Source organism: Marmota monax, unplaced genomic scaffold (genome assembly GCF_021218885.2).
Source record: "Marmota monax isolate L192 unplaced genomic scaffold, Marmota_monax_Labrador192_F-V1.1 WCK01_AAM20220418_F8-fsc00062, whole genome shotgun sequence".
NCBI lineage: Eukaryota > Metazoa > Chordata > Mammalia > Rodentia > Sciuridae > Marmota > Marmota monax.
The window spans coordinates 11435526-11579704 of NW_026695221.1; the positions used below are offsets into that span (position 1 = coordinate 11435526).

At 37.4% G+C, this 144179-nt stretch overlaps 8 protein-coding genes and 2 pseudogenes across 8 annotated transcripts; 6 read left to right on the forward strand and 4 right to left on the reverse strand.

Annotated features, from left to right (window-relative positions):
* The first annotated feature begins 2836 nt into the window (after positions 1–2836).
* On the forward strand, positions 2837–3772 carry LOC124085193 (olfactory receptor 143-like). Its single transcript, XM_046432741.1, has one exon. The coding sequence runs from the start codon at positions 2846–2848 to the stop codon at positions 3770–3772; it is 927 nt and encodes a 308-aa protein (XP_046288697.1). The 5' UTR covers positions 2837–2845.
* Positions 3773–11176: 7404 nt separating this feature from the next.
* On the forward strand, positions 11177–12148 carry LOC124085210 (olfactory receptor 143-like). Its single transcript, XM_046432759.1, has one exon. The coding sequence runs from the start codon at positions 11201–11203 to the stop codon at positions 12146–12148; it is 948 nt and encodes a 315-aa protein (XP_046288715.1). The 5' UTR covers positions 11177–11200.
* Positions 12149–27672: 15524 nt separating this feature from the next.
* Positions 27673–28611, forward strand: LOC124085198 (olfactory receptor 8B3-like). The gene has a single exon (XM_046432745.1). The coding sequence runs from the start codon at positions 27679–27681 to the stop codon at positions 28609–28611; it is 933 nt and encodes a 310-aa protein (XP_046288701.1). The 5' UTR covers positions 27673–27678.
* A 16788-nt stretch (positions 28612–45399) lies between these two features.
* On the forward strand, positions 45400–46564 carry LOC124085163 (olfactory receptor 8B3). The gene has a single exon (XM_046432693.2). The coding sequence runs from the start codon at positions 45409–45411 to the stop codon at positions 46351–46353; it is 945 nt and encodes a 314-aa protein (XP_046288649.1). The 5' UTR covers positions 45400–45408; the 3' UTR covers positions 46354–46564.
* Positions 46565–54911: 8347 nt separating this feature from the next.
* On the forward strand, positions 54912–109632 carry LOC124085164 (olfactory receptor 143-like; annotated as a pseudogene).
* On the reverse strand, positions 72368–73310 carry LOC124085232 (olfactory receptor 8B3-like; annotated as a pseudogene).
* Positions 82666–83622, reverse strand: LOC124085233 (olfactory receptor 8B3-like). The gene has a single exon (XM_046432788.2). It carries the CDS (start codon positions 83611–83613, stop codon positions 82666–82668), a length of 948 nt encoding a protein of 315 aa, XP_046288744.1. The 5' UTR covers positions 83614–83622.
* LOC124085234 (olfactory receptor 143-like) lies at positions 90725–91672 on the reverse strand. Its single transcript, XM_046432789.1, has one exon. The coding sequence runs from the start codon at positions 91661–91663 to the stop codon at positions 90725–90727; it is 939 nt and encodes a 312-aa protein (XP_046288745.1). The 5' UTR covers positions 91664–91672.
* Positions 100621–101562, reverse strand: LOC124085235 (olfactory receptor 143-like). Its single transcript, XM_046432790.1, has one exon. It carries the CDS (start codon positions 101551–101553, stop codon positions 100621–100623), a length of 933 nt encoding a protein of 310 aa, XP_046288746.1. The 5' UTR covers positions 101554–101562.
* A 30104-nt stretch (positions 109633–139736) lies between the features above and the next one.
* On the forward strand, positions 139737–140669 carry LOC124085201 (olfactory receptor 143-like). The gene has a single exon (XM_046432748.1). It carries the CDS (start codon positions 139737–139739, stop codon positions 140667–140669), a length of 933 nt encoding a protein of 310 aa, XP_046288704.1.
* Positions 140670–144179: the final 3510 nt, after the last annotated feature.

The following is a 144179-nucleotide window of genomic DNA, read 5'->3' on the forward strand; positions in this document are numbered from 1 at the left end:
TTTCCCAAGAAATGGTATATATCAGAGTTGGGGGTTAGAGGTAGAAGAGATTTTGGTTAAAGGCTACATAGTTACAGTTAGGAGAAATAAATTCAAGTAATATATTGTACAGCATGGTAACTATAGTTAAGCAACTACAGTTAATTCTACTCTTGAAAAATGCAATAAGAATGGATGTTAATTTTTCTTAGCACAAAATGACAGCATTTGAGGTAATGAATCTGTTAATTAGCCAGGTTAAAGGAGTTCATAATGTATATACACTTCAAAACATTATGTTGTACATAATAAATACATGCAATTTTAGATATCAATTATAAATAAATAAATTTGGAAAAAGTAATTGACAAACAGTGCATATATGTTACTATTTGAATAAATTTGGTAGGATAATGCACAATGATTTTATTAAAAATGAGTAAAATGTATTGATTGTAATTGATCACATTTGTTGTCTCCAGGGGGGAAAGAGATGATAAGAGACAAGGGTAGAAAGGAAAATTTCACCTTCATATCTTTTTTAAAATTTTTGACTTTTTAACCATGTGAATGCATTATGGAAAAATGATTTTGAAATCTTCAATACTAAGATATGTCTGGAAAGGTGTTATGGGCCAGGCTATATGGGCAATGACCAAACAGACTCCATTTTACCCTGAGACTCCATATCATGTAAGAAATATTTCTCCCGTGGGAAAGCCCCACCTCTGTACCCATTCACAGTTACCTAGCATAACATACTTGGCAACACAAAATAGCAATACTTATACAATGTAAAACTGTTCTCTTTGCTTTCCATTTTTCTTGGGCAATGTACCCAAGATTAATTGTGAGAGATTAATTGTCTAGACATTAGTAACCATTCTCTAACTAGTACTCAACTAAGGTCATTTTGACCCAATTCTCTTCTGCTTGCTTGCTGCTATGCCAACCTGGAAAGTCCTGTGGGAAATACCAATGTACCCATTGCATTGTCTCATTAATTGCCCAATTCAGCTTCTGTACTTGCTTGCTTTCATTGGCTAAGCCCCCAAATGTCCCTTTTGTGGTTTTTTGAGGTCAACTGAAGGTGGGCGCACCACTGTATTTCGTTCTTTAGAGAGCAGAGTGTTTACTACTGGCCAGCAATAAAGGCTTAATTGGAATGGCAATGTGGGTCTGAGAGTTATTTGAGGGTCTTGGTATTGGTATAACAAGGCAGGTAGGGGACAGGTGCCTGCTATCTAAGATACAGTCAATATGAGTGAGGTTCACGACTGAGGAGGGCAGAACATGTCAGAGGCTATTTTTCAGGTGGTGTTTTAGTCATCTTTTTCACTGCTATGACTAAAGGAGCTGACCAGAACAACTGTAGAGGAGGAAAAGTTTATTTGAGGGCTCAAGGCTTCAGAAGTCTTAGTTCATAGAAGTCAGGCTCCATTCCTCAGGGCTGAAGGTGAGGCTGAATATCATGGTGGGAGAGAATGGCAGAGGGAAGCAGCTCACATCACAGTGATCAGAAGGTAGAGAGACTCCACTTGCCAGATATAAATATATACACAGAAGCCACACCTCAATTCTCACCTCCTCCAGCCACACCCTACCAATTTAGTTAATCCCATCAGGGATTAACTCTCTGGTTATAGCTTAGGCCATAACCCAATCATTTCTCCTCCAAACCTTGCATTGTTTCACATGGGACCTTTCGGGGGACACCATACATCCAAACTATAACAGGAAATATTCTAATACTTTATATGGAAGAAATCATTCAAACCTCATAGCAGCTTCTATTCTCATTTTACAGATTAGGATACCAAGGATAAAGAAGTTATATAACTAGCCTAACATCTCAAAATTTGGAAGTGGAGAAACCCTGTGGATTTAAATTCAGACAGTTTGACTTGAGAGTTCGCTCTTTTTAAAATCAGCAGAGCATTTTTCCTGTGGAGTTCTGTATTGAACACAAGGAGAATGGCCATGGGGGCTACCCTCTATTCTACCCACGGCATCAAGAATTCCTGGTGGGAAATTACAAATTGAGTACACCTTTTGAGTTTCAAAGATCTAATGTTAGGCCTATTATGTAGGGTCTACACACAGGCTCAGTAAATCTACCCTCAAGGGTTTCATCCAACTTGGGAGGAAATCATTAAGGAGAGCATAATTCTCTGTACTTCTAATTAACTTTCTAGAACTATGGGTCATGAGATAGATTTCCATGTGAGTGAGGTTATGTTTTGGAGGCTCATGTGAAGTTATTGTTTTGCTTCTTGTGAGTGAAAAGAACCTTATGGAAACATTTTCAAATATAAATCCTGGTATATTCTTAGAGTTTCTCAGCTAGCATGTGAGAGACTGATCTAAGCTGATTGCTATTACTGCTCTCATTATGAGACACTTTGTTCCCTCAGGATAGTGAAGAGGAAGGCCCTTGAGGTCCAGCATCAGTGAAACCTCCAGGGGAACTAGGTAAGCACTGAACCATCTTTGTATTGAAACAGTCCCTTCAAACCAAAGCTACATAATTCATGGATCTGGAAAAGTCCACACATTAGTTGTTCTTTTTAGTCTTACTGAATTGAAGTGAACAGTGGGAGGAAATGCTGGCCAGAGACACTGGGAGGTCAGTTAACATTTTTCCTTGACAGAAAAAATAGATGGGGAATGGAGTAAATGGGGATTTCTAAAGGATCATAAGAGGAAGTTTTGGTCTTTTGAGGCCTTACTGTGTGTCTTCAGACAACTCTAAGCTTGGAAACCAGCAGCTCCTCCTCTCCTTCTGGTATTAAACAGTAAGGGTTCATTGTTAACATCTCTTTCTATTCTTTTTTTCCTATAGGTCCCACACCTGAAGTCAGAAGCTATGGAAAATGACTCCTCTGTAACAGAGTTCATCCTTATGGGACTAACTGACCAACCTGAGCTGCAGCTGCCCCTGTTTTTCCTCTTCTTGGTGAACTATGCCATCACTGTGGTGGGAAACTTAAGCTTAATGAATTTAATTTTCCTGAATTCACACCTTCACACCCCCATGTACTTTTTCCTCTTCAATCTGTCCTTCATTGACTTTTGTTATTCATTTGTCTTCACCCCCAAAATACTGATGAGCTTTGTTTCAGAGAGGAACATCATCTCCTTTGCAGGATGCATGACTCAGTTATTTTTCTACTGCTTTTTTGTGAACTCAGAGTGCTATGTGCTGACAGCCATGGCCTATGATCGCTATGTGGCCATCTGTCAGCCTCTGCTGTACAGGGTGGTCATGTCCCCCAGGGTTTGTTCTCTGCTGATGTTGGGTTCTTACTTGATGGGGTTTGCTGGTGCCATGGTGCACACAGGGTGCATGATCAGGCTCAGCTTTTGTGACTGCAACCTCATTAACCATTATATGTGTGACATTGTCCCACTGCTCCAGCTCTCCTGCAGCAGCACATATGCCAATGAACTTGCAAAATCTGTTGTCGTGGGGACAGTTATCATTGTATCTAGCCTCATTATCTTCATCTCCTATGCTTTGATTCTTTACAATATCATTCATATGTCTTCAGCTAAGGGTTGGTCCAAAGCCATGAGCACCTGTGGTTCTCACATAGTAGCTGTTGGCCTGTTCTATGGATCTGGGCTGCTCACTTATGTCAAGCCATCATCTTCTGGGTCTGTGGACCAGGGGAAATATTTCTCACTTATTTACACTTTTGTGGTGCCAGCGCTGAACCCTCTCATTTACAGCCTCAGGAACAAGGATGTCAAAGTTGCTCTGAAGAGAACCTTGAAGAGAGTCACAAACTGAGCAGAACCAGTGGGGATGCCTTAGTTTCTATTCCCTTTGTTGAATTTTGTTGCTTCTTGCTCCTTCTACTTACGTCCCTTCTCTTCTTTCTTCTATTCATCTTTCTTTAAAGACTGGGTAGGATTTCTGGTGTAACACGTTTCCCTCTCTCACCATACGACATACCCATGTGGGCTCAGTGGCTTTGTGAGTCCCTTCTAAGGAGGCTTCAACCTGATCTTTATTTTCCGTATAAAATGAGCCACCGGGTTGATATTTTTCCTATCTAAAGATGACCTCCTGTTTTCATTCTTGTATATCTTCTCTATCCAGGGAAGCCCAAGGAGTTGTGTTTTTTTCTGACAAGTTCATTTATTTCTCACTCTTCGGAGACAACTGTACAAAATTTTTCCAGTTTTTGGTGTTTTATTACCTATAACTGCATGAAAACAGAGGTCAAGGCAAAAATTGTGGACAAAGTCAATGTACATTTTTTTTTTTCAGGTTTCTTCAACATGACTTTAGTGATGTGCCTCTTCTGGGAATTTATTCTTATATCTGTGATGATAGTGTGTGCTTTATTAGACTATATTTCTATTCCTATGTATATGTGAGGATGGATGAGACCCACCACTATGCCCACCTTTGTCAAAACTCACCCATAGTGACACAGCATTGGTTGATTGCTAAGACTGTAATAAATAGAATTGAAATTGTCACCTATTTGTCCATGTATTTGTGGATTGTGTCTTTGGCTTTGCTTCAAATTTGCACAATGATATTCCTGACTTAGACCTTGTTGTCATGTGTAAGGTCCATGTCCTTTGTCTTCCCAGCTGCATACTGAGTATTCCTTTTTACAAAGGAAAGTGTACTTTTACCTTTAAAAACACAAAACAAAAATGTATGGGATAAATATTACCCAACTGCAATTTATTTTTTCAATTTGATTTATTCTAGTCTGTTAGAAGTCTGTGGCCCATATTATCTGCTGCATTCTTTTCAAATAACTTTTAAATGTATATATTGTTTTCCTGTTCCCTGTATCAGGAAATGATTCTGTGATTTGCTTATGGCTGTACACCTAATGATCCAGATTCTCTTGTGCATTTAACCATTTTTGGTGGGGGGGCTTTTGGGCATCCTAGGAAGAAAAAGGAAGGAAGGAAGGAAGGAAGGAAGGAAGGAAGGGAAGGAAGGAAGATTAAGGAACAGAAAGAACTTCTGGAAAGTTGTTTCAGCTTGAGCCTGAAAATTGGGTTTTTATGACATAATGCCCTGAGTAAGATTCCCATAGCAGGGATGATCTATGAGGCTTTGGTGGCTAAGGGAAACATGCCATGCACCTGCAATATTCTGATTTATAGTGGTGTAAACTGGACAACCTACAAGGAAGCCTTTAATCTCAACCTTTTTCTAAGAGTGAATATTTTTCCGAAGATATGAGGTTGAGTTCATGCCAAGGATCTCTGGTGAGACATGTCATTGTTTCCATAGCAGCATAATCCTATCAGACATTATGCTATTGTTTAGAGTAAATGAAAAAGTTATGTATAGTAAAAAGAATAGAAAATTGTGCTCTTATTAATTTTCTTGTTGTGTGTGTTACAGAGAAATTATTTATTTTCCATAGTGGATGAATCCTTGTCAGGAGACAACAGTTCATTATCCTTGAGATTATTATATTTGTTATTTTTCTATGGTTCTACAATATTGGTTCATAAGAATAACTTTAGAAGATAATGATGCCAACTAAATACTTTAATTCAATCTTTACTGCAATATTTTTGTCACTATTATAATGTTTTGAAATGCTATTCCTCTAGAAGTGGCTCAATGACCAGTGTATAGTTTCATTCTTTCATCTATATTTAGCACAGTGCCTGGTTTTAAAAAAAGAGCTTACCACTGTTTTGAATTTCACTCTAAAAAATATGTATTTTAATAAAGACATAGAATGCTTTCACTAGGACACAGAATGAGCTGTATTACATCCACATTTATAAAACACTGCATAATTAACAAAAAGGTGAAAAGTGAGTCTCAGACATAGCACATTATCTGTGGTCTGAGAATGATATTGGAGTCAGTGGTGCAGCCTGGTGGAGAACCAATCAGAGGTAGCCTGGCTCTGTACTGTGATGTCAATGGCTCAAATTTTCAGGTTAAATCTACAGTATTGACCTGGCAAATGTAGTTGATTTATTTTTTCAATAAAAACCAAATTTAGCCAGCTGTGGTGGCACATGCCTTTAATCCCAGCAGCTTGGGAGGCTGAGGCAAGAGGATTGCAAGTTCAAAACCAGCCTCAGCAAAAGCGAGACCCTAAGCAACTGAGACCATCTCTAAATTAAAAAAAAAAAAAAAAAAAAAAAAAAAAACTACAAAATAGGGCTGAGGATGTGTCACAGTGGTTGAGTGCCCATGAATTCAATCCCTGGTACCCTCCCATACCAAAACAAAAACAAAAATAAAAACAAAAACAACCCCCCCAAATTTAGCAATATCTATAACTAAATTACTTAAATTCAAGGTAAGTTTTATGAATTAATATAATATGTAAATTTAACATAGACTAATTTTAGAACATGTATGTTTATTTGATAATTATTAAATATTTAGATGTTTTGTATGTGTAGCCGATTAAACATATTTATATTGCCATGTACTATTTTCTTCTCCTACTGTTTTTTCATATTGGCAATTTCAAATGCAAAATCTTCATTCTACTGATATTGAACGCCGTATTAACACAGGTTAAAGACATGTGAATATTGGCTTATTAATGAAAGGCTTTTAGGTACTTCTACACAGTCCTCAATCTTTGTCCCTCATGAATAAAGTCCAGAACAGAGCTATTTAACTATATAGCATGGCTGACAGAATGGCAAGTGGGGCATAGGAAAGCATCGTGTGTGCCCAGAATCGTCAGCTTGGACCTGTTACATTTGGTGTTTCTCTTTGAGTGTCCTGAGAGGTCAAGAGTAAGGAGATTTGATATGACAGTGTACCATGTGTTTGGCAGGAGTAAGAGAATGAGATGAAGTGAATTCCCTGCTCCATTATAATAGCTGAAAGAGGTGCCCCGCCACCTGGATGTCAGGTATAGCAGTCACAGGAGAAGGAACGGAGCCACTGTGGTCAAAAGAACTCTGGGCTGTTGGTGGAGATTATGTTTCATGTGCCCAAGGAGTATAGGTCTTTGACACCCACCTGTAATCCTAGGCACTTGGGAGGTAGAGGCAGGAGGATTGTAAATTCAAGGCCAGCTTCAGCCATTTTCCAAAACCCTGTTTCAAAATACAAGAGTTGAATGTGCTGGGGATATAGTTGAATGGTAGAACATTCCTAGATTCAATCACCAGTACCCCAGTAATAAGAAGTAGGTAAGTAATTAAATAAATAGTAAACAATAAAATAAAATTAATGTTAATTACCTTCAGTAAAAATAAATAAAAACTATATAATTTTCTGTAAACTAACCTAGAGTTAAAAATGAGCTTATATAATCTTTCTTATAGAACGACTCAAATAATTCCATGTATGGCTTTGCATTTTCTGTAAAACCTGCTTGAATTTTAGTATTCTAATCAGAGAGGTGCTTCATTGCCTTTTAAAAATGTCCCTCAAAGCCTTGCCGTGGATCTTGTGCCATGCCTGATGTTAAAAGTCTAGCAATGCTTAAATTCTATAGGAACTTAAAACAACTTTAAAAATGCATTAATAAATGAAACCCAATGGACAATGATTGATGAGTTCTTAGCAAAATTTACAAAGAATGGACTTAAATAATAAAGATTTCATGTTTTATAAAGACGAGTTCCTATGTTTTCTGCTGATTTTTCTTTTCTTTCTTTCTTTTTTATTGCTTAAAACAAAATTAAGTCCTAGAAGAAATCAGGTTTATTCAAGCTTTTATTTGTTAAAAAGACTATTTTGGTTTTCAATTCTGGTTACATGAACTACCAGTTTTACAATGAAGTGTTATGTATTATTGATACAAAACCTATAAAACTTACAAAATCTGATAGTCTGGATATAATGCTGTAAATCATGATTGTTATCTTAATAACTAAATTTTGCTTGTTAAGTCACAAAGTTATGAAAGTATTAATCAACCTTATATATGGTTTGTAGCCATTTTAAGTAGTGTGAACAAGGATAAAGGCAAATCTGCTTTATTCAACCTCCATTTCAAGACAAATTTAAGGTTTAGAGATGTTGATATAGGATATGTATAAGATATTGTCAGTTTTATAAGGTTTTTGTTTTTATTTTTATTTTGATGAAAACTGCTTATTAATATAATAATATATAGTATATCACATATAATAGTAATGTAATAATTTATCTTGTTTACAAAGTACATTTAATTATGTATGGATGTTCATAACTGGAAGGATGACATTAATTCTTGTGTACTATGTTCCAAATTTTTACACTCTAAAGATGTTAGGACATATGGGTTAAACAGTCTACCCACATGGGGATTAACCATGATTTACATAAGCAGGACACCAGCTGTTAGACCCTCTTTAGGCAGATCTGACAGGACTGCTTTTTACAAAGCTGGGCTTGTTGGTTGGATAAAGAAGATAGAACTAAAGAGACTGTGCTTAGTAGTTCACATGTATTATGCAGACTGGATGGCTTTGCTTTTATTAATGTTTTTTAGTTTTCCGGCCTAAGAGATGATTTTTCAAAAAACTTCCATTGCTTAATATTGTCTAAAAAGGGGTCTTGAGGTATTAATCCATAAACTGACAGTTTCCTTCTTACATGGGACCACTCAGGTCAAAGAACAGGACAAAGGTCCCACATCATGAGACAAGAGATGCTTGTCAAATAATCAGCGACGTACTTAATGAAATCATTCAGAGATCATGGCATTATTTGTCGAACTCCAACAAAAGTAAACATTTTCTCTAGTTTATAAATCTCTGCATTTTTTCATGTATTTTAACTTTTTGCTGTTTCTTCTTTGCAATATCCACATAACCATTTTTCTTTTAAATAACCTGTGTTGGAAATACATAGCATGTTATTTGTTGTTACTGTTTTATTTTTTGAATGGACCATTTCTGTACAGGCAACACACATTATATGATTGTGATAGACTGTTTTCACGCTGTACATAATATAATCCTGTCTGATTAGCACATGCCAAAACTTGAGGACAAGTATATGTTCATGATAGCCATTTTACCATAATCTTTGAAGAAAATTATTTTTAAAAAATCTTTTATTTTCTCCTTGATGGTACAATTGATAGCAATTCTGTTGGATCTCTTTTCACTGCACTGGAGAGCCCATATGAGATTAAAACCAAGCAGAAGCAAGCAATACAAATGTTGGGAGAGAGACACAGCCCCACAATAAGACTGAACCCTGCCTGGTTAATATGAAACCATTTATGTCCTTGTACTATCAGCTCCCCATGTCTTCTGGCACAGGTTGCCTTGAGGAGATTTGACTTGGATTTGCTGTATTTATGGTTAGGTTTGATGAAGAATGGACAGCCATGTAGAACTGTGATTGGCAAAAAAGATTAGATCTAATATACTTGAATAAAAGGAGAATCCCGGAAAGGTTGTGTGTTCTATTTCTTAGTCTCTATGTGGCATTCCCTCCTCCTGAAGATGGAGGTGGAAATTTGTGGAATGAGGGTCTTATGGTCTTCCCTCAAACCAGGAAGATCAGAGAATTACTTAATGTCCAGCTCCTACAAAGAAAGGTGAGAAAAGATTGGAATTACATTTCTAGACTTCATGGCTTAATTTGGGGAGAGGGTTTCTAATTTCTCCACCTGCCTTGAGGAAAATAACTGTTGTTTTCTGTGACCTGCCTTGGGGGATTAATGAAAGTAGGAAAAGAAGTGAGACATGGTCAGAAATAAACTTCATTCTGAACACTTCAAATGTCCTTCAGTTCAAATTACTCTACATGCAAAAGTGCCATTGGAGTATTGTTTTCAGAACTTCTAGACTACCCCAGGGACATTTCACAGTATCTATAGAAAGATTTGATGATCACACTAGTATTTTATTTGCATATGTACACAGGGAAGGGCTAGCACTGTGATCTGATAAATGCCAAGGATGTGGTGCATTCAACAGCCCTACAGCTAAGCCTACCTCCTTCAAATATCAGTAGTGCCAGGTTTAAGAAACCCTAGTGTATGTGAACATGTGTGTGGAACAGAGGAATATGTAAGTGGTACTATCAGGTCTTTTTATATGCCAGGCAAGAAGCTAATGGTTTGCCAGAATCATGTTATTCCAACAACCCTATAAGATAGCATTTTATGGACCTCATTATATGTATTTGAATAAACAAGAGTCAGAAAAGTTCTATCATTTGTTGAAAGTCTCTTTGTTAGGACATTCAAAGTCTGTATTTAACTTCAGACTGATTTAAGAACTTACCCTATTCTTTGAGACTTTTCTGCTACAACATTCTTCATTAGTGTGAACTCCAAAGTATGTAGAGTTTTAAGTCTATGGTCTAAAATTTATTAATGCAATCCTTTAGCCTGAAGGAATATGCTGGAACTGGCAAGTGACTATACCCTGGACAGTCCTCCTGTAGATCTCTGCATTGGATGTTGAGGGGAATGGCCATGGAGACCACATCCTACTTTGCCCTGGGGATCAGGAATTCCTAGTGGGAAATTACGAATTGAGTATTCCCTTTGAATCTCAAAAGACCCAATGCTCATTAATTTCTAACCTCAAGGTGCTCATCCAACTTGGGAAGAAATTGTAAAGGAGAGCATAATTCTCTGTGCTTCTAAATAACTTTCTAGGGGACATGAGATAGATTCCCATGTGAGTGAGGTTATGTTTTGGAGGCGCTCATGTGAAGTTTTTGTTTTCCATTGGCAAATGAAGAGAAACTTCTGGAGATATTTTCAAATAGAAATCTCAGTATATTTTTGAGAGTTGCTCTGCTAGCATGTGGGAGACAGATCTAAGCTGATTGCTATTATCTCTCTCATCATGAGAAATTTGTTCTCTTAGGACAGTGGGTAGGAAGGCCCTTGATGTTCAGCATTAGTGAGGCCTCCAAGGAAACTAGGTGAGCACTGAACCATCTTTTTGTAAAAGTTTCCCTTCAAGCACAAAGCTATATAAAGCATGGGTTTGAAGAATACCAATTATTTATTGCTATTCAGCCAGAGTGAAGACCGAGTGAAGGGAAAGAAAGAAATGCTCTTCAGAGGCACTAGGAGGTCATTTAGCATTATTCCTGGACATAGACAAAAAAGTAAATGGGGATTTTTCAAGGATCAGCATAGAAAAATCTTGTGTTTTGGAGGCTTTGCTGTGTGTTTTCAGAAAAACTTGAGCTTGGAAACCAGCAATTCTAGATCTCCTTCTGGGGTTAAATAGTAAGGGTTCATTTTTAGCATCAACTTCTATTCTTCTACAGGTCTCATCCTTGAAGCCAATGGCTATGGAAAATGACTCCTCCGTTACAGAGTTCATCCTTATGGGATTAACAGACCAACCTGAGCTGCAGCTGCCCCTGTTCTTCCTGTTCTTGGTGAACTATGCCATCACTGTGGTGGGAAACTTAAGCTTAATTCATCTAATTTGCTTGAATTCATACCTTCACACCCCCATGTACTTTTTCCTCTTCAATCTATCCTTCATTGATTTCTGTTATTCATCTGTCTTTACTCCTAAAATGCTGATGAGCTTTGTTTCAGAGAGGAACATCATCTCCTTTGCAGGATGCATGACTCAGTTATTTTTCTACTGCTTTTTTGTGAACTCAGAGTGCTATGTGCTGACAGCCATGGCCTATGATCGCTATGTGGCCATCTGTCAGCCTCTGCTGTACAGGGTGGTCATGTCCCCCAGGGTCTGTTCTCTGCTGATGTTGGGTTCTTACTTGATGGGGTTTGCTGGTGCCATGGTGCACACAGGGTGCATGATCAGGCTCAGCTTTTGTGATTCTAACCTTATTAACCATTATATGTGTGAGATTTTCCCCCTTCTTCAGCTTTCCTGTAGCAACACCTATGCCAATGAGCTTGTGAGTTCTGTTGTTGTGGCAACTGTTGTTATTGTGTCTAGCCTTGTTATCTTCATCTCCTATGCTTTGATTCTTTACAATATCATTCATATGTCTTCAGCTAAGGGTTGGTCCAAAGCCATGAGCACCTGTGGTTGTCACATAGTAACTGTTGGCTTATTCTATGGATCTGGGCTGCTCACTCATGTTAAACCATCCTCTTCAGGGTCTTTTGGCCAGCGTCTATTTTTCCTGGTGTTTTCAGTGTTTAACACTCTTGTGGTGCCCATGCTGAATCCTCTCATTTATAGCCTCAGGAACAAGGATGTCAAGCTTGCTCTGAAGAGAACCCTGTACAGAATTAAACTGAATGAATAGTGGGGCTGCGTTAGTATCTGTCCCCATTTGTGTGTCTTTTCTCCCCCTCCTGGTCCTCCAGCTCAATTTCGGTCTATTTCTTCTCTTCATCTTTCTTTCTATAGTATGGAAAGGACTTCTACTTCAGTATTTTTCATTTTCTATTGTGTGGGCCTATTCTTGGAATTGAAACTCATTCTGAGTCTCATGGTAGCTCCAATGTGGTCTGTGTTTCCCTTACTAGGTTGAGACACAGGCCTGATATATTTTCCCACCTAAAGGTAATATTGCCTCCTATTTTTCCTCTTGTATATTTTTTCTTTTCTTCTTATTTTTTTTAAAATATCCTTTTCTATTCCACATAGAGAGATCCAGGATTTGTGTGTTTTCTGACAAGTTCATATATATATATTTTTTCTGAAACAATTAAACTCTTTTCTGTTTCAAGAGTTTTATTATCTGTGACTATATGGAAACAGAAGGTCTGACAAAAATCGTGAACAAGATCAATGTTGAAAAAATTTGCCACTTTCTCAGCATTTTTTTTTTTTTGATACTGGTGCACTCAACCACTGAGCCACATCCCCAGCTCTATTTTATATTTTATTTAGAGACAGGGTCTCACTGTCTCACTTTCTGTCATTATCTTGAACAATTCAGGACAGAGGTCTTTAGGAATTGTATTATTTTCAGGGAATAATGATACATTATCCCTGAAATTTTTATGTTTATATGAAGACATCATGGATTTTGAAAAGTTCTAAAACTTTGGTTTATTAGAATAGCCTTAGAAAATAATGATGCAGTTAAGAACTTTAAGGCTTGGATCCTCATTGTTGCTGAGACTGGCTTTGAACTTGAGATCCTACTGCTTCAGCCTCCTGAGCTCTGGGAGGCATGCACTACCATGCTCAGCTTTTCTCAGCATTCTTTTGGTGATGTTTTCTATTTTGAAATTTTATCTGTACAACTACGATGGATCTGTGTGCTTTACTTGACTAAGGATCTATTCTTATGGTTGTGTGAGGCTGGAAGAGCCAAACCTACCCATAATGAGAATGCACAGCTTGACTGTATTTATTCATAAATAGAAATGAAATTCTTTCTCACCTATTTTCCTTGTTTCTGTGGATTGTGTCTTTTTGTTTTAAAATTGCACAATAATTCTCTCCTGGCTTAGATTACAGTATCATGTGTAATGTCAGGATTTTTTTGTTTCTGTCCTTTGCAATGAAATTTCTAGTTTCCTTCTTTAAAAAACACAAATAAAAATACATGGGATGAATTTTGCACTATTGGGTTTTGTTCTTCTCAATGTGTAATTTTGACTTCTTTTTCTCTCAGAAGAATACTTTGATTTGGTGACCGTATCATACTACATTCTTTACAAATCCTATTAAACCATTTCCAGAGGAAGAAATGATTAAGTTATTTGCTTAAGGGCATAAAGCTGAAGATGCAGAGCCCAGTACTTGATCCCAATGTGATTCCTGTAGAGGGGGGGGAATGGGAAGGAAAGAAAGGAGGACTGTGAAGGAACAGAGAGGGCTTCTGGAAGTTGTTTTGGTGTGAGACTGATATTAGGGCTTCAGTGGTGATAATGTATGGGGCAAGATTTCTATAGCAGAGAAATGATCTATAAGACTTCAACAGCTAACTAGAAAAATGTCATGAACCTGTAGATAAGTCTTATTTTAAATAGGGTGAGCTACAAAGAAACTTCCCTCTTGATCTGTTAAAATAGTGAACATTTTCCTGGAGTGGTGAGGCTGAGTTCAGGTCAAGCCTCTCTAATGAGACAGATTACTATTTCCATAGTAGTCCAATCCTGTTAGAAAAAATGCCATAATTTAAACTAAAGAGTTATTCATAACAAAATTATTAGAAAATTGGAATGGGGCATGTAGCTCAGTGGTAGAGTATTTGCCCATCATGTGCAAGACCCTGAGTTCAATTTCAAGAACCACAAAAAGTTAGAAAATTGTGCTTTACAAAATTTTCTTCCTGTGTGTTATGCAGAAGATATGTTGTCTACTTTCTGTCATTATCTTGAACGAGTTCAGGACAGAGGTCTCTTAGGAAATGTATTATTTTCAGGGGATAATGATACATTATCCCTGCAGTTTTTATGTTTATATGAATATCATGAATTTTGAAAAGTTCTAAAACTTTGATTTATTAGAATAGCCTTAGAAAATAATGATGCAGTTAAGAACTTATTCAATCTTATTAAAATTATTGCCCTTAGAGCAGAGAGCTAAGTATTTATATGTTTCCCAATATTTTTATCACTCTTATAATGGTTTGAAATGTTATCCTCATGAACTATCTTAATGAACAGTGACTACTTTAAAATTTTTTTATTTGTTTTAGTTAGTTATGCATGACAGTAGAATGCATTTATGCACTTTGATATAAATCAGACATAAGTGGGGTATAATTTCTCATTTTCCTGATTGTCCATGTTGTAGAATCACATCAGTCATGAAGTCATACATGTCCATAAGGTAATAATGTTTGTTTCATCCTACTGTCCTTCCTATCCCCATATCCCCTCCCCTCCCTTCACTCCCCTCTACCTAAAGTAGCTCTATTCTTCCCTAGTGCCCCCCCCCCACACTTTGTTGTGAATTAGCATCTGCATATCAAAGAAAACATTTGGCCTTTGGATTTTTGGAATTGGCTTATTTTGTTTAGCATGATATTCTCAAACTCCATCCATTTACCAGCAAATGCCATAATTTAATTCTTCTTTAAAGCTGAGTAACATTTCATCGAATAAATGTACCACATTTTCTTTATCCATTCATCTATTGAAGGGCACCGTGGTTGATTCCATAGTTTAGCTATTGTGAATTGAGCTGCTGTAAATATTGATGTGGGCACGTCACTGTAGTATGCTGATTTTAAGTTTTTTCATTTATATTCGTCACAGTGCCTGGTTTTAAAAAAAAAAAACTTTACACTGTTTGGCTTGAATTTTTCTCTATAGCATATATTTTAGTAATTATGCAGAATGCTTTCATTAGGGCATAGAATGATATATATTACACCTATGTTAATAAAACCTACATAATTAACAACAAGGTGAAAATGAGTCACAGACATAGCACATTGTCTGCAGTTCGAGAATGATATTGGGGTCAATGGCACAGCCTAGTGGAGAATGAATGAAAGAGGCAGCCTGGCTCTTGTGCTGTGATATCAATGGTTCATTTGTAGGTCTATAGTATTGACAAATACTAACAAATGTAACTAACAAATATAGCTGATTTAATCTTTTAATTAAAACTACTTGTAATAACATTTATATCTAAAATTGTTTTAATTCTATATTTGAGTTTTAAAAATTAATCTATAAGTAAACTAAATGTAAAATGATTTTACAACATGAAAGCTTGTTTAACGATTATTGAATATTTGGATGTTTTGTAACTGTAGTTCATTAAAAATATAAATATTGACATATACACCCTTCTTATCCTCATGTTGTTGATTTCTCCATATGCACAATTTACATTGGAAAATCTTTTTCTATCTACATCGAATCTCATAGTAACACAGATTAAAGGCATAGCAACATTTTTTATCTACAATCTTAATTTTGTTACGAGTTGATATAAGTAGATTTTGGAACAGGAATGTAAAAGGGCAATATACCAAGCTTTGCCTTTCAGGGAACATACAAAATTAGAAATCTTAGAAACTGAATGTTTTGGGCTGACGTAGTGGTACCTATTTACCCTCAAGTTCTTTTCATCACCCGAAGGGATTGAAAAGGTACCAGGTCATTTACTTGACATGTCATCAGTGTTGGCTTAGTAAAGTTTGTAGCTACTTGTCCACAGTTCCCATTCCTTCTCCTTTATAAATCAAGATGGGACAGAGCTTTCTGAACACTGCAAGGCAGGCAGACAGAATGGCAAATGGAGTAGAGGTGATTGTACTGTGTTCAGGCCAATCAGGTAGGACCTGCTACAGTTTGGGTGTCTGGTTACTCTGGCAGATTGTGGTCCAGAAGGGAATAACTTTTAATGTCCTACCGCATGGCAGGATAACTGTGGTTTACAAGAATTATAATCAATTTTGTATTTTCAAATATCTAGAAAAGAGAATTTTAAATGTTTCCAATTCAAAGAAATTTGGAGTGATGATGTGCCAGTTGCCCTGATCTGTTCATTATATGTTGTGTATGTAATATTAGACTGTCACCCTGTGCCCCATGAATATTCACAGATATTATGTGCCAATTAAAAATAAAACGAGAAAAATGCATTGTTAATAAAAAAAAATTGCTGCTTCTACTGTGACCACTGTTGAAGAAGGCAAGGGAAAGATTTTTTTCTTGACTTTGCTCATGTTCTCTGAGGTCTCATAGAATGACTAAACTTCTACCTTGCTTTGGGAGTAAAGGGAGACCCTTGTCTTCTTTTGTCCTGTTTTCCCCCAAAGGTAGAGCATCGGCTAATGGAGGAGGCTAATACTGGACCGCCTTTTGCTTTGAGCGAGTCCACTCTGCAGTGGAGAAAGGGATCAGGCTAACTGAGCTTTCCTTCCATGACTGTTACTCTTTCCTCAACAACCCCTGTTTCATGTGCATGGATCTTTCAAAAGTCGCCTTTTCTCCAACCTGGAAGGAGAATCCATTGTCTTCGTTCCTCCCCTCCCGCAGGGGGCAGCCTGATTCTGTAGTTGAGATTTATTGCTGCTTCTGCCTTATTTTTTCTTTCTGGCACATTTGTATCATCTTGGCATTTCCTTTCATGGTGGTAGTATAATTTGCCGATTCCGCTGCAGTGTGTGTGAAATTCAGAGATTCAGTGGAAGAAAAAAGGGGAACTCATTTTGGGCTCAGATTTCAGGCCCATATTTCTGTCCAGCTTTGTTCTGAATCCTGTTTGAAAAGTCCTTCTATATAAATATATAAACTATAAACATGTCTGTTGTTTCCCTTTAGATTTTTAATTCTTAGGGATGTACTCCTTTGTGTTAGAAATGAAAATTAAATTCACACTAAAACACATTAAGATGAAATCTTTTTTGTTGAAGCTTCATAACTTTTCCTTAAAATGAAATACTCTTCCTTCCCTTTTTACTTTCCACTTTTTCCTTCCTCTTTCTTTTTATATTAAGCACTAATATTTTCTTAAAAGTAAAATATTGCACATTCCTTCTTTGTTGAATATTGTCATGCTCTTGGTGTCTCAGATATTTTGCTCGATTCTCTGCTACTTCTACTAACAAACACATACACACACGATTGACTATACCTGCTAACGGCACAGACCTCCATCCCTTGCCCCTTCTTCTGACTATAGATAAACACTCTTAAGTTCGTGTGTATTACTTTTTACAGTTTTTGAAATTCTACTCCCTACTTGTAAGCCCATAAATTATAATCAGAATAGTGTTATGTTTAAAAATGTACATACTGTCTTCATACTAAAACTAATCTTTTGCATCTTCTTTGTAAATTCAAAGTCATGTTTTTAATGTTTTTCTTCATGTTTGTTTTGATATAAGCAGCAGGTTTTTATTTATTTTTAATCCTGGATACCAAGGCCTGTGTAGGAGCATCTGCTGAGGTCACCTGGCACTTAAGCTCAGATCCCCTCCCTGTGTTGTCTATCTCAGTCCATTTCACTTTCACTTGTTGGAAAGGCTCTTCTGCATTTTCCAAAGTTCATGTACTTTCATTAAGATCAGTTACTTTGTCTCTATTTAAATAGCCATACACCTGTTAAATAATTGCTATAGAAACTGGCCTAAATTTTGTATTCAAAATGTGATTACACATATAGCAGCTTTAGAATTACTTGGTAGCCTAATTAATTGACATCCAGAATATATAAGGAACTAAAAAAGCAGAACACACACACACAAATAAGCACACACACACAAAAAACTCCATAAATAACCCTATTAGAAAATGGGCTAAAGAACCAAATAGACACTTCTCAAAAGAAGACATACAGATGACCAAGAAGTTTATAAAAAAGTCCAATGTCACTAATCATCAGGAAAATGCAAATCAAAACCAGAATGAGATATTATCTCACCTCAGAGTGATTATCATCAGAAAGACAAACAAACAAAACACAAAAGGTACATAGTGTTGGCAGGAATGTAAATTAGTGCAGACATTATGGAAAGCATAATGGCCTCAAAAAACTAAAAACAGAGCTATAATATGATCTAGCAATTCTGCTACTGGGTATATATCCAAAGAAGATTACATCATGATACCAAAAAGATACTTGCATCCCCATGTTTATTCCTGCACTATAATAGCTAACATATGGCATCAACCCAGATGCCCTTCAATGGATAAATGGATAAAATAATGTGGTGTTTTTTATTTATTTAAAAAAATAATGCCACAATGGGATATTTATTCAGCCATAAAAAAGAATGAAATCCAGTCATTTGCAGTATGTATGTAACTGGAGGTCATTATGTTAAATTAAATAAGCTGGACACTTAAAGACAAACATTACATGTTCTTACTCATTTGTAGACACTAGTAAGTCGGTCTCATAGAAAAATAGAATTAATAATGGTAACTAGAGACTAGGAAGGGGAAGAGTGAGAAGAAGTGGGAAAGTTCAATAAGGGGTCCAAAACACACAGTGGAGGGATTACTTCTAGTTTTTTTTTGTATAGTAGTGTAACTCTTGGTTATGAGTCTATCATATATTTAAAAATTTCTAAAAAAGAAGACTGCAAAATTACCAACACATGAAAATGATTAGTGTTCAAACAGATGAAAATGCTTTTTACCCTCATTTGATTATTACACATTGTATATATTTCTCAAAGTATCACAATGTACTCCATAAAGATGTACAATACTCTCAGTAAAAATAAAAAAAATGTTAGTATATCAGATTCCATCTCAAATATATGGAAATAGAATCTGTCTTCTCTTTTATTTTTTATTTTTTGCAAAAAAAGATTTAATTTTTTCTTATTAAGCACAGATATATATTTACACTTAAAAACATTGGCAGGTGTGGTGGCACATGCCTATAATCACAGCAGCTCAAGATTCTGAGGTAGGAGAACCACAGATCTGAAGCCAGCCTTCACAATTTAGTGGGTCTGTAAGCAACCTAGTGAGACCCTGTCTCAAAATAAAAAGGAAAAGAATTAAAGATGTGGCTTAGTGGTTAGGCACCCTTAGATTCAATTCCTGGTATAAATATATAAATAAATAAAATAAAAATATAAGAGCCAACATTTCTAAGCATTCATAGCAGATTAGATGAGTGTGATATAATCCTGTAAATCAAAAGTCCAGAAATGCATATTTTTCATTTCTATAATTTATGAAAATATAGTGTAATATAAAGATTTTTGAGTTAAATTATCATTGACTTTAACAAGGTTGAACATCCTGTGCTTGAAAAGAGGTTCAAGATGGTAGATTAGAGAAAGTTTGCTTTTCCAGTTGCTCTGTAGAAAGAATTCAAGCAGCAGGAGTACTGCTTCTCAGTGAGGTAGGTGAAAGAAGGAATTTGCTAAAGTTCAATATTGGACAGTCCGAGTGTCTTAGAGACTCAGAAATCTGAGTGCATTTAACAAAGAACAAGAACAAGAAATAAAAAGCGTTTTGGGTTGGAGCCAAGCTAGTTGTGACAGTGGCAACATCACTGGTGCTGGTTCACCACCAAGGGGAGGGATAACACATAGAAACATAATGGACAGATTTGGCATGGAAAGAGCTGCACATCAGAAAAGGAGCCTGAACTTAGGAGATCTAGAGGCTGTGCAGTGACATGGTGCTTGAAAAGTGCTCTGTATTTCTCAACTCTCAAGTGCAGAGCTGAGGCAGGAGCCACCTTGAGGAGGCTATGCTGCGGCTTGCTGCCTCGGGAGCTGGGGACATCATAGCAAACCTTGACATACTGTCCCAGTGTGCACCCAAAATGTGGCCTAGGGTGTACCTAGCAGAATGTGAGTGAAACAGGAACAGAGAAGATTGTACCCAAGGGGATTTAAATCAGAAAAATTAAGGGTAGAAAGTGCAACTTGCTTTCACCTGAGTCTGGTGGCTTATGTGACCAACTACAGAGGGTCAGAAAACTGAATAGGTGGGTATGGATGCACTCAGAGACTAAGCCTGGGAGGGCTATTTTCATGGGCAGCAGAGTGTGTGGAGGATTGGCTCTTCTGCTTCATGAGTAGAATTCTTGGGACCATCCTGAGGTCCAGACACCTAGCAGGAATCAGAATCTGCCTTTAATGGAAGATCTAGTACTTAACAATTTATTGTTTTTGCTCTTGGTATTTGCTAATCCCATAATTTCAGTTTTTGTGGTAGTGTTGTATTTTAGTAGGCATTGGATATTTACTTTAATGCTGTATATTATGTTTTCTGTTGTCATTATTATTTGTCTCCCCCTTTTCTGTTGGGTGCTGTTAATCTACAGGGACACAACAAGTTTACAGGATAGAGACTCTGCAGCTAAATAAATATAGCCAAAGGTGAGCACATCTTGCTTCACACACAAACTATCCACACTAGAACTTCAGTTATATCTCAATACAAAGAATAGAAGAGAGAAAACCCAATACTAACAACTAGGCCCCAGGTAGAAATGGATAGGTGTGCGCCTCCAGGTTCCACTCACAGATATCTACTCTTATGATAAAAACAGACAGAATTAACACAAAGGCTGTGGATACCACACCTCTGATGGAGTCTCAGTCTAAATCACTCAGGGACATTTTGGCAAGTTAAGACAGTCTCTAAAAAGGCCCACATAATAGTGGAAGAGAAAACCTGTTCCAACAGATACATAAAACCCAACAGAAAATACAAGAAATATGAAAAAACAAGGTAATATGACGACTCCTAAAATTCATAATTTATCAGCAACTGACCTCAAAGTTATTGAAATCAATGAAATATCAGATGAGGAATTTGAGTAATGATTATAAAAATGATCAAAGAATTTCAAGAGAGTACAGAAAAACAATTGAATGCATTAAGAAAGTCAGTACAGTATGTGAAGGAGAAATTCAATAAGGAGATGGAGATGTTGGAACAGAACCAAACAGAAACCTCAGAAATTAAAAACACAATAAATTCAATAAAGTGCTCAATTGAAAGTCTCTCTAATAAAATAGACCATGCTGAAAACAGATTCTCAGAGTTGAAAGAAAAAGTGGCTAGCCATGAATATTCTGACAGTATTAAAGAATAGAAAATAGCAATGATCAGAATATATAGAAACTCTGAGACAACATTATTTGAGAATCACAGAATCAAAGAAGTTTGTGAAATGCAGGTAATAGAATGGACAAACTCTTCCAGGGAAATAATAACAGAAAATTTCCAAAACTTCAGTGTAAGATGGACATTCAGATACAAGAGGCATTCAGAACCCCAAATCTTGAGATCATAAAAGAATATTTTCATTACACATTATGAGTAAAATACATAACATACAGAACAAGGATAGAATTTTAAAAGTCTCAAGAGAAAAATGTCAGGTCACGCTTAGAGGCAAGTCAATCAGAATTACTTCTGGTTTTTTAAACTCTAAAAGCCAGGAGGATTTGGTCTCCACAGTGATGTAGTCTAAGTCTTGAAAGAAAATAACCTAACCAAGAATACAATATCCAGTAAAGTTATCTTTCCAAATCATAGAAGAAATATAAAACTTTTTAAGATAAGCAGAAATAAAAAAAAACTAGGATTACAAAACTAGAGAACTTTAGTCAGAGATGTACTTCACACAGAAGAAGTCAAAAACAACCCTAGAGGTATCAAGTGAACAAATATTTTTTGACAAGTAGGTAAGCAAATAAGAAACATGACCAAATTAAACATTAGAAATAAATCAAAATCATAGGAATTAATAAAAAACCAAATGTAAATGGTCTCAACTCTTCAATTAAAAGACATATAGTAGTAGAATGGATCAAAAATCAATATTCAACTATAAGTTGCTTGCAAGAAACTCATCTTTCAGGCAGAGATAGCCACAGGCTGAAAGTGAAGGAATGAAAATTCTTGTACCATGGAAATGGAACCTGAAAATAAGCACAAATAACTACTCTCACATCTGACAAAGCAGATTTCAAATAAAAAATTAATCAGAAGAGAGAAAGAAGGTTACTTTATACGGGTAAAGGGAAAAATCCCAAAAGAAGATATAATGATATAAATATTTGTGGTACAAACTTTAGTGAACCTAATTACATAAAACAGATAGTACTTAGACTCAGATAGACCCCAGTACAACAGTGATTTCAACACTTCTCTAAACAATAGATAGATCATCCAGACAGACACAGTGAAGACTGTACCTGAAAATGCAAATCAAATGGACTTCACAGACATCTATAGAATATTTCACCCAACAAGAGCTGAATATATTTTGATCTCAGCAGCTCATGGAAACTTTGTGAGTTTCTTGAAAATAGACCACATTTTAGGACACAAAACAACTCTTAGAAAATACAAGAACTAATATAATTCCTTGCATCTTATTATATCATAATGGAATAAAATTAGAAATAAACACAAAAACACCATACCAAAACAATATAAATACATGGAGATTGAAAAATATGTCTTTGAAGAAGGAATTTAAAAATTCTAAGAATCAAATGAGAATTGTGGTTTAATATACTTGAACCTCTGGGACATGATAAAGGTAGTTTTAAGAGGAAAGTTTGTAACTATGAGTGCCTACATGAGAAAATCAGAAAGATCCCAAATAAACAAACTAACAATGCATCTCAAAGCCCTGGAGAAGAACAAACAAATTGCATGAAAGAAAAGGTAATAATTAAGATCAGAGCAGAAATCAGTGAAATAGAGAGAAAATAAAACAAAACAATACAATTTACTTAACATGTGCAAGGCCCTGAGTTCAATTCCCAGTACCAAACAAAACAGAATGAAACCCAAAACCAAAAAACAATACAAAAGATTAATGAAATTAAGAGTTGGTTAATAGAAAAGATAACCAAGATTGAAAAGTCCAAAATAAAGAAAATTAATAATAAAAAAGGAGAAGCCACCACAGACATCACAGAAATCCAGAGGATCATTAGTGACTTTTTAAATGCTTATGCTGCAATAAATTGGAAAACCTAAAATAAACAAATACCTTTCTAAACTCAATAGAACATAAACAGACAAAAAACCAGCCATGAGATAAAAGCAGTAATAAAAAGTCTTTCAAAGAAGACAAGCCAAGACCAAAAGTCTTCTCAGCTGAATTCTATCAGACCCAAAGGACTTAAAATCAGCATACTATAGTAACACAGTCACTTCAATGGTTATTATACAGCTCACTTCACAATAGCTAAGTTTGGATTCAACCTAGGCACCCTGCTGATTTTAAGTCCTTTGGGTTTAGACTGAGGAGTGGGATAGCTGGGTCAAATGGTGGTTCCATTCCAAGTTTTCTGAGGAATCTCCATACTGCTTTCCAGAACGGTTGCACCACTTTGCAGTCCCACCAACAATGTATGAGTATATCTTTCCCTCCACATCCTTGCCAACATAATTAGATGCCAACATTGAAACTAATTAATTAAGAATACAAGTAAAACCATATAATTGTTACTTGCATTCTTGAAAATTAGATGCAAAATTCTTACTAAAATATTAGCAAATTGTAGTCAACAACATTCTAACAATATTGCACATAATGACCAGTTGATGTTATCCCAGGAATGTAAAAATGGCTTAACATATGCAAATCAATAAATGTAATTCATCCACATAAACAGAATTAAAGACAAAAATCACTTAGTCATCTCAATAGATGCAAAATATCTTAAGACAAAATTGAGTACCCATTCATGATAAAAACTCTGAAGAAACTGGAGACAGAAGGAACCTATATCAACATCACAAAGGCTATACATGAGAAACCCCAAACCAACAAATGGGGAAAAACCGAAAGCATTTCTTTTAAAATATGAAACAGGACAAAAATACTCACTCTCATTCAATATAGCACTAAAAATTCTAACTAGAACAATTAGGAAATAAAAGGTATTAAAAAAGGAAGAAGTCAAATTATCATTGTTTGTAGATGATATGATCCTATACTTAGAAGATCCAAAAAACTTCACTGTAGAATAAATAAACTCAGCAAAATAGCAGATTATAAAATCAACATACAAAAAGCAATAGCTTTCCTACATATCAATAATGTATCTACTGAGGAAGAAATCAGAAGAACAATTCAATTCACAATAGTCTCAAAAAATTACCAAGGAATAAATCTAATCAAGGAGTTAAAAGATGTACACAATTAAAACTATAGAACATTGAAGAAAGATGACAGAAGATAGAAAGACCTCCCATGTTCTTGGATAGGCAGAATAGATTATGGTAAAATGTTCATAGTACCAAAAGCAGTGAACAGATTCAATGCAATCCCCACCAAAGTACCAAGGGGATTCTTTACAGAACTAGAAAACAAAGTGCTAAAAATTTATTTGGAAGAATAAAGGACTCAGAATAACCAAAGCAGTTCTAAGCCAAAAAAAAAAAAAAAAAAAAAAAAAAAAACAATGCTGGAAGCATCACAATACTGGACTTCAAATAACACTATATACTGCTATAGTAACAAAAACTGCTTGGTACTGGCATTAAAAATAGACGCATAGACCAATGGTACAGAATAAAAAGATAGACACACCCACACAGATACAGTCATCTGATTCTTGATGAAGTTGCCAAAAACATACTTCGGAGAAAAGACAGCCTTTTAAACAAATGGTGCTCAGAAAACTGGTTATTGATATGCGGAAGAATGAAACTAGACTCTTATCCTGCAGAAAAATTGGCTCAAAATGGATCAACAATCTAGAAAATAGACCAGAAATTTTGCAACTCCTAGAAGAAAATGTAGGGTCAACACTCCAATATCTGGGCACAGGTAACAACTTTCTCATTAGCACCTCTGAAGCTCAGGAAATAATGTCAAAAGTTAATAAATGGAATGGCATCACATTTAAAATCTACTGAAGAGGAAACGAACAATTAGGAATGTGAACAGAGAACCTATGGATTAGGATAAAATCTTTGCTATCTACTCTTCTGACAGAGTATTAACATCTAGATGCATTAAGAGTTAAATACTTAATACCAAAATAAGTATAACATAATTATCATGTAGATAAATGAACTACCAGACATTTCACAAAAGAAAAAATATATATGGCCAACAAATGAAAAAGTTTGTCCAACATCTTTAGCAGTTAGGAAATGCAAATCAAGGTTATATTAAGATTTCATCTCACTCCAGCCAGAGCATCCATCAAGAATACAAAGAATAATAAATGCTGGAGAGGATGTGGAGAAAAAGGAACACATTTACACTGTTGGTGGGATTGTAAATTAGTACAACTACCTTGGAAATTGGTCTGGATGGTCTTCAAAAGGCTAGGCATGGAATCACCATATGACCCAGCTATACCACTCTTTGGTGTTTATCATAAAGAATTATAATCAGCACACAAATGTATATTATAATACATGCATGCCCATATTTACAGCATCACATTTCACAACAGCCAAACTCTGCAACCAAACCTAGGTGTCCATCAATGAAACAATGGATAAAGAAAATGTGGTGTATGTACACAATGGAGTTTTATTCAGTCATAAAGAGTGGAATTATGTTATTTTCAGAAAAATGGATAGAACTTAAGAACATTAAGTTAATATGCTAAACTCAGAAAGTCAAGAGTTGAGCGTTTTCTCTCATATGTGGAAAAGAGCATAATGTACTTGGGATATCCCGTTGTTCAAAACTGAATGTATAAATTTTATCACATTTCCAGTCTTTCTTAACTTTTCAAAGCAGCAGCCTTAACCCAAGAATTTTTTTCTTTCATTTGTTGTTTTCCAAAGTCATTCATTTTTGCAATTGCTTAAGCAGCTCATTCTACCTTCATCTCTCTAACACTAGTCATTCCTACCAATGCCACCAAATTAATCCTTATTTCCATTATTTTTATTTTAAAATTAAATAAAAACTTGAGTGACTCTAAATGTCCTACTAAAAGGAACAGGTTCTGATTTAGGCACCTGAGAGCTTCCTAGACCACCTGATCCAAATCTGCCTCTGATATGAGACTATGCTACATTCCTGTAGGAGAGATGTTGGGGGCTTGCAGAGAGCCTGTGCAAGTTCTCAGGGTGACATTCAGAGAGGGAGGAGATGGCAATCTTTCCTTGAGCTCATCAGCTTGGACCTGGAGTGCTCCTAGATGACCCTTTACAAGTCCAACAGTGGTCCTTACATGTCACATTGATGTTTTTCTTGTCCTGCATTCTTGTCTACAACTAAAAGCACTGGAACTACATAAACCTCTGCCAGTGGAGCCAAAAGTCTGTGCGGTTTCCAGTACAGGTTCCAGGAGTAACGGAAAAGGCATCCTCAATCACCCAACTTTTATTATTTCTTAAGTACCTACTGTACATGCTAGGTGTTATTCTAGGTTCTGAAGACCTAGAATGATAAACAGAACTGAAGAAAAACAGAAAAACAGCCACGTCACTATAAAGCTTAGATTCAAATATATGTAGGTGCATGAATTGAAGGAAGACACAACAAAGAAATGAATGATATATAGTATTTCATCTAGTTATAGATAAAAGGAAGAATCCACTTTGGATATGGGACAGGTTTTCTTGCTTTCTGTTTGGGGATGTGCCACATTTGGGAGGAAATCAATATGTATGCACAATAATATGCTTCATTTTATGATCATGAACTGGAGGACTACAAATGCAGGGTAGATATGATCTTTTAATTGCAAAAAATGATCTCTGAGGAAAATACTGGGGGAAACACAGGTCTTCTGATTTTTAATCAGGTCCCTAGGATTTCCAAACTTCTTTTAAAAACCCTTGGGTCCTATTAGCAAGTGGCTCTTTTGGCAACAGTAGAAGCTATTTACCACCTTGTAGGGGGAAGAGGACATTGGACAAAGCTACCACCAGAAATTATGATCCATATCTTATGACTTTTCTGAGCCTGGAAGACTGAGGACTGTGTTCTGAATTCCTTTGTCCAAAATTCATCCCAAACAAAAGCAATATCAGAAAAAAATCTCTTTACTGGGCTGTGTACCTCTAAAATCCATCAGTGCTACCTATCACTCTATGAGAATAGAGCAGAAGTGTTATCAAGAGCCTCTACTGGAGTCCTGATGCAGGAGGGTGAGTGCTGAATTGTACCTATCCTGCTGTTCTTCCAAACCTCATCTGTGGGAGCCAGAGAGTCCTTGAAAAGCCTCCCTGTAGTGGGAGGTCCACTGTAAAAGCAGAGTGGAGCTGAGCCTTACTCCCTAAGAAACTACCTTCTGTGTGTGTTTTAAAGTATTCATTGTTATACATTTTTTGAAGATTATAAAATGGAGAAAACAGAGGCAGAGAGAAGGGTGAGCTTGAGTTCATCTCCCCATCTGGGTCTCAACCTCATTGTACTGGGGCTGGGTGGAGAGAGCTGGCTTCTCATTCTAATGTTACTATTTCTCCTTCTCTCACAGACCAGATCCAGGAGGGAATGGCCTCAGGCAATGGCTCCTCAGTGACCCAGTTTATCCTGCTGGGTTTAACACAGCAGCCAGAGCTCCAGCTGCCTCTCATCTTCCTCTTCTTAGGAACCTTCGTGGTCTCTGTGGTGGGGAACCTGGGCTTGATTATTCTGATTGTTCTGAATCCTCACCTGCACACTCCCATGTACTACTTCCTCTTCAACCTTTCCTTCACAGATCTCTGCTACTCCTCTGTCATTACTCCCCGAATGCTGATGAGTTTTATAAATCAGAACATCATCTCTTATGCAGAATGCATGGCTCAACTCTTTTTCTTCTGCTTCTTTGTTATTGATGAGTGTTATATTTTGACATCAATGGCCTATGATCGATATGTGGCCATCTGTAAGCCTCTGCTTTACAAGGTCACCATGTCCCATCAGGTCTGCTTCATGCTGATGGTGGGTGTGTATGCCATGGGGCTTGTGGGTGCCACAGCCCAAACTGGATGCATGCTGAGACTCAGCTTCTGTGGTGGCAACATCATCAATCACTACATGTGTGACATACCTCCTCTCCTGAAGCTCTCCTGCACAAGCACCTCCATCAATGAGCTGGTGGTTTTCATTGTGGTGGGTGTCAATGTAATAGTGCCTAGTCTTACCATCTTTATTTCTTACACCTTGATTTTGTCCAATATTTCTGGCATCCATTCCACAGAGGGCAGGTCCAAAGCATTCAGCACCTGCAGCTCTCATATTATTGCTGTTTCTCTTTTCTTTGGAGCATCAGCATTCATGTACCTTACACCATCTCCTACTGGGTCTCTAGATCAAGATAAAGTATCCACAGTTTTTTATACCATTGTGGGACCAATGATAAATCCTTTAATCTACAGTTTGAGGAACAAAGATGTCCATATTGCACTGAGAAAGACTTTGAAGAAAAGGGTGCACTTCTAAATAGAAGCTGTATTTGTTAAATATGTCAAATCTTATGTTGGGCAAATGATATTTAAAACTATGGAGCAAGCTGGAGGTGTAGCACAGACATACAGTGCTTTCCAAGCAGGCATGAGGCCCAGGAATTGATCCCCAGCACTGAAAAACAGCCTCAGTTGCAGTTACAACCATCCAAGGAACTAAGGAAAGTATAGTAAGAAATCAAAATAAATGCAAGTGATTTAATATTACACAAAACTAAATTAATTGTAGAAATCATTTCAGAAGTGAAGACAATATATTCCGGAAGCTTAGTCTATCATCCTTTCAGAGAGTAGAGAGACCAGTTAATTCTGTCATTTTCCAGAAATTATTTATATGTACATATATATGTATATGTATGTAAATATATTTGTTGCAGAGCTGAGAATTGAACCCCCACTTTTTGTGCAAGTTGAATTCCAGTGAGCCTTACCCCCAGACCTAGAAATTATAAAATTTTAAGTACAAAAAGTTGGACTATAATAAGCCAGAAATGGAAAAATTGTCAAGCTTTTTAAATTTAAGTCTTTTTGCTTTGTTGTCCAACAAACCTAGTCTGTTGTCCATGCTAGGCGTGAGGCTCTTCTGGTGAGCCATGCTCCCAGTACTTTTGTGAGATTTTTTGATAGGGTCTCATCTAGAATTCCTGCATAGATATGACATGGAGAATATGATTTTCAAAGTCTTAGAGTCAGTAACTCTAAGATAGATAAAACTCTATCAAGTGTTCTAGGAGACTACGTTTTGGGAAATACCTTTGTTTCTATAAAGGGGAGAAAAACAGATCTCTGGTCAGTTCCCTTTAGCCTCAAGGGAATGTGGTATAGTGAGGCCAAAGATTTTCTTGTGATCCTACTTCCTAAGGACAGGAAATGAAGGAGCCACTCAGAGAAGCCAGAAAAAAGGACCCTCCACTGGATTCACCCCTAAGACTTCAGGGCAGAAATGTGGGTAGGAGGACACACTATTATCTTCTTTCACAAGCAGTTTGCTGCTGCAAATGTTCACCAACTCCCAGTAGAGGAATTTTTGTTCTTTATTCAAGTAGATTTTAATGAATTCTCAATTCATTAACAGGTCTTTCCCTTTAACATTTTCACTCTCATTTTGTCTCAGAGTTTTATATGGTACAGATGATGTAGTTTATTTAATTGGCAGGTATAAACTGAGAATATATGCTGTTTTAGACACAAAAGCATCCAGGATCTGTTTTAAATATAAAAAAAGACTGGTGAGGAAGAAAGAAAGTACCTGTGCTCTCAGAGTGCTCATTTTCTAGGGTGAGTGCACTTGAGATGCAGGTGGGCTGGAGGGAAAGGTAGCTGATAAGCAAAAATATTTACACACATGTGAATATATCAGAAAATGCTACACAAAGTCTCAAATTAAGATGATGGTACAGAAAGTCACTGTGTTTTACTTTGGAATGGGTGGTTATGAGGGGATTTTTCTGAGGAGGTGGCATATGAGCAGAGACAGCACTGACAGAGGAAGACAGTCACCTGTAGACCATTTTCCTCACAGGAAAGAGGTAGGTCACAGTCCCTGAGGCCATAAAAATCTTGATGATTATGAGGGACAGAAAACAGACCAGCATGTCTGTGGTGTAGTTGAGGTGTGTGTGGTACATAGTTAATTAGGAAATAGGTCGATGTATTAGGGGTTTGTGAGGGAAAAAAGTGGATGCTGTTAAAGCACAATAAAATTTATGTGTTATTAATCACACAAAAGAATTAGCTCTCTTTCTCCTCCTCTGTTTTGAAGCTTTGTCTATGTAGTTTTAACTGATCTGAAAAAATGTTAAGGGTTCCATGAATAATTTGTAGTGAAATTCATGAAGTGCTATACCTAGGATTTTCAAACTACTCATAAAACCCCTTGGGTCTTATTAGCAGGTGGCTCTTTTGGCAACAGTAGAAGCTATTTATCACCTTGTAGGGGGAATGTTATTTAACAACAAATTGCCAGGTTGTTCAGGAGGGAAGATGATTTTTTCCTAGTTTTGCTAACCTGAAAGATGAGTCAGAGGTTCTGGATGTCAAGTGAAACAGGAACAAGAATTCTGTGGAAGAGCCCTGGGTCCTGTTTTTTCCTCCTCTTGGTACAAATGTCACAAAGTGGAAGGATCACTGGAATTGGTACCATGTGATCTGATTTGGCTCCAGATTCTTGCAATTTTTGTGTTTATGTTCTCTCAGTCTTGGTGTCTGCATGGAGAACATTTCAAAGTTTGTGGTGCAGCTGAAATGAAGTGGCACATATTTAAAAAGTGCTGTCTATGGTCAGTGTAATGATATTCAAGGGTCAGATCATATTCAGGGATAAACTAAGATGCAAATGTATTTTCACATAACTTCCTTAAAATCAACATGCATATTACACTCAAAGACATCTCACTGTTGGCGTGCTGGCAGTTCTGAGTGTTTTGTATATACATGTATATTTTCTTTAAATATGAGTTTAATTTTATTTTTTATAGGTACAACTTCAATTAAAGGTATTATATTATGCTAAAGTTATCACACACACATAAGACTATGGAGAAATGAAAATTTCTAATAATTAAGGAAATAACTTTTTTTCCTTCTCTTCTTTCTTGCACACTAGGCTTAAGACTCAGGGCTTTTTCAGGCTAGGCAAGCTCTCTACTTCTGCGTTTTAATCCCAGCTGGAAATATACCTTAATAAAAGAATAATAACAGTTTTATTTATTCATCAATTCATTCATTCATTGTGAAACAATTCTTGAAAAAGCAAAATATTGGCAATTTGCTAAATGTATGTCATCATTTCAGAGACATGTGAAAAAATGCCTTGCATTATTAAGAGTCATATAATCGGAAGCAGGATAACACAGGACTATCTATAAATTTTAAAAAGAAGTATCTTTATTAAATATGAAATGGACATTCTAAGTAGCACGTGACTTCATGCCAATGTATGTTTGACAACCTCTTACTCTCAGAAAATCAAAACATGATATCACGTCCATCAAGTTTTGATCCTGATATTTCAGTGAAATTCCACATTATCTTGACCTTGTTTAGTGAACACTGGTTGTCATTGGCTTACTTGTGTTCCTGCAAAATGAGGTGTTGGTGTTCATTCCTCTAGTACACTATTCTTTGTTGATACTTACATAACTGGGTCTTTAATGTGATTATTTAAATGAACCTTTTGGGTGCACCCTAATCTTATCTGACTGGTGTCCTTATACGAAGAGGAAATTTGGATGCATGGACACCAAGAAAATGCACATACACAGCAGAAAAATCTGGTGAGGACACAGGAAAAGGGCAGACATCTTGAAGCCAAGCAGCGAAACCTCAGAAGATAACAAATCTGCTGATAACCAGGCTGAGAACTTTTAGCCTCCAGAGCTGTGAATAAATAAGTTTCTGCCTTTTAAGTTACCCTGTCTGTGGTATTTTGTTATGGTAGACCTAGCAAACTAATACAAGAGTAAAATATAACTTTCTCCTTTAAAAAGTATACTGAGAAAAACAAAACAGTGAAACAAGGAAAAAGATAAAACAGACCAAAACATTGAAAGTACTAGATTTTATGCAAAGAACGAGAATAATAATTCTTCTTCTTCTTCTTCTTCTTCTTCTTCTTCTCCTCCTCCTCCTCCTCCTCCTCCTCCTCCTCCTCCTCCTCCTCCTTCTTCTTTTAATTGAGCTTCTGGGGAGTCAAAGATAGTCACTTTAGATTCCATTCATGGTCACTAAATACATTACCCTAAGAGGCAAGTTGATGCAAACCAAGTGTGATAATAGTTAATTTGAGCTACAAAGTGTCTTGCCACACAAGGCAACACCGATTCTAGTTGCCTAAAATAAATTCTCCCAAAACGAAATCCAAAGAATCTACATTTTAATATATTAAAACAATAAAACAGACAATAAAATTAGAGCAAACTGGTTGTTACAATTGCATTGATGTACATAAATAGCATAGGATAAGGATTGGTCATTTATCAATTATGCTATTCCTTTCAGGTAAGAATTGCCATAAGCTGGAAATGTTTTATTAGGATTACTTATTATGTTCATGGCATCAGGAAGTCTGTAGAAATATGCTTTGCAAGGTTATGATGACCTCAGTCACCGTGGTCTCATGACTTGTGTTTCCCTGGAGGAAAAGAGTTTTGTGACGCCATCCTTTTGACATTAGTGTCCTTGCTCAATGTATTCGATGGTACTAATCGAATCAAGTAATTAGTATTTCCATCACTTTAAATATTTACCATTTTTCATTGTTAGGTACCTTTAAATTCTCTCTTTTAGTAAGAAAGAGAATTTTTTTTCAGGAGTCAAGTCTTCCTACCTGAGGGGAATTTATCCCCTTGGAAGATCAGGTCAATTAGAAAATCCTCAAACTCCTTAAAATAAAAGAATCCTGACACTTTTACTGAGGTTTTAATCTACACACAGTTTTTTTTAAAGATATGAATTATTTTGAGTTTTTTTATAACTTATATATTAAATGTGAGAAAAACACTAAGAAATGCTGCTCAGTATACTAATATCCCATGTGGAAGTGCATGATAAGCTCCCCAGGTGACCTTGCTGGCCTAGTGTGGCATGGGCAGCAGTGCACCTCAGTTCAGCTCCCTGCTTGGCCTCACTGATGTGCCACTGGCAGGGAAAGTGGAGTACCAATGAGCATCGCCCTGTTCAACTTTGTTGCTCATGGGTGAGGGAGGAAGTTTGGATTTTTCTTGGCCCCAGTGAGGGCAATGGATTTCCACCTACTGCCTCCAGACACGGGGCAAAGCTCAGCCTCCACATGGCCCTGCTGATATCACCCATGAGGGAATCGGAGAACCCCCTGCTACCATGAAGCAGGAAGTAGAACTTTAGCTCTCCACTTAGCCTGATGACATGGGGGAGAGGCAGCATTTTCTTTAGTTTTGGCTGTTGTAAGTAGGTATTATATTAAAAAATATATTTTATATTTGTTTCTGACTGCTGCCAGCATGTGTGGTGAGTAGGGGATTGTGTACAAAACTCAGGCTACGTTAAATTAATGTGTAATTTATCCTGTGGATGTTTCTATCTCCAGGGAGCATCTATGGAGCCTCCTGGTCTCCCAGGAATGTGTGGATGACAGGTTCTTTCCACTCTGTGCTGTGCATTCCTGCAGGGTCTAGAGCATACTTGCTCTAAGCATAACTACAACTGCAAGCTAGTGGAGTCACTGACCATCTCTCCTTGCCTGTCACTAAGAGTAACACACAGCTACAGTACATGAGGTGTGTGTTGCATCTGCTCAGTGTTGGGGTCAGACTTCTATGCAGGATGGTTGCTAATCCTTATCTGCACCCACCTTTGCATGATTTTTGCATCAACCACATTGATGGGGGGAGAGAGAGAGAGAGGTGATTGATTAGAGGGTTATGCAAAAATGCAAAGGTTCCCATTGTTTTTACACATATTTCGTATTGAAATTCCTTTTCTTTTTTTATTTTTATTTTTATTTATTTTATTTTTTAATTGGTTGTTCAAAACATTACAAAGCTCATGACATATCATCTTCCATACATTTGATTCAAGTGGGTTATGAACTCCAATTTTTTACCCCAAATACAAGTTGCAGAATCACATCGGTTACACATCCACATTTTTACATAATACCATATTAGTGACTGTTGTATTCTGCTACCTTTTCTATCCCCTACTATCCCCCCTCCCCTTCCCTCTCATCTTCCCTCTCTACCCCATCTGCTGTTGTTTAATTCTCTCCCTTGTTTTTTTTCCCCTTTCCCCTCACAAACTCTTATATGTAATTTTGTGTAACAATGAGGGTCTCCTTCCATTTCCATAGTTTCACTTCTCTCTCCCTTTCTCTCCCCCCACTCGTCTCTGTTTAATGTTAATCTTTTCCTCATGCTCTTCTTCCCTGTTCTGATCTTAGTTGCTCTCTTTATATCAAAGAAGACATTTGGCATTTGTTTTTGAAGGATTGGCTGGCTTCACTTAGCATAATCTGCTCTAGTGCCATCCATTTCCCTGCAAAATCCATGATTTTGTCATTTTTTAATGCAGAGTAATACTCCATTGTGTATAAATGCCACAGTTTTTTAATCCATTCATCTATTGAAGGGCATCTGGGTTGATTCCAAAGTCTAGCTATTGTGAATTGTGCTGCCATGATCATTGATGTGGCAGTATCCCTATAGTATGCTCTTTTAAGGTCCTCAGGGAATAGACCGAGAAGGGCGATAGCTGGATCAAATGGTGGTTCCATTCCCAGCTTTCCTAGGAATCTCCATACTGCTTTCCATATTGGCCGCACCAGTTTGCAGTTCCACCAGCAATGTACAAATGTACCCTTTTCCCCACATCCTCGCCAGCACTTATTGTTGCTTGACTTCATAATGGCTGCCAATCTTACTGGAGTGAGATGGTATCTTAGGGTGGTTTTGATTTGCATTTCTCTGACTGCTAGAGATGGTGAGCATTTTTTCATGTACTTATTGATAGATTGTATGTCCTCCTCTGAGAAGTGTCTGTTCAGGTCCTTCGCCCATTTGTTGATAGGGTTGTTTGTTATCTTATTGTCTAATTTTTTGAGTTCTTTGTATATTCTGGATATTAGGGCTCTATCTGAAGTGTGAGGAGTAAAGATTTGTTCCCAGGGTGTAGGTTCCCTATTTACCTCTCTTATTGTTTCTCTTGCTGAGAAAAAACTTTTTAGTTTGAGTAAGTCCCATTTGTTGATTCTAGTTATTAACTTTTGTGCTATGGGCGTCCTATTAAGGAATTTGGAGCCCGACCCCACAATGTGTAGATCGGAGCCAACTTTTTCTTCTATCAGGTGCAGAGTCTCTGATTTGATATCTAGGTCCTTGATCCATTTTGAATTTACTTTTGTGCATGGCGAGAGAAAGGGGTTCAGCTTCATTTTGTTGCATATGGATTTCCAGTTTTCCCAGCATCATTTGTTGAAGATGCTATCCTTTCTCCATTGCATGCTTTTAGCGCCTTTATCAAATATAAGAAAGTTGTAATTTTGTGGATTGGTCTCTGTGTCCTCTATTCTGTACCATTGATCCACCTGCCTGTTTTGGTACCAGTACCATGCTGTTTTTGTTACTATTGCTCTGTAGTACAGTTTGAAATCTGGTATCGCTATACCTCCTGATTCACACTTCCTGCTTAGAATTGCTTTTGCTATTCTGGATCTTTTGTTTTTCCATATGAATTTCATGATAGCTTTATCTATTTCTACCAGAAATGCCGTTGGGATTTTGATTGGCATTGCATTGAACCTGTAGAGAACTTTGGGTAATATCGCCATTTTGATGACGTTGGTTCTGCCTATCCATGAACAGGGTACATTTTTCCATCTTCTAAGATCTTCTTCTATCTCTCTCTTTAGGGTTCTGTAGTTTTCATTGTATAAATCTTTCACCTCTTTTGTTAGGTTGAGTCCCAAGTATTTTATTTTTTTTTTGAGGATATTGTGAATGGTGTGGTTTTCCTCATTTCCATTTCAGAAGTTTTGTTACTGATATACAGGAATGCCTTTGATTTATGCGTGTTGATTTTATATCCTGCCACTTTGCTGAATTCATTTATTAGTTCTAGTAGTTTCTTTGTAGACCCTTTTGGGTCTTCTAAGTATAGGATCATATGGTCCGCAAATAGTGATATTTTAAGTTTTTCTTTTCCTATTTTTATGCCTTTAATTTCTTTTGTCTGTCTAATTGCTCTGGCTAGTATTTCAAGGACTAAATTAAATAGAAGTGGTGAGAGAGGGCATCCCTGTCTTGTTCCAGATTTTAGCGGGAATGCCTTCAGTTTTTCTCCATTTAGAATGATGCTAGCCTGAGGCTTAGCATATATAGCTTTTACAATGTTGAGGTAAGTTCCTGTTATCCACAGTTTTTCTAGTGTTTTGAACATAAAAGGATGCTGTACTTTGTCGAATGCTTTTTCTGCATCTATCGAGATGATCATATGGTTCTTATCTTTAAGTCTATTGATGTGGTGAATAATATTTATTGATTTCCGTATATTGAACCAACCTTGCATCCCAGGGATGAATCCTACTTGATCATGGTGCACAATTTTTTTGATATGCTTTTGTATTCAATTCGCCAGGATTTTATTGAGAATTTTTGCATCTATGTTCATTAGAGATATTGGTCTGTAGTTTTCTTTCTTTGAAGTGTCTTTGTCTGGTTTCGGGATCAGGGTGATGTTGGCCTCATAGAATGAATTTGGAAGAGCTCCTTCTTTTTCTATTTCTTGAAATAGCTTGAAAAGTATTGGTATTAATTCTTCTTTGAAGGTTTTGTAAAACTCCGCTGTATACCCATCTGGTCCAGGGCTTTTTTTGGTTGGTAGTCTTTTGATGGCTTCTTCTATTTCTTCCTTTGTTATTGGTCTGTTTAAATTGTGTGTGTCTTCCTGACTCAATCTGGGCAGCTCATATGACTTAAGAAATTTATCGATGTCTGCACTGTCTTCTATTTTATTAGAATATAGGGTTTCAAAATACTTTCTAATTATCTTCTGTATTTCTGTAGTGTCTGTTGTGATATTGCCTTTTTCATCCCGTATGTTAGTGATTTGAGTTTTCTCTCTTCTTCTCTTCGTTAGCATGGCTAAGGGTCTGTCGATCTTATTTATTTTTTCAAAGAACCAACTTTTAGTTTTATCAATTTTTTCAATGGTTTTTTTTGTTTCAATTTCGTTGATTTCCGCTCTGATTTTAATTATTTCTTGTCTTCTGCTATATTTGCTGTTGTTTTGCTCTTCCTTTTCTAGGGTTTTGAGATGTAGTGTGAGTTCGTTTATTTGTTGGTTTTTTCTTTTTTTGAGGAATGAACTCCAGGAAATGAATTTCCCTCTTAAAACTGCTTTCATTGTGTCCCATAGATTCCGGTATGTTGTGTCTGAATTGTCGTTTATCTCTAAGAATTTTTTGATTTCCTCCTTTATGTCTTCTGTAACCCATTGATCATTCAGTAACATATTGTTTATTTTCCATGTGATGCAGGATTTTTCCTTCCTTCTTTTTTCATTGATTTCCAGTTTCATTCCATTATGATCAGATATGGTGCATGGTATTATCTCCACTCCTTTATATTTACTAAGAGTTGCCCTATGGCATAATATATGATCTATCTTTGAGTACGATCCATGTGCTGCTGAGAAGAACGTGTAGCCACTTGATGATGGTTGATATATTCTATATATGTCGGTTAAGTCTAGGTTATTGATTGTGTCATTGAGTTCTATAGTTTCTTTATTCAACTTTTGTCTGGAGGATCTGTCTAATGGCGAGAGCGGTATGTTGAAGTCACCCATAATTATTGTGTTGTGGTCAATTTGACTCTTGAACTTGAGGAGAGTTTGTTTTATGAACGTTGCTGCACCATTATTTGGTGCATATAAATTGATAATTGTTATGTCTTGTTGGTGAATAGTTCCTTTTAACAGGATATAGTGTCCTTCTTTATCCCTTTTGATTAACTTAGGTTTGAAGTTGATTTTATTCGATATGAGTATGGCCACTCCTGCTTGCTTCCGAGGGCCATGTGAGTGGTATGATTTTTCCCAACCTTTCACCTTCATCCTGTGTATGTCTTTTCCTATCATATGAGTCTCCTGAAGGCAGCATATTGTTGGATTTGTTTTTTTGATCCAGGTTACCAGCCTGTGTCTCTTGATTGGTGAGTTTAGTCCATTAACATTTAAGGTTACAATTGAAATATGATTTGTACTTCCAGTCATGTTTATTTATTTATTTATTTTAGTTTGGCTAATTTTTACTTTTTGGTTGTTTTCCTCCCCCTTTACTGTTGGTTTTGGGCACTCTTTTTCCATTCCTCTTCTTGTAGAATTTTGCCCAAAATGCTTTGCAGTGCTGGTTTTCTGGCTGCGAAATCTTTTAGCTTTTGTTTATCGTGAAAGATTTTAATTTCATTGTCAAATCTGAAGCTTAATTTTGCTGGATACAGTATTCTTGGTTGGAATCCATTATTTTTCAGCGTTTGAAATACATTGTTCCAGGATCTTCTCGCTTTCAAAGTCTGTGATGAAAAATCAGCCGTTAACCTAATTGGTTTACCCCTGAATGTAATCTGCCTCCTTTCCCTCGTAGCTTTTAATATTCTCTCCTTGTTCTGTATGTTGGCTATCTTCATAATTATATGTCTTGGAGTTGGCCTATTACAGTTTTGGATGTTTGGGGTCCTGTAGGCTTCCAGGATTTGGCAATCCATTCCATGTTTCATCTCTGGAAAGTTTTCTAGGATTATTTCATTCAATAGGTTGTCCATTCTTTTGGCTTGAATCTCTGTGCCTTCTTCTATCCCAATGACTCTCAAATTTGGTTTTTTGATGAGATCCCATATCTCTTGGATAGATTGCTCGTGAGATTTAAGCATCTTTTCAGTATTGACTATATTCTTTTCAAGTTGATAAACTTTGTCTTCATTATCTGATGTTCTGACTTCTACTTGATCTAGTCTATTTGTAATATTCTCGTTAGCATTTTTAATCTGGTTTATGGTTTCTTGCATTTCTAAAATCACTGTTTGGTTTTTTTTTAAGATCTCTATCTCCTGGTAAAGCTCGTTCTTTGCAGTTTGAATTTGTTTGTTTAGTTGGTTTTCAAAATATACTTTCAATTCTTGGATTTGCTGTCTCATGTCTTCTCTAATATTCCTTTCCATCTGAGTTAGGTATGCCTTGATTTCTTTCCCTGTCCATGTTTCTGATGCTTCTAGGTCCTCCTGTAGATTTAAGTTGTCCTGCATTATCTGTACTCCTTTTTTCCCTGTTTTTTTCATGTTGTTCACGTTACTTTCCAGCTCTGTTTGACTGCTTTGTAACTGCTTTCTCCTATACATTTGTTTTGGCTTTGTTTATATCTGTTGTTTCTCCTTTGTGGTGGGAGATTATGCCTATAGATGTTGGGCTTTATTGTACTTTAGAGCTGATTCATTCAATTTATAAAGGGCTTCTGGATTTTGTATGCATATAGTGATTTGTTTTTTGTTCTTAGGACTTTATGTTGGGTGCTATGAAGGTATAAGGGTTAGTATGTCTTGGCTACTTTAGAAGATTGCTCTACTGAAGGGGGATGCTAACCGTCAATTGGATCAGGGTGTTGGTAGTAGCTAGGTATTTAGGAGCACTATAGACGGCCTCGAAACATTCACCTGTTTGCATTTATACAGTTACACGAAATGGAGGATGTAATGCTTGGGATGAAAGTTGGGGGGAAGGGGAAGGAAGGTGCTCTTGAAAAGAAAGAAGGAGGGGGAGTTAGATAGCATAGAGGAGAATGGAAAGAACAATAAAACTTGGAAGGGGAGAGAAAGAGGGAAAAGGGGAGAGAAAAAATAAAATAAAATAAGAAATAAAATTAGGTCTTAGAGATCCATTTTCTTCTCTTCCTGTAGGCAAAGCTGTGCCCTCCGGGCTGAGATTTGCCCTCAATGTGTCAACAGCAATCCCTGTAAGGCGGCTCCTGGGAGTCTCTCAATCCTGTTGGTCCAGAGCCGTTTCACTTCTACAGCCCCTCCTCCCCTTCCTCCTGCCAGCCAGCCAGGTCCTGTGCACCGGAGGAGGTTCTCCAAGGATTTGGTTACACTTTCAGCCCCTCTGGGTGCTCTATTTCCCTAATGACTAAGCACTCTCTCTGTCATTCATCTAAGCGCCAGTGCTGTGGAGCTGTGTTCTGGGAGTCAATAGTTTAATTTTTCCGGACCCCTTTGGTGGGCACACCTTCGGAGTCTGGCGGCTAAGACCATTGGTGTCGCCACTGGTGGTAATGGGAGTTGGGGATCGAGGATCCCATCTGCTTCCCTCAGCCCCTACAATCACGACCACTCCGCTGGCAGTAGGGGGAGTTGGGGGTCTGGAGTGTCCTCTGTTTCCCTCCGCCCTTACTGTCACGCCCTCTCAGTTGGCGGTTGGGGGAGTTGGGGGTGGGGAGTCTTCTCTGCTTCCCTCCGCCCCTACAGTCACGCCCACGTCACTGGCAGTATTGGGAGTTGGGGGTCGAGAGTCCTTTGGCCCTTACAGTCATGCCCACAGAGAGATTTTGAAGTTTCCCGGTTGTTTGTATCTGATGCGGGTGGGAGTCACACACCTGCTAAAGTTGATTCCGCTGGGAAGGAATCTCTTTGGCCGAACTTTGGTGACTTCCCCTCTCTGCAATGGCGGGCCCCTGCCTCCTTGCTGGAGTGTCCGAAGGGAGGGGTGGAACTGGCTTGTCTCTGGTCTGACCCAATCTCTGGTTTTAGTTCCCAGTTCGCTATTTCATAAAGGCTTGGTTAGATTTCCTTCACGTCGTCTGGGGGGGGGGGAGCTGTTTGCCGGGTGAGCGGGGCTGTTCGCAGTGGGGGCGGGGCCATTAGCAGAGCTGGGAGGGCACAGGCCGTCTGCCGGGCGGGGACCCTTCTCGCTGCGCAGGGCTGCTGGGGGCCGCCTGCAGAGCCTGGGGCACTGGCCGCGGGCGGGGCGCCAGCAGAGCCTGGAGGGCGGGGGGCCGTTTGCCGGGTGGGCGGGGCCGTTTGCAGAGCCAGGCGGGCAGGGGGCCGTTAGCCGTGCGGGCGGGGCGTTAGCAGAGCCGGGAGGGCACAGGCCGTCTGCCGGGCCAGGCGGGGACCCTTCTCGCTGCGCGGGCCGCCGGGGGCCTCCTGCAGAGCCGAGCCTGCGCTGGCCGGGGGCGGGGCCGCCAACAGAGCCGGGAGGGCAGGGGGGAGTCCGTTTGCCGGGTGGGCGGGGCCGTTAGCAGAACCAGGAGGGCGCAGGCCGTTTGCCAGGCCAGGCGGGGACCCTTCTTGCTGTGCCGGCCACCGGGGGCCGCTTGTAGAACCCGGTAGGCAGTGGCCTTGTGGCTAAGAGCCGGGCGGGCGGGGTGGCCGATCACAGAGCGAGCGGGGCCGCCAGGAGAGCCAGGATGGCGGGAGCCGTCTGCCAGGCCAGGCGGGGACCATTCTCGCTGCCCCGGGCCGCTGGGGGCTGCTTGCAGAGCCAGTTGGGCGGTGGCTGCTTGATTGGACCTCTGCGCCCGCGTGGCCGGCCAAGATTCACTTGTCTGGGGCCACCTCTAATATAACTTACTACTTCCTGGCAGGTCTCCTTTCAGCGGAATTTTGCTAGAAGTTCCTCAGTAGGTAGAATGTAGCTGTTTTAATGGGTGTTTCTGATCCGGTTAATGTGGAGATACTGAAAGTGCTGCTTCCTTGCCGGCCGCCATGTTGGATCCCCTCCTTTTCTTTAGTGATTTGCTTATGACAGATAATTATGTTGTGTACTTTCACAAAAAGTAATGGTGGTACATATTCTGTGTTCACCATGTCTTTGACAGATTGTGAGACCTATGCAAATCTGAAGGTGACAGTCTTTAATCTTGGGGGGAAAAGAAAGAGACTCACTTGACTTAAGAACATCTGAGGGGAATCAGACTCCACTGTGATCTTTCACCCCTTCCCTGAAACATTTTCCACAACAAAACCAGATTTAGTTTTGTGTCAAGACAGATACTTAGTGTGTATCTGTGTTTGTGTGTGTGTGTGTGTGTGTGTGTGTTTCAGGGGTGGGTACTGGGGCTTGAACCCAGGAGTGCTCTACTACTAAGCCACATCTCTGGCCCTTTTTACTCTTTATTTTGAGACAGGGTCTCACTAAATTGCCCAGGATTACCTTGAATTTGCCATCTTCCTGCTTGAGACTCCCAAGTAACTCAGATTACATGTATGCACTAGCATGTCCATCTAGTTTTAATTCTGATATATCTTGAATATTATACAATTATTTTGTTTTAAAAAACCCCTTATTTATATTTATTGTACTTAATCGAATGAATTATAATTGATCCAGAGTGAGATTGTAGAGCAGATTAATAAAGTGGTGGTTTCTGAACTCCTAATAAAGAAAGCTGTGACCATCAGAAAGCAGCACACATTCAAAAATAGCAAGTTCCATTGGATTAACTTCATCTACTTGTTAGTGTTACTATCAGGGATGTGCACCTGGTTAAGGCATTAGTTAAAGTATTATTGTTATTATTAGTAGTAAGAGTATTTTGGTACTGAGCATTGAACCTAGGGGTGCTTTACCACTGAGATACATCCCCAGTCCTTTTTATTTTTTAAGATTTGAAAAAGGGTCTCCATAAGTTGCTGAGGCTGTCCTTAAATTTTCCATCCTCCTGCATCAGCCTCTGAAGTAGCTTAGATTATATGCATAAGCCACTGTATCCAGTTTCTAGTATACTTTAAATTGCTAAAGAAGGCTGAATAAACTTGGTTTGTCAAAAATGGAATACTACCCAACAGTTAAAGGAAAAATTGTTGATACGCCAACAATTTGGATGGACCTAGAAAGAGTTATGGTTAGAAAAAAAAACTCAGAGGTGACACATTGTGTAGGTTTATACATCATTTACAGAATGAAAGAGATGGAGAACAAGTTTGTTGTTGCCAGGGGACAGAGATGAAAATGGGAGGGTTTGGGTGGAACAATACAAAGGTAGTGCCAGGAAGTTCAATTATTGTGGTGGAACATTTATGAATCTTGGTCATGGTGATGTTTGCTCTAAGTACATAGGACTGAATCACATAGAAAAGTAGGTTCCATATATGCATACAAGTGCAGGTTGAGTTTCTGAAAGCCAAATGAGTTATGCTGGGTAATTACCATTATTATGCAAATGTCACTTTCTTAATTTTGTTTTTGTTCTTCAGTGGTGGAAAATGTCAATATGGGAAGAATTTGGGTGACGAATTCAAGGGAACTTAGTATCACTTTTGCAATTTTCTGTGAATTTATAGCTATTTTAAAATAAAAATCTTAAAAAGTAGATACTCTCTCACAAGCACAAGCACATATTCATGTATACAGAGAAATTCTAAAGTCATATTTTCTTGAAATGTCAGCCAATGAATAGTGATTTTTTTCTTATTTTGTTTTGTTTTGATTTTTGCAGTGCTGTCAGCCTCATGAATGCTAGGCATGCACTCTACCGCTGAGCTACATCCCAGCCCACAGATTTGATTGCAATCTGTTAAACACAAAGACTTATTGCATCGGAATACTCAAGATAATTACATTTTCATGAAATAAAGGATCACTCTTACATTACATAACTTTTTTCTTAAAATACCTGAAATCAAAGTACATTTTTTCTTTGTATCTCTAAAATATGTATAGTTACTAACCACTTAAAAAGATTCAAATTATTAAAAATGAGCAAAAAAATTTACAAAATTCTACATACTTTTTACTAAAATTGATGTATTACCTAGGATTATAATCAGTGAATATTAATTATATTTACATCTTTATGAATGAGAGCAGAGGCTTCTATAATATGCCTGGGGACTGTAGAATCCTTAGTGGGTAGTTCACATCTACTCTCATGAATTAGGGTGTAAACAGAGACACCATTAGTTCCTCCCCTCCTAGTTCATCACCAAGAGGAGGTCCCAGGAGACACTCCAGGAATTCTAATCAAGTCCATAGATTAATAAGCCTTAGCAATGGCCATGTATATGACATAGTGGCCTTGGTGTCAAGTCTATGGCTTACCTTCACATCCTCTGGACAAATTTATAGCTAGAAATTTGATTTTACTTCAGAATTAGTCCCAGAACACTCAGATTAGGAGATCTGTTCTCTGACAGTTTTGCCAGTCAAGTAGGAAGGATCTGTGACTGCATCTGAACCTGGAAGCTAGTTCCTCCTCCAGAACAGTGGAGGTGAAACATGAATAAATAACTTCCATTGAGTTCTCTGAGTAGCGGGTGGGTGAGTTAACTTGGTCTCTGTCTCTCTCACTCTCCATGTGTGAAAAAATGTGAAGAACTATGCTTTTAAATAACAGCTCAGCAGCTCAGAGCTCTGACTCTAGTTCCTTTTCTTGTCTCATCTTAACCTCTAGGTTGGCTTCTGCCTCAATCGGGCCAGAAGACAGACCAGCAGCTCCAGGTGATACACAAGAAACATAGCAATACCACAGGGGGGAGACATTTGTCTTTTTAAAAAGTGTTAATGTGTGCTAAGCATTTAAGAGTTTAAGCGTCTTAAGAGTAGAGTTTGACATTTTTTTCAAATTTTACAATTAATATAACAAGCATCTGAATATTTTCTTTTATGCCATCATAAAAATACCATTGAAAGCATATTTACCATTCTTTCTTCTTCCTCTAACTAGGGAGGAATAGAGGAAAATGTGTAGAAACACCCAGATTTATGGTTAAATATAAACCTTACTTATGAAAGAACTCCTCATCTTTTATCAATTTTTTACTTTATATATCCTTGTAATAAGGTACATGTAATCTATTCAGATAGGAGGGACTCCCTTCTAGGAAGAATATTGGTATGGTCTCTGCCTTCGAGGAATCATATCTTTTTTTTTACTAGTCATTGCAAGGGAACTGAGATGTCTAGTAGAATAAAGGAAATATAAGTAGTAAGTAAAAATTGAAGGGCCAGATGAAGTAGAGGTAGAGCTGACACAGGCGTCTCCACTACCTAAGCTCCTTAGCAAGCTGTAGTTCCATCAGTCTAACTCTTTATTATTAAGTAAGGACAGGAGCCATAGTTTGCCACATTTCACTCATAGACAAAAGACAGAAGGGGAACATGTAGCAGTAAGCATTTGCATGCTACAAACAAAGGAGAACTTTCTTCAGGTTAGCTACAAGTCTCCTTATTGTAAATATGAGTTTAGAAACAAAGAGCTGTGTCCTCTATTAATGAAGATTTGTTCTGTTCTCCCAGACTCTCAACAAAGAGAATGCTGACCGGAAATGACTCCCTGGTGACTGAGTTTGTTCTGGCTGGATTAACAGATCTTCAGGAGATTCAGCTTCCCCTCTTTCACCTGTTCCTAATGATCTACATTGTCACCATCCTGGGCAACTTTGGCTTGCTCACACTTATTGGTCTCAACTCTCACTTGCACACCCCTATGTACTACTTCCTCTTCAACCTGTCCTTCATTGATCTCTGTTACTCTTCTGTTTTCAGCCCCAAAATGTTGATGAACTTTGTCTCCAAGAGGAATGCCATCTCCTATGTGGGGTGCATGACTCAGCTGTTCTTCTTTCTCTTTTTTGTCATCTCCGAGTGCTACATGTTGACCTCAATGGCCTATGATCGTTATGTGGCCATCTGTAACCCATTGCTGTATAGGGTCACCATGTCCCAGCAGGTCTGTTCTTCATTGTCTCTTGCTGCCTATGTGATGGGATTTGTTGGAGCCACTGCCCACACGGGCTGCATGCTTAGACTGACCTTCTGCAATGCCAGTGTCATCAACCATTACTTGTGTGACATACTCCCCCTCCTCCAACTTTCTTGCACCAGCACCTATGTCAATGAAGTAGTCGTTCTTGTTGTGGTGGGCATTAATATCACAGTCCCCAGCTTTACCATATTGACTTCTTACATTTTCATTCTTACCAGCATTCTTCACATCAAATCCACTCATGGAAGATCAAAAGCCTTCAGTACCTGCAGCTCTCACATCATTGCTATTTCTCTCTTTTTTGGATCAGCTGCATTCATGTATCTTAAATATTCTTCTGGGTCTATGGACCAGGGAAAAATATTTTCTGTTTTCTACACTAATGTGGTTCCCATGCTCAATCCTCTCATATACAGTTTGAGGAACAAGGATGTCAAAATTGCACTGAGGAATGCTGGGATTAAAATTCAGAGCAGAGGCTTATTATTCTAATTAGAAGCAATAATCATGTCCATAAATTGAAAGGCATTAAGTTTTTATTGGTGACTTCTGTTGATAGTCTTATGCGTGGTTCAGTAGAGTTGTCTTACCACCTCTCTTACAGCTAATCTAATCTCATTTTTCTTTATCTCTGGCACTTTTCACAATTTTCAAAATAACTAAAGGCATGGTCTTAAAGCAACATATGCACTGAAGTTTTTCATTATTCTTTTATACCCTTTCTGTCTCCTGAGCTATTCCTTATCTTGGAAAAATATGGTGAATTTTTGTATCACAAAATGCTCAGAAACATGGCTTCCTGTCTCAACAATTGTGGGAGGCCATCCTCGCACGTGATTTGAGTTACCTCCCTGGCCGGGTGAGAGGCGCTTAGATGCAACTGTGTCAGAGCCTTTCTCACCCTGTCCCAGGTACAAGGGTTTGTCCGTGTGGAGGCGTGCCTGGCCACTGACCTGAAGACTCAATAGCTGGCTCTGACCTTGGGATGCTGCCCCCCTGGACCTTCATTGGATGGGATTTTCCCTTGAATTTTTTGTTCCCCAATAAAAGCTCACTCCCTGACGTGCTCTCCCTCTCTTGCTAGTCTCTTCTGTAAACCTCATCACAGCATTAGGTGGCTGGAGAGGGAACCTAGGAGAAGCCGTCTCCGGAGCTGGGAATTAAAGGTAATGAGAGTATGTCTCTTTAATTTTAAAACTCACTAGTAAATTTCTATGCTTCGAACCTTCTTTTAGGAAGCTCACGGCCTGGTCGCGAGGCAGAAACAATGAAGTGCCAAATTTTTCAGTCTTTTTCATTATTATGAATATTGTTACTGCTATAGGTAACATGATTTGATAAATGTCTTCATTATGCGCTGTGTAAAGTTTAAAGCAGAATAAGATCCCTTTGATTTTGGCTGTTTCTATTTTTCTCACCCTCCTTCCTTAATCCTTCTGATTTTTTCATTGTCTTTGATAAATGACACAAAATTTGTAGCATATGCTATCTGCTTCTGAGAACCTTTAGCAGTTCAATGCATTAAATATTGAAAAGTTAATGTTTAACTTCAGGTTTTGTTGCCTGAAACAGCTATAACAGAGGATCAGAGCGAAATAATAAAAGTGTGTTTCTGTATCCCAACAATGGGGTATGTTGGATCACCTCATAAAATTTATAGTAATACCACATGAAATAGTAAATGCATTGAAAGAGAGCTTGTGGTTCTTATTGTAAATGTTTTTTTTTTTCACTTGGTGGGAACAGAATAAACATTAAGTTAATAAAAGTATTTTAGCCATAGTTTACTTATGCAGTGAGTTTTATCATGAAAATTAATTGTATGTGAATGATAATAATCCATATTTCTACAAATATTTCTTTAGCTTATTTAAACTTTTTATCATGAATAAGACATATGGCACTTTTAACATGGAATCCATTATATAGTTTCTCTATTCCTGAAATGCTTTTTCCATCTGTATATTCAGAATGTGCGATATACTTTATATTAAGAAATAGCTGTTAACTGAAATGTCTTATTTAGATAATAAATTTACTATTTAATTAATTATTAATAAAATGTAATGAATGATGATATTAATAAATTAAAAACACTTTAGTGTTTCTTTTTTGGAAGTGAACTGTCATTGCCTTAAATAATTCTAAAAGAAGGCATGCAAATGGCCTGCACGTGCACATATGCTTAACTTGCAGCACCTGGTTAGTTGTGTAGACAGTATCTGAATAGCGTTCTCTAACCCACCATGCAATCTGCCCTTACTGCGTTGCCTAGGCATTGCCAGTAGAGTGTCTAGAGCACTTGTCAGGCCTCACATCTGGTCTCCTCCGTTGGGAACATCTATTACAGAATGCCAAGCATCAAATCTAGGTCACCTTCAAACCTACTTCAATCCAAGCAGTAATCCTGTGGAGTTCCTCTTATATTCTAGTATCTAGTTCTCCTTTCTTTTCTATTTTTCTCACTAGATCTGGGAATGGTAGTGTTTTTCCTCTAATCTATAAATCTTTATATTTTTACATTGTTAACATTTTGTTCTTTGTCCCTTGTAATATTGGCACAACTAATACTCTGTCTTAATATCCTCTGTTGAAATTGCATAACATTCTATTTATTCTCATTTTATTATTTGATTGAATTATTTCTGATACAGGGAACACACTTTATTCAATTTTGATAAACAATGTCCTCATGAGACATGATATAATCAAGTCTGATTGACACAGGCCAAAACCATGACAAGGATTCGTTTAAAATAGTCATTTGGGGCTGGGGTTGTAGCTCAGTGGAAGAGCTCTTGCCTAGTCATTGTGAGTCACTAGGTTCAATCCTCAGCACCACATAAAAATAAATCAATACAAAAAAGTATTGTGTCCATCTTAACTAAAAATTGAAAAAGAAAAGAAATAGTCATTTTTCTGTATTCTTTACAGCCACCTAGGGGTTCTGTTATTCCTCTCTTTACTACCTGGGAGAGATCATCTGATATTAAAACCAAGCAGAACCAAGCAGAATAAATAGTGGAAAGAGAGACCTTCCCGTCTTCAACAAATCAATTATGTCCTTGAAATAGAACATGAACATGATGATGATGGATGATCTCAAGATTTTTTGTGATGATCTCAGGTTTTGTATCATGGTTATAAGATAATCTTTCAGTAGGGGAGGGAGTCAGAAGCTCTTGAAAATTTTATTTAAGAAGATAAAATTGAATACCCATGACTGAATGTACTAAGGAAAGATTTACAAAAAATTGGGAAGTTGGAAATACATCAGAACAATACAGGGAACAGTATGAAAACCAACAAGAAAGGGGGTTATGGAAATGAAAAAATGAAAGAATACAATTAGTTGTGGACATCTTTTTAAATAGTCTTCATAATAACAGAAATATTGACATAACTCAATTTATAATGATAATCATATAGTTAGTTATTAAATTGGGAACAGGAAGAACAAGGGTGTGTATATGCAGTGGTGGTGGTGAATAGTTACAAATGTCAAATGAGAATCTGCAATAGGTGTCCAGGCTAAAAAACTTTTAGAGTAAGGAACAAATCTTTACTCCTCACACTTCAGATAGAGCCCTAATATCCAGAGTATACAAAGAACTCAAAAAATTAGACAATAAGAGAACAAACAACCCAATCAACAAATGGGCCAAGGACCTGAACAGACACTTCTCAGAGGAGGACATACAATCAATCAACAAGTACATGAAAAAATGCTCACCATCTCTAGCAGTCAGAGAAATGCAAATCAAAACCACCCTAAGATACCATCTCACTCCAGTTAGATTGGCAGCCATTATGAAGTCAAACAACAACAAGTGCTGGCGAGGATGTGGGGAAAAGGGTACTCTTGTACATTGCTGGTGGGACTGCAAATTGGTGCAGCCAATTTGGAAAGCAGTATGGAGATTCCTGGGAAAGCTGGGAATGGAACCACCATTTGACCCAGCTATTGCCCTTCTCGGACTATTCCCAGAAGACCTTAAAAGAGTGTACTACAGGGACACAGCCACATCAATGTTTATAGCAGCACAATTCACAATAGCTAGTCTGAGGAGCCAACCTAGATGTCCTTCAATGCATGAATGGATTAAAAAATGTGGCATTTATACACAATGGAATACTACTCAACACTAAAAAAATAATAAGATCATGGCATTTGCAGGGAAATGGATGGCATTAGAGCAGATTATGCTAAGTGAAGCTAGCCAATCCCTAAAAAACAAATGCCAAATGTCTTATTTGATATAAGGAGAGCAACTAAAAACAGAGCAGGGAGGAAGAGCATGAGAAAAAGATTAACATTAAACAGGGATGAGAGGTGGGAGGGAAAGGGAGAGAGAAGGGAAATTGCATGGAAATGGAAGGTGACCCTCATTGTTATACAAAATTACATATAAGAGGATGTGAGGGGAAAGGGAAAAAAATCAAGGGAGAGAAATGAATTACAGTAGATGGGGTAGAGAGAGAAGATGGGAGGGGAGGGGAGGGGGGATAGTAGAGGATAGGAAAGATAGCAGAATACAACAGTCACTAATATGGCATCATGTAAAAACGTGGATGTGTAACGGATGTGATTCTGCAATCTGTATTTGGGGTAAAAATGGGAGTTCATAACCCACTTGAATCAAATGTATGAAATATGATATGTCAAGAGCTTTGTAATGTTTTGAACAACCAATAAAAAAAAAGAGAAAAAATCATTTGACAAGGGAAACTTCAGAAACTAGGACCCATAAACCAGGGAAACCTCTCCATTCTTATGGATGGGTTTGGTGCAGAAAGGAAAGTTCTATAGAAATGTTATTGGACAAAAGTGCAGGAGCTAATGTAATATCTGAAAGGGGAAAACCAGCAAGTACTGTCTTCTGATTCTTCCTAAAGTCTCTGTGTGGTATTCCTTCTTCCTGGGATAGTCAGAACCCCTTCTAGGGTGAGGCTCTTATGATCATGTCTCATACAAGAAACATCTGAGAATTTCTTCATGACCAGCTATTACTCAGAAAGTAAGGGGGAAGTATTCTATGATTTAGGACTGACTTTGAGGAAAAATGGTTCCATTTTTCTATAACCCTCCTTGAGGAAGGGAAATTTTTTTTAATGGCCTGCACTGTGGGAGAAGGAGAATAGGAGGGAGAAGCACATCACAAGTTCAGAAAAAGACTTTGTTCTGAGTCCTTCCAATGTCCTTCAGTTAAAGTACTCAGCATGCCAATGTGCCATATATTGGCACACCTTTTTCTAAGCAGCAGTACATCCCAAGGAATCTATCACTGGAGAAATTACTGTTGGTCACAAGTGGTGAGTAGGTTTGGGTAGGGAGGACAGTACAAGCATTTAAAGGGCAGGGACTAGGGATGCCGTACATTCTATATTACCCAGGATAGCCCTACAACAAGACTCAGCTCACCCAAATTTTAATGGTGCCAAAGTGGAGAATCCGTGATTCATATGAAGAAGCAAATTGAAGAAGGGAAGGGGTACTAATTTCTATCAGGCTGTTTTTACCTGGCAGGCACAGTTTTAATACTTTATGTGAATCATCTTACTTAATTCCCACAACATGATGGAATTGCATTTTTAATGTGATTCCAATTTTATAATAATAATTATTATATTTTGTTATGTGGCTCAAGTTGAGGTCCTTCTGTATCTTAGGCAAAAAGCTATTCAAGAGACATACACCTAGCTATTTTTGATGACATTCCTTTCATAGAGGTAAACACACACACACACACACACACACACAAATGTAAAACCTTGGTGCTGCAGAACATGCCTATAATTACAGCTCCTCAAAAGTCACAAGGGAAACTTAGTGAAACCCTGTCTCAGCACCAAAATGAGGACCCACACGGGAGTCTAGGCCCAGGTTAGGCCCAGGACAGCCCTGATGACCAGTAGACCTACCCAGGATCCCAGGATTGCCCCTGCTGAACAGTGCAGGGGGCCCAGGCCCAGGTCAGGACCAGAACCACTCCACTGACTCACCTGGGAGCCCAGGCCTAGCCTACCTCTATCTTGACACTGAAGCCATCATCATAGCTCTGTCCAAGCAGTAGCCTTCACCTTGCAACAACAGACAGAGCCTGGAGGCAGCTGTTTCTATGAACAGGCAACCCAAACCCATTTTAAGTCCTGCCCTTTCAGCCCTATCTCTGAAAGTGGTTGCATCCATCTTGGGACACCCTCACTGCTATCTTGAGTTACTGCTGCTATTGCTGCCACCACTTTTAGTTGCAGTAGCATCCAAAGTGAGACACCAGAGGGGACTGGAAGCCCAACACCAAGGTGAGGTACAGGTAATCTTCAGGGGCATTACAAGATTATAGGGTAGAAACTATAATACCTTAGATATGAACTGCAAGAAAGGAAGACACATAAACAACATGAAAAAACAAGGGAAGAAAGTGCCCCAAACAAACCAAGATGCTACAATACTAGAATTCATGCACAGCACAGTTGATGAAATGTCAGAGAAGGAGTTCAGAATATACATAATTAGAATGATCTGTGAACTAAATAATGACCTAAATGAGCAAATACAGGCAAAAACTGATCACTCCAACAAAGAGATAAGGGAACAAGTACAGGTAGCAAAATATCACTTCAAGAAAAAGATAGAGATTCTGAAAAAAAAATCCTTGAAATGAAGGAAATCCTTGAAATGAAGGAAATGATAAACCAAATAAATAAAAAACTCAATAGAAAGCATTACCAACAGCATAGATCACTTAGAAGACAGAATATCAGGTAAGGAAGACAAAATATACAACCTTGAAAATAAAGTTGACCAAATAGTGATGGTAAGAAACCATAAATAGAACATCCAGTAATTATGGGATAGCATCAAAAGACCAAATCTAAGATTTATTGGGATAGAGGAGGGCACAAGGATTCAAACCAAAGGAATGCACAATCTCTTCAATGAAATAATATCAGAAAATTTCCCAAACATACAGAATGAATTGGAAGATCAAATACAAGAGGGTTACAGGACACCAAATGTACAAAATTACAACAGATCTACACCAAGGCACATTATAATGAAAATGCCTAGCATACAGAATAAGGACAGAATCTTAAAGGCCACAAGAGAGAGGAATCAGATCACATAAAGGGGGAGACCAATTTGGATCTCAGCAGATTTTTCAATCCAGACCCTCAAAGCCAGGAGACCCTGGAACAACATATACCAAGCTCTGAAAGAAAATGGATGCCAACCAAGAATCTTATAGCCAGCAAAATTAAGCTTCAGATTTGATGATGAAATAAAAACTTTTCATAATAAAAAAGTTAAGAATTTACAGTGAGAAAGCCTGCATTACAGAGCGTTCTCAGCAAAATGTTGCATGAGGAGGAAATAAAAAACAACAATGAAAATCAGCAAAGGGATGAACTACACTAAAGGAAAGGCCAATGAAAGGAGCAAATTTTTGCCACACACACGTCAGATAGAGCAGTAATCTCCGGGATATATAAAGAACTTAAAACTTAACACCCCCAAAACAAATAATGCAATCAATAAATGGGCTAAGGAGCTGAACAGACACTTCTCAGAAGAAGATACACATTTAATCAACAAATATATGAAAATTGTCCAACATCTCTAGTCATTAGGGAAATGAAAATCAAAACTATTCTAAGATTTCATCTCACACCAGTCAGAATGGCAATTATCAAGAATATAAGCAACAATAAGTGTTGGTAAGGATTTGTAGGGGGAAAAGGCACATGCATACATTGCTGGTGGGACTGCAAATTGGTGCAACCAAGCTGGAAAATAGTATGGAGATTTCTTAAAAAACTTGGAATGAAACCACCATTTGACCCAGCTATCCCACTCCTTGGTCTATACTTAAAGGAGTTAAAATCAGCATGCTATAGTAACACAGCCACATCAATGTTTATAACAGCTCAATTCACAATAGCTAGATTGTGGAAGCAATCCAGAGGTCCTTCAATAGATGAATGGATAAAAAAAGACTGTGGTATACATACATAATGGAATATACTCAGCATTTAAAGAGAATAAAATTATGGCATTTGCAGGTAAGTGGATGGAGTTGGAGAATATCATGCTAAGCAAAGTAAGTCAATCCCCAAAAAACCAAAGGCCAGATGTTCTCTCTGATAAGTGGATGCTTATCCATAATGGGGGGCGTGGGAAAAATGGAGGAAAATTCATTGGGCAAAGGGGAAGTAGAGGGGGTAGGGGAGTGGGGGCAGGAAAGATGGTTGAATGAGATGGACATTATTACCCTAGGTACATATATAACTGCACATACTGTGCGACTTTACATTGTGTATAACCAGAGAAATGAAAAGTTGTGCTACAATTGTGTACAATGAATCAAATTGCATTCTGCTGTAATATATACCTAATTAGAACAAACAAACAAAAAAGCAAGTAAATAAATAAAAATGAAAAAGGGGTATGGGGGCTGTCTGGCACAGTTACTCATGCTTGTAATCCCAATGATTTGAGAGGCTGAGGCAGGAGATTCACAAGTTCAAGGCCAGCCTCAGCAATTTAGTGAGATCCTCAGCAACTTAACCAGACTCTTGTCTCAAGATAAAAATTAAAGAGGGCTGGTGGGTTTAGCTCAGTGGTGCAGTGCCTCTGGGTTCAATCTCTAGTAACTGAAATACAAATATGTAAATGAAAAATGTTCACTGAAGTGATGATACATGCTCACAGTCTAACAGGAACATGAACAAGCTGGATTTAAACTCATACTGTCTTGAGTCTTCAATTCTTGCAATCTCTTTGCTGCAATTCTGTTTGATCGAATTAAACATACAATTTAATGTTTCTTAATGAAATCCAGGGGGTTGTTAGGAACATGCTAGGAAAGGAAAGTGACTCTGCCCTGGACTTCCCTCTGAGGGCATTAGGAGAAGATCAACAATAGGGGCTTTGTAATTCCTTTGTAATTCACTCTGGTGATCAGGAATTTCTGGTGGGAAATTATACACTGAGTAGAAGATTAAATCCCCAAAGGTCCAATGCTAGGTCTATTATACAAGATGTAAACATGGACTCAGTAATTTCAACTCTCAAGGGGGCTCATCCAACTTGAGAACAAATTAAAAAGGAGAACATAATTTTCATATCTAAGTGGCATGAAATATTCTCATTTACATTTTGGAGGCTCACGTAAAGTTATTGTTTTCCTTCGTCCAAACGAAGAGAACTTTCAGGAGATATTTTCAAATAGAAATCCAGGCACATTCTTGAGAGTTTCTCTTCTAGCATGTGAGAGACAGATCTGACTTGATTGCTATTACCTCCCTTATCATGAGAAACTTTGTCTCATAGAACACTGGGGTGAAGGTCCTTGATGTCCAGCAGGAGTGAGACCTCCAGGGGAACTGGGTGAGCATTGAATCATTTTTGTCTTGATAATTTCTTTTTTAAGCCCAAAGTTATATAAACCATGGGTGTGGAGACCACCACTTATTTGTTATTCATTTCGGTCCTAATCTTTAGTGAAGACTGAGGAGAAGGGAGGAAATAATGTTCAAGACACTGGGAGGTCAACTATTCTCCTTGAATAGGGACATCTTGTGGGAGAAGCAGGAGGGAAATGGCTACTTCTCGAGGATCATCATAGGAAGTCTTGCTCTTTGGAGGCCTTTTTGTGTGTCTTTGGACAATCTTGAGCTTGGAAACCAGCAGCTCCTGGGGTCAAAGACTTGGGGTTCATTCTTAATGTCATCTTCTATTCCTGCTTCTATAGATCCTACCTCTGAAGTCAGTGGCTTTAGAGAATGACTCCTCTATGACAGAGTTTATTCTTATGACTCCACAGACCAACCTGAGCTGCAGCTGCCCCTGTTTTCCTTGTTCTTGGTGAACTATGCAGTCACTGTGGTGGGAAATTTAAGTTTAATCAACCTAATTTGCCTGAATTCACACCTTCACACACCCCTGTACTTTTTCCTCTTCAATCTTTCCTTCACTGATTTCTGTTTTGCATCTGTCTTTACTCCCAAAATATTGATTTTTTTTTCCCCTGAGAAGAACATCATCTCCTTTACAGGATGCATGATTCACATATTTTTCTTCTGCTTTTTGATCAACTCAGAGTGTTATTTGCTAACAGCTGTGGATATGATTGCTATGTGGCCTTCTGTAAGCCTCTGCTATACAGAGACATCATGTCACCTACAGTCTGTTCTCTGAAGATGTTGGGTTTTTACTTAATGGGGTTTGCAGGTGCCATGGTCCACAAAGGATGTATAGTCAGACTCAGGGTTTGTGATTTTAACATTATTAACTACTACCTTTGTGAGATCTTCCCCCTCCTTCAACGTTCTGCAGCCGCACCCACATCAATGAGCTTGTGAATTCTGTTTTTGAGGGGTCAGTGTCATTGTATCTAGCCCCATTATCTTAATTTCTTATGCTTTGATTCTCTATAATACCATTCATATGTCCTCAGCTTAGGGTTCATCCAAGGCCAAGAGTACCTGTGGTTCTCACATAGTAACTGCCTATTTTATGGATTTGGGCTGTTCACTCATATTAAACCATCATCTCCTGGGTCTGTGGATGAAGGGAATTTTTTCTCTCTTTTTTAAATTAATTTTTTTAAAAAAAATAAATGACAGGGCTGGGGATGTGGCTCAAGCGGTAGCGCGCTTGCCTGGCATGCGTGCGGCCCAGGTTCGATCCTCAGCACCACATACAAACAAAGATGTGTGTCCACCAAAAACTAAAAAATAAATATTAAAAAATTCTCTCTCTCTCTCTCTCTCTCTCTCTCTCTCTCTTAAATAAATAAATAAATAAATGACAGTGGAATGCATTACAATTCTTATTACACATATACAGCACAATTTTTTTTTTTATTTATTTATTTTATTTTTTTTAAATTTTTTATTGTTGGCTGTTCAAAACATTACATAGTTCTTGATATATCATATTTCACAATTTGATTCAAGTGGGTTATGAGCTCCCATTTTTACCCCATATACAGATTGCAGAATCACATCAGTTACACATCCATTGATTTACATATTGCCATACTAGTGTCTGTTGTATTCTGCTGCCTTTCCTATCCTCTACTATCCCCCCTCCCCTCCCCTCCCCTCCCCTCCCCTCTTCTCTCTCTGCTCCCTCTACTGACATTCGTTTGTCCCCCTTATATTATTTTTCCCCTTCCCCTCACTTCCTCTTGTATGTACTTTTGTATAACTCTGAGGGTCTCCTTCCATTCCCATGCATTTTCCCTTCTCTCTCCCTTTCCCTCCCACCTCTCATCCCTGTTTAATGTTAATCTTCTTCTCATGCTCTTCGACCCTACTCTGTTCTTAGTTACTCTCCTTATATCAAAGAAGACATTTGGCATTTGTTTTTTAGGGATTGGCTAGCTTCACTTAGCATAATCTGCTCTAATGCCATCCATTTCCCTGTAAATTCTATGATTTTGTCATTTTTTAATGCAGAGTAATACTCCATTGTGTATAAATGCCACATTTTTTTTATCCATTCATCCATTGAAGGGCATCTAGGTTGGTTCCACAGTCTAGCTATTGTGAATTGTGCTGTACAGCACAATTTTTGATATCTCTGGTTGTATACAAAGTATGCTGACACCAATTCATGTCTTCATACATGTACTTTGGATAATGATGTCCACTACATTCCACCACCCTTGCTAACCCCCTGCCCCCTCCCTTTCCCTTCCACCTCTCTGCCCTATCTAGAGTTTGTCTGTTCCTCCCATACTTCCCCTCCATACCCCACTATGAATCAGCCTCCTTATATCAGAGAAAACATTTGACATTTGTTTTTTGGGGGGGATTGGCTAATTTCACTTAGCATTATCTTCTCTAACTTCATCCATTTACCTACAAATGCCATGATTTTATTCTCTTTTATTGCTGAATAAAACTCCATTGTGTATATATGCCACATTTTTTTCATCCATTCATCTACTGAAGGGCATCTAGGTTGGTTCCACAGTTTAGCTATTGTGAATTGTGCTGCTATAATCATTGATGTGCCTGTGTCTCTGAGTATAATGATTTAAAGTCCTTTGGGTATAGACCGAGGAGAGGGATAGCTGGATCAAACGGCCGCTCCATTCCCAGATTTCCAAGGAGTCTCCATACTGCTTTCCATATTGGTTGCACCAATTTGCAATCTCACCAGCAATTTGTGAGTGATTTATTTCATTTGTTGCATATGAATTTCCAGTTTTCCCAGCATCATTTGTTGAAGAGGCTATCTTTTCTCCAGTGCATGTTTTTGGCACCTTTGTCTAATATAAGATAATTGTAATTTTGGGGGTTAGTCTCTGTGTCCTCTATTCTGTACCATTGGTCTACCAGTCTGTTTTGGTGCCAATACCATGCTGTTTTTGTTACTATTGCTCTGCATCATAGTTTAAGATCTGGTATAGTGATGCCACCTGCTTCACTCTTCCTGCTAAGGATTGCTTAACTATTCTGGGTCTCTTATTTTTCCAGATGTATTTCATGATTACTTTTTCTATTTCTATTAGGAATGTCATTGGGATTTTGATTGGAATTGCATTAAATCTGTATAGTGCTTTTGGTGGTATGATCATTTTGATAATTTTAATTCTGCCTATCCAAAAGCAAGGTAGATTTTTCCATCTAAAAAGGTCTTCTTTGATTTCTTTCTTTAGGATTCTGTAGTTTTTGTTGTATAGATCTTTTACCTCTTTCATTAAGTTGATTCCCAAGTATTTTATTTTATTTATTTTTTGAGGCTATTGTAAATGGGGTGGTTTTTCTCATTTCCTTCCCAGAGGATTTGTCACTGATATACATAAATGCTTTTGATTTATGGGTGTTGATTTTATAACCTGTTACTTTGCTAAATTTATTTACCAATTCTAGAAGTTTTCTGATGGAGCTTTTTGAGTCTTCTAGGTATAGAATCATATCATCAGCAAACAGTTCTAATTTAAGTTCACCTTTTCCTATACATATCCCTTTGATTTCTTCTGTCTGTCTAATTCCTCTGGCCAGTGTTTCAAGAACTATGTTGAATAGAAGTGGTGAAAGAGGGCATCCCTGTCTTGTTCCAGTTTTTTAGAGGGAATACCTTTAATTTTTCTCCATTTAGAATGATGTTGGCCTGGGGCTTAGCGTAGACAGCCTTGACAATATTGAAATATGTTCCTGTTATCCCTAGTTTTTCTGTATTTTGTCAAATGCTTTTTCTGCATCTATTGAGATGATCATGTGATTCTTATCTTTTAGTCTATTGATGTGCCTGGTTTTGGGATCAGGGTGGCCTTATAGAATGAGTTTGGAAGTGCTGATCATTGGCCTCATAGAATGAGTTTGGAAGTGCTGCCTATTTTTCTACTTCCTGAAATAAACTGAAGAGTATTAGTATTATTTCTTCTTTAAAGGTCTTGTAGAACTCGGCTGTGTATCCATTCGGTCCTGGGCTTTTCTTGGTTGGTAAGCTTCTGATGGTGTCTTCTATTTTATCACTTGATATTGGTCTGTTTAAATTGTGTATATCATTCTGATTCAATCTGGGTGAATTGTATGACTTAAGAAATTTGTCAATGCTTTTAATGTCTCTCTTTTACTGGAGTAAATTTTCAAAATAATTTCTCATTTTCCTTTATATTTCTATAGTGTCCGTTGTGATATTACTTTTTTCATCATGTATGCTGGTAATTTGAGTTTTCTCTCTCTTTCTCTTCATTAGCATAGCTAAGGTCAATTTTATTTATTTTTTAAAGAACAACTTTTTGTTTTATCAATTGTTTCTTTTGTTTTGATTTCATTGATTTCAGCTCTAATTTTAATTATTTCTTGCCTTTTACTGCTTTTGCTGCTAATTTGTTCTCCTTTTTCTAGGGCTTTGAGATGTAATGTGAGGTCATTTATTTCTTGGCCTTTCTTCTTTTAAGGAATGAACTTCATGCAATGAACTTTACTTTTAGTACTGATTTCATAGTGTCTCAGAGATTTTGATATATTGTGTCTATGTTCCTATTTAACTCTAAGAATTTTTAAATCTCCTCCTTGATGCCTTCTGCAACCCATTATTGTTCATTCAGTAGCATATTGTTTGGTCTCCAGGTGTTGGAAAAATTTTATTTTTTGTTTTGTTGTTTATTTTCAATTTCATTCCATTATGATCTGATAAAATGCATAGTAGTATCTCTACTTTTTTGTGGCATAGTATATGGTCTATTTAAGAGAAGGATCTCTGCGCTGCTGAGAAGAAAGTGTATCTGCCTGATGCAGGTTGATATATTCTATACATATCAGTTAAGTCTAAGTTATTGATTGTATTATTGAGTACTATATTTTCTTTATTCAACTTTAGTTTGGAGGATCTATCCAGTGGTGAGAGAAAGGTGTTAAAGTCACCCAAGATTATTATGTTGTGGTCAACTTAACTCTTGAACTTGAGAAGAATTTGTTTGAAATATATAGCTGCACCATTGTTTGAGGCATATATATTTATGATTGTTATGTCTTGTTGGTGTATGATTCCCTTGGGCAGTATGTAATGTTCATCTTTATCCCTTTTGATTAACTTTGGCTTGAAGTCTACTTTATTTGATATGAGGATGGAAACCCCTGCTTGCTTCTGCAGTCCATGTGAGTGACATGATTTTTCCTAACCTTTCACCTTCAGTCTGTGTATGTCTTTTTCTATTAGATGAGTCTCCTGGAGGTAGCATATTGTTGGGTCTTTTTTTAAAAATCCAGTCTTATAGCCTATGTCAGAAACTAAGGCATCCCCAGTGGTTCTTCTCTGTTTGGATTCTCTTCAGGGTTCTCTTCAGAGCAAATTTGACTTCCTTGTTCTGAGGCTATAAATGAGGGAATTTAACAAGGGAACCCCCAAAATGAAAAACACTGAGAAATATTTCCCCTTGTCCACAGACCCAGAAGATGATGGTTTGACATACATGAGCAGTGCAGACCCATAGATGAAACCAACAGTTACTATGTGAGAACCACAGGTGCTCATGGCCTTGGATAACCCCTTAGCTGAGGACATATGAATGATGTTATAAAGAATCAAAGTATATGAGATTAAGATAATGAAGCTATGTATCCTCCAAAGCATCACTTCACCTAAATGAGAATCTATTTTCTGCCCCTTGGTTCTGGGAAACTTTATTAGTAGCACAGAGAATTCTGCTGTCCTTTGTGATTTCCTCAGTTGGATGAGCCACTTGAGAGAAGAAATTACTGAGATTCTATTTACACCCTGAATAACAGAACATTGGATATTTTGAGAATCAAAGTTCTACTCAACTTATAATTTCCTACCAGAAATTCCTGATATCTAGGGCAAAGTACTGGGTGACTCCAAGAGGCCCTCTCCTTGTCATACCTTGCTCAGCTCTTCAAGAAGAAGGTCCAAGGCATAGTACTTGCTATTTCTATTCCTTTCTACAAGCCTCTGGGATTGTGTTAATAACCATTGGGTAATAACTTTAACACTCAACATGCTTGGGCAATTCACCTTAATAAAGAGATGTTGCAGCAGAGGCTGAAAGAATAAAAGTAGGCTTTCAAGTCTGCATGAGTTTAAATAGACTTTTCAACTCAATGACTCTAAAAATTTTCACAAGTGATAAAACTTCACTGATTCTTGTTTATATTTGTTTCTACATATACATGTGCATATCTACAAAATGAGGCTCATAAATGACCTAACTAATTGAGTTGTGGGAGTTAAGTTACATGACCATATCAGACCCATGTCTACATGTAAAAAATGACTGATAGATGATATTACTTTTAATCCCTTCCCTTGTTCTACATAAATATTCATTATAAATTAGGGTTTCTCAACCCTGACACTGTTGACTGATGAGGTGGGTTTTTGTTGTGGGGCTAATTTTGTATAGTGTAGAATGCACAGAATTCCTGGCTACTGCCCATTAGATGATAGTACTATCCTGTCCAAACTCCCACATAAAAACTCTTTAAAGAAATAACTAGTTGTGATCATCAAAATTTTCCCAAGACATTGTGAAATGACCCCTTGATAAGTTTGGAACTCAGAGAATTATTTCCAATATATAGCACTTTGGCATATTGGGTATTTGAACTGAAGGACATTGGAAGGGCTCAGAAAGAAGTCTCTTCCTGACTGTCTCCCATCTTTCTTCCTTCTGTTCCCCTTGATTCCCCAAAGCAGACCACAGAAACTAAGAATTCCTCTTCTTAAATGCATGCCATTGAAACGAGGTCCCCTCTTTCTCAAAGCCAATCATGAGACTTAGAAACATATTAAAACCTTTTCTCATCCTTCTGTATAAAAGCTGGACACAAAGAAATCCCCTGATCTTTCTGGTCAGATAGTAGATCATAAGACTTTCATTCTAAAAGACATTCTCTCTCTCATAGCCAAGAGGAAGGAATGCCACATAGTGAAGCAAAGAAGAAACAGCACAGACAAGATGTGTGAGTTTCCTTTTTCAACCCAGTATATTAGATGGTATATTTTTGTCCAATCTCATTAATTTTACATGATTGCCCATTTAAAAAAATTATGTATTCTAATTTGTTATACATGACAACAGAATGCATTTCAATTCATTGTACACATATAGAACACAATTTTTCATGTCTCTGGTTGTTTATAAAGTAGAGTCACACCATTCGTGTATTCATACAGATAATTATCTCCATCTCATTCCACCATCTTTCTTACCCTCACACCCACTCCCTTCCTCTCCTTCCCCTTTGCTCTATCTAAAGTTTGTCTATTCTTAACATGCTCCCCTGAAATCGCCATTATGAATCACCATCCACGTATCAGAGAGAATATTCAGCCTTTAGTTTTGGTGGATTGGCTTATTCACTTAGCATTATATTCTCCAACTCCATCCATTTACCTGCAAATTCCATGGTTTTATTCTCTTTTAATGCTGAGTAATATTCCATTGTGTATATATACTACAGTTTCTTTATCCATTCATCTGCTGAAGGACATCTAGGTTGATTCTACAATTTAGCTATTGTATATTGTGCTGCTATAAACACTGATGTGGTTGTGTCCCTGTAGCATGCTGTTTTTAAATCTTTTGCATATAAACCAAGGAGTGGGATAGCTGGGTCAAATGGTGGCTCCATTCAAAAATTTCTAAGGAATCTCCATACTGCTTTCCAGAGTGGTTGCACCAATTTGCAATCCCACCAGCAATGTAAGAGTGTGCCTTTTTTCTCCACATCCTCTCCAACACTTACTGTTCTTTGTATTCTTGATAGCTGCTATTCTGACTGGAGTGAGATGAAATTTTAGAGTAGTTTTGATTTGCATTTCTCTAATTGCTAGAGATGTTGAACATTTTTTTCATATATTTGTTGATTAATTATATATCATCTTCTGAGAAATGTCTGTTCAGGTCCTTGGCCCATTTATCAATTGGGTTATTTTTTGGGGGGTGATGAGTTTTTGAGTTCTTTATATACTCTAGAGATTAGTGCTCTATCTGATGGGTGAGGGGTACAAATTTGCTCCCACTTCTGTACACTCTATTTACCTCACAGATTGTTTCTTTTGCTGAGAAGAAACTTTAGTTTGAATCCATCCCATTTATTGATTCTTGATTTTAATTTTTGCACTATAGGAGTCTTATTAAGGAACTCAGGACCTAATTTGATATGAGGGAGATTTGGGCCTACTTTTTCTTCTCTTCAGTGCAGGGTCTATGGTTTAATTCCTAGGTCCTTGATCCACTTTGAGTTGAGTTTTGTGCATAATGAGAGATAGGGGCTTAATTTTATTTTGTTGTATATGGATTTCCAGTTTTCCCAGCACCATTTGTTTAAAAGGATTTCTTTTCTCCAATATATGTTTTTGGCACCTTTGTCTAATATAGGATAACTGTATTTATGTGGGTTTGTCTATGTGACCTCTATTTTGCACTATTGGTTTACAAGTCTATACTATGCCATTTTTGTTTCTATAGATTTGCAGTGTAATTTAAGTTCTGGTATAGTGTTGCCACCTGCTTCACTCTTTGCTAAGAATTGCTTTAGCTATTCTGGGTCTCAGGTTTCCAGATAAATTTCCTGACTACTTTTTCTATTTCTATGAGAAATGTCATTGGGATTTTGATTGGAATTGCATTAAATCTGTATAGTGCTTTTGGTAGTATGGTTACTGCCCATTTTCCCTCAAACATAACTATAAAAATAGAACTTTTCCCTGTTCTTTGGGTAATGGCTGTTGGTCCTGTATTTGACTAAATAAATTTGTTAATATTTTCTTTTGTTAATATGTATTTTATTGTAAGAGTGTTGGTCATGACCTCTATGATGAGAAAGAAAACAATCACACTTTTCCATCCCTACAATGACAAATTTCCCTTTTTGAGAATCACTAGTCTATCTGTACAGTCTGGATGCCTGCTATATCTACCTTACACATAGTTCTTTTCAATACCTACTTATGTGCCTTTAGCTCATTTTATCCAAGCTGATTATTCAAAGAAAATCTTCTAAAATTCCTGAAGAATATAATCCTAGGCTTCAACATTGTGCGACCTGAGTGAAGGAAAAAGACTAATGGTTCTAATATTCATGAGTCAAAACTTCTACCTTCTTGCTTTGTTTTAAATATAATAAATAATTTTTACATGAATATATGGTCTTCTGGTAGAGAAACTCTGTTTTACTTCTTTAATTAATAAAATTTAGTCTTTTACTGAATGTAAATAAAGGTAGACATTGGCTACATGAGGAGGTTAAGGGATCTGATGATATAATTTCTTCTAAAAAAAAGAATTTCCCACCTTCATTTCTTTCAAAGATACCTCATGCCAGGGAGTTCTGAGAATATGATCGAGGGTACAGTGTAAATCAGAAGTTTCCTTGGTTTTCCATTTCTATCTTAGCATCAGGAGTTGTGAGAATGCCAAACCAAATATTGTTCACTCATTTACTTTATAACTTCTTGAATTTGGAAATTGTGAATCTCTATGGATTTTTTTTTGTTATTATTGTTGTTCTTTGTTTTTTACTTGTGAGTTACTGACATTTTCAATCACTTTTTGCCATGTTAATGAATTTGAAGGGGAATAAAGACAACATGTCTACATTAATTACTCCACCTTTAATCAGAGTCCTTTGGCTATATCACCAGGACAACTTCGAGCACAAGAAACACACTATAACCTGGACACCAATGCTTAAATCTCCCATGTCTCAAACACCTCTGATCTACTCAGAGCAGAAGGTACATGTGGCCTAAAACCCATAGTCTCTTTTGATTTCAGAGTTTTAATTCTTTATTTTATCCAATAACTTTTTTTTTCGTTGTTTTGATCAGGAAGTCACTGTGAAAACAAACTGAGTGACACATAAGCCTTGCCTTGGGGCCCCTCAATCTGACAAGAAAGATGGTCATGGTGCTAAACTCTTTATATACCATCCTTCATCTCGTGCTTACAGTTACCCTCTGAGCCAACCATCCCTGTCTCACACATAAGGAACCCAGAGATGGGAGGTATTAACTCATTGTTCCAAGTTATATTTAGACCCAAATATCTAAAATTGTTTTCTTTAACCACTATACTATGCAGTACTGTGTTATACAGCACAGAAAAAACAAGTTTGTACCATGTGCATTCAGGGATCTTTCAATTTAAATAATGAATCTAAGTCAAACTTGCTTATACAAAGCAGCCTATGCCAAAAAGGTGTAGGCAACTGATAAATCAAGGATGTAAATGGCAGGGTAGAGTCATGTCATCAGCCTGGCTCTCTCTTCACACTTTTTTCCTGTTTGGTCCTGCTTGGTTTTAATTTCAGTTGAGCTTTACCACGTGGTAAAAAGAGAACCAATAAATCCCTACATGTAATTGTAACTTCAGGGGAAAAAAGGAGTGGGGAGAGAGAGAGGGAGAGAGAAATGACTTTAAAATTTTTTTTTTGGCAGAAACAAACTATTATCAATTTACTATGTTTAATGACTCCTTGTCATCATGGTTTTGGCATGAACTAATTGGACAGGATTATATTATGTGATGTGGGAAGACAGTCTATTTGTATAAAGTATGTTTCCTGTATCAGACAAGGTCAAGTTAAAAAAAGAAGCAAGTTATACATTTCCAAACAAAGGAAATTACAATACAGAGATAGTTATATAAATATTGCAAGGAAAAAAGAAAGAGGTTAATAATGAGAAAATGCAAATATATTTAATCTAGAGAAAAATATCTATTATTCCAGGACTGGTGCAAATATAAAAGAAAGCATAATCAGATTCTAGAATCTAAGAAAAGAAGTTTGATAGATTGGTTCTTGAACTACTGAAGGCTGGAGGTGTGCTAGAGCTGGTGCTTGAACTACTGAAGTAGTGGCACCACCCAGAGGTTGCTGAGATGACCACGCATACTGGCATAAAAAGACACAGAGAGATGGAATGGAAATTAATCCAGAAATCAATCCATATTCATATAGTCAACTGAGTTTTGACAAAGTCACCAGGAACATATAGAGGAGAAAAGACAGTCTCTTCAACAAATGGTGCTGGCAAAATTGGATATACTTATGCAAAAGAATGAAAATAGATTCTTTTCTCACATCATGCACAAAAACAAACTCAAAGACCTAACTACAAAACCTGAAAATAGAAAATTACTACAAGAAAATATAAGGAGAATCCTTCAAGAATTTTGTGTATGCATTGATATTTTTATACAAAAGATACAAAGTAACAAAAGTGAAAAATAGACAAATGAGGAATATTACCAAACTAAGAAGCTTCTACACAGCAAGGGAAATAACCAACAGAATTAAGAAACAATCTACAGAATGGAAGAAAAAATGTTGCAAGAATGAGATCTCAAAATTCTTTAGCCCAGGGCAAATAGAAGCCATAAGATATCGTCACCTAGGTCATACTAGCATAGCACAATAGGTCTGAGGACTCCCTGATCCATAAAGATAATAAGTAACCTCAGGACAGATGTTTCTTCTTATCTCAATTCTTACCCAGAACATATAACATATATTACCAGTTATCAATAAATGCCCTGAGTTATTATTGGTGACTGATGCAATTGCAACAACAAATTTGCTGTAACCTGCTTCTTCTTCATTTTGTTGTTGTTGTTGTTTTAATCTGTAAAACAACAAATTTGGTGACACAAACAAATGCCCAAAGTGACTGTCCTTGCTTCCCAAGAACTTTCTCTGGACTTAGCTGTTGGATTGAACCCACTGTGTTCTCTAGCTCCAGTGGCTCAATACAGGACCGCGGGTAGAAGACTTCTCTTGGGACACAAAGTCTCCCAGATCCTTATTTAAAATATTAAATTATCAATTATTGAACATAAGTTTAATCTTTATATTCTTTAATATTTTGTTTATATGATTTTTAATTGTGAAGTATATTGGGTGCATTTCCACATTCAAGATTTATGTAATGAAAAAGCACATCTTTCTAGAAATTATAAATTTGTGTTCATTTACAAGGCATTGATTCATAATTTCTAAGGATTTTATGTGTTAAATAAAACTAAAACTAAGAAGGGAAATAATTCCTTTTTGAGTAAATGGAGGTGTATTTGATCAAATTATATGTATGAAGATTTATTTTTTAAAGAATTAAAATAAAATTTAAAAAAGCAATTTTTGTTTGAGAAAGAATCTGTTTTAGTCAAAATGATTAGAGAAAGAAAGATAGAATAAAATGAAGTTTAAGCAAATTGTAGTTAGAGCAAGTTGTAAGTATTTTTTTTTTGTCAATAGACCTTTATTTTATTTACTTTTATGTGGTGCTGAGGATCAAACCCAGTGCCTCACACGTGCTAGGCAAGTGTTCTACCACTGAGCCACAACTCCAGCTCCAAGTTGTAGGTTTTTGGAAGATGAATCTTATTAAAGCAATTTTATGTGTCATCAAGTTGGCCAAAAATCATACGGCATTATATATATAGATTAAGTTTTGTATCAAAAATATACTAATATAAATCTAAAATATAATCTTCTGTATTAAAAATGATGAGGGTTTCCAAGTGTATTTATTTATCCATAATAGAAAATACTGAATTCTTTTTCATTTTTTAGGTAACTTACCTAGGACAGAAAGATTCTTTGTTTTAGCAAGATAATTTTTGTGCCATCTTTTATTAAGTTCTGATTCCTTAAGAAAAGTGAATTTTTTCAATCTTGAAAGAAGTGTTTTTGTAAAACTGAATAATCTAATTTGCTCTTACAATTTTTTTCATTTTGACTAAATAGATAACCAAGATCATTCTAGAATAAGTATCCTAATCTTCTTGATATTTTTAACATGCTTCCAAAAATTAAATTCTAAAATTAAGTTCTTTGACCTAGAACTAGATTTGGGTTGTCCAAAGGCCTATGGAACTATGAAGAAATATTAGACTTATGCTTATATAATTTATTATAAATATGTGTCCCAAAAATGTATGAGATTCCTAAAAATCAGATGCAACTTGATGTGGTGAGCTAGCCACGGTCTGTGTGTGAGCTACGAGTATTTGAGCTCATGAGGGGACTGGACTGACGTTGCTGCTCTGACTGGACTGTGTGACATATGTGTCCTTTTCCCTCGCTCTGTCTTAGATCCCATATAGCACCTGAGATGGGTGTGGCCTTCTAAGATTTCAGTCAATCTGCTGACTGCAAGACATCACCAAGCAATCTCCTGAAACCCAATCCCTTGCCTTATTTGGGTTGAACTCTCTCAAATGTCTTCCCCTCAATAAATAGGATGGTTTCAGGTGTGCTCCCTCTCTCTCTCTATTTTTTTGCATGCTTCTCTTTCCTCCCTTTTGGGAGCTGGGGCAGCAAAGTTGTCACTGAACCCCAAGAAAAAGGTACTTTCTGTGTCTCTGTGTCTGTGTGATTATTTAGTGCCAGCCCAATTCACCTGGAGTGACCCTGACTGATTTCGTCTCGTGTTGTGGCATCTTGATATGTTATCAGTCATATTTCTAATGATAAAACTATTGGATTCTACAGGAATAACTAAATTTCAATGTCAATTTTGAATAGTCATCAGATATCAACCATGGGTATTTTAAATTTTGCCCATAGATAAGTTGCTTTACCTAAATTAACATGAATTTCAGAACTGACTATCTGGAAACCATGTCTTTAAGAAGTTTCATGGAATAATTCTGCAAATCCATGTTTCTGATAACTTTAAAATCATGCCATTGGACTGTAAAAGGATATTCAGAACTCTGATGAAAATAACCTGGCTTTGTGAAATTGTTCACCTAAATCAGGAAGAACAAGAATTACTCAAAAAGAGACAAGAGAGTTTATGAACTGAAAGAATTGGAGGCATAGTGGTGGGGTACCCGCAGTCTTGTGATCTTTTGTTTATAATTGTATTCATTAACTCAAATTCACAAACGTGAAATTGGACTATGCTCTCCACTATTATTGAAAAAATTTAAAAAAGACTACTTTCCCTCACTCTTTAAATTCCTGAGAAGGATATTTATTCAAATCAAGCCTAATTTTCAGCAAGTCCTAAGAGTAACACCAGTGCCTCCCTTAAACTCAGTACACATCTCTCACCATACCATGTGGTACTATAACAGTATTCCAGGTTACGGGTACTCTTGTGATCAGTATTTCAAACTGTTATTTTCAAATTTGTTCTTCTGGAAATATAGTTCAGTGTGAAGTACCCCTGTGTTCAATCCCCAATGCAGAAATGAAATAGAAAATGAAATGAAATGCAATAACAAAATTATACCCACTGCTCTTTTCACCATATCCTTGAATGTATTTGATAACTACATACTTCAATGCTGCATTAAGTTTATAGTGAAGTTACAGTTATAAAAACTATATAACTAAACTCATGTATATATACATATATTTGTATATGTACATATATACATAAAATAATATATTTATGTGTGTATATATATATATATATATATATATATATATATATATACTTAAAAGAATCTTAAATGACAATGAACTACCTCCCTGCACAATGCTCCTGACACACTTGCAGTGACAGCAACATTGATACATATGATCACGTTTGCCAGACACAAGCAATGACAGCTAAATCAGCCTTGCCAGCAAATCAGTAACAATGAGATGTCCTTGAGTATAAGGTACAATATTGATTTTGGGTAAGTTATGTGAAAAGACAGGTGCTTCTTAGAATCACTTCAGTATAATTTTTAGAACACTAAGCACTTTGTAATGATGTAACATTTTATTTAATCTCACCACAGCACTTTTAATATTAGCCATGAAGAAAGTAAAACTGAGAGAACAGAGAGCACAACACTTGCGGAATCTGGAACCAAGAGCAGATCCTGTAGTACCCATTCCAGTGTTCTTTCCATGTTGGGCCATTTGTACTGAGGATGAAAGCCCCAAATCAGGGGAGCTTCACCTTCTATTCTTGTTTCAGTTGAGATGCTGTAGCTTCTGATGCGTCTTCTGGTATGTGTAGAAAATTAGCAAAAGAAACCATTATTTCTCCTGCAGGACATGAGAGTTTGATGTTAGACTATATTATTTCATGGATTTCACTACAAATCACTGACAGAACTGTTAACTTATTTTCAGGGTGGTTATAAAATGAACAAAAACAGGCCTTCCAAATAGAGGAGGAAGAGAAAGCTAAATCTTTTGTGTGGTTAATATCACATGGATTTTTTGTGCTTTCAAAACACCCACTCTTCCCTTATGAGATGCTAATACTTCAACCTCCTCTCCTAATTCTTTGCCCACATAATACATATATATCCTATTGTTTACCCCTCTCCCATTACACCCCTGACACACCAACCTCTTTCCTATTGCTCATACTTAGATGTCAGTGCCGCTTTGATTTTATATCAACTCTTCCCTCTTCCTGGAATGTCCATGTGGCTGTCTTCCTTTTGTCCCTGAGATCTCAGCTCCCATGCTACTTCCTTAGTAGAGCCCATCCTGACCCCACCCATTAAAGTAAATACACAGTTATTCTCTTTATTATCAGCTTAACTGAAAACTTTCTATAGTTTTTTCTGATATATTCATGCACACCCCCTCACCTCCCCACCCCCCCCACACACAATTTTCTGTCTTCTTCACCACTATATTTTCTCACTAACAACAAATTCTTGATATTTTGATGTCTAAAATAGAATAGAAGCTCAGTTTACGTTTGCCAATTATTAAATAAGCTACAGTTATATCATGTAAACTCAGAAGACAAAAGAGAGTGAAATGTTAATAGGAAAGATCTCACTGCTAATGAATAAAGACTGTAAATATTATTCAAGGAAAAGTCAAAAATATCTCAATGGTAAGATCTAGAAGTGTCCTAGTTAAAATCTCACAATCTTACCATTTGAGAGAATAACTGTGTACTTACTTCAGAAGGGAAGAGAATAACTGTATACCTATTTTAATAGGTGATCAATATGGACTCTACTAAGGAGGTCACATGTGAACTGAGATCTCAGTGACAAGAGCCTCAGGGACATTCCAGGCAGAAGGAACAGATGGTACAATAACTGACAGACAGTGATATCTGAGAAGAAGGAACAGAAAGGAAGTTGGGAGAAACAGAAAGGAACAGGGAGAGAGGTGTTAGGAGATGTACACATTATGTGGGAAAAGAATTAGGAAAGGAGGTTGACGTGTTAGGATCTCGTAAGGGAAAGGAATGGGTGAACAATAAAATTCCTTGTGATATTAACCACACAAAAGATTTAGCTTTCTTCTTCCTCCTCTATTTTGAAGGCCTATGTTCATTTTACACCCACCCTGGAAATAGGTTAATGATTCCCTGAGTGATTTATAGTGAAATCCACGAAGCAGCTGATTATTGATAAACATTTGCAGTAAACTTCTTCCCAGTGAAGAAATAGCATGTCCTCCTACACACAATCCTCTCTTGGACTCCATGAGGTCAAACACAATGGAAGTCCCTTTATCCTGGTGGCTCTAAATGGTGATTTAGGAACTAAGATCACAAGAACATCTTTGACTTCCCCTTACCTAATTCCTCTCAGAATGAAGCAAAAAGAGAAAATGTCCTGAAAAGAGCACCCCCCAAGTATTCCCTCAATTGTGGAAACAAAGGAATCTCCAAAATAAAAGCCACTTAATTACCCAAAGTGAAAGAATAAATGACTGCCTCCAAGTCCACAAAAGTCAAATATTTCCATGACACAATTGTCAAGAATTCCAGATGTGTCCTAGTCAGATCTCATCATCTTATCATTTCTTAATTTATTATCATGAAACCTTATTCTACTTAACACTTTATAGTTTCTGAGAATACCCTAGAGAATGTAAGACAGACTTACTCTCCCTTCTCAAAGAAAGAATGAAGAAACTGACCATTCTTTTCCTTATGTTGCCTTAGCCAATGAACTGATTTGTGTAGTTAACAATTATCTATATTATTACATTATTTACATTTTATTTCCATTTCCTATTATTCACTCCATGATTCATATCTCATTTGCCCTAATGAAGATCTGGCATCTATACCAAACACAGTTTCTGTTTAGGAAAGCATCCTTTTCTTCAAAGTCTTTCTCAGTGCAATATGGACATCTTTGTTCCTCAAACTGTAGATGAAAGGGTTCATTATGGGTCCCACAAAGGTATAAAAAACTGTGGAGACTTTATCTTGATCCAGAGACCCAGTAGGAGATGGTGTAAGGTACATGAATGCTGATGCTCCAAAGAAAAGAGAAACAGCAATAATATGACAGCTGCAGGTGCTGAATGCTTTGGACCTACCCTCTGTGGAATGGATGCCGGAAATGTTGGACAGGATCAAGGTGTAAGAAATGAAGATGATAATGCTAGGCCCTAGAACATTGACACCCACCACAATGAAAACCACCAGCTCATTGATGGAGGTGCTTGTGCAGGAGAGCTTCAGGAGAGGAGGTATGTCACACATGTAGTGATTGATGATGTTGCTGTCACAGAAACTGAGTCTCATCATGCATACAGTGTGGGCCATGGCACCCATAAGCCCCATGACATACACACCCACCATCGGCAAGAGACAGACCTGATGGGACATGGTGATCCTGTAAAGCAGGGGCTTACAAATGGCCACATATTGATCATAGGCTATTGATGTCAAAATACAGCACTCATCAATTACAAAAAAAAAAAAAAAAAGCAAAGAAAAAGAGCTGAGCCATGCACTCTGCATAAGAGATGATGTTCTGATTTATAAAGCTCATCAGCATTCGGGGGGTAAAGACGGATGAGTAGCAGAGATCAATGAAGGAAAGGTTGAAGAGGAAGTAGTACATGGAAGTGTGCAGGTGAGGATTCAGAACAATCAGAACAATCAAGCCCAGGTTCCCCACTACAGAGACCAAGTAGGTTCCTAAGAAGAGGAGGCAGAGAGGCAGCTGGAGCTCTGGCTGCTGTGTTAAACCCAGCAGGATAAACTGGGTCACTGAGGAGCCATTGCCTGAGGCCATTCCTTCCTGGACTGAGTCTGTGAGAAAAGGAGAAATAGTAATATTAAAAGGAGAAGCCAGCTCTCTCCACCCAGCCCCAACACAGTGAGATGGAGATCCAGAATAGAAGATGAATTAAATCCTTCCTTCATCCTTCTCTGTCTTTTCTCCATTTTATAAGTTTTAGAGAATCTGTAAAGTTTTTTAAGGCAGTTTCTGAAGGGAAAATGGTCAAGAAGGCAATGACTACTTCATCTCAGCTAAACTTCTGCCTTTATAATCCACCTCCCACCTCTACCTCAAAGTCAGTGGTGGGCTCAGCAGAGAGGAGATGAGACTTTTCAAACATTCACCAGCTTCCAGAGATGAGGTCTAGAAGAATAGCATGATGGGTACAATTCAGATCTCAACCCTCTGTGTCAGGTCTTCAGGAGAGCCTCTTGATAACACTTCTGCTCCATTCTTATGAATGGCAGGTAGCTCTGATGAATTTACAAACCAGAAAATACACATTTTTTTGGTATTGCTTTTGTTTGTTATAAATTATGAATAGAGAGAGCCAGAGCACAAAACTCCATACCCCAAACTCTGAAACACCCTAAGGTACAGATCATGATTTCTGATGGTGGCTTTACCTAATGTCTTCTTTATCCTATGAGGTTAGGTAAATAGCATCATCTACTGATGCCAAAGTATCCCAAGGGGTTTTTGTGAGTTTGGAAATCCTAGGGACCTGATTGAAAATCAGAAGACCAGTGTTTCTCCAGTGTTTTCTCTACAGATTAGTTTTCAGAACTAAAAGAAATTATCTACCAAACAATAACTCATTGGTAGGATACCATTTTGCATATATTTTGATTCCCCACCAAACAGGACACATCCCTAGAAAAGAAATACAAAAAAACTTTTCCATATCCAAATAGAATTTTCCCTTCACCTATCACTAGATGAAACACCATACATTCATTTTTTTACTTGTTGAGTCTTCCCCCAATACATGCACCTATATATGTTAGAGTCTAATCTCCCGAATGGCAGGGATTTTGTCTATTTACTTCAGTGCTATTTCTATATCACCTAGAACAATACCTGGCACATCAGTAAATGCTCTATGTGTAGAATTAAAGAAAGAATTAATGAAGATCTCTTTATTATTCTTGGAACTTGAACTGGATACAACACAGATATTTTTCCCATTGGCAAAGGGTTATACAGAGCCAATGCTTTTAGTTTTAGATTAGAATGCAGGGCAGAAGAAAATATCAGTAAGATGTTTACATAAAGACCAGTGTTGGACTCACAAAAGTCATCTAGGGGCACTCTGGATCCAAGTTACTGAGTTCAGTAAAAGACTGCAGTCTCCAGCTCCCTGAATGTCACCCTGATGACTTGCACAGCCTCTCCTTGAGCTCCCAACATCTCTCTTACAGTACTGCAGCATAGTCTCAGATCAGAACCTGGATCAGTGTAGTGTAGGAAGCTCCTGCATAACCAAATGAAGGATTATTCCCTACGGGAGGCCACTTAGGTCTTTATTTATTTATTTTTGGCAAAGAACATAAGTAACCACAGCCCTGACTTATAAGGATTAATGTGGTGGCACCTGTAGGAATGACTAGTATTAGAGAGACGAAGGTTAGATAAGCTGCAGAGGCCATTATAGCAGTCAATGGATGATTTACAAAGAAGAAGAGAAGAAAGGAGAAGGAGGAAGAGGAGGAGAAAAGAAAGAAGCCAGGCAAGGTGTCACATGCCCATAATGCCAGTGACTCAGAAGGCTGAGGAAGTTCTCAAACTCAACTTATGAGACTGTCTCAAAATAAAAAATAAAGGTGGGCAGGAGATGTGGTTCAGTGGTAGATTATTGCTGGTTCAATCTCCAGCATTAAGGAAGCAAAAATAAAAACAAAAGGCATCATACAACCCTTTGTGTTTTTATTAATTAATTAATTAATTAATTTTAATTAGGTCTGTATGACAGCAGAATTAATTTGATTCATTGTTCACAATTGCAATACAACTTTTCATTTCTCTGGTTGCTCATGATGTAGTATCAAACCATATGTGCAGTCATACATGTATATAGGGTAATGATATCCATCTCAATCCACCATTGTTCCTGCCCCCACCCCCCCACCCATTGCCCAATCAAAGTTACTTAATTTTTCTGGTGAATACCCTCGCCCCCCATTATGGATCAGTATCCAATTATCAGAAAGAACATTCAGCCTTTGGTTTTGGGGGATTGGCTTACTTCACTTAGCATGATATTCTTCAACTCCATCCACTTACCTGCAAATGCCATGATTTCATTCTCTTTTAATCTTGAGTAATATTCCATTGTGTATATATACCAGTTTCTTTATCCATTCATCTACTGAAGAGCATCTAGGTTGTTTCCACAGTTTAGCTGTTGTGAATTGAGCTGCTATAAACATTGATGTGGCTACATTACGATAGTATGCTGATTTTAAGCCCTTTGGGTATAAACCAAGGAGTGGGATAGCTTCATTCCAAGTTTTCTAAGGAATCTCCATACTGCTTTCCAGAGTGGTTGCACCAATTCCATATCCACCAGGAGTGTAACTTTTCCCCCATATCCTCATCAACACTTATTGTTGTCTATATTTCAAGTAATTGCCATTCTGACTGGCATGAGATGAAAGTCTTAAGAGTAGTTTTGATTTGCATTTGTATAATTACTAGAAATGTTGGATATTTTTTCATATATTTGTTAATTGAATGTATATCTTCTGAGAAGTGCCTGTTTAGCTCCTTAGCCCATGTGTTGATTGGATTGTTTGTTTTTTTTTTTTGGTGTTAAGTTTTTTGAGTTCTTCATATATCCTGGAGATTACTGCTCTATCTGATGTGCACATGGCAAAAATTTTCTCCCCAAATGTGGGCTCTCCGTTCACCTCAGTGATTTATTTTCTGAGAAGAAATTTTTTAGTTTGAGTCCATCCCTATGGGGACAAGTAAATGGAGTACTGCATACATGGCATGTTAAGGACATCTGAGGGGCAGGCCACTCCCCTCAAGCTAGGCATGTGAGCTACAGGCCACTTACCCTGTAGGCATAGCCCTGGGCATGAGGCCATGTGTTCAGTCCCAGTGCTTCCTCCATGGCCCACTCCTCGATTGGTTACTTCAAGAACAGTTAGCAAGAAATTGTATTTGTGGCTGCCTGTAATCTGCGTAACTACTGCCTGAGTATATATATATATATATATATATATATATATATATATATATATATGGTAACTGCAATAAAATCAGACCTGCTCCCTGTGTGGTCTCTGTAGGTCTTGAATAGTGAGTGACTCTGCAGCCACACTCTCCTCTACCCTGTTTCATGGACTGCCTCACTGGACAAGAGAGAGCCCCACACATCCCATTTATTAATTCTTAATTTTATTTCTTGCACTTTAGCAATCTTGTTAAGGAAGTCGGGGCGTAATTTAGAGTACTATTGTAATTCCAAGAAACAAACAGGAGACATTGTAAGAGAAGATTCAGCAGGACGTCTCACAAAGAGGATTGACATAGACAATAAAATTTCCCAACATATTGCTCTAGGTGTTTGGGTAAATTAGAGTCTTAATACCGAGAGAACTCACAAAGATAGGAAATATTGCTATAATTACACATTCAGTTTTGAACAAATGGCATCCTAGTACAAGTATGGAGGAGGATATATATATATATATATATATATATATATATATATATATATATGGCTAAATGAAGCTCAGGAGAAAGATTAGAACATGAAAAGTGTTGTGGGTCATTTCCAATTAAGTCATGGATGGTACGCTCAGTGAGGAAGTAAACTAAGAAACACCAAAAGCAAGGGGGGAAAATTGGAGCTCCCCTGATTATTTTACATTTATAAATTACACTTTATATTTTTCTAAAGATGATATAAAACCCAACTATTGCTGAAAAATGAGTCTCCATTATTATTCTCAGACTACCCAAAATAACTGAGGGAACAAAAATTCCTTGGGGGAAACTTGAAACATTCCACATGGCAGACGTTCCTTCAGTAACAACATTGAAGAGGACCTTGGTGATTCATTAAAATGTGTATTTTCTATGGAAATGCTAAGAAATCTTATTTAGGAGATGCAAGAATATGAAATGCTCCAAGTACACATTTTAGAAAATCACATTGTGAGAAGAGTTTTAAATCAGGCTGTAATTAGAGCTTAAGATGAAGGTCATTCTTTAGATTTTAATACCTTTAGGGTACCTATGGACAAACATTGAATGAATGTAGAGATTCTAAGCTTCTCCTTGTATTGAAAAATTTATTCCTTCCTTTCTTCCATTTGCATAATGGTTACATCAGACTGATTCAATTATAATGAAGTACATCCAGTGGTCATCCTTCTCACTGAGATGTGCCACAATATCTTTGTTCATTCCTCTTTTCAAACCCAATATGTTCAGTTTCTCAAAGTCAGTGGGAGTTTAACTTTAAAAGCTTGATATTATGCTCCATTTTCATGAAGGTGCAGGAAAGAAAAACATACTTTTAGAACATAGAAGAGGAAAACTTTATTTTGGCTCACAATTTCATAGGTCTCAGTCCATGTGTGGCCCACTCCATTGCTTTGGACCTGAGGTGAGGCAGAACATCACGTCAAAAGGACGTGGCAGAGGAAAGAAGCTCAAGACATGGCAACCGAGAAGCAGACAGAGAGCTCTGCTCACCAGGGACAAAATATAAGCTCCATCAGCATGCTCCCAGTGACCTATTTCCCCTTGGCACATCCTACTTGCCTACAGTTAACACAGCAAATCCATTTCAGTCGTTTAATCCATTCATTAAATTATACCTTTTGTGATCTAATCATTTCACCTCTGAATATTCTTGTACTGTCTTACACATGAGCTCTTAGAGAATGCCTCATATCTAAACCATAACATATCTAAAAACACGTCTGAGTGTTAAATCTTTCCATTAAATTCTTTTTTCTCTTTTTGCAATCCTGAGCATTGAACCCTGGTGCTATACCACTAAGCAACATCCCCAGCCCCTTTTACTTTTTATTTTGAGATGGGTCTGACTAAGTTGTTTAGGCTAGCCTTGAACTTTCAGTTCTTCTGCCTCAGTCTACCATGTGGCTTGGATTACTGGTTACAAGTTATGTGCCACCTCACCTGGCTAAATAATTTTTAAGACCATTTGAAAATTTGAAATTGAATTATATTTAAATAATGTAAGAGTTCTTCTTTCACTGACTTATTTAACTTTGAACAAATATTTAGAATCACCTTCACTTTTTTCCAAGTATTTCAAAATAACTAAAGGTCTCTAATTAGTAGAAGATTTGTGGATAGTTATAGTAAACATTTTGCAACTATATTAGATGCCATTAGACCTCTGTCAGCTAATAATAGCTAGAAATGGGCAGAAGTTATGTGCCCTTGAGATATGGAAGTTTGGGCTTCTTTCTGAAGAAGTGATTGTCATGGATTCGCCTCCTGGCCTCAAGCTACCATGCAGGACAGGTCCTGAGGTTTAGCACTGTGCTCCTTGGACACCTGAATCATAAACTCCAACAGCAGCCCAAAGGCCTCTTGCCAACTGTAGGCTCTGTCTCCTCGGCCTATGACTGTTGTAGCACCACTTTGGCTACGAGAATGGAGCAAGGATGCCATTTTATCTCATTGTTCTTACACCTACTAAAGACATGATGCACTGTCACATTAGACCTACTCACTCTCGACTTCCTAAGAGCCCCATTTGGGGCTACAAACTTGACAGAACTGAGTCAGGTTATTTGTTGGTTCATTGTCTACCATGCTATGCTTCAGAATACAATATAGTGCTCAGACCAGCTGCCCAGGGCTTATAGACATGGATGGTGTACATTTCATTCTGTCTATAAAAACATAAAAAGTCGTTACTAATAAGCTTTTTGTTTCACAAATCATTGTTATGAATGTAGATAAAAAGTAGAATTGGATACTAAGCATTCAGAATCTGTTTGCAGAGTATTTTTTAAATTAAAATAGTGAAATTATTATAATAAATATAAATAACAAACTCTGCTCTCATTGCAATAATTTTAATCATACTGAAGTTCTTAAAAGAGACCTCATTTTCTTTAATGGGCATTCTTTTATAACAAGGATTTTAGAATTTTTCAAAAATTATAATATCTTCATATAAATATAAAAATTACAGCGAAAATGAACCATTTACCGTGACAAGGATATAGTCACTGAGGAGCATCTGCTCTAAACTGATTCAAGAAATTTATTCATTTTATCTTCAATTTATCTTCTTTCAACATAAGAAATCTTAAAATTTTATAGAGGAAAGATTTCTATTATTTTTATTATGAATAACTATTTTAGTTACTCCGAATGTTAGCATAATATCCAAAAGACTTTCAGTACAATGGAAATATTGACAGGTCTCACCAAAACAGGCTTGACCTAAACTCCTATCCCAGAAAAATAATCATTATCATTAAAAGATCAAGATGAAATGTTCCTTCACACCTTACCCTTCTTAACCCACTTTAAACACTTTAAAAAGCAGACTTCTGTAGGTACCTGTACATTTTTCTAGTTGAACATCAAAGTCTTGTCGATCATCTCTCTGGTATTGGCATCTTGGCTCAGGACATCATTTTCATACAACCTCTGCTTTTTGGCTCATTCTGAAGCAACTCTCTAGAAGTTATCTCTGGTCTTTCACAATTTTCCATTTTCCTTCTATTTCTTCAGAAGATGTGCAATGAGTTTAAAAACTGGACTCTAGTTCTGAGGCCTTAAATAACATAGCATTCTCTCATATAGAGAGCAGGAACATCCCCTTGGAAGAAGATGCCAAGAAATAAGACATGTGAGGTATTTATTATGGTAAACACCTGTGAAGGATAAAATGGAAGAGAACAGAACCTATTGATGAGCACCTCAGACCAGGGTGAAAGTGTCACCTTAGAAAGGACAAAGAAATGGAAGGATTGGGTAGAAAAGATCATACTGCAATACAGTACTAAAAGGTCATGGTGAGGATGATAGGAAGTCTGCAAGCAAAGATTCCTATCAAAAGAGACCTGTGTTAGGCAGAAATCAGCCAGCCCAGGCACTTCCCACTCACCTTGCTGGACCATTGTGTGAGTCTTCTCAGAATAAGCACGGCCTCTGCTTATTTATCCCAAAGGAGTATTAGCTACAGATTTCTCAGCCACCTATGTTCCTCACCGCTGTTTCTCTTGACAGGAGCTAAGGAGGATTTTATAAAGCTGACATTTCACCACCAAAAAGATAATTAAAATGCAAAATTTCTATGATTTATTTTTGTTGCTATTGTTTATTACATTTTATAGTCATTAATAATAATTGTAAATTTATGATTTTTGTTAACCAAACAACACTCTTCCAAGGAACATTTCTTAACATGTGTATAGTAACAATCTAAATATGAAGATGACAAAAGTGTTAGAGGAATACAGAAATGATATGAAACAGCCCTTATGTTAAAGGTGTTTTATGTCTTATTCATGTACAAAGTTTAAGTAAGCTCACAAATTGTTAATAAGAATATAGTTTATTTATACTAACATATATTTATTTTTCCTAATGACCCTCATTGGATAAGTAAAACACTGGCTAACATAGTTCTATTAACTTAATGTACAGTACATTTGTGTTAGTGATCAAAAAAAAAAAAAGAATTATTATGAGAATGGTATGCTTCTTATGAAAATGTCAGAAGCCATTTTAGATTGTAATGGATGCAGGATAAATAATATGAAATACCATACCCCTTACTGGAAATCTGGTATACACACATATCATGTCTCTAATCATCTTCTGATAATGCTGCCTTTGTCAGTAATAAAAGTGTAGGTGTATATACACCCTTCCACAATAAATGAATGATATAGGTTCTCACAAAAGAGTGTCATGTGATACAAGTTTTGCCATTTCATTCACAAGGGTAACAAAAAGCAAGAATAATGAGGAAAGGAAATCCAAAAATTCCTTCTATTTTATCTTATTGTATCAAGCTTTACGGAGATGAAAAATGAAGACTTTTCACCATATCCTCATGCCTATCACAATATTGATAACAATGAAAATTCTTCAAGCACTTTTAACAATTTTTAAAAATAATTAATTGCTGAGAGCCATCCGTGGGCTGTGTGTGGACTAATCTGCATTGCAGCCTAGTGAATAGGAGAATCTGGTATTTGGGAACTTCCAGTGGAAATTTCCTCTGCATAAGACCTCCCAGATGTATTCTGAGTTCTATTCAAGTTCTGCCTGGTTCCCATACAGCTTTGGAGATGGGATGACTTGCTACAACCACCCAGCCACACAGCCTTTCAGAGATGGATGTGTCCTGCCAAGATGTCAATCAATCTGCTGACTGCAAGACACCACAAAGCAAGACTCCACCCCTGAAACCTTATCCCAAATAATATTTGTCATTTCTATATGTCATTTGTCATATTTCTATATTTAGGTGAGAACACCATAATTTTAAACTTTTGTAACTTATGAAATTTTCTATACATTTTCATATTAAGAAGAGCCCTGGAAATAATCCAGGAAGGGAAGAAATAATGGTGTCTGTATTTAATCCTAATGAAAAACACCAGGGTGTATATTGCTTTGCAAATGTGTTATTAATTACGGGAAGGCATCAAGTGCATCATTAGGGGGTTCTTCTTCCTGCTAAGGAGGATGTAAGCCACCTATGAAATTAAAATCTAGAACAATAGTGAAGAACAAAGACACAGAGTCAGAAAACATAGTTTTAAAGGATGAAATACCTGAAATATTGAGCCCACACAGGAGCTGGAGCTAGACAATTAGAAAATGGCTCCAGGGTTTATTTAAGGCAGATATAAGGATATAAGGATTCAGATATGGAATCTTGCTTCATGGTGTCTTGCAGTCAGCAGGTTGATTGACATCTTGGCAGGTCACACCCATCTCTGATAGGCTGTGTGGCTAGGTGGTTGTAGCAAGTCATCCCATCTCCAATGCTGTGTGGGACCAGGCAGAGCTTCAATAGAACTCACAATGTGTCTGGGTGGTCTTATCCAGAGGAAATTTCCACTGGAAGTTCCCAAATACCAGATTCTCCTATTCACTAGGCTGCAATGCGGATGTAGTCCACACACAGCCCACGGATGGCTCCTTACAATTAATTATTTTTTAAAAATTGCTAAAACTGTTTGAGAGAGAGAAACAAAACAATGAGATTTTTAAGAGGAATGTCAAAACAACAGTACTAGCCACAAAAAACACTATCTGCAGAAATCACATGAGCAAAATCTCTTCATGAAAAACACCAGTAGAAGTTTTAAGATCCTTCAATTTTTCTATACAATTAGTTCTTCTATTTAAAATTTGTCTCTCTTTTTAATTTAGTCATGACTTCCCTAAGTGCAACTTTGACATCCTTGTTCCTCAAACTGTAGATCAAAGGGTTGAGCATGGGACCCACATTAGTATAGAAAACAGAAGAAATTTTTCCCTGATCCATAGATCCAGGAGAAGAATATTTAAGATACATGAATGCAGCTGATCCAAAAAAGAGAGAAATAGCAATGATGTGAGAGCTGCAGGTACTGAAGGCTTTTGATCTTCCATGAGTGGATTTGATGTGAAGAATGCTGGTAAGAATGAAAATGTAAGAAGTCAATATGGTAAAGCTGGGGACTGTGATATTAATGCCCACCACAACAAGAACAACTACTTCATTGACATAGGTGCTGGTGCAAGAAAGTTGGAGAAGGGGGAGTATGTCACACAAGTAATGGTTGATGACACTGGCATTGCAGAAGGTCAGTCTAAGCATGCAGCCCGTGTGGGCAGTGGCTCCAACAAATCCCATCACATAGGCAGCAAGAGACAATGCAGAACAGACCTGCTGGGACATGGTGACCCTATACAGCAATGGGTTACAGATGGCCACATAACGATCATAGGCCATTGAGGTCAACATGTAGCACTCGGAGATGACAAAAAAGAGAAAGAAGAACAGCTGAGTCATGCACCCCACATAGGAGATGGCATTCCTCTTGGAGACAAAGTTCATCAACATTTTGGGGCTGAAAACAGAAGAGTAACAGAGATCAATGAAGGACAGGTTGAAGAGGAAGTAGTACATAGGGGTGTGCAAGTGAGAGTTGAGACCAATAAGTGTGAGCAAGCCAAAGTTGCCCAGGATGGTGACAATGTAGATCATTAGGAACAGGTGAAAGAGGGGAAGCTGAAGCTCCTGAAGATCTGTTAATCCAGCCAGAACAAACTCAGTCACCAGGGAGTCATTTCCGGTCAGCATTCTCTTTGTTGAGAGTCTGGGAGAACAGAACAAATCTTCATTAATAGAGGACCCATGTATCTGCTTTTGTCATTGATGGGGAGGGTACTGGCAGATTTCCTGTAAATTATCCCTTGCTTCATGTCATCTGAATGAACCCTCCTTTTCAACATTTCAATCACTCTCTCTTTTTTCTGTATTTACTGAAAGTGAAAAAATAATTGCTCCTGTCCTGAGTAGTAGAGAGGTGGAACCGCTGTGACGCAAACCCACCTGCCGATGAGCTACGTAGTGGGGATATCTCTCTCCAAACTCCCTCTACTTCATCTGTTCCTTCAATTCCTTGCCCCTGATCATATTTCCATTACTCTACTAGACACCTCAGTTCTCCTGTGCTAACTAAGGGAAGAATTATTTTAGGGAAGAGAATATATCAATATTATTCTTCCTAGAAAGGAGTATCCCCTAGTCTGTAGAGATCCCATATACCATACTACAAGAATCCATAAAGTCAACAATTGATAATAGGTATGGAGAAGATCCTTGGCAGCTTAAGATTTAGAATGATATATACCTCAGTGTTGGTACACATATTTTTCTACTGCATCTTGGCTACACAGAGGCCAGAAAAAAAGATGACAAATGTGTTTTCAAAGATCAAATATGAGGAGATAAAGCAGAATCATAATATTTATGAGTGCTGATTATATTAGTTAAGTTTGAAAAATTTGCCCAACTGTGTTCTTACAACATTAAACTCTGTATGTATGGCACCCAGCAATATTTGTAAAGGGCTTTATGTTGTTGTATTCCTGTTATACTCCTGAAACTGCTGCTGTATCTGTCCTACTACAAAACCGAGAGAGAAGCCAACACAGCAAGATCTAGATGAGAAAAATGCAAGCAGTAGATCCAGGGCTCCATGCTGCTAAATTTTTTGTTATTCAGTGTAATAATTCTACTCATTCTTTACTCACATGGAGAGTGAGAGATAGAGATCAGATGAACTCACCCTCCTTCCACTTAAAGAACTCAAGAGATCACCCTTTATACATATTTCACCTCTACTGACCTGGAGCAGGAACTGGCTTCCAGGTATCTGAGCTGATCACTTGCTTTGCAAGATTCTTCCTCCTTACTGAAAAAGGTATCAGAACACAGATTTCACAATCTGAGTGTTCCAAGACTCATTCTGAAATGTAGATGAAACTTCTAGTTAAAAATTTTCTGAAAGGTATAAAGAAAAGCCATGGGCTTGACATCAGAGCCAACACAACACAGAACATATTGCATTTGATAAGGACTTATAGTTCTTTGGGGCCTGATTAGAAATTCAGGAATGTGTGGTCCCTTAGGATGAGATCACCCCATGGTGATAAATGAGGAAGAAAAGAAACATTGGTGTTTGGGTTTACATACTAGTTTACGACAGTAGACATGATCCTCCCCTCAAGGGCTCTTGAATCCCAAGGGCACACAGTAAAGGAGCCTCTGCTGTTATTTATGACGATGTAAATATAATTAAAATCATTAAATTTTTCACTAATCATGAATCTAGGGGGTATAATAGTTTTACTAAATCTTTATGTATAATTTAGCTAAGTTTATTTGTTATGCTCATTTAAAAAAATTTAGTCCCTTAAATAATCAGTAATAAAGTGTGTATATTTTATAGGAAAAAAGTACTCATTGATCATAGGTATTTTAATAATAATATTATCCAAAATAAGAATATTTTTTTCATGACAATTTAATTATTTTAGAAAGTTCTAACTCAATATATTTTTGTCAATAGTTTAAAATCAAATAGGTGCAAAAATCACTATTCATGGGCTACCATTTTAAGAAAACATTAGAGTTTCCTGTATATATGGACATGTGCTTGTGCATGTAACAGGGCATCAAATTTTTAACTTTTTATCTTGAAATGCTTATAATTCATAGGAACTTGCTAAAGTGATACTCAATTTTTGTGATACTCCTCACTCAACTTCATCCATAAAGAATCTTCCAAAGTGTAGGACTTCCCAATTTTATTACCCCTCTGACCTAGGACTCCAGCAACACTTTGACTGTTTGGAGCTCTTTTAGTTTGTTCCTGTGCCTCTTTAGGATGCCCCACCCCCCACTGAGTGTGTGTGAGTGTGTGTGTGTGTGTGCGTGTGTGTGTCTGTGTGTTGGAAGTTGTTGTATAGGGCTTTATTTTGTTTTACTTTGGTGGGAATAGAATCCAAGACTTCACGTGTTGGCAAATACCTTAGTAGTGAGCTATACGCCAAAACTCCTTGTAGTTTTGAGCACCTCTTTACTTTCTGACATTATAAGAGGCTGAATCTCCATCCTATAATCATCCATTTCTATAAAAAGCCTGATTGCTTTTACTGAATAATGATGTTATTAGGAAAAAAAAAAGCTGGTGCTGGGGTTGTGGCTCAGTGGCAGAGCACTTGCCTGGCATGTGTGGGGCACTGGGTTCAGTCCTCAGCACCACATAAAAATAAATAAAAGGGAGGTATTGTGTCTATCTACAACTAAAAATATATATATTTTTTAAAAAATAAATAAATACAACGAGCTGATTTCTATGTGTGCTCATTGTTATCAGGGCTTCATTTCTTTTAGGGTCCCTTAGTTGAAAGAATGAAAAAAATACTGGCATACTAACTCATGCATAAACACATACCTATAAATGTTTCCATATGAAACTATCTGTATATTAAGATAAATTAGAGTTTTACTAATGTCTTCGATAGTAATCTGTTATCACATAGATCATTCTAGCCCTTCTTCTTGGGTATCTTTAAATTCCAACTCCAAGAGTTAAAATTGGCTCCCACTTCATCATCTATTTATGTAGCTGTTCACTTCCACTATACAGGTACAGCTGTCTCAGAATTGCTAACCTGTGCTCAACAAGAACAATTTCATTACCAATAGGCTTGTATAATTCATAGGAACTTGCTAAAGTGATACTCAATTTTTGTTATACTCCTCACTCAACTTGTATAAAGTGACTTTTTCCTTTAGCTTTACATACTCCATTCATTTTCCGCATTATTTAAGTCAGCGTCTATTCCCCTACTGTCCTCAGTGAAGTTGTTTCATGAATTTGTAATACAATTAGATTCTCTTTTCATAATCTTCATTTCTTTTTGAGATGCCTTGAATTTTGAATTTCATATATTCATGTTCACTCTTTGTGCTATGAAGTTATACAGTTTTGGAAAAATGCATTGTGTTGTGCAGCCACCATGACAGTATCATTCAGAAGAATTCTGACATAAAAAATCCATGTTTCTCTATTTTTCCCTTCCTGTTCCCTCCAAAGCCCTAGCAACCATTCATATTTCAATGTTTTTACAGATTTTTTTTGTTCCTACCGGGCCATATAATTTGTGCCTGGCATCTAGCTTTTTCAGACTGGCTTTTTCAGTTAGCAATGTGCAATTAAAACACCTGTATACCTTTTGGGAATTCAGGGAGATCATTTGTTTCAATTCCCTTGTAAGGACATTCTGCAATTTGTTTCTCTATTTCCATTTGAAGAACATCTTTGATACTTTTAGTTTGGGGCAAACATAAAGTTATTATAAACATTCACATCAGGTTTCTGTGTAGAAGGATATTTTCAAATCAATTAAGTTAATATCCTGAAGAAGATGGATCGTACAATAATACTGTTTAACTTTATAAGAAATTGCTGGAGTCTCCTCCAAAGTGAATGCACCATTTTGCATTCCTATTAGCTATCATCAGAAATAAATGAGAGTACTTATTATCATATATCCTGTCAAAATTTGGAATTGTCAGTTTTTCAAATTTTAATCATTCTAAAGAGTTGTGTACTAGTATCTGTTTTCTATTTTTTATACTAGTGTACTTTTAATAATTATTTTAGTGCATTGCATAATTGCAGGATTTTATCATAAGTGCTTATGATGTAGTTTTATCTATTTCAACTCCTGGTTCTATCCCCATCCCTTTCCTCCTCACTTCCCCTGACCCGCTTCCTCTACTCAATTGATATTCCACTTATTTATTGGTTTGCTTGCTTGTTTATTTTTAATTGGTGCATTACAGTTACATAAAAAATCGGACTGAATTGTGACTTCTTCATACTTGTACATTTCACAATTCGGTCAAATATATTTTCCAGTTCTTTCTTCACCCTCAATTCCCTGCTTCTACTCTACTGCTCTTCCTTATATTTTCATGAGATCCCCTTTTGATGTCTTAATTCTCTTTAGCTTCCCATATACGGGGAAAACATTTGAACCTTGGCTTCCCAAGTCTGGCCTATTTCACTTAGTATGATGGTCTCCAGTTCCATCCATTTACCACCAAATGACATAATTTCATTTTTCTTATTGGTTGAGTAGAACTCCATTATGTATATATGCCATATTTGCTTTAACCATTCATCTCCATTCATCTACTGATGGGCATCCAAGCTGGTCCATAACTTGGCTGTTATGGATTGTGCTACTATAAACATCAGTATGTATGTATCATTATAATATGCTGATTTTAGGATATAGGGAGAAATGTACACTCATAATGTTAGTAGGACTTCAAATTAGTACAATCACTCTGGAAAGCAGCATTAAGATTTCTCAAAAGACTAGAAATGAAATTACAACATGACCCAGATATCCTACTCTTTGTTCTATATCCAAAAAAACCTACAATCAGCATAACGTGAGGATACAGGCACTTTCTTTACAGCAGTATAATTCACAAAAACCAGCGGGTATACCTGTCCACAGAGAAATGTATAAAGAAAATGTGGTATATATACACAATGGAGCTTGATACAGTCACAAAGAAGAATGAAATGATGATGGCATTTGCTGGCAAATGGATAGAATTTGGAAAAATCATGTCCTTTCAATTCAGATTATGTTTATAGAGAAACTATGGTAACAAGATAAGAAATATATATATATATATATATATATATATATATATATATATATATTCCCTATCTTTAAAAAACATTTTATGTTTATATTCAAGTAGGTGCTTAGAAAAAGTTGCAGTTTTAAGAACTGTCTAAACATGCAGTATAATGAATATAAACAGAAGAGTAGAAGTAGACATTAAGCATTCAGACTATGCTTGAGAAATTCAATTTAATTATAACAGTAAAATGAAATCACAATAATATTAATTCTCAACTCTGCTCTAATAACAATACATTTAATCAGAGTGAATTCGAGTTCCTAACTGGCATCATTTTCCTCTAAGCTAATTAATATAAACCAATGTTTTAGAACTTTTTAAAACTCACTATCATCATATGAATATTTAAATTACAGTGATAATGGACTGTTGTTCCACAACTAAGATATATCTACACAGAACACTTGCTCTGAACCCATTTTAAGTAGTGTTCAACAATAGATAGCATACCTTGTGTGCAATATACACAATAAGAACATTTTTAAAGCACAGTTTTATATAGCTTTAAGATAAATAATATGTATTCATCTCCAAATAATGATGTAACAACTAATAGATTTGTTAAAGTACATATACTATTGAGGAAAAAATTACACATCTCACCAGAAAAGCTTGACCTAAAATCTTCAGATTCAGCATCCTTAAGGAGTGATTACTGTTATTAAAGAATGAAATGTAATGTTGCTTTGTAGTTCACCCTCTTTATCCCACTTTAAAATGAGATTTTTGCAGCAGATGCACATTTTTCTAGTTGGGCATCAAGCCTTGCAGAGTGTCTCTATGCTCTCAGTATCTTGGTTCAGGACATTGCTTCTATATAATTCCCACTTCTAGGCCTGTTCTGAACATGTCTCCAGAAGTTCTCTCTGTTCCTTCATAATTCTCCATTCTTTCCTTTCACTTCTTCATAAGATGTGCAATTGGGTCAAAATATGTATTCTGTATCATCAGCTTTGATGTCTTCATTATGTCACAAGACTACCTTCTCATCTACAGAACTAGGCAGCACTTACCTTTAAAAGGGTGAGCATAAACAAGGGGTGGGTTTTGCTTCTTTGGTTTTGTTGGTGTTGCTTGGTGGTTTTCCTTTTTCTTTTTTTTATTTTTTATATTTTGTTGCTAGGGATTGAACCTAGGATCATGTACATGTATATACTTTTACTACCAAATTAAATACCCAGCTATTGTTACATATTTTTTGAAAGGAGCGAATAGAACTCCTTTTTCCAAGGAGAATTCTTATATGAGAGGTGAAACAAAAAAAATGATGTTACAGGTAATATTGTGAACTATAGTGAGGAATGTCATCCTCTAATTTTTTAAAAATATGATAGACAAAATCTAGAAATCAGGAACTATCTGATGAGAATTTCAGTTCTATGTATGAGAAAACATCATTTAACTAAGACATTGTCATTATTGGTAGGATTTTAAGAAACCTGGGCAGGGATGGGAGAGTGCAGTTGGTAGAATGCTTGCCTAGCATGCACAACGCCCTGGGTGCAATCCCCAGCACCACCAAATAAATAAATAAATAAATAAGCAAGTAAACAAACAAACAAACAAACCTGGGCAGAGAGCTGAGACTCATTTATCCTCAAATAGCCATAAGAATGAAAACTTTGTCAAATAAAGTGAGGCTAAAATTCTAGAGCAAGAACATTTTTTAAAATAAACTGAATAATTTTAGAAATGTATACTTTACCATGTCAACAATTTTAGTTATTTCTATCTCTTTTAGTGCGGTTATATAAAAGAAACCATTGAAATAGGAAATGGATCTACAAAATCATCTCAGAAGAGCAATAAAAAAATGAACTTGTAAGAAAGCATTCAACTCACTGATTTCATTGGACAGAGAAGACATATAAAAAGTACAAGACTGTGTTACATCTGGAAAGAAATGGACATCAGCCTAGTGTCTACATCTGGTACAGGGAATAAAGACCACGTTGGAGATAGATACCTTTGGACTAAGGATGAGGCTCAAGTCCAAGAGTCAGCCCACATAGTCATACTGCAAGCTGAGACAAACAAAATTATAATGGAAATCGTGCCCAAACTATAGAATGAAAGATGAAGAGAAGGAAGGAAGAACAGAAGGAATGTGGTGAAGAAGAGCACCAATGGGGAAGAAGATGAAGAATTGGGGACAGTCCTATTTCATCACTCAGTTTGTGATTCTCTTCAGGGTTCTCATCAGAGCAAGTTTGACATCTTTATTCCTGAAGCTATAAATGAGGGGATTCAGCATTGGCACCCCAAAAGTATAAAACACTGAGAAAAATTTCCCTTCACCCACAGCCCCAGCAGTTGATGGTTTAACATGAGTGAGCAGCCCAAATCCATAGAACAGGCCAACAGTTACTATGTGAGAACCACAGGTGCTCATGGCCTTGGATGAACCCTTAGCTGAGGACATATGAAGGATATTATAAAGAATCAAAGCATAAGAGATTAGGATAATGAGGCTGGATACAATGACAACTGTCCGAACAACAGAACTCACAAGCTCATTGACGTGGGTGCTGCTGCAGGACAGTTGAAGGAGGGGAAGGATGTCACACATGTAATGATTGATGACATTGGAGTCACAGAAGCTGAGCCTGATTATGCACCCTGTGTGCACCATGGCACCAGCAAACCCCATCAAGTAAGAACCCAACATCAGCAGAGAACAGACCCTAGGGGACATGATCACCCTGTACAGTAGAGGCTGACAGATGGCCACATAGCGAACATAGGCCATGGCTGTCAGCACATAGCACTCTGCACTCACCAAAAAGCAGAAGAAAAATAGCTGAGTCATGCATCCTGCAAAGGAGATGATGTTCCTCTCTGAAACAAAACACAGGAGCATTTTAGGGGTACAGACAAATGAATAACAGAAGTCAGTGAAGGACAGATTGAAGAGGAAAAAGTACATGGGGGTGTAAAGGTGTGAATTCAGGAAAATTAGATTCATTAAGCTTAAGTTTCCCACCATAGTGACAGCATAGTTCACCAAGAACAGGAAGAACAGGGGCAGCTGCAGCTCAGGTTGGTCTGTTAGTCCCAGAAGGATGAACTCTGTCACAGAGGAGTTATTTTCCATAGCCATTGGCTTCATGGATGGAATCTGTAGAAACGAGGGTAGGAGATCATGTTAACAATGAACGTTTTACTCTTTACACAACTGGAGAAGTTTCAGGGTTGTCTGAAGACATACAGCAAGGCATCCAAAAAGCATGATATCCTTTGTTGATTCTTGAAGAGTCCCCATTTCCTCATGCTTCTCCCACCCATGATGTGTGTCTCTGTTCAAAAAGAATAATGGCTGACTTCTCAATGTCTTGAACATCATTTCCTTCCTTCTTACTCTTCTCTAAAGATTATGGTTGAAAGAGCAAGAAATAACTAGTGTTCTCCATATTTATGATTTATACAGCTTTGGGTTTGAAGTGAGATCATCATGACAAACATGGTTCAATGCTCACCTTTGTTCCTGTGGAGGCCTCACTGATGTTGGAACTTAAAGGCTTCCTCCCCACTGTCCTGAGGGGGACAAAGATTCTTATGGTGAAGGAGGCACTTGCAATCAACTAAAATCTGCATCTGACTTCCTAGAAGAGTGATTCTCTTGAATAAGCCATGGTTTCTATTTGAAAATTTCTCTTCACTAGTAAGAAAATAATTACTTTATATAAGTCTCTGAATATCACCTCACTCAAATGAGAATCTATTTCATGTCCCATGGTTCTGGGGAATATTTATTAGAAGCACAGAAAATAATGTTCTCCTTTAAGATTTCCTCCCAAGCTGGATAAGCCTCTTGAGGGTGTTAATTACTGAGCCTGTGTTACATCCTATATAATAAAACTAACTTTGGATCTTCCAATACCTCACAATCTGCTTAATTTATAAATTCCCATCAGGAATCCCAGATCCCCAGGCTGATTAATGGGTGGTCCCCTCCATCAGTCTCCTCATGCCCTGAAGAGCCTCCAAGAGGAGAGACCAGGGCAGAATCACTTGCCAATTCTAGTATGTCCTACAAGCCTCTGTGATTACATCAAGATTCTAGGTTGTATAACACTCTACCAATGAGAAGTTGTATTAAAGAAGTTTAAAAAAGGAGTAGTCTCAAGTCTGAGTTTATATCTAGAAGTTCCCCCTACCAAACTCTGAGACTGCAGATACATATCATTTCTATGAACTTTGTTCATTTATATTTACATTTATATGTACATATAGTTGTATATATCTATAAAATGAGTTCATAATAATGGCTAGGGGTTGTCAACATGATACAACTTTTGACTAGCATACACAAGGTCCTCAGGTAAATCCTAGCACCAACAAAAATAAATAAATAAATGAATGAATGAATAAATAAATAAATAATACAGCTTTAAAAAGTAAAATAAAAGAGCTATCTTAATGTTTTGTGGGAGTTAAATGAGATAATTCACATAACGTATCTGTGCCTGACATATAAAAAACAGTTAAATAGGTGTTAGTACCCCTTCCTCTGTTCCACATTCTTCACATAAATCAGAGTTTCTCAACATTAGCTTGACTGTAATGTGGATTTGGTGATTTTTTTATTCATTGACTGTCCTCTGCACAGCAGAATGCACAGCACGTCTGGTCCCGCTGATAATTTGCCAGTACTATCCTTCTACACAAAAGGTCACACTAGTTGTGACCAACAAAAATTTCTCAAGATATTATCACGTATATATTGGGTTGTTCAGAAATCAGAAAATATTGCACCAATGTATGACACATTGGAATACTGACTACTTTGAAACAAAGAAATTGGGAGGACACAGAATAAAATCTTTTTTTCTGTCCTTCTCATTCTCTTCTTCCTCCTGCTTTGTTTCTCCCACAAGACAGGCCATAAATACCAAGAATCTCTCCTTAATTAAGGCTGATCATAAGAAGTAGAATCTGTCTCCCCAAAGGCAGACCTAAAGTGTAGAAATACTAGACTCATCTCCCCCTGCCTTTATGTATAGGAGCTGACCATAAGGATATTTTCAAGTCTTTCTTGTCAGAGAAGAGACTCTAAGACCCTTATTCTAGAAAGGAATATGTCCTTTAACCAAGAGGAAGCAATACCATACAGAAAGGCCAAGAAGAATCAGAAAAGATAGGCCATGCTGGGTTTCCCCTTTCATATATTACATTAGCCTATACACTTTTGTCCAATCACATTTCTAACATAGCAGTTTTACTTCCTCAAATCTAACCATAAAAATAGACAGACTTCCCTGGGATATAGGTCTTCATTTCTTAAGGCTTCTTTGTCACATGAAATTTTGATTAAGCAAATCTGTTATATTTTTCTCATTAGTCTGTCTTTCATCATAAGAATATTGGCCATGACCCTTATGATGGGTGTGGGGGAAAGGGATCACAACTTCCTCTCCTTACAGGGCCATAATTTCCATGTTTGAGGATTGCTGGTTCTTCTGTGCAGCCTGGTCTTCTGCTATGTCTACTCCACAGACTCCACACAGTTCTATTTAATACTTACTTGTGTTCCTCAAGATCAATATGCCCCAAACCAAATTTAGATTTTCATATGATTTCCAAGGCTGCTTTTCCTCAGCTCATCATTTTCTCAGTTACTTTCACCACTAACATAGCCACTAGTGCACAACTTAAACTTAGCACCTCTTCCTCTCTCACTATCTTTATCTAATCTCACAGTTCCCGAGTATCTATCACTTTCCAAGATCTGTACTTTCACTCAGGCAACTTCTTTAGTTCCTTTCCATCTCTGAATTGGGTTGCTCTAGGAGTAACCTATGGAAGATGAGAAGAAGTGGGACATATGTAACCATCCATCACCACAGTACATACCCAGATCACTGTTATTCCTATTCCCTCCTCCCAATAACTATGATCATAATCACACATTCAGTTATATAAATATCCTTATTATCATTAGGAAGACATTTAAAAATGCTATATAGTGTTAATACATCATACACTGTGATTGTTTTCATTTCCATAATGTCCTTTGTGCTTGGTTTCCATACTATTCCCTGTATTTCTCTGAATCCTTCTCAATGTCTTCCTTATTTTTTTTTAAATTTCCCCTTATTGCATTCATCCCTAGGTAATCAATTTCATCTTCTTAAATAAGATTTTCAGGAGTTTCTTGACCCACTCCCATATTGATAGAATGACTTCTGAATATGACAAAAATTCTGAATTCTTGAGATCATCTGTCATCATCATATATGGGATTACCTTTATCTCTATCATGTCCTGGATTCTCTATCTCCTTGATATGTGATCCCAATTCCTTGGTTGTCTCACTCATTGGTTACAAGACATTGTGCTTTGGTTCCTTGGGAAATAATGACTGGAATGCCAGTTAAACGAACCTTGCATGCACTAAATTGTCTTTATGCACCATCCCATTTATTGTCCTTGAAAACAGACAATAAGTAGGTGATTTGGAAGTCATACCAAATATGAGCCCAGTAACTCTCTAATACTGTTTACTTTCACTCGTACATTTGTTTCCATTGTTTTGAACATTCAAAATATTGTATTTTATATGTTTCTGTATTTGAACATTAAGATCATTAACTAAGTCCATTTGGGAAGTACAAGGCCTTCAGTTCCAAAAGTATTTTTTAATTGCATAAATTATTAATACATTCCTTTTACTTTAGTTCTCTCTCTGGAATTTTCAAATGCTTAAATCTTTGAAATTTTTTCTGGACAGTACTTTCTCGTCTACTTTTTCATTGATTAAGTTTATAATTTGGAACATAACGTCAACTTTTTTTCTGGAATTTGCACAATTATTTTATTTTTTGCTTTCATTACAAATGTTCAAAACATAGATTGTCTTCCTATATTTTTTTTGAAGATTTATTTTCTTCAAAATGTTTTTTCTTTGAAATGTTTCTGTATGTTTAAATTGTATGTGTATTACTATAGTTTCCTTGAGCGTGTCCAGCATCCCTGCCCCTGCCCTATCATTTGGGAAAGGGGTTCTACAAGCTGATGAGTAACTCAAAGTGGAGCCTTGGCACTTATAACTGTGCATCTCACTGCACATTGTCCCATTCCAATATAAATACTTAATGGAAATACCAAGTGGTCTTCTAAGGTGGACTGCTTCGACTCCCCAGAAAAGAATCTTTGAGTCTTCCTGAAGCAGTGTATCCCGGCTTTCAACATTGATCTGAGTGGAGGAAGAAGACTAAAGGTGTCAATTTTCATGAGGCAAAACCTCTACTTTTCGCCTTGTTGTCAACATAGTGAACTCTACCACACATGCACATATACTGGTATGATTTAGAAACTCTGCTTCACTTTCTTTAATAAATAAGCTTCTAATTCTTTACTGAACATAAACAATGATTGGCATCTGCTGCATGGAGAGGTAGAAGAAATCTGAAGATCTAATACATCCCTAAACATCTTTTAAGTTTTTCAATTATTTACTTATAAGATTTGTGATGTCACAGAATTCTGTGCTTCTGAGAGAGGGTACAGTGTAAATGAGTAGTTTCCTCAGTTCTGTGTTAGTGGTAGAAGTCATAATAATGACAAAGAAAGTATTGCTCACTTAATTTCTCTCTAAATTCTAACATTTGTAGGTGGTTGTATTTCTCCAGGCTTTTTACTTGTTCTTTTGTTTTGTAGTTATGAGTCAATGCTCAATTTCTATGGTTTTATTAATTCATTATAATTATACATAAATTAATGCTCATTTTGACATAATCATACGTGCATGAAATATAATTTGCTCTACTTCCCAGTGCTTCCTCTTTCTCCAATCTCCTCCCCATCCCAAACCCACCCCAACCCCTATTCCCTTTGCTCTACTCTACTGGTCTTCCTTCTATTTCTTTGTAGAGCTTTTAAAATGAATGCTTCATAGATACAAATAAAAGTAAAATTCACTGTAGTATATTCAAAATAGCATCATTTGTTCAGTTTAATTCTACCATTCCTTTAATTTTCTGCTTTCCTCCCTTCACTCAATCCCCTTCCTTTACTCCACTGATGTCGCTTTTATTTTAATGTGATTCTGCTCCACCCCCACCCTTTTATTCTTTATTTTGTCTAACATCCACAGAAGAGAGAAAACATTTGGTCCTTGACTTTCTAAATCTACCTTATTTCACTTATGATGTTTTATAGTTCCATCCATTTATGAGAAAATGCAGTAATTACATTCTTCTTTATGGCTGAGTGAAACTGCATTGTGTATATACCACATTTTCATTATCCATTCATCTTTGGGTAGGCACCTGGACTGGTGGGCACTGGACAATCAGTGCGAAATTGTGAAAGAATAAATGACGTAAATTTTTATTTTCATGAGCAAATGAAATTATATATGTGGTTCAATAGGATGTTATGACACAGATATACATTGTGAGGTGTGAGTCACAAATTATCATATCTATCATTTCACATCTCCATTGTGATTTGTGGTAAGAACACTTAAAATCTATTATTTTAGCAATTTTAAGTATAGAATACATAGTTATTGACTATAATCAACATACTGTGTGTGCAATAGACTAAAATTTATTCCTCCAAACTGAAACTTTGTCCCCTTTACCCAACATCTCCCCTTTCCTCTTCTGGTAAGCATCATCCCGCTCTCTATTCTATGAGGTCAACAGGCACAAAATTAGAAGTTCTGTGTGCTGTGGCGTAATCTATAATAGTGATCCATTGTTCTTGCTCCTTCCAAAGTCATGGTGAACAATCATTTCAAATGCTCTTACTCTTGACCTCCAAGACTCCCATTTTGGACCACAGTCTTCTAGAACAACCAGAAGGAAACCCCAGCTATCTGAGGTCCAACTCAACTGGCCTGGGCATAGTTCCTTCTCCTGTGCCCATTCACCATTCTGTCTGCCTTGCAGTGCTTAGAATGCCCTGTTCTGGTCTTTACTCATGAATGACAGGAAAGAACTGTTTGAGAAGTACCTAAAAATGTTGGTAACATATCAGATAAATGACCTGATGACATTTCAATGACTTTGAGTGATTGAATAAACTAGGTGGGAAATAGGTACTATTCTATGTGGACTGACATATGAAGTTTCTGAGATTTCTAATTTCATTTATTTACTGAAAGTTAAATCTCAAGATATTACTCTTTTAAATTATTTTTTACCTATCTAGTTAAATCACTATGATAGAATAAATCTTTTATGTTAAAAAAATACTTAAAGGTTCTTAATATATGTTAATATGGGCTAAGGACATTTTTAAAAATATTTAAATAGTGTTGATTGGGAACTATCAAACACAAAAAAGATAAGAAAGTTATAATCCATACTTTTAACTAATTACACATTCACTTCCAAATACTCATAAGTGTCAAATATATTTAAATGCTTTAAAATTATTTTTGCTTCTCATTTACCTATATGACTTTTAAACATTCTGCACTCAAATTTAAGTAATTTTAAATAAATTAATTAAAATTCTTTGATTAAAATGTTTAAATATATTCAAGAAATATCATTAAATGTGTATTTGATTTATAAGTTAAATCAATTAAATTTGCAATGAATGCCAGTAATTCAGCCAATACAATAACCCTGTAGACTTTATAAAACTCAGCCACAATATTGGATGCTACATTCTCTATCAGAATGTGCTGTTGACAACAATGCAATATTAACAAAGACCACAAGTTTTGTGCTATCCCTGTGACTTGTATTTTACATTTTTTTGTTGAGTACTTAAGATTCATAGACATGGATGTTTTACATATCATCCTCTGTCTTCTGTATCTTTATTCAAATATGTGCTTCAGAGAAATTTTGAAAACAGTTTTAAGAACTCTGTCTAAACATACCTATAGTGAGCACAAACAGAAAAGTGGAAGTTGATAGGAAGCATTCAGACTATGCTAGAGGAAGTAAATTTTAAATGTATTATAATAAAAAATAAATTTAATTCATAACTGGCATTATTTTCTTCTGAAACTACTCATATAAATAAATGTTTTAGAACTTTTCAAACATCATTATCTTTATATAAATATGAAAACTACAGTGATGCTGGAGTGGTGTCCTGTGACTTGGATCTTTCCACTGACGGGCACCTGCCCTGAAACAATTCAGGGTAATAATGAACATCAGACAACATTTTTGTGCAAGAACATTTCTATGCCACCGACACAATAAGAACATTTTGTAGAGCATGGTTTTCTATTATTTTTATATTAATAATCCACTTTGTCTTCAAACAATCCTGTACTATCTAGTAGATTTGAAAAGTGCATATACTACTTCTGCAAATCAGTGAAAAAATGAATTCTTGAATTTCTGAATCTGACTTATTACACTTAACATTAGAGTCTCCAATTACAAATGTTTTCGCTGATATACAGGAAGTAGTCTAAAATTGAAGTGGAAAAGAGAGAAAGAGAAAATAAATGGGGTGGGGAGATTCCATTAAATTGAAAGAAGGATCAGGGGAGTAGAAGAAGGGGATTAAGCGGGAGGGTGAGGGACAGGATAAGTGAAAAACCGTGGAAAGAATCTGACCTAACTTGACTACATACATATATGAATATACTACAGTGACTCTCACCATTATGGGTACTAATTTTTTAATGTAAATAAATAGAAATATCAGTAGAGTAAAGGGAAGAGGAAGAGGGTAAGTGTAAGTATTGGGGACTTAATTGAAGCAAAATATAGTAAATGCATTTATAGTCAGGTCAAAATAAATCCTAGTATTATGTAGGTTTGTTATAAACCAATAAAGAGGTACATGTAGTGCTAATGAAATATGACCTCTTTAAAATGAGACTTCCACAACAAATGTGGATTTTTCTACAATGGCACCAAAGCCTTGCATAAGAACTCTGGGCTGCTGGCATCTTGGCTCAGAGTTTTGTTCCTATATAATACACAATTCTGGGCTCATTCTGAATAACTTTCTAGAAGTTCTGTCTGTTCTTTTAAAATTCTTTCTTTCCATTTCTTCTCAGGATGCATAATGGGATAAAAACGGAGCTCTGTATAGTTAGTTTCTGGCTCTGAACAAGTCACATAAAGATTTTATAATCCTTAGAATCTAATGAGGAGACTTATGTTTAATAGAGTAGAGACAAAAACCCATATATGAGGAATTTATTTGTTGTTTTTCCTTTTTTGTTGGGGGATGCAAGGGACCAGATTACGGATCATATACAAGCATCCCTCTACTACTAAATTAAGTAATCAGTTTTGTTTGTTTGTTTTTAAAACAGAAAATTGAACTCCTTCTTATGTAACAGGAAAATTAGTTTAACATCATGATGATGCTATCATCTGTAGAGAGAAATATCATTATAAAAATTTTAAAACAATGATGAAAATATAGATTAGATGCAAACTGGTGAAAATTTCAGGTCCATGTCTGACAAAATATCAGTTGACCAATGCATTGTCAATATTGGTGAGATCTAAGAAACCTGGAAATCATCCATCCTCAAATACTAACAAGAATAGACCCTAAGTCGATTTCCATTTTCAGAAGTACACATTTCCATTATAGATGTGAGCCTAAATATATAGAAGAGAATCATTCCTTAAATAGCCTGAATAACTTTTGGAATTTTCTCTTTACATGTCTACAACTTATGATCCTTCTTTTTTAAGGCATTTGTTATTCAATAAAACATTGAAACACAAAATAGATCTACAATATTGTCTCAGGAAAAGATTAAAGAAATAAACTTATTAAAAAGCATTCAACTCACCAGAATCTTTGGATAGATAAGATATACAAAAACATACTAGATAGTTTTATATACAGATAGAAAAGACTTCAGTCCAGTGCCTCCATGTGGTACAGGGAATAAAGACAAATCTGGTGTCTTCTTGGGACTAAAAACAAGTCTCAACTCCAAGAATAAGTCCACATAGTCACATTGCATAGAGCAAAAACAAAAAATTACAGTGAAAATACAGCTCAAACTGTAGAATAAAAGATAAGGGAGATGAGGAGGTAGAATGGAAGGATTAAGATTAAGAGTGGGAATTACAGAAAAAGACCCAGCAATGGGAACAGGGAACAAGGCTGGAGAGTTCAATTTGTGATTCTCTTCAAAGTTCTCTTCAGAGCAAGTTTGACATCCTTGTTCCTGAGGCTATAAATGAGGGGATTAAGCATGGGAACCCCAAAATTGCAAAACACGGAGAAGAATTTATCCTGGGTCACAGATCCTGGAGATGATGTTTTAACATGAGTGAGCAGCCCAAATCCATAGAACAGGCCAACAGTTACTATGTGAGAACCACAGGTGCTCATGGCTTTGGACCAACCCTTAGCTGAGGACATATGAAGGATATTGTAAAGAATCAAAGCATAAGAGATTACGATAATGAGGCTGGATACAATGACAACTGTCCCCACAGCAACAGAACTCACAAGCCCATTGACGTGGGTGCTGCTGCAGGACAGTTGAAGGAGGGGGAAGATGTCACACATGTAATGATTCATGATGTTGGAATCACAGAAGCTAAGCCTGATCATGCACCCTGTGTGGGCCATGGCACCTGCAAACCCCATCAAGTAAGAACCCAACATCAGCAGAGAACAGACCCTAGGGGACATGACCACCCTGTACAGCAGAGGCTGACAGATGGCCACATAGCGATCATAGGCCATGGCTGTCAGCACAAAGCACTCTGCATTCACAAAAAAGCAGAAGAAAAATAGCTGAGTCATGCATCCTGCAAAGGAGATGATGTTCCTCTCTGAAACAAAGCATAGGAGCATTTTAGGGGTACAGACAAATGAATAACAGAAATCAATGAAGGACAAGTTAAAGAGGAAAAAGTACATGGGGGTGTGAAGGTGCAAATTCAGGAAAATTAGAACAATTAAGCTCATGTTTCCCACCACAGTGACTGTACAGTTCACCAAGAACAGGAAGAACAGGGGCAGCTGCAGCTCAGGTCTGTTTGTTAATCCCGTAAGGAAAAACTCTGCCACTGAGGAGTCATTTTCCATAGCCATTGCTTCTGGAGTGAGATCCTTAGAAGCCAGAGTGGAAGGCGATGTTGAAATGGACCTCAAATCTTTGACCCCAGAAGGCAAGCAGAAGCTGTTGGGTTCCAGGCTGAAGGTTGTCTACAGACATGCAGCAAGGCCTACAACGTGTATGACTTCCTGTGTTGCTACTTGAGGAGTTGCCATATCCTGCCTTCTTCCTCCACCCTTCATGTATGTCTCATCAAGGATGAGTGCTAGCTGACTTCCCAGTGTCTCTGAACATCATTTCTTCCCTATTCATTCTTCTGTAAGGATCAATGTTAAAAAGAGAAATAAAAAGGTGGTTTTCTCCACCATCCATGATTTTTATAGCTTTGACTTTGAAGGAAAATTATCATGACAAAGATGGTTCAGGGCTTACCTGTTGCACTGGAGGTCTCGCTGATGGTGGACTTCAAGGGCTTCCTCCTCAGTGTTGTAAGAGGACAAGTTTCTGATGATGAAAGAGGGAGTAACAATAACCTCAGATCTTTCTCTGACATGGTAGAAGAGCTGCTATGGGGAATATTCCATTTGAGCATTTCTGCTGTAGTTACTCTTCCTTTGCAGAAAGGAAAACAACCATCTCATACCAGCCTCCAAAACTTCACCTCATTCACTTGAGAATCCCCATGGTTCCAGGAAAGATCATTAAAAGCACAGAAAATTATGCTGTGTTTTATGACTTCATCCCAAATTGGATGAGCCCCTGGAGGTAGAAATTACTGAGCCTGCATTTACCACCTGTTTAGTAGACCTAAAGTTGGTTCTTTTGAGAATCAAAGTTCTACACAATTTGTTACTTTCCACTAGGAATTCCAAATCCCTAGGCAGATTAGGGTGTGGTCTCATTTGTCAATTTCCCCCTCAGCCCTACAGAACCATACAGAACTTGTATATTTCTGCAAACCTCTGAGATTGCATTAAGAAACCTTACACCATGTGTTTAACATATGATGTTAAAAGAGAAGTTGTAGCAAAGAGATTAAAGAATAGGAGTACATCCTTAAATCAGTCTGTGCTTAAATCCAACATTTTAGTCATTCTATGATACTATACATACATAGTATCCCTTTTATTTTTTAATTAATTAATTCATTTAAAAAGTACATAACAGGGGTGGAACGTATTCCAATTCTTTATACACATATATACCACAATTTTTCATATCTCTGTTTTTATATAAAGTATGTTGACACTCAGTTCAAGTCTTCATACATATACTTTGTATAATGATGTCCATCGTATTCCACCACTTTTGCTAATCCCCTGTCCTCTCCCTTTCCCTCCCACCCCTCTTTCCTATCTAGAATTCATCTATTACTCCCATACTCTCCCTCCCTACCCTACTATGAGTCAACCTCCTTATATAAGATAAAACATTTGGAATTTGTTTTTGTGGGATTGGCTAACTTCACTTAGCATTATCTTGTCCAAAGTCATCCATTTACCTGCAAATGCCATGATCTTGTTATTTTTTAATGCTGAGTAAAACTCCATTGTGTATATATTCCACATTTTTTTTATCCATTCATCCACTGAAGGACATCTAGGTTGACTCCACAGCTTAGCTATTATGAATTGTGCTGCTATAAACATTGATATGGCTGTGTCCCTGTAGTATGCTGTTTTTAAGTCCTTTGGGTATAGTCCGAGGAGAGGAAGAGCTGGGTCAAATGGTGGTTCCATACCTAGTTGTCCAAGGAATCTCCATACTGCTTTCTAAATTGGCTGCACCAGTTTGCAGTCCCATCAGCAGTGTATGAGTGTACCTTTTCCCCCACATCCTTGCCGACACTTATTGTTGTTTGTCTTCATACTAGCTGCCATTCTGACTGGAGTGAGATGACATCTTAGAGTGGTTTTGATTTGCATATCTCTGATTGCTAGAGATGATGAGCATTTTTTCATATATTTGTTTGATTGATTGTATATCCTCTTCTGAGAAGTGTCTATTCAGGTCCTTGGTTCATTTGTTGATTGGGTTATTTGTTTGTTTGTTTGTTTGTTTTAGTGCTTAGCTTTTTGAGTTCTTTATATGCCCTAGAGATTAGTTTTGCTCTAGAGATTAGTTTTTCTGTATCTGATGTGTGAGGGACAAAAATTTGCTCCCAGGATATAGGCTGTCTGTTATCCTCACAGATCATTTCTTTTGATGAGAAGAAATCTTTGAGTTTTATTCCATCCCGTTTATTGATTCTTGGTTTTAATTCTTGCGCTATAGGAGTCTTATTAAGGAAGTTACAGCATAATCCCACATGATGACGATTAGGGCCTACTTTTTCTTCTATAAGACACAGAGTATCTGGTTTAATTTCTAGGTCCTTGATCCATTTTGAGTTGAGTTTTGTGCATGGTGAGAGATAGGGGTTTAATTTCATTTTGTTGCATATGGATTTCCCAGCACCATTTGTTGAAGATGCTATCTTTTCTCCATTGCATGTTTTTGGCACATTTGTCTAATATAAGATAATTGTAATTTTGTGGGTTAGTCTCTGTGTCCTCTATTCTGTACCATTGGTCTTCCGGACTGTTTTGGTGCTAATACCATGCTGTTTTTGTTACTATTGCTCTGAAGTATAGTTTAAGGTCTGGTATAGCAATACCACCTCTTCACTCTTCCTGATTAGGATTGCTTTAGTTCTTCTGGGTCTCTTATTTTTCCAGATGAATTTCATGATTGCTTTTTTTTATTTCTATGAGTAATGCCATTGGGATTTTCATTAGAATTGCATTAAATCTGTATAGTGCTTTTGGTACTATGGTCATTTTGATAATATTAATTCTGCCTATCCAAGAGCAAGGTAGATCCTTCCATCTCCTAAGACCTTCTTTGATTTCTTTCTTTAGGGTTCTGTAGTTTTCATTTTATAGATCCTTCACCTCTTTTGTTAAGTTGATTCCCAAGTATCTTATATTTTTGAGGATATTGTGTATGGGGTAGTTTTCCTCATTTCCTTCTCAGAGGATTTGTCACTGATATTCAGAAATGATTTATGGGTGTTGATTTTATATCCTGACACTTTGTGAATTCATTTACTAGTTCTAGAAGTTTTCTGGTGGAGTTTTTTTGGGTCTTCTAGGTATAAAATCATATCATGAGCAAATAGAGTTAATTTAAGTTCTTCTTTTCTTATACATATCCCTTTAATTTCTTTTGTCTGTCTAATTGCTCTGGCAAGTGTTTCAAGAACTATGTTAAATAGAAGTGGTGAGAGAGGGCATCCCTGTCTTGTTCCAGATTTTAGAGCGAATGCCTTCAGTTTTCTCTGTTTGTTGGCCTGAGGCTTAGCATAGATAGCCTTTACAATGTTGAGATATGTTCCTGTTGTCCTTAGTTTTTTAGTATTTTGAACATAAAGGTGTGCTGTATTTTGTCAAATGCTTCTTCTGTGTCTATTGAGATGGTCATATCATTCTTATCTTTAAGTCTATTGATGTTATGAATTACATTTATTGATTTCCAAATGCTGAACCAACCTTGCATTCCTGGAATGAATCCCACTTGATGATGGTACACAATCTTTTCAATAGGTTTTCAATTTGCTAGAATTTTATTGAGAATTTTTGTATCTATGTTCTTTAGAGATATTGGTCTGAAGTTTTCTTTCTTTGAAGTGTGTTTTTCTGGTTTTGGAATTGGGGTGATATTGGCCCATAGAATGAGTTTGGAAGTGCTGCCTCTTTTTCTATTTCCTGAAATAAATTGAAGAGTATTGTTATTAGTTATCTTTAAAGGTCTTGTATAATTAGGCTGTGTATCCATCCAGTCTTGGGCTTTTCTTGGTTGGTAATCTTTTGATGGCTTCTTTTATTTCCTCACTTGGTTTTGGTCTGTTTAAGTTGTGTATAACTTCCTGACTCAATCTGGGCAGATCATATGACTTAAGAAATTTGTCGATGCCTTCAATGTCTTCTTTTTATTGGAATATAAGTTTTCAAGTAATTTCTAATTATCCTGTGTATTTCTGTAGGGTCTGTTGTGATATTGCCTTTTTCATCACACATGCTGGTAATTTGAGTGCTCTCTCTCCTTCTCTTTGTTAGCATGCTTTAGGGTCTGTCAATTTTATTTATTTTTTCAAAGAACCAACTTTTAGTTTTATCAGATTTTTCAATGTTTTTTGTTTGTTTGTTTCAATTTCATTGATTTCTGCTCTAATTTTAATTATTTCTTGCCTTCTACTGCTTTAGCTGCTGATTTCTTCTTTTTCTAGGGCTTTGAGATGTTGTGTGAGGTCATTTATTTGTTGACTTTTTCTTCTTTTAAGGAATGAACTCCATGCAATGAATTTTACTCTTAGTACTGTTTTCATCGTGTCCCAGAGATTTTGATATGTTGTGTCTGTGTTCTCATTTACCTCTAAGAATTTTTAAATTCCCCCTTTATGTCTTCTGTAACCCACTGTTCATTCAGTAGCATATTGTTCAGTCTCCATGTGATACCAAAATTTTTATTTTTTATTTTGTCATTGATTTCCAATTTCATTCCACTATGGTCTGATAAAATGAATGGTAGTATCTCCACTTTTTTGTATTTGCTTAAAGTTGCTTTGTGGCATAGTGTATGGTCTATTTTAGAGAATAATCCATCCATATGCTTCTGAGAAGAAAGTGTATCTGCTTGATGCAGGTTGAAATATTCTATATATGTCAGTTAAGTCTAAGCTATTAATTGTGTTATTGAGCTCTATAGTTTCTTTATTCAAGTTTTGTCTGGAAGATCTATCCAGTGGTGAGAGAGGTGTGTTAAAGTCACCCATGATTATTGTGTTGTGGTCAATTTGACTTTGAACTTGAGAAGAATTTGTTTGATGAACATAGCTGCAACCATTTTTTGCGGCACATATATTTATGATTGTTATGTCTTGTTGGTGTATGGTTCCCTTGGGCAGTATTTAATGTCCATCTTTATCCCTTTTGATTAACTTTGGCTTGAAGTCTACTTTATTTGATATGAGTATGGAGACCCCTCCTTGCTTCTTTAGTCCATGTGAGTGGTATGATTTTTTTCCCAACCTTATACCTTCAGTCTGTGTATGTATTTTCCTATCAGATGAGTCTCCTGTAGGAAGTATATTGTTAGATTCTTTTTAATCCAATCTGCTAGCCTGTGAATTTTGATTGGTGAGTTTAAGCCATTAACATTTAGGGTTACTATTGAGACATGGTTTGTATTTCCAGCCATTTTTTGTTGTTGTTTGTTATTTAACATGACTTGGTTTTCCTCTTTGATTAGTTTTTTCTTTAGTGTACTACCTCCCTCTTCTGGTTTTCATTATTGCTTTTTATTTCCTCTTTATGAAATATTTTGCCAAGTATGTTTTGTAGTGCTGGTTTTCTAGCTATAATTTCTTTTAACTTTTGTTTATCATGGAAGGTTTTTATTTTGTCTTCAAATCTGAAGTTTAGTTTTGCTGGATACAAGATTCTTGGTTGGCACCCATTATCTTTCAGAGCTTGAAATATGTTGTTTAAGGATATTCTAGCTTTCAGGGTCTGTGTTGAAAAAATCTGCCATTATCCTAATTGGTTTACCCCTATGTGTGATCTGATTCCTTTCTCTTGTGGCTTTTAATATTCTCTCATTATTCTGTATGCTGGGCATTTTCATTATAATGTGCCTTGGTGTGGGTCTGTTGTGATTTTGTATATTCGGCGTCCTGTAGGCTTCTTGGATTTGGATTACCATTTTTATTCTTCATGTCTGGAAAGTTTTCTGATATTGTTTCATTGAATAGATTGCTTATTCCTTTGGTTTGGACCTCTATGCCTTCCTCTATCTCAGTAATTCTTAAATTTGGTCTTTTTATGCTATCCCATATTTCTTGAATGTTCTGCTCATGGTTTCTTATCATTTTCACTGTGCTGTCTATGTTCTTTTCAAGATGATATATTTTATCTTCATTGTCTGATGTCCTATCTTCCAAGTGGTTACTCTGTTGGTGATGCTTTCATTTGAGACTTTAGTTTGGTTTATCGTTTCTTTCATTTCAAGGATTTCTCTCTCTCTCTTTTTTCTTTTAGAACCTCTATTTCCCTGTTGAGGTCATCTTTTGCTTTCTGGATTTGTTTATGTAGCTCATTGTCTAAGTGATCTTTCACTGCTTGTATTTGATCTCTTATATCTTCCTTGAGTTCACAGAACATTTTAACCATGTATACCCTGTACTCTTTCTCTGTCATTTTTTTCTGCTGTGGCTGCCAATGATTCTTATGATGTGGTGTCTTGATTTATTTGTGGTACTTTCTTCCCTTGTCTTTTCATGTTGCTCATTTGTCTTTATTTCCAGCTCTTTGAGTCTAGAGTTTTATTGTTTTTACCCTATAGCTTTGTAGTGCCCTTGTAGGGTTCAAAGATCCCTCCTTTGTGGGGAAGGATAATGTTAACTGATCCCAATATCAACAATATATCATCTATGAACAATTTGTTGTTATTAAGACATTATAGTTTAGTCTCAATGTACAGAGAGGTTGTATTTAATTATTATCTAAAATATAATCAGTAGTGTTTTAAAATGGTATACAGTTTCTGACAGTGGACAATAAACTGGGAGTGGGGCATAGGACATTGGAGGAAGGATGTGAGGATATAGAGTTAATATATCTTAGGTAGTGTGAAAGAGAAATCTAATGAAGAGGATTAGTAGCAAGAGAATAGACAGGAAGTAATTTAGGGTAGACAAGTACATGGGAAGACATTAGAGTACATAAAACAAACACACATATGTATAAGAAAAATACAGGATGTTAAAATAGTAAAATTTGGAGGGGGAAAGAAAGATGAAAGAAGAAAGAAGAGGGGGGAAAAGGGCATATAGAACATCTTTATATTATATTATTCAGATGTCTCAGTCCTCAAAATCCTATTTCATGCAAAGTTCTTGGTTTCACATATGTTGGGGAAGTGAGGGCCAGAGGATAGAGCGTGAGAAGAGAAAGAGAAAAAAAAAAACTTGAAAGAAGAAATCAGGGTTGTTGCTAGTTTTAGAGACCCATATCTTTTTTGTTTCTCTTCTCATCCAATAGGTGGGGTTGTCTGTTTTAAGTTGGTAACTCTGCCCTTAGGATGGTGTAGGTAACCAGGGTGGAAAGACTGATCCTGGTGTAGGGCATCTGGAAGCATAGAGTGCCACCCGCCAGTCCCTGCAGAGAGATTGCACTTCATGGGTCTCTTTTTGGGACCGCTTGTCTGACTTGTGCACCTGGTATTCTCTCTCTCTCTCTCTCTCTCTCTCTCTCTCTCCTGGAGATTTCCCAGTTCCTGGTCTCCCTGTTAGGCTCCAAACTTTAGTCCCATCTCCCTCTCACTTAGCAGTTCCCCACTGCAGGACCTCTTACATCAAGGTTCACACCAGGTGGGCGGTTCCCTGGTTGCACTGCACACCTGCCCAAATAAGAGCTGTTTTTGTGTTGGGTGGTCACTGTGCTGAGTTATCACCCACTGGGGATGGGGGGGAGTTGGATACCTGGTACCTGGACAGATGGTGATTCGATCTGAGAGCTGCTCCCACCAAATATGTCAAGAAAGTTTATACAAGAAGGTGGTGGTCTGCTTCCAGCACCAGGGTGTCTGGTGAGGTGGGAGAGCCAGGTGATGGAGTTGTGCTGTGGGTAGATAGTAGTCAAGTGACCTGTGTGGGAGCAGAGCTCAGTCTAGAGTTCTGCAGAGGTTCCAATAGGTGATTCTGCTAAAATGCTTGCAAGCCATGCATGGGCTGGAACTGTGGGTATTGGGTTTAGGGATCAGGAGTCCAGAGTCCTACTCAACTACTGAGACTCTGATCCCTGCATCGGGGTCACAGTGCTGGTGATTTCTGCAGAAATGAGCTGTATAGGTGTCTTCTTACACTCTCTGAGATGCAGCATTCTGACTAGGTGAGATCTGTGTTACAGAGCAACACAGAATGCTGCCTACCTCTGGCCTGCCATCTTGGAATCACGGAAGTTTTTCCAGTGTTTTGCACTTTTGGGCTTCCCATGTTGGACTTCCTCATTTATGGTCTCAGGAACAAGGATGTCAAACTTGCTCTGAAGAGAACCTTGAAGAGGATAACAAGCTGAATAGAACCACTTGGAATACTCTGATTCCTGTCCCCATTTCAGGATTTTTTTTCTACTTATTGTTCTTCCTACTCACATTTCTTATATTCTTTCCTTCTCTTCATCTTTCTTTCCACAGTCTGAGATAGATTTCTAATGTAATATCTTTTCTCATCATGCAATGTAACTCTTTGGGCTTATTCTTAGACTCAAGTCTCATGTTTAGATCCAAAGTGAATCTATCCTGGTGTATTTACTCATACCAAATGGAGACACTGGACTCTTGTCTTGCCTATATATACTATTTTTTTTAATATATTTTTTTAGGTGTAGATGGACACAACACAATGCCTTTATTTTCATGTGGTGCTGAGGATCGAACCCAGGTCCCGCCCATGCTAGGTGAACGCTCTTACTGCTGAGCCACAATCCCAGCCCGCCTATATATACTATTATTTTGTAAGTCTTGTTCATTTAAGGAAAGCCAATTGGTTGGATGCTTTCCATCAAATTCATTTCTATGTTACTTTTCTGAGACAGCTTTGTGGGGCCATTTCTTCTGTCAAGTGTTTTATTTATTATCACTACATTAAAAGAGAGAGGAATATAAAAAACTGGGGACATGGTAAAGTAAAAATTTCCAGAATTATTTGGGTTATTTCAAGAATGGTTCTTCTTTAGATATTTACTTCACTCTTGCAATGGAATTGTGAACTTTTGAACTAAGATTCTACTGATATGAATTTTTGAACATGGATTATATCTATTTCTTCTCCCAGGTATCTCAAGCCCCACTATAAATGACTATGCTTCAATCAAATGATATTTTGTCATGGTTAGAACTGAAGTTGTCACTAGTTTGTTCCTGATCTCTAGATTGTATCTGTCATTGTTTTAAAAATTACAATATGATATTTCTCACTACAAATTAGTGTTACCTGTAAAGTCAATATTTTCTTCTCCTGGTGCATGTCAAAGATTTTCTTTTGCAAAAGAGGTTTATTTGTTACTTTTAACACAAATAAATAAACAAACAAAAATTCTTGCCATGTAGTTTAGTGGTACAGTGCATTCTTATACATGGTACTGGGTTAAATTTGCCAGCATCGAAGAAGGAACAAAAAAACAAACAATAATCTCAACATGTGTATTGATTCTTACATTTCTACTACTCAATGTAATTCTCCTTATCCTGTTCTTCAGATCAAGAAAAGTTTATGTCAGTTGGTTAAGGTCATATAGACCTAATGATACAGAGCAGTTTTTGATCACATTGCATATCTTATGAAGAAAATGAAAAAAAAAACTGAATGAACAAAGAACTTTTGGAGAGTTGTTCAGAATCAGCCTAGAAGTAGAGATCATATGGGAACAGTGCTCCAGACCCAAACTACCAAGAGCAGAGGTATCATCTGCAAAGCTTTGATGCCCAACAAGAAAAATCTGCATCTGCTACAAGTGTCTCATTTTAAAGTGGGGTAAACAGGGTGCGCTAAAAAGCAGCATTCCATTTTATGCCTTTTGTAATAGTGACCATTTTTCAAGATGGTGGGACTGAGCATTTTGGGTCACACCTTTCTGGTGAGGCAGGTCATTTTTTCCTTTGTATCATTATATACTTTAACAAATCTACTTAGATATTATGGCATTATGTTGGAGACAAAAATGAATTATTAATATAAACACAATCTAACAATGTTATTATTATGTAGACTGCACAGAAAGTGTGAAATGATTCACCAGTACCTGCAATGAGTTGGATCAATTGCTCTTAGTAGATATATCCTAGTCTTTTGAAAACAGTCTACTGTTACTGTGCTTTCTTATTTATATGAAGACAAGAATTTTTAAAAGTTTAAAAACATTGATATATATGAATAGCCTTAGAGGAAAATGATACCAGTTGCCGCAGTCTGGCTGGGCACAATCAGGAGCCACTTGTCAAAAGAAATGAACTTTATTTTTAGAACCACACACGCCAAACAAAACAGCCTCTCAGGAAAAACCCTCAGAGCCCCAACTGCCACCACCAGCTTCCCACAAGCCTCTCTCTCCAACACAAGCCTCTCTCCACCTCCCACAATCCTCCTGCTCTTGAGGCCGATTGGCTGAGTCATGTGGGCGGAGCCAAAAAAGTCCCCCAATGAGCAGCTCTGTGGTCTGAAAGGGCAGGGAAACAGCCCAATGAGCATCACCGCAGAGGAGCCAATCAGCTAAATGTTGCTGGGGCCATTGTGAGCCAATCATCAGCTGGCAGCTGGAAGTTTGCTGGGGCCCCTTCGGCTGTGGCTCTCAACATCTCCCCCTCTCTGTTTAAACAACAAGCATGTGGCTTAGGGACCGTGCCTGCCTTAGGTTGACCAATAGTACATATGGTCCTTAACCATTAGGTTGGTACCATTGCAATTGGATCTTACCCGTCACTGATACCGGTCCAGTATACAGCCACACCTGTGGAGAGGTCTTTGTACCAGCGGGGGGGGGGGTGAGGTTCTTTGCCTCACCTCTGTTGGCCCCCAAATTTTAGCTGGACGATCATGACAAGCAGAAGGGAGGAAGATACACCAAGCCAATTGACGGCTCCTTTTGGAAAAATTGTACCACCGATGACATCATCAGCAAAAATACCCCAACACTACCACAAGTCGCTGCACCAACAGATAGTTCACAATGCATACAGGTGAGTTCACAATGTGTCCAGGCAAGTTCTGCAAGCAGTTCAGTGATGGCTATTGCAGAAGCTGTAGATTGGTTTTATCTTTGACTTCACCAGCACTGGGATGAAGATAGGAATTCTGGCAATAATGGCTAAAGAAAAATTATGTAACATTACAGAAGGCACTAAAAGAAAACAATTTTCTTAACAATTTACATTATCTTTAAGAATTATTAAATATAATGAAAAGGAAAGGTGAAAGTAAACAAACAGATCTGTTAACCTTCTTTTTTGTTCACGTATTAAAACAATCCTCAACAGTTGTTTACCCAATTTAAATTGAACCATTTAAATCACGTGAATATAAAAAAATATATATTTGGATCCACTTTTTCATGAGCGCTCATCATATATGATATATGGACATACGTACATTCAAACATATAACACAAAACACAAGTGTGCACACACAATATAATACATAAAACACATAACATAATAGTAAAGGCCTTATAACTTTTTACAGGTGAAATTTCCATTGCAATGTTTAAAAATTCTATAGTCAAAAAAATAGAACTGATCAGCAAAACATTAACCTAGATCTGTATGAGCTCAAAAAACAAAATAGAACTTCATGATATGGCAAAGGGCAATAATAAAATAGATATTGAAAAAAGCATCCTGGTTCTGTCGCAGATGTAAGAATAGCCAAACTGGAGATTTGGATATCAGTTGTTATGGATTTGAGCCAAATCATCTTCTTTTTGGTCTATAGAAATCGCTTTAGTTAATCTTTCTGGAATCCAAATCGGCTGCTGTTCTCCCTGTGGAAACACATAAACAGACCCCCGACTCCAGACAATCACTGGGTCAGGACCTTGGTTAATCTCTCTGGAATCCAAATCGGCTGCTGTTCTCCCTGAGGAAACACACAAACAGACCCCCGACTCCAGACAATTACTGGGTCAGGACCTTTCCATTGTCCTGTTAGAATATCCTTCCAAAGTACCTTGGGCTTATGCACATTTTTTGGACACATATGCCTTTCCGCAGCACTAAGTCCTGATGAATCCAAATTTAAAAAGTTTAGAGTAAAAAGGATTATTTTAAGTTTATCTTTGGGGAATATATACCCCTTCCCAATTCCTTCTTTTTGCTTTAATAAGTACATTTTAATAGTTTGATGAGCTCTTTCAACTATGCCTTGTCCCTGTGGATTGTATGGGATTTCTGTTATATGAGTAATGCCAAATGTTGAGCAAAATTGTTTAAAAGAGGTAGAATTATAACCAGGGGCATTATCTGTTTTTAACTGTTTTGGAACACCCACAGTGGCAAAATTTTGTAAGCAATGAGCTATAACATCTTTAGTTTTTTCTCCGGCATGAAGGGAGCCCATCAAAAATCCGGAAGAAGTATCAACTGTAACATGCAAATATTTTAATTTTCCAAATTCTGGCAAGTGTGGGACGTCCATCTGCCAAATATGGTTAGGTATCAATCCTTTAGGATTGACTCCAAGATTAACTTGTGGTAAAACGATCACACAATTTTGATATTGTTTTATTATTTGTCTAGCTTGTTCCTTAGCTATTTTAAAATGCTTTTGTAAAGTATTAGCATTGACATGGAACTTTTTATAAAAATTTGTAGCTTCTTCTAGTGTAGAGAAAATATGTATGTCATGTGTAGTTTTATCTGCTAAATCATTTCCCAAACTAAGGGCTCCAGGCAATCCTGTATGTGCCCTGATATGTTCTATAAAGAATGGATCTTTTCTGTCCCAGATTAGACTTTGTATAGTGGAAAGCAAAGAGAAAACAGTAGAGGAAGGGGAAATCCTGCCAGCATCTTCAAGGGATACTATAGCATTAACTACATACTGACTATAGGAAAATAAATTAAATACAGAATCTTTAAACATCACAAAAGCTTGTAATACTGCATTAAGCTCTACCTTTTGAGCTGATTGTTTGGGTACTAAAAATGTAAAAGTTTGATCAGGTGTAACTATTGCTGCTGTACCATTATTTGACCCATCAGTGAATATATTTGGAGCATTCATGATAGGTGTTTTTCTTGTCATTTTTGGAAAAATTACAGGATGCGATGACCAAAAAGACAATAAAGGATTAGATGGTAAGTGGTTATCAAATGAAACATTAGATTTGCACATGATTATTTCCCAAGTATTTAACTCATTATCTAACTCATCAATTTGATTCATAGTATATGGAGTAATAATTTTATTGGGAGAAATTCCAAACACTCTCTTTGCTGCTTTTATTCCTTTGAGTATTAATTGTCCTACAGCCTCAGGATACCTAGTAAGAATAGTGTTAGGAGAATAAGATAAATGTATCCATAATAATGGACCTTCTTGCCAAAATACTCCTGTAGGAATATTTTTTGTTGGTAGTACAATAAATAATAAAGGCAAACTTATATCAATTCTAGCCAAATGCATATTTTCCATATATGTTTCAATGATTTTTAATGCCTTTCTTGCTTCAGGTGTTAACATTCGGGGTGAATTTGGATCTGATGGACCTTTTAGGATATCAAATAAAGGTCCCAACTCTCCTGTTGGTATACCTAGATAAGGCCTTATCCAATTTATGTCTCCTAATAACTTTTGAAAGTCGTTAAGTGATTTGAGTTGATCTACTCGTATTTGAATTTTTGGTGGACGGACCATGGTTGAGGATAATAGAACTCCTAAATAATTAATTGGAAAATTTAATTGTACTTTATCTATTGCTATCTCTAGATTATAATTTTTTAATAAGTTTGTAAGTGTGGCATAACAGTCTAGCAATGTGTTTTTATCTTTGTGTGCTAATAATACATCATCCATATAGTGAAATATTTGTAGTTCAGGATTTTGATTTCTAAGTGGCTGGATTACTTTGTTAACATAAATTTGACACATAGTTGGGCTGTTAGCCATCCCTTGAGGGAGTACTTTCCATTCATATCTCTGATCAGGACCTTCATGATTCAGTTCAGGGATAGTAAATGCAAAACGTGGACTATCCTCAGGATGAATTGGAATTGAAAAAAACCAATCTTTAATATCTATAACTAAAACATACCAGGTTTTTGGCAAAGCAGACAATTGAGGAATCCCTGATTGAGCAGGTCCCATAATAACCATCTCATTATTAATGGCTCTTAAATCTTGCAATAATCTCCATTTACCAGATTTCTTTTTGATGACAAAAATGGGAGTATTATGGGGAGATACAGAAGGTTGTATATGTCCTTCTGCTAATTGTTGTTTGACCAGTTCATGGGCTGCTTGTATCTTTTCTTTAGTCAGGGGCCACTGAGGAACCCATACTGGTCTTTCTGATTTCCAAGTAATTTTTATTGTCTCAGTGGCCCTTTCTGAAAATCCAACCCATGTCTGTCTGTTCCTTGATCTATTTGTATTGGTGCTGCTATACCTTGTTCTTGTTTTTCTAATCTTTTTCCTTTCCTAAAACCTTGTCTAGTCATAATAGTGGGTGCATTTTGGTTGATATTATTTGTTAATGTCAAACCTAATTGATCTAGGACATCTCGTCCCCATAAATTTACGGGAAGATGATCCAATACATATAGCTGTATAGTTCCTTCACATCCTTCAGGATCCTTCCAATCTAATACCATTGCACTTCTATGGGGATTAGTCACCACTCCTAGGCCTCGAAGCGTTTGAGTGGCTTCTTGTAATGGCCAATGTTTTGGCCATTCTTGACGAGAGATGATGCTAAGGTGTGCACCTGTATCCAGTAGCCCATTAAATTCATGTCCTTGAATATTTAGTTTTAGCATGGGGCGAGAATCTAAATTTAAAGAAAGCATAGCCCAATCTACACCTGTGGAGCCTAATCCCTTGGAACCTCTTTCTACAGTACTACTGGAAAATTTATCATGTAGGCTGGGTATTATTAGTAACTGTGCTATTCTATCTCCTGGTGAAATTCCTGATATACCCTTTGGAGAACTGGCTATAATTTTTATTTCACCTTCATAATCGGGATCAATTACCCCAGGACTTATCATAAGTCCTTTTAGAGTAGAAGAGCTGAGTCCCAATAATAAGCCTACTGTTCCTTTGGGAAGAGGTCCTTTCGCCCCTGTGGGAATGATTTGAACTCCCATCTCTGGAGTTAGTACTGCTCTGGCAGAGGCGCAGATGTCCAACCCTGTGCTCCCTCTGGTTTGTCTGATGAGGGATCTGATGGACAATGTGTCCTGGGAACTACCCTGATGGGGTTGCTGGGTTCCTCCAGTGCTCCGTATATTTGTGGTTTTGGGCCCCGGAGCATCCCCCCTGTCCATTTTTTGGCAATGGAGTCTGATGCCTTTCTCCACGATATTGTGGATAAACACCTGGTCCTTGTTCGTTTTTTGATAATGGAGTACCCTCTATGGTGGTTTGAGAACGGCATTCATTAGCCCAATGTCTCCCTCTACGGCATCGTGGGCAAATACCTGGTATTCTACTCCTTTGATACCTAGTTTTGTTAAACCCTCCTCCTATGGGGCAATTCCTTTTAAAATGTCCTGTTTGTTCACAATTGTAGCATGTTCTTGGCCTGGCATCTAAAGCCTGTTTTACTGCAGCTGCCACGACTTGCTCTTGTTCATTAATGTCTCTACATAATTTAATATATGTGTTTAAATCTTCATGTTTCCATGGTCTAATGATATCTCTGCACCAACGATTCACTTGCTCATAAGCCAGTTGTTTTAGTAATGGCATTGCTTGTTCTGTATTTCCAAAAACTCTGGTAGCTGTTTGAATAAGCCTATCTACAAATTCAGCATAAGGTTCATTAGCTCCTTGTATTACCTTAGATAATTGACCTTGTAAACCTCCATGTCCTTGCAAAGTCATCCATGCCTTAATTGCATCTACAGCAATTTGTGCATATACACCAGGATCATATGCAATTTGTTGCTGCTGATCCTCATAAGGTCCCTTTCCTAACAACATATCTAGATTTCTCTGAGGATAACCAGCTGTTGCATTTCGCCAGCCGTCTCCTTGCAAAATTCCTCATTGGCAACCTTCCATAGCAGGTATTGTCCTCCATTTAGCACAGCTTTACACATATTAGCCCAATCTGCTGGCGTCATGTTCAAGTTGTTAATGGATTCGACCATGCTTACAGTGAAGGGTGCTTGAGGACCATAGGTTGTTACAGCCTCTTTTAGCTGCTTCACTGTTTTGAAATTTAAAACATGGTAAACTCGCTGCCCTCCTGCCTCAAATACAGGACATGTTAATATTTGAGATCTTGTCTCAGGATCCCAACTATCAACTGCGGGGGTTGGGGGCCTCCCAGCATATGGAGGTGGCCTTGTTAGTTGGACACTTGTGTCCTCTGGTGATAGAAAGGTATTAGTAGCAGTCTCCTGTAGAGGTGGTGCTGTTGGTTGGACACTTACACCCTCTGGTGATAGAAAGGTGTTAGTAGCAGTCTCCTGTTGTAACTTTCCCCCTGATGGCTTTTTCTGTTTTACATTTTCTTTCTCTGTCTGACTAGCTTGAGAGGCCTTCTCTTTTACTTGAATTTTTTTCCTCTGTCTGACTAGGTTGAGAGACCTTCTCTTTTACTTGAATCAATATGTCTTCTCCTTCCTCTACCATTGTCTGAACTGAAGGCTTTGGACTAAGCAAACAAGATACCAACGTCCACAATGGCAATGTGCCAACTGGCAGAGTCCCTGGGCTTTTCTTTTCTATTCTTTTTAAATCTTCACCATGATGGTTCCATTGTGATATATTTAACAACTCCTCCTTAAAAAGCCATGGGCTACATTTTTGTATTGTATCAACGTATGCCCTGACTGCTCTTGATTTTACTAGGATGCCTCCTTCCTCTAACAATTTACTTAACACTCTTTCAGTTTGTTTTTTACTAATTTCTGATCCCATATTTCTACTATAATACAACCCAACAAGATAACGCCTAACAAAACTGAAACAGAGTGAAACAAAATTGGAACAACACAAAATCATTATAATAGCCTCCTGAAATGTCCATCCGTCCTTTCTCCCTATCTGTTCCTCAGATGTGAGCGGTTTTTCTTCCATCTTACACATCTCCAGGGACAGGCAACTTAAAACAAAAGTGAAACAAAATAACAAAAGAAGAATCTTAAAATGGCTACCCATCCTCTCGCCCTGCCCTCAGGGGCGAGCAGTTTACCTTTCACTTACCCTCAGTCGCTCCCCGTGTGAGCCACCAAATGCTGCAGTCTGGCTGGGCACAATCAGGAGCCACTTGTCAAAAGAAATGAACTTTATTTTTAGAACCACACACGCCAAACAAAACAGCCTCTCAGGAAAAACCCTCAGAGCCCCAACTGCCACCACCAGCTTCCCACAAGCCTCTCTCTCCAACACAAGCCTCTCTCCACCTCCCACAATCCTCCTGCTCTTGAGGCCGATTGGCTGAGTCATGTGGGCGGAGCCAAAAAAGTCCCCCAATCAGCAGCTCCGTGGTCTGAAAGGGCAGGGAAACAGCCCAATGAGCATCACCACAGAGGAGCCAATCAGCTAGATGTTGCTGGGGCCGCTGTGAGCCAATCATCAGCCGGCAGCTGGAAGTTTGCTGGCAGCTGGAAGTTTGCTGGGGCCCCTTCGGCTGTGACTCTCAACAACCAGTTAAAAACTTTAATTCACTCTTAAAATTATTGCTATTTGAGCAAAGAATTTATATTTAATATAATTTATCTTATCAGTCTACTTTGGAATGTTTAATGTCTATTTCTATTCTTTTGTCTATATTCATCATAGTGAATATTTAGGTAGAACTATTAAAACTCTTTTGAAAATTTCCATACAGCACATGTTCAAAAAAAAGGACATAAAATATTATTAAAAACAGAGAAAGAGGTGTAAAACAGCCATGTCTTTAAATCCTGTGTCTTTAACAAAAATGTGAAATGTGAGTTGCAGGCATTATTCAGGACTCTTACGGTGATTGGAGTATTACATTGTCATCAGCAGCACATCCTGGTGCAGAATGGATCACCCAACAGCATGGCTCAGTTTGTGAAGTTAATAGGTTTATTTCAAAGGTTGAATTGTCTGTACTGACATTACATACCTCTTAAACGATTTAACTTTGTAATCAAAACCACACTTTAGAATATGTATAACTAAAATTGCTTAAATTCAGGCCTAAAATTTCAAAAAAAATCATGTCATTATATGCAAAAAAAATTCAGAATACGTTAACTTATTTGGTAATTATTGAATATTTGGGAGTGTTGTGTGTGTATTATTAAAATATCAGTACTTCTCCAAGTGGTTCTCATTTCTTTTCTTTCATGAATAAAGGCTGGAAAATCACCTTATAATGACTGCAATAGAGACAGAATGGTAAGTCAGGTTGGACCTGGTATAGGTGGGGTTTCAGTCTGGTTGCTCTGGCCACCATAAAGAGGTTCCTGGGAGGTCAAGAATAAAGAGGTCCCACCATGAGTGGAAGGAACAAAAACAATGGGATAAAATATGTTCCCTGCTCCAGTATAATAGCCCAACCAAAGCAGATCCCCACCATTTGGACAGGAGCTGCGGCAATCATAGGCAGAGGTACATAGCACGTGTGGACAAGAGGCCTTTGGGCTGCTGGTGGAGTTTGTGTTTTGGGTGCCCAAGGAGCACAGGGCTGAGTCTCAGGTGCTGTACTACAAGTGGGTAACCTTGACAATCACTTCTCCAGGTAAAGACCTCAACCTCTATCTCCCTAGGGCAGATATTGCCCATTTATAGTGACAGTGTTTAAGTGTATTGCAACAGTTGAAGTGTGATTAATCCAAATTAGTATAAGCCTTCTTCTGCAAATTAGGAATCCTTTGTTATTCTCAAATACTTAAAAAAGTGAAACTAATTCTGACTTTATTCAAAGTTTAATATGTCATTGAGAGAGAAGAGCTCTTACATTATCTAAATGTAATTCAATTATGAAGTTTAAAATGATGTTTAAAATGATTTAAACTTGCTCATATTTTAGATGTCATAAATGAATAAGTGAGATCATACAGAGCCTGTCTTTCTGTGCTGATTGACCTCAAAGAACAGAGAGTAGGATAATGCTGAAGAGAGGGTGGGGAAGTGGGTAGAAGAGGAAAGGGACAAAGTGTTGCCCAAAGGGACAAAGGTTCAGTTTGGAGGAATAGATTTTAATTTGTTGTAGGAAATGATGACTATAGTCAACAAACATGCAGTAATATTTCAAAATAGCTGAAGAATATGTTAAATAGTATCAAAACAAAGAACTATGTGAAATGATAGGTATTGTAACATATAATTCAATCACTCCACAATGTGTATGTGAATTACAACATCATATTGAATCCTCCATATGTGGGCTCTCTCTCCTCCAGCAAGGAGGTCCATGGAACAGGGTAGAGCATAATGTGGCTGCAGAGTTGCTATTGAAGACCTTCAGAGACCAGGGGGAAGCAGTGCTGCCCCCACCGGTGCCGGTGCGGGCAGCTGAACTTAGGGTGGCTGTGTGAATTTCCAGGGACACCAAATAAAACACAGACACAAACTTTACCTTTAAATAAGCATCAGAATGGCTTCTCCACTCTAGGCCTCAGGCTCCCTAAATGGGAGAGCAAGAGAAAGTCATGAGAGGCTGGCGAGAATGAGCGAGAATGTTCGGAAGTGGGCTTTTATTGGGGGAAGCCTTGTTCTTAGAAAGTTCTATCCAAAAAAGGCCAGAATAGACAGGTTTACAAGGGACAGGTGAGTGTAATTCAACCCAAGGGGTGACACCTACATCAGAAGATAGGCCCTCGACTTCCTGAGCTGGGACAATGCTCAAATCACTACAAAATGTAGTGATTGGTCAGAGCCTCTTGCTTCAGGATGGAAGGAGTGGGTCATTCAGAGTGGCTCCCCACAAAGCAGATCTGATTTTATTGTGCAGTTACCATGTATATATACTCAGACAGTAGCTAAGCAGATTACAGTTTCTGGCCAACTGTCCTTTCAGTGACCAATTGAGGAGTGGGTCCCGGAGCAAACACTTGGACTGCAACACATGGCCTCATGCCCAGGGCTGTGCCTATGGGTAAATGGTCTGCCACTCACACTCCTAGCACGAGGATAGTGGCCTGCCATTCAGATGTGCCGCAGTCTGGCTGGGCACAAATGCCGCAGTCTGGCTGGGCACACAATCACGAGCCACCACACAGCTTGTAGATTCAAACAGCAACTCTTTATTCCCAAACTCACACCAGCCATCTACAATCACGTTCTGGGGAAATCCACGTTCTCTTCCCAAATCCACCTCCCAAATCCACCTCCACTGGGCTTCTGTCTCCCAAAATATACTGTCTGAATCCCGTGAGAACTCAAGGGGAACTCAGGCAGCAGGATACGCCCTATTCCCAGCAGGAATAATCTTAAACCTTAAACCTGGAACCTAAACTGGGAACGCCCTAAACACGATTATCTTAAAACCGGGAACACCCTAATCTGCCTTGGTCCTTGAGCAAGGTCACCTACATTCAATGTCACTGCAACATGTCAGCAACATGGGGTACACTGGCAAGGAAATTGTCATACCTACTTGGCTAATGGCTCCCAGCACAGATGCCCTTAATGTATGCCATTTATGCATTACTCCATGCACTTGTCCCCTTATCTCCCCCCCTCTGACTGTGCTACAAGGACTTCAGCCAGCATTGCTGTTTTTTGTTTGGTGGGCTTTACATGGTTATAAAAGTGTATCACAACACAAGAAAAAAATATCACTATTATAAATAACAGTAGGGCTAGCATTATAGGGATTAGTTAATTTGGTTATCAGGTTTTTCCAATGTCAATCCCTGGAAGAAAGAGGAGGTTGTCAAGATAGACACCTTAGTCTCATTGATTTTGACAGTTGCTTTAGTAAGGTTATGCATAGTCATAAACATAGTTAGCATCCCAAGCACCCTTAATATACTGAGAAAGACTGGAGAAGTGTAAGGTTACATATCAGATACAGCATATTGGGTAACACAAATACTATGAAATTCAGGGTCACAAGTGAGCTTTTGCAACATAAAGAGAATATCTAGTTGTTCCTGGTGGAGGTCTAATTCTTGCTGAATGACTAAAATAGCAGCTTGGGATAGTTTGTTAAAGTCATTTTGAACAACAAATGCTTCTGCCATGGCAGTAGACAAATTGTTTACAGTCTGAGCAGTCTGGATACTCTGAGTGAGCAAAGCAGCAGCAGTGGCTGTGGCAGCGATGGCAGCTACCAGGGCAGTAATCCCAGCCATGATGAGGTTAATTGCACACCTTGTCCAGTACAGGATCTCATTCAGAAGATTCTTCATCTCCATATCTCATGGACTCCTCTACTCTCTGGACAGGTTCACTGGAAGCCAGATTGCTGAGGGCACTCTGTGGATAAATAAAAGTTTAATTTTCATAGCAGGGATTAGACAATTTGTGAGTCAGCAGGATGTATTGACTGCAAAAGGGATCTCTGTATGAGTGACATTTATGCCATCAGTATCATTGATTATTAGCATAGCAGAGGGTGGCGTAACAGAGGCTTGTGCATAGTGGGTATGGGTATAATTTGGCATAAAGGCAAATCCATGGTGAGGGTCTGAACTTAATATCCACCCATTCATCCAGCCAGCTGCTGCCTATTTGATGGGGTCTAGCAGCCAGCAATATTGGTGTGATATCCATCATGTCATATTGATTTCCTGCATACAGGTTGGTAATAGCTTGTCCCAAGTAGCAGGTACTGCAGTAGCCCATGTGGTTTTTGGGCAAATCATTTACATTCCAGGGAGCTGTGTCCACACAGGTGCACAGAAGTTGTTCTTCCTTGGAGAAATTCCTCATATCAAGGAGATAAGGTATGGCAGTGACACATTGATTCCATGGGATGTTATCGTTATCCAAGGGGGGCTTTCCAAAAAGCATTGTTGGGCATGTTGGCAGCAAGGGTTTCTTTCATTTGCCATGGGGAGTCTATGGCTATCAGTAGCATTAACTACAACTCTAAAGTCAGTGAGAGACAGGCCAACATATGACTTATTATCGTTATTTATAATAGTTTTATTGGCAAGAGCAAAACAGAGGGGACTGTCTGGATAATATGTTTCATTATCTACTACGGAGAAACAAATGGGCAGAGTTGGTATGGAAATGCTGGCACTCCAGGGTACAGTCACCATCTGGATGAATAACTCAGGATCAATAAGGTTGTAATTATTGGAAAAGAGCTTAGGCAGATCTCCTACCCAATTGGCCACTGACAAAAGTGGTGGCCTAGTGACCAAAGCCCAATTTACCTGATGGGAGGCTTCACTGTTAGCAGTAAGCATTGCACACAATAGAACCATCATCATAGGCCCAGGGATGGGTTTTCCACCAGGCAAAGGGGCCAATCTGGTGGCTTGTTCAACAAGACCTTTAATATCACCTCAGGTTACTTTATGTGAGGTCCATTTGCGTTGTTGAGTCTTTGTTTGTGAGGTTTCTCCTCCAGAGTTAATTCCTTCATCTTCTTGGTGGGTGGTTCTGGGGGTCCAGGGCTTGACTTTCTAGCAGGTGCCCAGATGGGGTGAGGCTCCTATTAACATAGGCAAACCCTTGGCCCATAGTTAGGAGGGGCCCTGGGCCATCTCATGCATTTGTCATGGGATCCTCCCATGAGACTGTAGGTAGATGGGAGGGCCTTGTGAGGGCTGCCCAATGCTTATGGGCTGCTGTTTCTGTAGAAAATTTTGAACTTGAAATTTAAAGAAAATCTAAATAAATAAGGTTTTGTTAAAGGTATTTCGAGGGGACTTGGTGTAGTGTCTCCCCTCTGTTTTGTAGCATGGTCTTTAATTCCTTGTGTATTTTTTTATGATTTCTTGAGCCTGAGGGTTATAGGGAATCAAAATTAAGTGCTGTATATGCCAATTATTGAAAACTGCTTGAATTGTCTTTCTAGTATAGGCTGGCCCATTGTCAGTTTTAATAGACATGGGAATATTCATAATTCTAAAACATTTAAGTAGATATCAATGATTACATGAATATGTTTTAAATTTCCAAAAGGTGCATAATGATTGACATCCATTTGCCATAAAGCATTAGGTCTTAACTCTTGGGGATTCACTCCAGCAGGTTGTAAAGGTCAATGGGGAGAAAGGGTGCATTTTTGCAGTCTCTGACTCGCTGTTTGCAAGCTTCCTTAGTCCTGCTTTTGTACAACTGCCATGGCTGAGACCAGCCAAGAGGCTTGAGCTGCTTGTGTCTCTATATCCTGGGTAGCCAAAATACAGTCATCCAGTGTTCCATTTTGTACTGGCTCCACTTCTACTCTATTATCCTTATTTAATCTTTTTCAGTTTAACTCCTTGGCTAGGGCTTCCCTAACTCCTACATGAGATACCTTCCCTTCTATGCTTTGTTTACTCTGTCAATAAACTATGGCAAGTCTTCAGTGGCTTTCTGCCTCAAGCCCTGTATAGAAACTGTACCTCTCCCAGCTGGTAACTTCCTACAGGCTCTTAGAGCACAGAGTCACACTTGATTGAAATAATTTGGTGGACCTGTAGTTTGTACCACAGGGGAACTGTAGATTCCTTCTCCCTGCAAGCATTCAGCTGGGAGGTTGACATTTTTGGTGTGATTATGATCCCCCAGCTGTTCATATTCAACATAGAAAAATGCCATCCACTTCAAAAATGTTGTGGGCTCAACAGCTGCTCTGGCTAGGTCTTTCCAGTCTTGAGGGCAATTAACTTTAAGACTCCCTGATTGAAGCATTTGCTCTGCAAGCAACCCCCAGGGCCCATCCTCTTTTACTGCCTTCTTTAACTCCTTCAGGGTACCCAATCTGTGTGGATACCAAGGGGCAGGGTGCTGTGTTGTGGGGGCAGTGCTGACTGAGAAGTCTTGTATTCCCTTACCCCATTTTTCATCCCTTATTTTACATAGACCTTCAAAAGGACCTCTGGCCTCTTGGAATGGTTTCTGGGATATCATGGCATGAGCCTGTCTGGCAGCCTGGTAATTTCTAAGCTATCATAGTCTCTTGCTGGCTTTGGCATTGCCTCATAAGGAAGCAGTTGCCATTGACTTAGGAAAGGATATAAGCTTTGCCTGTCAGTAGACGGCACACTTGCACCATTTGTGGTCACTTCTTCCTGCACCATGAAGGCTAGCTGTCTATCTCCCTCCTGAACCTGTTGTGGTTGCTTGCTTTGAGGTAGATTTTCACCCCTGCTTTTTCCCCCTTGTCTGTCTCTCACAGCCTCATCTTCTCTTAGGGCCATCATTATATGACAAGGACCTGTTGCAGGGCCCCTAAATTTTGCCAAATGGCTGTCACAATAGGAAAAAAAATGTAATGGTAAAGTATATCCCTGTCTCACTTCAGCTTGCCACGCATTTGCAATTATCTTGTCTCATATTGTAGGATCAAAAACATCAGCAGTGATAATCCATGGGCTAGTGTCTATCACTACATCCCAAAACTTTTGGACTTCTCTCTTTTTCTGGGTTAAACCTCTAGTATCTAAGACAGTGTGCAGCACTTGCAGCTGTGAGTCTTTGGTGGAACTCAGTATGTTCCCCTTTTCCCCTTCCTCATTGCTCTGTGAGGGGCCATACCCTTTCATATAGGCTTATCTCAGGTCCCTGTTCAGGTGCCAGCTGCGTGGGCTCTCTCTTGTCCAGCGAGGAGGCCCACAGAATAGGGCAGAGGAGAGTGTGCCTGTAGAATCACTAATGAGGACCTCCAGAGACAGAGCAGAAAGCAGGTCTGGTTTTATTGCACAGTTACCATATATATATACTTGGACAGTAACTAAGCAGATTGCAGGCAGCCAACAATACAATTTCTGGCCAACTGTCCTTTCAGTGACCAATCGAGGAGTGGGCCCTGGAGCAAGCTCTTGGACTGCAACACATGGCCTCACACCCAGGGCTGTGCCTATAGGGTAAATGGTCTGCTGCTCACCCACTTAGCATGAGGGGAGAGGCCTATCACTCAGATGCCCTTAATGTATGCCATGTATGCAGTACTCCATGCACTTGTCTCCACACCTGCACGCACATATAAACTTATTTGTTCATTAAAAATCAAGCTTAATTTTTATCATAGTTTCTTTTGCAATTTTTCATTGATGGTAAGTATGAAAGAAATTAGAGATATAATCTTTAAAATTCTTGATCAAAAATTGCAAGTATCTGTTTCAGTTACAAACCTTAGTATAACAATTTATTGTCCAGAAACAAGTCCATATTTTAATTAGTAATTATGATAATGTCTCATTTGGAAATATTTTATAAGAAACAGGAACTATCATTTATCTTCTCCTGGGAATATTTTGAAATTTTAATCATTCTATTCATGAAGTATATTATGTATATTCCATTTTGTTTTATTTTTTCATCTACAACACAATCCTTAACAACCTAACAAAGTTATGAAACATACTCTAGCAATAATGAAAAATATGAAAATGATATAATCACAAGCCAGGCCATAAAACATAGTATTGCAACATATTTATTCAATAGTTCTTGCGGTGTTTAGTTGGTGGTAAGGCCTTAATAATGTAGCTTTGAATAATCAGACATAGAAGTTGTTATGTGACTTACTTTGTCAACTTAGTTCATTGTTAAAAGAAGGAAAATGCATATCTGGAATGAGAGGAAGTATTTGCCAAACATATATTTGATAGAGAATTTGCAACCACAATATCAAATGAACATTAAAAAACAATTATTAAATAATTTGATTAAACAATTGAAATAGACTAAGTGAGAATATACCAAGGTGGTGGAGATGTCTGTCACAAAAGAATGCTTAGCTAGAATGCGGAATTCTGGATTCCATGCCCAGCACTGCCCAAATCAACAACCACAAAAAAATGCTTAAATTTTGCCATTTTCCTGTCAGAATACAGGAAAACATTAACATTGTTGTATTATCAGTTTCATACATCCTTTTGGCACAGGTGGATTTATCTATGCACACTAAACATTGGTCTTCTCACTTCAACTGAAAAAGCCCTGATGCACATGGTAGGAAATCATGGGACAGAATATCCTGTCCTGTATAACACAATTCTGTATAGTACAGTGGTTGACAAAAACAATATTAGCTTCACAGGCACTGAGTAAGAAACATGCTCTTCCAGTTGTTTTGCCTTGGGAACCCTCAATTAATTTTTCCTAGCTTTGGGTTCCTCATGTGTGAGACAGGGATGGTGGTTCTGAGGGTGATTGTGAACATGAGATGAGGGAAGGAACATAATTTGCACCATGACTGGCAAACAGTACTAATGGAGGCTCAAGTCTCAACTTCCTTGGTTGGGTCTTATGGGACTGAGTGGCAGCAGGGCCCTGCTGATATCATCCTGTGATTGTCTTCACAATGCCTTACAACTGTTATGGGAAGAAAGACAGTGTTTTGGATGAAATGAATCAGTAAACCTCTGAAGTAAAGGAAGAACTATGAGGTTTCTGTCTTCATGCACCATCTTCTCTGAGTAATATAAACACATTTTCTACTCGTTCCTCAAAGCCACTGAAACATGGCAGAGAAGAAATGGAGTTTTAAAAATAATTGGAGTTTAAAAATAATTAACTCACAAGTACAAAACAAATAAAAATGGATTTGTCTCTGTGTCTTATATTCTGTTCCACAGGTCGCTTTTTTTTTTTTACTATACCTTAGCAGTATAATTTAGGGTTTGGTATTGTGATGATGCTTTCTGCTTCACTTTTCTTGTTAAGGAATGCTTTGGCTATTCTGGGCCTCTTATTTTTCCAAATGAATTTCATGACTGCCTTTTCTATTTTTATGAATAACGTCATTGGAATTTTGATAGAAATTTTATTAAATCTGTATAGCATTTTTGGTAGTATGACCCTTTTGGTAATATTGATTCTGACTAGCCAAGAAATGGGACATCCTTCCATCTTCTAAGGTTTTCTTCAATGTCTTTCTTTAGTGTCCTGTAGTTTTCATTGTAGAGGTCTTTCACCTCTTTTGTTAGATTGATTCCCAAGTAATTTTTTGTTTGTTTGTTTGGAGTCTATTGTGACTGGGATAGTTTTCCTAATTTCTCTTTCAGTTGATTCATCATTGGTTACTAGGAACATATATGATTTATGGCTGTGAATTTTATATACTGCTATATTGATGAATTAATTTATGAGTTCTAGAATTTTTCTGGTGGAGCTTTCTTGATTTTCTAAATATAGAATCATGTTGTTGGCAAATAGGGATATTTGGGTTCTTCTTTTTCTATTCATATCACTTTATTGTTTTGGCTAGAGTTTCAAGAACTATGTTGAATAGAAGTGGTGAAAGAGGGCATCCCTGTCTTATTCCAGTTTTTAGAGGGAATGTTTTCAATTTTTCTCCACTTAGAAGGATGTTGGCTTTGGGTTTAACATATATAGCTTTTAAAATGTTGAGGTATGTTCCTACTATTTCTAGTATTTCTAGTGTTTTGAACATGAATGGATGCTGCATTCTTCAGCATCTATTGAGATAATCATGTAATTCTTGTCTTTTAAGTCTATTGATGTGATGAATTACAATTTTGATTTCCATATGTTGAACCATTCTTGCTTCCCTGGGATGAACCCCACTTGGTTATGGTGCACTATCTTTTAAAATATATGCAATTTGGTCTGCTTCCTCTTTTGCTTCACTCCGGACGGAGAAGCTGAATGTGTAATCAGCAGTGGATTGTAAGTACCCTAGGCAAAGAAAGCTCAGTGCGCCCCGCCTTTCTTTTTTTTTTTTCTTTTGAATATTTTTTATACAGGGAGAGTTTGTGGATTGGGATTGTTGGCTGGGCTGTGGTTTCTGTGCCGAAAATCCACTCCACGGGAGCCGCCATTTGCTCTCTGATTGCTGTCTTGATGGCTCTGTCTACATTGTCCGGCAGCCACATCTAGAGGTTGGAGCTGGGCTGCATGCCAAGCCCTGTCCTCCGAAGGCTGGACCGCGGCCTCGAGCTCCTGGGTCTCCTGTTCGCCGCTGCACCTTCAGGCAGAGCCTGCTCTGGGGTCGTTCTGCATCCCCCTGCGAGGGGACCCGTGCTCCAGAGGAGGGGGCCTGAGAGCCGCGGCAGCAGCTGCTTGGGCCCCGGGGGCCGGGCACCGGGCGGCAGCGCTGCTACAGTCGCGGACGAGCGCGGTGCCCGTGAGCGTGCCCCTGGGGCAGAGGCGACGGCGGCCGGGTTTCATTTCTAGAAATCTGGACTGGAAACAGAAGCAGCAGTTTGTAAAATCCCAAGAACTTGCTTATGCCAGGAAGCTGTAAGGGCAACATGAATATCATTGAGGAGATCTAACATGGCAGCGGGTGGGGCGAGATCAAGTCTCTGACCTCTTCAACTGCGCGGGCATAGGGAGCTGTAAATTGTATAAATGCTGATTGCTCAGGATCACTAGGCAATTCTGAGCTGACGTGGATCTGGGGCGTACAATCTGGGCCCCTCAGAACACACACACCGAGCCTGGATCGGCTGCATTCAAGCTCCGGTTCGCCTGCTTCTCGTGACTCAGCACTAACGATCCAGCTGAAATAACTGGTTGGCCCTTATGAACTTTCAGAGGTAAAAACCAACCGAGCCTTCATAGGCAGTGGCCACAGGATTGAAACTGGGATTGGGAGAGACAGTCAGGACCCACCCGTTGCATTGGTCACCTGGCAAAGGGAACGAACGGTCACCATTTGCATGGGATACCACCTTGGCAGAAAACTGACATCATGGGCGGAGGAGATAACTGCATTGAAACCAGCACGACAGGGCTCCCAGGAGCAGCAGACCTGGCGTGTAGCCAGTATTGTGGTGAGCGTCACAGGTGAGCGCGGCCTGGCTTGATGAAACACAAGAGAAGGCCCTAGGCACTCAGGATTGGAGACCCGCCCAGTCTGTGAGGAAGAGCTGCTGCACAGTGATTGGTTCCCACCTATTGAGAGGAGAAGCTTGAACCAGTGGGAACAGCTCCACCTACTGGAAGAGAAGTTAATCGCACTCTATGACTGCATTTATTATTATTATTATTATCATTTTTTTTCTTTTTCTTTTTCTTTTTTTTCTTTCATTTTCAATTTTTTTTGCTGTTGTTGTTCTTTAACTTTTTAAAATGTTTTTAATTTTTTTATTTTATTATTATTATTATTATTTTTAAATTTTAATTTTCATTATTTTTATTATCATTATTATTTTTGTAAAAAAAATTTTTTTCTTTTCTTTATTTCTTTATTTTCTAATTTTTTTGTGTGTTTTGTTTTTGTTTCTTTTGTCTTTTCATTTCTTTTCAATTTTCTTATTCCCCCTTCCTTGAATTCTATCTGCCTACTCTCATTCTCTTTAGTGACTTCTTCCCTTCCCTTCTAATATCTTTCCTCCCAAGCATCAAATAAATTTATAAGAGTAAACAGTAACTCAGCAGTCAAACAGAACAAGAAGTAACATGAGCAGCATAAAAAAGCAAGGAAGAAAAGGAGTACAAACAATGAAGGACAGCCTAAATATTCAGGAGGACCTAGAGTCAGCAGAAAAATGGTCATATAAAGAACTCAAGGAATACCTTAGACAGATGGAATGGAACCTTAAAGAGGATACGAGACAGCAAATCCAAACAGTGAAAGAACACTTTGAAAATGAATTACAGAAACAGATAAAAGAAGAAGTTAAGCATCTTTATCAGGAGATAGAGATTATAAAAAAAATCAAACAATAATTCTAGAAATGAAGGAAACGATAAACCAAATTAAAAACTCAATTGAGAGTATCACTAACAGAGTGGAGCAAGTAGAAGCCAGAACATCAGATAATGAAGACAAAATATATCATCTTGAAAAGAGCCTAGCCAACTCAGAAAGGCTGGTTAAAAATCATGAGAGAAACATCCAAGAGATATGGGATAACATAAAAAAAAACAAACCTACAAGTCATCGGGATACAAGAAGGTACAGAGATTCAAACCAAGGGAATGAGTAACCTGCTGAATGAAATAATTACAGAAAACTTTCCAGAAATTAAAAAGGAAACGGATATACAAATTATAGATGCATACAGGATACCGAGCACACAAAATCACAGTAGACCAACGCCAAGACACATTGTTATGAAGATATCCAATATACAGAACAAAGAGAAAATATTAAAAGCTACAAGAGAAAGGAGGCAGATTACATTCAGGGGTAAACCAATAAGGTTAACAATGGATTTTTCATCACAGACGCTGAAAGCGAGAAGATCCTGGAACAACGTATTTCAAACACTGAAAGACAATGGATGCCAACCAAGAATTCTGTATCCAGCAAAATTAAGCTTCAGGTATGACAATGAAATAAAAATCTTTCATGATAAACAAAAGCTAAAAGAATTTGCAGCCAGAAAACCAGCATTGCAAAGCATCTTGAGCAAAACACTACACGAGGAAGAAATGAAAAACAATAACCAAAACCATCAGTGGGAAGTGCCTCTATAAAAACAGAGGGCGGGGGGAAAGCTAACCATGGAGAAACAAACTAAATTAAATTAAAAAAAAAGAAGATAAATAATCAAACATGGCTGGAAGTACAAACCATATATCAATAGTAACTCTAAACGTTAATGGCTTAAACTCTCCAATAAAGCGACATAGGCTGGTAACATGGATTAAAAAAACAAATCCAACAATATGCTGCCTCCAGGAGACACATCTGATTGGAAAAGACATACACAGGCTGAAGGTGAAAGGTTGGGAAAAAATATACCACGCACACGGTCCTCGTAAGCAAGCTGGGGTGGCCATCCTCATATCGAATAAAATTGACTTCAAGACTAAGTTAATCAAAAGGGATAAGGAAGGACATTATATACTGTTAAAAGGAACCATTCACCAACAAGACATAACAATTATCAATATTTATGCACCAAATAATGGTGCTGCAACGTTCATAAAACAAATTCCCCTCAAGTTCAAGAATCAAATAGACCACAACACAATAATTATGGGTGACTTCAACACACCTCTCTCACCATTTGACAGATCCTCCAAACAAAAGTTGAATAAAGAAACTATAGAACTCAATATCACAATCAACAACCTAGACTTAACTGACATATATAGAATATATCAACCATCATCAAGTGGATATACTTTTTTCTCAGCAGCACATGGATCCTTCTCAAAAATAGACCATATATTATGCCATAGGGCAACCCTCAGTAAATATACAGGGGTGGAGATAATGCCATGCATTTTATCTGATCATAATGGAATGAAACTGGAAATCAATGATAAAAGAAGGAAGGAAAAATCCTACATCACATGGAAAATGAACAATATGTTACTGAATGATAAATGGGTTACAGAAGACATAAAGGAGGAAATCAAAAAATTCTTAGAGATAAATGAAAATACAGACACAACATATCGGAATCGATGGGACACAATGAAAGCAGTTTTAAGAGGGAAATTCATCACCTGGAGGTCATTCCTCAAAAAAAGGAAAAACCAACAAATAAATGAGCTCATACTTCATCTAAAAGCCCTAGAAAAGGAAGAGCAAAACAACAGCAAATGTAGCAGAAGGCAAGAAATAATTAAAATCAGAGCAGAAATCAACGAAATTGAAACAAAAGAAACAATTGAAAAAATTAACAAAACTAAAAGTTGGTTCTTTGAAAAAATAAATAAGATCGACAGACCCTTAGCCATGCTAATGAAGAGCAGAAGAGAGAGAACTCAAATTACTAACATACGGGATGAAAAAGGAAATATCACAACAGACGCTGCAGAAATACAGAAGACAATTAGAAATTATTTTGAAAACCTATATTCCAATAAAATAGAAGATAGTGAAGATATCGATAAATTCCTTAAGTCATATGATTTGCCCAGACTGAGTCAGGAGGATACTCACAAATTAAACAGACCAATATCAATAGATGAAATAGAAGAAGCAATCAAAAGACTTCCAACCAAGCAAAGCCCAGGACCAGATGGGTATACAGCGGAGTTTTACAAAACCTTTAAGGAAGAATTAATACCAATACTTTTCAAGCTATTTCAGGAAATAGAAAAAGAGGGAGCTCTGCCAAATTCATTCTATGAGGCCAACATCACCCTGATTCTGAAACCAGACAAAGACACCTCAAAGAAAGAAAACTAGAGACCAATATCTCTGATGAATCTATATGCAAAAATCCTCAATAAAATTCTGGCGAATCGGATACAAAGGCACATCAAAAAAATTGTGCACCATGATCAAGTAGGATTCATCCCTGGGATGCAAGGATGGTTCAATATACGGAAATCAATAAATGTTATTCACCACATCATTTATTTGTTGGTTTTTCCTTTTTTTGAGGAATGACCTCCAGGCTATGAATAATAGATAAGAACCATATGATCATCTCAATGGATGCAGAAAAAGCATTCGACAAAGTACAGCATCCCTTTATGTTCAAAACATTAGAAAAACTAGGGATAACAGGAACTTACCTCAACATTGTAAAAGCTATCTATGCTAAGCCTCAGGCTAGCATCATTTTCAATGGAGAAAAATTGAAGGCATTCCCCCTAAAATCTGGAACAAGACAGGGATGCCCTCTATCACCACTTCTATTCAATATAGTTCTCAAAACACTGGCCAGAGCAATTAGACAGACGAAAGAAATTAAAGGCATAAAAATAGGAAAGGAAGAACTTAAATTATCACTATTTGCGGTTGACATGATTCTATACCTAGAAGACCCAAAAGGGTCTACAAAAAAACTACTAGAACTAATAAATGAATTCAGCAAAGTGGCAGGATATAAAATCAACACTCATAAATTAAAGGCATTTCTGTATATCAGTGACAAAACTCCTGAAACGGAAATGAGGAAAAACACTCCATTCACAATATCCTCAAAAAAATAAAATACTTGGGAATCAACCTAACAAAAGAGGTGAAAGATTTATACAATGAAAACTACAAAACTCTAAAAAGAGAAGTAGAAGAAGATCTTAGAAGATGGAAAAATATACCCTGTTCATGGATAGGTAGAACTAACATCATCAAAATGGCGATATTACCAAAAGTTCTCTATAGGTTTAATGCAATGCCAATCAAAATCCCAATGGCATTTCTTGTAGAAATAGATAAAGCAATCATGAAATTCATATGGAAAAATAAAAGACCCAGAATAGCAAAAACAATTCTAAGCAGGAAGTGTGAATCAGGCGGTATAGCGATACCAGATTTCAAACTATATTACAGAGCAATAGTAACAAAAACAGCATGGTACTGGTACCAAAACAGGCGGGTGGACCAATGGTACAGAATAGAGGACACAGAGACTAATCCACAAAGCTACAACTATCTTATATTTGATAAAGGAGCTAAAAGCATGCAATGGAGGAAGGATAGCATCTTCAACAAATGGTGTTGGGAAAACTGGAAATCCATATGCAACAAAATGAAACTGAATCCCCTCCTCTCGCCATGCACAAAAGTTAACTCAAAGTGGATCAAGGAGCTTGATATCAAATCAGAGACTCTGCGTCTGATAGAAGAAAAAGTTGGCTCCGATCTACATATTGTGGGGTTGGGCTCCAAATTCCTTAATAGGACTCCCGTAGCACAAAAGTTAATAACAAGAATCAACAAATGGGACTTACTTAAACTGAAAAGTTTTTTCTCAGCAAGAGAAACAATAAGAGAGGTAAATAGGGAGCCTACATCATGGGAACAAATTTTTACTCCTCACACTTCAGATAAAGCCCTAATATCCAGAGCATACAAAGAACTCAAAAAATTAAACAATAAGAAAACAAATAACCCAATCAACAAATGGGCCAAAGACCTGAACAGACACTTCTCAGAGGAGGACATACAATCAATCAACAAGTACATGAAAAAATGCTCACCATCTCTAGCAGTCAGAGAAATGCAAATCAAAACCACCCTAAGATACCATCTCACTCCAGTAAGATTGGCAGCCATTATGAATTCAAACAACAACAAGTGCTGGCGAGGATGTGGGGAAAAGGGTACACTTGTACATTGCTGGTGGGACTGCAAATTGGTGCAGCCAATTTGGAAAGCAGTATGGAGATTCCTGGGAAAGCTGGGAATGGAACCACCATTTGATCCAGCTATTGCCCTTCTCGGACCATTCCCTGAAGACCTTGAAAGAGTGTACTACAGGGATACTGCTACATCGATGTTCGTAGCAGCACAATTCACAATTGCTAGACTGTGGAACCAACCCAGATGCCCTTCAATAGATGAATGGATAAAAAAAATGTGGCATTTATACACCATGGAGTATTATGCAGCACTAAAAAATGACAAAATCATGGAATTTGCAGGGAAATGGATGGCACTAGAGCAGATTATCCTTAGTGAAGCTAGCCAATCCCTAAAAAACAAATACCAAATGTCTTCTTTGATATAATGAGAGCAACTAAGAACAAAGCAGGGAGGAAGAGCAGGAATAAAAGATTAACATTAAACAGAGCCATGAGGTGGGAGGGAAAGGGAGAGAAAAGGGAAATTGCATGGTAATGGAGGGAGACCCGCATGGTTATACAAAATTACATATAAGAGGTTGTGAGGGGAATGGGAAAATAAACAAGGAGAGAAATGAATTACAGTAGATGGGTTAGAGAGAGAAGATGGGAGGGGAGGGGAGGGGAGATAGTAGAGGATAGGAAAGGTAACAGAATACAACAGTTGCTAATAGGGCATTGTGTAAAAATGTGGATGTGTAACCAATGTGATTCTGCAATCTGTATTTGGGGTAAAATTGGGAGTTCATAACCAACTTGAATCTAATGTATGAAATATGATATGTCAAGAGCTTTGTAATGTTTTGAACAACCAATAAAAAAATAAATAAATAAAATATATGCAATTTGCCAGGATTTTATTAAGAAATTTTGTGTCTATGTTCATCAGAAATATTGTTTTGAAGTTTTTTTCCCCTATATGTCTTTAGTTTTGCTATCAGGATGATACTCATTTCATAGAATGAGTTTGGAAGGGTTCCTTCCTTTTATATATCATGGAATAGTTTGAGGAGTATTGGTGTTAGTGTTTTTTGGAAGCTCTGGTAGGACTTGGTTGAGAGTCTCTCTGGTTCGGGGCTTCTCTTTAATGATGTCTTCAAATTCATTGCTTTAAATCGATCTGCTTAAATTTTCTTTTTCTTCTTGATTTAATTTGGGTAGGTTATATGTCTCTAGAAATTTGTTGATGTCTTCAGGATTTTCTATTTAATTGAAGTAGAAATCTTCAAAATAGTTTATGGTTATTGTCTATATTTTAGTAGTGTCTGTTGTGATATTTCCTTTTTAATCACAAATTTTATTAATTTGAATTTTCTCTCTTTCTCTTTTGGTGGTTTGACTAAGGGCTTATCAATTTTATTTATTTTTCAAATAACCAACTTTATGCTTTGTTGATTTTCTGAACTTTTTTGTTTTAATTTAATTATTTTCAACTCTGATTTTAATTACTTTCTGTCTTCTGCTGCTTTTTGTGTTGATTTGTTCTTGTTTTACTAGGGCTTTCAGATGTAATGTTAAGTTATTTATTTGGTGACTTTCTATTCTTTTAAAGAATTCACTCAATGCAATAACTTTTCCCCTTAGAATTTCCTTTTAGTGTCCCAGAGATTTTTAAGTTGTGTCACTATTCTCATTTACCTCTAAGTATTTTTTGTTTTATCCCTAATTTCTTCTACTATCTAGTGGCCATTCAATAGCATATTATTTAGTATCCAAGTGTTAGAGACCTTCTATTTTTTTATTTGATTTCTAATTTCATTCCATTATTAATGGTAGAATGTAAGCCATAAGATAGCCTATTCAACAAATGGTGCTGGGAAAACTGGAAATTCTTATGTAGTGGAATTAAATTGAACTTTTATCTTTCATCCTTCAGAAAACTCAACTCAAAGTGGATCAAGGACCTGGAGGCATTAGAACAAAGACCCTATACTTCATAGGAAAAAAATGTAGACCCAACTCTATTTCGTTGGCTTAGGAATTGACTTCCTCAACAACACTCCTTAAGTACACAAAGTAAAATCAAGAATCAGTAAATGGGATGGTATCAAACTAAAAAGCTGCTTCACAGCAAAGAAAACAATTAAGAACTTGAAGGGAGAGCCTATAAAATGGGAGAAAATGTTTGCCACTTGCACCTAAGACAGAGCATTAATCTCCAGGATTTGTAAAGAACTCAAAAATTTAGCACCAAAAACAAACAAACAAAAATGAAACAACAACAACAACAAAAAAGCAAAAAAACAAAAATCAAAACAAAACCAAAACCAAAAAAACCCCCAAAAAACCCAATAAATAAATGGGCTAAGGAACTGAATAGATAGTTCACAGAAGAAAAAATACAATCAATCAACAAATATATGAAAAAATGTTCATCATCTCTAGCAATTAGAGAAATGCAAATGAAAACTACTGTAAGATTTCATCCCATTCAAATCAGAATGGCAATTACCAAAAATACTAGTGAAAATAAGTGTTGGCGAGGATATGGGGGAAAAAGTACACTCACACATTACTGATGGGACTGCAAATTGGTGCAACCACTCTGAAAAGCAGTATGGAGATTCATCAGAAAACCCAGAATGAAACAACAATTTGACCCAGCTACCCCACTCCTTAGCTCATACCCAAAGGACTTAAAACCAGCATACTACCGTGATGCAGCCACATCAATGTTTATAGCACCTCAATTCACAATAGCCAAACTATGGAACTAACTTTGATTCCCTTCATCAGCCAAATAAAAACAAATGTGGTATATGTACATAATGTAATATTACTCAGCCTTAATGAAGAATGAAATTATGGTATTTGTTGGTAAATGGATGGAGCTGGAAAATATCATGATAAGCAAAATAAGCCAATTCCTCCAAGAAAAAAACCAAAGCTTAAACGTTTTCTCTGATATGTAGATGCTAATTCACAATAAGGGGAGAGGGTGTGGCTAGGGAAGAAAAAAGGTAGTTTGGATTAGGCATAGCTGATTGAAGGGAGGGGAGGGAGTATGGAGGTAAAAAAGATAGTAAAATGAATCAGACATTATTACCCTATCTGCATGTATAAAACCACATGACTTGTGTAATTCCACATCATGTACAACCAGAAGAATAAGAAGTTATACTTCATTTATCATGAAGTATAATAATGTATCAAAGTACATTCTACTGTAATGCATAACTAATTAGAACAAATTAAAAAGAGCAAAACAAAAATAAAACTGCACTGAGATTCCTTTCTACTTGAGGTAGAATGGTAATTATTGAGAATACAAGTAACAAGTGTTGGTGAGCATGTGGGGAAAAAGGTACACTTATACATTTTTGGTGGGACAGCAAATTGCTACAACCATATGGAAAGCAGTATAAAGATGTCTCAGAAAACTTGGAATGGAACCATCTATTGATCCATTTATCCTATTCCTCAGTATATACCCAAAGGACTTAAACATCAGATGTAATGTCTTATAATGCAATCCCAAAGACTTGTAGGAGCATACTAGAAGTGGTTAGTGACTCTTCCTTAGACTTTTCTTTTTGTAGCTCTGCAGGGCATCATGAGATTGATGATGGGAGACACACACTAATCTCCACTGGGGATCAGGAATTCCTGGTGGAAAATTATAAATTGAGTAGAATTTGAGTCTCAAAAGATCCAGAGTAAGGTTTGCTGTACAAGATGTAAATACTGGCTCAGTAATTTCCTTGGAGGGAAATCATGAAGGACAACATAATTTTAAGTGCTACTAATCAATATTCCCAGAACTATGGAGCATGTAATAGGTTTTCATCTGAGTGAGGTGACAATTTGAAGTCCCATTACAGAGCTGTTGTTTTACTTTTTTTTTTGCAAGTGAGAGAAACTTCTGGAGATATTCTTAGATACAAATTATGTCATTTTCCCTGAGGACTTATTCTTGCATGTCATGGTCAGATCTGAGCTGATTGATAATTACCTCCTCAGCCCCAGAAATTTTGTCTCCCCTGAGGATGGTGGTGATGAGGGGCCTTAAGGTTTATGATAGTGAGGCATCCAGGGGAACTAATTGAGCACTGAATCATACTTGTGTTGACAATTTACCTGCAAGTCTAAATCTATATAAGTCACAGATTCTGGAACACCACTTACTTTTATCTCTTTTCATTCCTAATTCTTAGAGTAGACTGAGGAGAGAAGATGCTGGGAGATCAGCCAGCATTATTCTTGGACAGAGAAACATCAGGGGTGGGAGAACCAGGAGGGAAATGGAAACTTCTCAAGGATCAACATAGGAAGTCTTGCTCTTTGGAGGTCTTGCTGTGTGACTTCAGACAACCTTGAACATGGAAACCAGCAGCTCCTGCTCTACTTCTGGGGTCAAGGATTTGAAATTCATTGTTAACAGCATCTTCTACTCTTGCCTCTATGGATCCTACTCCAGAAGCAATGGCTATGGAAAATGACTCCTCCGTTACAGAGTTCATCCTTATGGGATTAACAGACCAACCTGAGCTGCAGCTGCCCCTGTTCTTCCTGTTCTTGGTGAACTATGTTGTCACTGTGGTGGGAAACATGAGCTTAATTAATCTAATTTTCCTGAATTCACACCTTCACACCCCCATGTACTTTTTCCTTTTCAATTTGTCCTTCATTGATTTCTGTTATTCATTTGTCTTCACCCCCAAAATGTTGATGGGCTTTGTTTTGGAGAGGAACATCATCTCCTTTATAGGATGCATGACTCAGCTATTTTTCTTCTGCTTTTTTGTCCACTCAGAGTGCTATGTGCTGACAGCCATGGCCTATGATCGCTATGTGGCCATCTGTCAGCCTCTGCTGTACAGGGTGGTCATGTCCCCTAGGGTCTGTTCTCTGCTGATGTTGGGTTCTTACTTGATGGGGTTTGCTGGTGCCATGGTGCACACAGGGTGCATGATGAGGCTCAGGTTTTGTGATTCCAACATCATCAATCATTACATGTGTGATATCTTCCCCCTTCTTCATCTCTCCTGCAGTGATACATACTCCAATGAGCTTGTAAGTTCTGTTGTTGTGGCAACTGTTGTCATTGTATCCAGCCTCATTATCTTAATTTCTTATGGTTTGATCCTTTATAATATCATTCATATGTCCTCAGGTAAGGGTTGGTCCAAGGCCATGAGCACCTGTGGTTCTCACATAGTAACTGTTGGCTTCTTTTACGGATCTGGGCTGCTCACTCATATTAAGCCATCATCTTCTGGGTCTATGGGCCAAGGGAAATTTTTCTCTGTGTTTTACACTCTTGTGGTGCCCATGTTGAATCCCCTCATTTACAGTCTCAGGAACAAGGATGTCAAACTTGCTTTGAAGAGAACCCTGAAGAGGATAACTAGCTGAGCTGAGCCTCGGGGAATGCTTTGGTTCCAGTATCCATTGCTGGATCTTTGTTTCTACTTCTGGTTATTCCTGATTACCTTCCTTCTGTTGTTCTTCCCTTTTCTTCATCTTTTATCCTACAGCCTGGGTAGAATTTCTAATGAAATATCTGAATATTTCTAATGAAATAATGCAGTGTAACCGGTAGAACTTATTCTTGGATTTGAGACCCATCCTTCATCTAAATATGGCTCCATCCACCAGATGGAGATACTGGGCTAATGTGTTTCTTATCTATAAGTAACACTATCTGTTATTTTTTCTTATATGTCTTCTCCATCAAGAAAACCTAAGGGTTTGGATGCTTAGCAAGTTAGTTTTATTAAATTTCTGACATAATTTTGTTGATCCATGTCCTATTTTAAGGTTTTTTTTAATTTCCTATTCCTGTATTGAAAGACAGAGAGTGAAGATAAAAATTGTGGTGTGGTAAAGTAAAAATTTCCAGAATTATTCAATCTTGTAAAGAATAAATGACTTTTGTTCTAGAATTTTAGCCCCACACCTGTAATAGTACTGTGAACTTTATTGGACCATGACTTAGTCTTATGGATACTTGAGAATGGATTTACTTTTGCAAAATCAGGTCTACATACTTTTAAAATGCAAGCTAAATCTGAGCATTAGTGCAGTGGTTAAGTGTTCACTTGTACGTGACCCTGGGTTTGATACTCAGTACCAAAACAAAATATAAACAGATAACCTCAAGGTATATTTGGGTTTTTATGTTTATCCTTTTAAATGTAAATCTTTCTCTGTTCTCCAGATGAGGAAATAGTCATGGGAGATGGTTAAGGCTGCAAAGTAGATGATACAGAGCACAGTTTTTTGACTCCATTGTGCATCCTATAAAGAAATGGAAGGAAAGAAAGAAGAATTGTAGAGGAACAGAGAGAACTTCTGGAGAGTTGTTTAGACTAAGCCTAAAAGTAGGGATTATATGGGTACAGTGCTGTGAGCCAAGATGCCAAAAGCACAGGGATCATCTGCAAGGCTTTGATGCCCAATTAGAAAAATCCACATCTGCTACAGAAAAGTGGGATAAATAGGGCAAGCTACAAAACAGCATTCCATTTTATTTATTTTTCAAGATGGTGAGACTGAGCAGTTTTGGTAGTCTTTCTAGTCAGGTATGTAATTTTTCCCTTAGTAGGATATGTTGTTTAACTTATGATGTCTAATACATATGATGTTATTTTATTGGAGACAAAATGAATTATTCAAATAAATAATAAGAGTAGGAAACTGCTCTACAAAATGCTCTTATAGTGTATGTTGCCTGTGGTTCATCAGTACCTACATTGGGTTTAGGACAGATGCTCTCAGTAGTTATGTCTTAGTAAAGGGACAGCAACCCATTATCAGTGTAATTTTCATATTTATACGAAGATAACAATTTTTGAAATGTTCTCAGCATTTGTTTATATGAATATTTTTAGAGGGAAATAGTGCCAGCAAGAACTTCAATTCACCTTGGTTAAAATAAGTTCCAGTTGAGCAGAGAGTGAAAACTTTACATTTACTATAATTTTTCTTACCATTTTAATGTGTATAAAATTTAATTTCTCAAGTATTGTTTCAATGTTTGGTGTCTACTTCTATTCATGAGTTTATATTAATTATAGCATTGTTTGGGCAGAGTTCTTAGAACAGTTTGAAACTTTCTCTGAAGTACAAATTTGAAAAGAAAAATAATACTTATTAAAGAAAGAGAATGAGGTTATAAAACATCCATGTTTATAAATCCTAGGTCCTTAATCAAAAAGGAAAATGTGAGTCCCAGGCATAACTCATGACTCTTACTGGCATTCTAAGTACTACATTGTCATCATCAGCACATCCTGGTGGAGAATGGATCACCTAATAGCATGGTTCAGTTTTGTGAAATCAATAGGCTTATTTTAAAGATTGTATTGCTTGTACTGACCTTGCATATCTAACTGATTTAACATTGTAATCAAAACTACACCTAGTGACTGTGATACAACTTTCCTATGTACATATATGAATATACCACAGTGAATCTCAATATTGTGTATATCCATAAGACTGGGATCCTTATTAGAATAAAATATATTCCATGTTTGTATAAATATATCAAAATAGATTCTACTGTCATGGAAACTAAAAGAACAAACAAAAATAAAAAGAGAAAAACCACACATAAGAATATTTATAATTAAAATTGCTTCTAGAATTTTTAAAATTATGGCAATTAGATTGAAACTAACATTGGAACATATAAATTTATCTGGCAATTATTGAATGTTTGGGAGTGTTGTGTGTGTATTATTAAAATATCAGTACTTCTCCAAGTAGTTCTCATTTCTTCTCTTTCATGAATAAAGTCTGGAATATAAATTTCTAATGACTGCAAGGCAGACAGAATGGTAAGTCAGATTGGACCTGGTATAGATGGGCTTTCAGTCTGGTTGCTCTGGCAGATTTTAAACCAGAAACAGGTTCCTGGGAGGTCAAGAGTAAAGAGATTCCCACCATGACTGGAAGGAACAAGAACAATGAAATAAAATATGTTTCCTGCTCCAGTATAATGGCCCAACCAAAGCAGATCCCCACCATTTGGACAGGGGCTGCAGCAGTCACAGGCAGAGGTACACAGCATGTGTGGACAAGAGGCCTTTGGGCTGCTGGTGGAGTTTGTGTTTTGGGTGCCCAAGGAGCACAGGGCTGAGTCTCAGGTGCTGTCCTACATGGTGGTGGGTGGCCAGGTGGGTAACCTTGACAATGGCTTCTTCAGATGAAAGTCCCCACTTCTGTCTCCCTAGGGCAGATTCTTCTGCCCATTTATAGTGACAGTGTTTAAGTGTATGTGCAACAGTTGAAGTGTGATTAATCCAAATTAGTAATAAGCCTTCTGTAAATTAGGGATCCTTCGTTATTTTCAAATACTTAAAATGAAAAGTGAAACTAATTCAGAGTTTATTCAAAGTTAAATGTGTCAATGAGAGAGAAGAGCTCTTACATTATCTAAATGTAATTCAATTATGGAGTTTTAAATGATGTTTAAAATGATTTAAACCTGCTCACATTTTAGATGTCATGAATAAATGAGTGAGATCATGCAGAGCCTGTCTTTCTGTGCTGATTGACCTCATAGAACAGAGAGTAGGATAATGCTGAAGAGAGGGTGAGGAGGTGGGTAGAAGAAGAAAGGGAAGGTTGTGCCCAAAGGGACAAAGGTTCAGTTTGGAGGAATAGATTTTAGTCTCTTGCAGGAATGGTGACTATAGTCAGTAACCATGTAGTAATATTTCAAAATTACTGAAAGATAGATTTTAAATGTTCTCACCACAAATATGAAAGATAGATTTTAAATGTTCTCACCACAAATAAGAATAACTATGGAAAGGGTTAATTTGTATGATTTTAACACCCCACAATGTAAATGTAATCATAACATTACATTGTATCTCATGGATATATACAATTTTATTTATCTATTAAAACAAT

Bases quoted from the DNA above. Each gene is read 5' to 3' on its own strand.
- LOC124085193 (XM_046432741.1), top strand. From the start codon at position 2,846: ATGGAAAATGACTCCTCTGTAACAGAGTTCATCCTTATGGGACTAACT.
- LOC124085210 (XM_046432759.1), top strand. From the start codon at position 11,201: ATGGCTATGGAAAATGACTCCTCCGTTACAGAGTTCATCCTTATGGGA.
- LOC124085198 (XM_046432745.1), top strand. From the start codon at position 27,679: ATGGCCTCAGGCAATGGCTCCTCAGTGACCCAGTTTATCCTGCTGGGT.
- LOC124085163 (XM_046432693.2), top strand. From the start codon at position 45,409: ATGCTGACCGGAAATGACTCCCTGGTGACTGAGTTTGTTCTGGCTGGA.
- LOC124085233 (XM_046432788.2), bottom strand. From the start codon at position 83,613: ATGCTGACCGGAAATGACTCCCTGGTGACTGAGTTTGTTCTGGCTGGA.
- LOC124085234 (XM_046432789.1), bottom strand. From the start codon at position 91,663: ATGAAGCCAATGGCTATGGAAAATAACTCCTCTGTGACAGAGTTCATC.
- LOC124085235 (XM_046432790.1), bottom strand. From the start codon at position 101,553: ATGGCTATGGAAAATGACTCCTCAGTGGCAGAGTTTTTCCTTACGGGA.
- LOC124085201 (XM_046432748.1), top strand. From the start codon at position 139,737: ATGGCTATGGAAAATGACTCCTCCGTTACAGAGTTCATCCTTATGGGA.